This window comes from Ailuropoda melanoleuca, chromosome 3, assembly GCF_002007445.2.
Source record: "Ailuropoda melanoleuca isolate Jingjing chromosome 3, ASM200744v2, whole genome shotgun sequence".
Classification (NCBI taxonomy): domain Eukaryota; kingdom Metazoa; phylum Chordata; class Mammalia; order Carnivora; family Ursidae; genus Ailuropoda; species Ailuropoda melanoleuca.
In genome coordinates, this window is record NC_048220.1 from 22,035,754 (window position 1) to 22,179,932 (window position 144,179).

At 41.9% G+C, this 144,179-nt stretch overlaps 2 protein-coding genes, 2 long non-coding RNA genes and 1 pseudogene across 6 annotated transcripts; 3 read left to right on the top strand and 2 right to left on the bottom strand.

Annotated features, from left to right (window-relative positions):
• Positions 1-19,852: 19,852 nt before the first annotated feature.
• ZCCHC10 (zinc finger CCHC-type containing 10) lies at positions 19,853-41,650 on the bottom strand. Of its 2 annotated transcripts, none has more exons than XM_019799084.2 (4): positions 41,554-41,650; positions 25,227-25,391; positions 22,294-22,362; positions 19,853-21,646 (listed from the first exon to the last, which is right to left on the bottom strand). In XM_019799084.2, the coding sequence occupies exons 1-4, from the start codon at positions 41,592-41,594 to the stop codon at positions 21,379-21,381; spliced, it is 543 nt and encodes a 180-aa protein (XP_019654643.1). In that variant the 5' UTR covers positions 41,595-41,650; the 3' UTR covers positions 19,853-21,378. The 2 variants fall into 2 exon arrangements, with proteins under 2 accessions (XP_019654643.1, XP_002912953.1); XM_002912907.4 differs by having other exon boundaries at positions 22,294-22,335; positions 41,554-41,647.
• LOC109489540 lies at positions 41,302-58,456 on the top strand. Of its 2 annotated transcripts, none has more exons than XR_004624013.1 (4): positions 41,302-41,412; positions 42,824-42,919; positions 52,444-52,544; positions 56,715-58,456. It is a non-coding gene; the product is annotated as an uncharacterized LOC109489540 (long non-coding RNA). The 2 variants fall into 2 exon arrangements; XR_004624014.1 differs by lacking the exon at positions 41,302-41,412 and adding an exon at positions 41,647-41,725.
• A 4,636-nt stretch (positions 58,457-63,092) lies between these two features.
• HSPA4 (heat shock protein family A (Hsp70) member 4) lies at positions 63,093-109,687 on the top strand. The gene is made up of 19 exons (XM_002912908.4): positions 63,093-63,484; positions 76,228-76,285; positions 78,284-78,424; positions 80,193-80,315; positions 83,900-83,999; positions 84,655-84,788; positions 86,632-86,876; positions 93,868-93,944; positions 95,180-95,331; positions 95,851-95,957; positions 96,399-96,532; positions 97,535-97,716; positions 98,959-99,045; positions 101,627-101,779; positions 102,611-102,736; positions 103,751-103,858; positions 105,941-106,060; positions 107,090-107,251; positions 107,468-109,687. The coding sequence occupies exons 1-19, from the start codon at positions 63,378-63,380 to the stop codon at positions 107,669-107,671; spliced, it is 2,520 nt and encodes an 839-aa protein (XP_002912954.1). The 5' UTR covers positions 63,093-63,377; the 3' UTR covers positions 107,672-109,687.
• LOC109489546 lies at positions 71,940-72,659 on the bottom strand (annotated as a pseudogene).
• A 7,163-nt stretch (positions 109,688-116,850) lies between the features above and the next one.
• On the top strand, positions 116,851-120,439 carry LOC117801464. Its single transcript, XR_004624016.1, has 2 exons — positions 116,851-117,087; positions 120,273-120,439. It is a non-coding gene; the product is annotated as an uncharacterized LOC117801464 (long non-coding RNA).
• The last annotated feature ends 23,740 nt before the right edge of the window (positions 120,440-144,179 follow it).

Sequence of the window (144,179 nt, forward strand, 5' to 3'; positions counted from 1 at the left end):
TATCATTTTCAACACTTTCCTTCATCTCTTAACATCCTTCCAGTCAGGGCAAGCTATATTGAGAGTAAAATCATAGTTATAGACCAAACAGGATTTTTAAAGGGTCTCATAGAACCCAGTTTGGTAACTGTTCAAAGAAACTACCTCTGGCTCATCATTTGGAAAACACTTTATAATCTCCTGCCTCTTCCGTGTTTTCTTTCTGTGAAGAAGCCTCAGGAAGCTGTGCTGTCTTGTTTTTTTTTTTTTTTTACTTTCTAATATTTTTGAAAAAAAGCATTTTAAAGATTGCTCTTGATAAGGTTCAAGGTTTTTGAGGAGCTTTGTGATAAACTATTATCAGAAACGTGCGTATGAAAATGTTTTTATCGGCCCTAATAAATGGTAATTCACCATCATCAATAGAAGTATAATTTTTTCTTTTTAAAATTCTGAACTAACCACCTATTATTTTTTTAAGCTTCACTGTTTATATCTGTATAGATTTTATCTACATTCTGTAAAAGGAGGAAGTGTATTAATGCAAAATTCAAAAAGGACTATGATAAAATACAGTGAAAGATAATTCCTGCTCCCATCCCTGCCCTTCAACTACCATAGTCCTGGAGGCAATCATTCAGCATTTTCTAGTGTATCCTCCCAAGAGATGTTATAAATAAACATAAAAATACAGTTAAACTTCTTTTCACAAGAAAGATAATGTACTATATGTACTGTTAAGATCCATCCTTTTCTCACTTAAAATATCCTGGATTTCCTTCCATATTGATGTGGGGCCACAAACAAATGGTCAAGAAAGAATTCTTGAGACGTTTTCAGTGTAAAAAGGTGCTTATACCATAGCATGAGAACAGGCTGTGGGCAGAAGGAGCAGCACTTCTGGTGTATGAAGCCAGTGGTGATCTGCTTAGAGCTCACGGGGGAAGGGGATGTGCAGGGAGTATTAGATCATAAATGTCTTCCTCGAATTTCTACGGGCAAAATGAGTTTTGGAAGATTTCTCTGGTGGTTCTTGGTCAGCTCTATATTAACTATCAGTGAGATTTACAGGCAGTCATGAGACCCTTTAAGAATGTAGCAATCACCCCATGTTTGATCCTTATCGAAACTATGCAGGCTATAGGTCACCTCTCTGGGCTAAAGGTGAACATGTTTCTGCTTCTATACGCCATCACGTACCACTACATGAAGAGCTGCTTCATTCTTCCTAGTGGTAGTATAATTTTCCATTGTATGCAAATATCATATTTATTTAGTCAATCCCCTATGGGTGGATATTTAGATTGTTGTCAAGCCAATATTATCACAAACTAAGCAGCAACTGATCATTACACCGTACAAAGGGCAACTATACCAATAAATCCTTAGACTGGAATCCTTAGATTAAAGGCATTTTTAATTTTGATAGATATTGCCAAATTGTCCTCCATAGAAGTTGTGCCAATTTTATCTGCTTGCTTTCAAATTTTGCCTGGGAAGATTTACAAGGCTATATTGGGAGGGAATGGAGATGAAAAAGGGTAAAAGAAAGGTTATTTATCATTTTATACAATAATTAAAGAAGTATCAAGATGCAAATTGATGTTTAATAAACTTTACAAGAAGGTGCCTTTACTTATTTTGGAATAAATGTTATTTGGCTAACCAAATGATATTATGCTTTTTGTTCTGTAAAGGATCGTGATAAACTTTCAATATAAAGTGAGGACCTTACTTAAAAAACGAAAAAGGGGGATTGAGGGTAGAAAATGGAGACTTTTTGGCTCCTGGGTGGCTTAGTCAGTTAAGCGTCCACCTTTGGCATAGGTCATGATCCTGGGTTCCTGGCAGGGAGCCCCACATCTGGCTCCCTGCTCAGTGGGGAGTCTACTTCTCCCTCTGCCCCTCCTCTCACTCGCTCTCAATCTCTCTCTCTCAAATAAAATCTTTTTTAAAAAATGGAGACTTTTCTTTGGCATTATTCTGCAAATAAGAGTTTTCTTCCCTATCAGCAATGTGAGAAAAAATTCCTAGAGTTATTTCTCAATAAGTAACATTTTAAAACTCATCATTTTATTTAATCAGATGCATCCATTTTAACAGCGAATTTTTGGTCTCTATTTTTGTGCTCCAGAATGTAAGTCAACTGCACAGAATGGTGAAATAGTAGAAAATACCAACCATATAGCTGTAAGAGGGAAAAAAAACGACCTCAAATGTATGGTGGTTTTATTTACATAAAAAGTACTCAACATATATTGTTCAGTAGCAATTTTGAGTAGAGTTCTGGTTTTTAAGTTTTTTATTAATTTTTTAGAGGAGGGAGGGGCAGAGGGAGAGGAAAGGGGTAGGGTCAGAGAGAGAGCAAGAGAATCTTAATCAGGCTCCATGCTGGGCATGGAGCCCAACTTGGGGCTCCAACTCATGACCCTGAGATCACGACCTAAGCTAAAAGCAAGAGTCAGACACTTAACCAACTGAGTTGCCCAGGCACCCTGAGTTCTGGGTTTTTTTAAGTCATTTTTTGAGATATAATTGACATACAATAAAATGCGTCCTTCTTAATGAGTTCTGAGAAATGGGTACAGTTGTGTAACTACCACCATGATCAGGACATACAGCATTTCCATTACACCACAACATTCCCTCGTTCTCCTTTGTAGTGAACTCCTCACCTCAACCCCAGTTTCCTGACAGCCACTGATATGCTTTCTGTCCCTATATTTTTACCATTTCCCAACTACAACATAAATGGAACCATACAATTTGTACCTTTTGAATCTCATTTCACTTAGCATAATGCCATAATAACCCATGAGATCATGACTTGAGCTGAAACCAAGAGTCATTTGCTCAACTGACTGAGCCACCCAGGTACTCCAGTGCTAAATACTTTCGATGTGTTATTTAATCTTCCCGACCTTTTCCTCTCTGTCTTGTCCACTACCACCATGCCACTGAAACCACTCACCAAGAATGCCAACAATGACCACACTGCCAAGTTCAAAAGTTGAATCTTTGTCATTACCTTATTGGCATTTAATACAGCTGACCATTCCCTCTGATTTGAAACACTTCCACTATTTTTTAGAGATGCCTCACTCTCAAGTTTTTCTCTTAGCCTCCTGGCTGCTACTTTTCAAGCTCATTTGCAGGAGATCCTTTACCTTTTCCTGACTTCTGAATACAAGTGTCCTAAGACGTCGTCTTGAGCTCTTTCAATTTCTCTCCAAAGTTGGCAAACCTTTTCTATAAAGGCAAGATAGTAAATAGTTTAGGCTTTGCAGGCCAAGTGGCAAAATCAAGGATTTTATGTAGGTATATATCAACAGATTTAACTTTTTTCCATTTTTTTGGATGAAATTCAAAATATAGTAATTGAGTAAGCTTTGTAATTAAGTCTACTAATGAGGATAATAATTTTTCTTTTTTGGCAGGGAGTGAAGATAACGTTTCACATGATTGGGATTCAAAGTTAGTGTTTCTGATCACTAAAGTGCATTCAGGGGTGCCTTTCTGGCTCAGGTGGTAGAGCATGTGAATCTTGATCTTAGGGTCTTGAGTTCAAGCCTCATGTTGGGTGTGTAGAGCTTACATTTTTTTTTTTTTAAAGTGCTTTCTGGGACGCCTGAGTGGCTCAGTTGGTTAAACATCTGCCTTTGTCTCAGGTCATGATCCCTGGGTCCTGGGATTAAGTCCCACTGTTGGGCTCCTTGCTCAGTGGGGAGCCTGCTTCTCCCTCTGCCTGATGCTCCCCCTGCTTGTGCTCTCTCTCTCTCTCTGACAAATTTAAAAAAAATTTTTTTAAGTGCTTTCAAATACTCATCTGTTAATGCTGATCTGCAATGAAATTCTACTTCACTTTTGAAAACATCTTTTCACACAGATAGGTACTGCCAAATACTGATATCGATTGTTGGCATGTGATCTTAATTAAGAATATTCATGTCTTGGGGTGCCTGGGTGGCTCAGTCTGTTAAGCATCTGCCTTCGGCTCAGGTCCTGATTCCAGAGTGCACACTTACTCTCTCTTTCTAATAAAATCTTTAAAAAAAAAAAAAAAAGAATGTTCATTTCTTGGAAAAAAATGTATAGAATTTCACTAAATTCTTCTGTTGATATATGCCTTAGAACAAATCATTACCTAGAAGGGCAATCACCTCTAATTGAAGATTGAATGGGAGATCCTCAATGGTACAGGTAAGTGGATTTTGAAATATGAAAATTTCCTTAACATCTGAAGTCCAGAAAACGCAGTAGGCACTGTAGTCTGAACTCAGAAAAGATATATGAAGCAAATATGGGTGGTAATGCATATTTTACTTCTCATTGTAACTTTTTTTTTTAAAGATTTTATTTATTTATTTGACAGAGAGACAACAAAAGAGGGAACACAAGGAGGGGGAGTGGGAGAGGGAGAAGCAGGCTTCCAGCCGAGCAGGGAGCCCAATGTGGGGCTCAATGTGGTGCTCGATCCCACAACCCTGGGATCATGACCTGAGCCGAAGGCAGACCCTTAACAACTGAGCCACCCAGGTGCCCCTTGTTGTAACTTTTGACAGCACAGGAAGTGTGTGAAGCAATTTGACATCACTTACCTTCAAAAAAAAGTTATTGTTGGGGCGCCTGGGTGGCAGAGCGGTTAGGCGTCTGCCTTCGGCTCAGGGCGTGATCCCGGCGTTGTGGGATCGAGCCCCACATCAGGCTCTTCTGCTGTGAGCCTGCTTCTTCCTCTCCCACTCCCCCCTGCTTGTGTTCCCTCTCTCGCTGGCTGTCTCTATCTCTGTCGAATAAATAAATAAAATCTTAAAAAAAAAATTTTAAAAAAAAGTTATTGTTGCTGAAATAATTTTACTGCGGTAAAAGTTTCCACGTATATACAGCTTGCTTTGTAATTCTAGGTTGAACTCATTAAGCAGTGTTATTGAGTCTTCAGTAAAAGCTGATTTCCAAACTATTTTGTGTTCAACAGTGGATGAGGGAAGTTCTCATTCATAAAAACTTCCATCTCACGTTGTTTGCAATTTCCAAAAGGCAGAAGTAACCTAAGTGTCTATCAATGAATGGATAAGCAAAACGTGGTATATTCATACAAGAGGTTACTATTCAACCTTAAAAGGAAGAAAACTCTGACACGTGCTGGAACATGGATGAAACTTGAGGACGTTATGCTAAGTGAAATAAGCCAGTCACAGAACAAACAAATACTGTAATGTTCCACTTCTGTGAGTACCAAGACTAGTCAAATTCATAAAGACAGAAAGTAGAATGGTGGCTGCCAGGGGCTCGGGGAAGGGGAGGATGCGGACTTTTTGTTTAATGGGTATAGAGTTTCAGTTTCGCAAGATGAGATGAGTTTTGCAGATGGATACTGACGACGGTGGTGATGGTTGCACAACAGTGTGCGGGTACTTAACACCACGGTTAGGATGTTAAATTTTATGTTTTGTTATTTTACCATCATTTAAAAAAAATTCCATCCATGTCCTGAGCTCCAACAATCACAACAATACTTTAACTACAACTAAGCCATGAAACTACTGTGTGGCAGAGTGAGTCAGGATATCCAGGTTTATTTCTGGAAGAAATTCCTGGAACTCATGATCGTTAAATCCAGAGGAGCAAATGAAGTTCATCGTTGACACCATTGGTTCAATAACACATAATAAATTCAAATATTTGCCACAAGGCTTTAGACACCTTACATCTTCAAGGACGTTGTAAGTCTGTTCAACTGAGCTTTTTCTGCTCCTTACATATTAGCGCCATCGATTGTAGCACATCCTGTCCCACTCAACTTCAGGTTATACTGAATTAGTGTTTTCTCAACTTCTTTGAAAATATTCTCACATGTAGAAAATATTCTCACAGACTATTAGAGGCTAATTCTTAGGTCACTTCAAACTCAACACTGATTCCTTGAATAAACAACTGACAGTACAGTGTAACATCCCTGGGCTTATCAAGAGTCAAAGACAACATGGATTAATAGAATTGAGAAACTATAAATAATTCCTAATATTTACTTTCAGTTGATTTTCAGCAAGGGTTCCAAGGTAATTCAATAGGCAAGTGATAGTCTTTTCAACAAAGAGTGCTGGGACAACTGCATATTCAAATACAAAAGAATGAATTTGGACCCTACTCCATACCATACACAAAAATGAGCTCAAAGTTGTCAAAGATCTAATTGTAAGAGCTAAAACTATAAAACTCTTAAAAGAAAACATGGGTATAAGTTTTTGAGACTTGTATTAAGCAATGGTTTATTAGATAGTTGTGATATTGTGATTTATAATTTAAATTTATATGTGAATGGCCAAATGTATTTCTTATATATTTGGTGCTTGTGCCAGTTTCTGGCTCACAGCTTCCAAAACCTTTGGGATTCCCTAAGTGTTAGAGTGATAAGGTGTCTTTCGTTTATTAATGAGGTGACTTTTGGGATTCACCTAAGGATGGAGGCCGATTACCAGGAGGACCAACTATGTGCTTGGAAGGTTGAAACTGTCAGCCCCACCCGCAACCCCTCACTCCCCAATCTCCCAGAAGGGGAAAGGTTGAATCGACCAATGGCCAATGACTTGATCAATCGTGACTTTGCAATGAAGCCTCCATAAAAACCTCAAAGCATTGGTTCTGAGAGCTTCTGGGTTGGATATGGGGGAGAATGGCATACCTGGAAAGGGCGTGGAAGCTCTGTGCACTTTCCCCATAACTCGCCCTGTGTATCTCTTCAACTGCATGTTGATTCATATCCTTTATCATATCCTTTAGTAAACTGGTAAACATAACTATTTCCCTGAGTTCCATGAACTGCTCTAACATATTAAAAGAACCTAAGGAGGAGGTTATTTAGAACCCCCACAATCTGTAGCTCGTAGGTCAAAAGCACAAGTAACAGCCTGGGGCTTGTGTCTGGCATCTGAAGTGGGTGATAGAAGGCGTCTTGTAGGACTGAGCCCTTAACGTGTGGAATCTGATGCTATCTCTGGGTAGATAGTGTTGGAGTTGAGCTGAATTCTTGGACATCCACCAGGTGTACAAGAATTGCTTGGTCTTGGGTCGGGGGAGCCCCTCCCATGTCGGAACTGGGTCTAGGAAACTTAAAAGAATACACCAAAAAGACAAGCAATGAAAGAAAAAAGATAAACTAGACTTCATCAAATTAAAGACTTGTGCATCAAGCAACAGCATCAAGAAAGCGAGAAGACAAGACAAATATCCAGTTTTTCAAAAGTAGGCAGTATGTTTCTTTAAAGAAGATATGCAATTGGTCAATAAGCACATGAGACAGTGCTCAACATCATCAGCCAATAGGGAATGCAAATCAAGACCACAATGTGACTAAATTGAATTTAAATAACATTTTAAAAATAATAAAACAAATAACATTTAAAAATTTAAAAAACCCCACAATGTGATACTGCTTCATACTCATGAGGATGGCTATAATCAAAATGACAGATAATTACAAGTATTGGTAAAATGTGGAGAAATTGGAACACTCACAGATTGCTGTTGGGATTGTAAAATGCTGCAGCTGCTTTGAAAAACTATCACTTCCTCAAAAGGTTAAACTTAAAGTGACCATATGCCCCAGAAATTCCATTCCTTGGTATATACACAAAAGAATTCAAAACATATGTCCACACAAAAACTTGTACACGATGTTTATAACAACATTGTTCAGAATAGCCAAAAGATGGGGAGGGGGTGGGGGAAGGGGATAGCCTGGTGATGGGTAGTAGGGAGGGCACGTATTGCATGGCACTGGGTGTTATACGCAACTAATGAAGCATCAAACTTTACATCGGAATCTGGGGATGTACTGTATGGTGATTAACACAATATAATAAAATAAAATTAAAAAAAAAAAAAAAAAAAAGAATAGCCAAAAGATGGAAAACAACCCAAATGTCCAAGTGGATGAATGGATAAACAATGTGGTATGTCTATACAATAGAGTATGTATCATTTGGCAATAAAAAATGAAATACTGATGCATGCTACTCTATAGATGAGCTTTGAAAATATTATGCTAAGTGAACGAAGTTAGCCACAAAGGACAATATATCATTCCATTTATATGAAATGTCCACAGCAGGCAAATCTAAAGACAGAAAGAGACTGGTGGTTACCAACGTCTGCGTGGTTGGGAGGGAAATGAGTAAACACTGCTAATAGGTACAGGGTTTCTTTTTGGAGTGATAAAAATATTCTAAAATTTATTCTGGTGATGGTTGCACAACTCCGAATTACACTTTAAATGGGTAAATTGTGTGGTATGATGATTACATCTCAAGAACTATTATTAAAAAAAAAGAGTTCAGGAAAACCAACTGACATCACTTACCTTGTTTTTTAATTGACTATTGATGTTGGTCTCAGTACCTTCCACTCTGAGCAACTGTTCTAATGAAAAGGCTAATGATCTTAAATAAGTTTATTTTCTCTGGATATATTTCTTTGCTGCAATCAAATCTGATTTAATGAGCCTACCATCAGTAAATGGCTTTCCTTACTTGAATGGCAAATGACTCACTTAGGAACTTACTTTAGTTATAGCCTCCTTTTCTTTTTTTCTTTTTGTGAAGAAATTCAGCTGTCATGACATAGCCCATTTAAAATTTTCAGTATCTTTTATGATCTAGCCTCGGAAGTCACATCAATGGCTGTGGTATCCTACTGGTTACATAAGTCAGCGCTATTCAATCTGGGAAGGGATGTACAAGGATGTAATACCAAAAGTCAGGAGTCATTAGAGGCCATTTGAGAGGCTGCCTATTGCAATACCTTTTTAAGTGAATCAACAAAAACCAGAGGTGTAAATATGATTTTTCATTTCATAAAACATGTTTTGTTGTAATGATTCTAATGCAAATAGTAAGTAGTTAACACAAATTTGCTCATGGCTCATAATCTCTCTATGCCCATCACGCCCACCCCACCCCAGAAATGAAGTCCAAGTAAACAATTAAGGCAAATGAGAATATTAATGACCTAATTTATCATTTATTTATTCATCCTCTTAACAGTTATCTGTTGAGTGCCTATCATATACCAGATAGAGTTATAAGCATTCTAGACCATAGAGATTGTAGTGAACAAAACAGTTCCTGCCCTCATGGGGCTTCTATTTTAGTGAAGACACAGACACACAAATACACACATATATATAATCAACTTGCAGGTATAAATACAAAGAGGAAAAAGGAAAAAGGGATAGAATGAATGCAGGTACTCTTTTAGCTAGGTGGGCCAGGAAAAACCTCTCAAAGGAGATGAACATTTAGCCAAAACATAAACGTGGTCCTTGAATAAATGTTTACTTTAAATCGTATGAGCATTAGGGTTTTTAAATTATTATTATTGCATAACAAATGGCTCAAAACTTAGTGGCTTAAAACAACAGTAACCATTTATTATCTCTCACAATTTCTGTGGGTCCGGAATGCAGGTGTGGCTTTGGTAGACAGCTCTGGCTTAGGGGGTCCATGAAGAGGTAGTAGTCAGTGGAAGACTTAACTGAGGACGGAGCATCAGGAGTGACTGGTAGGTTGCTGCTGGTGGCCGTTTAGAAGACCCTGTTCCTCTCCCCTGGGGTCTCCCTGCAAGGCTGCTTGAGTATCCTCATGCCAAGGAGTGAGTGTTTCAACAGACAAGAGACAGGGCAGAAGCTGTAATGCCTTTTATGACCTAGCTTCTGAAGTCACACAAGGTCACTTCTGTATTATCCCACTGGTCACTTAGATTAGCCCTGATTCACTGTGGGGAGGGACTATACAGGGCCTAAATAACAGGAAATGTGGATTGTCGGGAACTATCTTAGAGGCTGGTTATACCAATCCAAACCATAATTTTCTCTCATATGTTTGTAATGATTTTAAGCAATTTGCACTGGGGAAACCCATTAATGAACACCAAAATCTAATTTTTTTATATTGGTTCAATTTCATTTTCAGTCTTTATTCACATGCATTACCTGTGCAAATTCACATTTATAGAATACTCCACCCAATAACGGTGGAATATACATTCTTTTCAAAGTGCACTACAAAGGTGTATTTACCAAGGTAGTCTATACTCCAGATCATAAAACAAGTCTCAGTAAGTGTAAAATAATTCAAGCCAGGGGTGCCTGGGTGTTTGAGTCGGTTCAGCATCTGACTCACGATCTCAGGGTTGTGGGATCGAGACCTGCGTTAGGTTCCACACTCAGCCCAGAGTCTGCTTGAGTTTCTTTCCCCTTCTCCCCCTCATTCCCCCTCTGCTCCTCCCCCCGCACACACACCCTCTCTCTCTCTCTCTCTCTCTGTAGAATGAATAAATCTTAGGGGGCACCTGGGTGGCGCAGTTGTTACGCGTCTGCCTTCGGCTCAGGGCGTGATCCTGGAGTTCTGGAATCGAGGCCCACATCAGGCTCTTACGCTGGGAGCCTGCTTCCTCCTCTCCCACTCCCCCTGCTTGTGTTCCCTCTCTCTCTATTTCTCTCTCTGTCAAATAAATAAATAAAATCTAAAAAAATAAAAAAGTAAATAAAATGAATAAATCTTTTTTTTTTTAAAGATTTTATTTATTTATTTGACAGAGACAGCCAGAGAGGGAACACAAGCAGGGGGAGTGGGAGAGGAGGAAGCAGGCTCCCAGCGTAAGAGCCTGATGTGGGCCTCGATTCCAGAACTCCAGGATCACGCCCTGAGCCGAAGGCAGACGCGTAACAACTGCGCCACCCAGGCGCCCCAAAATGAATAAATATTTTTTTAAAAGTTCAAAAACACTTTAAGAATGGAGTTTTATTTTGTGGGAAAATTCAATTTCTTTATAAATATATGAGTAGTCAAGTCATCTGTTTATTCTTGGGTGAAACTTATAAACTTGGCTTTCAAGTATTTTTGTTTCAACTAATTCATTAAATAAATAAAGTTATACTATCCCCTTATCATCTTTTTAATATCTGTGGAATCCATAGTGGTATCATCTCTCTCATTCCTGATACTGGTAATTTGTACCTTCTTTCTTTTAATCCTGAACAGTCTGGCTAGAGGTTTATCAATTTGACTCATTTTGTAGAGCTGTCTTTTGGATTCATTGCCTTTCTCTATTGTTCGTCCATTTTCTATTTCATGGATATCTTCTGTGACCTTCATTATTTCCTTTCTCCTGCTTATTTTAACTTTTTTTTTCCTTTTTCTAGTTTTTTACGGTGCAAGCCAAAGTCATGGATTCGAGAACTTTCCTTTTTTTCCTAATATTTAGTGCTATAAATTTGCTCTAAGTACTGCTTTAGAGTACTTAGAGCACTCTCAAATTGCATCTCACAAATTGTGGTAGGTTTTGCTTTCATCTTTGGTTAGTTAAAAATATTTTCTAAATTTCCTTCTGAGTTTTTTGATCCATGGGTTGCATATAAGTGTATTATTCAGGGGTGCTTGGGTGGCTCCATTGGTTAAGCTTCTGATCTTGGGCTTAGGTTATAATCTCAGAGTCCTGGGATAGAGTCCTAAATTGGGGTCCCTGCTGGGTGGGGGTCTGCTTCTCCCACACCCTCTGCTCCTTCCCCTTGCTTATTCTCTCTCTCTCATAAATAAATAAAATCTTAAAAAAAAAAGAAGTGTATTATTCAGTTTCCATACACTGGGAGATTTTCTAAAGATGCTTCTGTTACTGATATCTATTTTAATTCTGCTATGGTCAGATATGCCTTGTATATATATACCTTGCATGACTTAAATTCTCTTCTATTTATTAGGAATTGATTTATGATCAGGAATATAGGCTACCTTGGTAAACATATCTTAGTAAATGTTCTGGGTGCACTTTGAAAAGACTGTGCATTCTTCTATTGTTGGGTGGAGTGTTCTATACATATTAATTACATCAAATTTGGTGGTTGTGTTGTTTGTTTTCTTTATCCTTTCTTATTTTATGTCTACTTGTTTTATCAGTTATTGGGTATGGATGTTGAAATCCCTATACTATGGACTTGCTTATTTCTCATTTTATTTCTATCAGTTTTACTTCATATAGTTTTAAGACCTAGTATAGGGTGCACAAATATTTAGGATGATTATGTCCTCTTGATGAATTGACCACATTATCATACAAAATGGTCTTCTTTAGCCCTGGTGATATTTTCGTCTGATATATACTTTGTTATATAGCATATGCTCTCTAGTTTTCTGTTTGTTAGTGTTGGCGTATCTATTTGCGCATTTCTGGTTGGCAGCATATTTTGCGCTTTTATCCAATCTGATAATCCCTACCTTTTAATTGGAATGTTCAGACCACTCATATTTAAAGAGAGTATTAATATGATTAGGTTTAAATCTATCATCTTATTTTCTGTCTAATTATTCCATTTGATTTTTGTTGTCTTTTTTCTCTTTTACTTCCTTTTTTTTGGATTCCATGTGTCTCCTTTGTTTGATTATTAGCTATAGCTCTCTGTCATTTTGTTGTTGTTGTTGCTTTAGGGTTCATAATATATTTAATCATCCCCCCAGGACTTTTCCCAGGAGAAATGAAAACATATATTCATGCAAAGACCTGTACGCGAATGTTCACAACACCTTTACTTGTAATAGCCTCCATATGGAAATGGTCTAAATGTCTAAATGTCCTTTAATATATGAATAGATCAACAAATTTCATATATCCATGCAATGGAATACTATTCACTACTAAAAAGGAAACAATTGTTGATAGATGTAAGAATGGCTCTCAAAATAATTATGCTGAAAGAAAATGATAAAAAACATACTACATTATTCTATTTATATAAAATACAAAAAATTCAAGCTATGCTATAGTTTTTTTTTAAGATTTTATTTATTCATTTGAGATAGAGAGCGAGAGTGAGAGCACCAATGGGGAGGATGGAGGGGCAGAGGCAGAGGCAGAGGGAGAAGCAGACTCCCTGCTGAGTGGGGAGCCTAACATGGGGCTGAATCCCAGGACCTGGGATCATGCATGACCTGAGCCAAAGGCAGACGCTTAACCATCTGAGCCACCCACGCACCCCGCAAGTTATGCTACAGTTAAAGAAACAATATCTGTGATTGTCTGGGGATTTTTGAGGGGGAAGGAGTCAGTAAACTGGGAGGAATGGGTGGGAAGGATTACAAAGGGACACAAGGGAGCTTTGGGGATGAGGAGTAATTATGTTTCTTGTGGAGTTGATTTCATGAGTGTGAACATTTAAGATTATACATCTTATTTTCTTTTAAGATTTTATTTATTTATTTGACAGAGAGAGACAGCAAGAGAGGGAACATAAGCAGGGGATGTGTGAGAGGGAAGAGCAGACTCCCCGCTGAGCAGGGAGCCCAAAACGGGGCTCCATCTCAGGACCCTGGGATCATGACCTGAGTCCAAGGCAGACACTTAATGACTGAGTCACCCAGGTGCCCCAGGATTATACTTTAAATATCTGCAGATTATTCTGTCAACTGTACCTCAATAAAGTTTATTTATAAGTTTTTTATTATGATCGCCAGTGCTCAACACAACAAGAGAGCTTCTTAATCCCCATCACCTATTTCACCCATCCTGCCACTCGCCTCCCTTCTGGTAGCCATGGGTTTGTTCTGTATAGTTAAGAGCCTTTTTTCTTGGTTTGTCTCTCTTTTCCCTCTTTGCTCATTTGTTTTGCTTCTTAAATTCCACATATGAGTGAAGTCATTGTATTTGTCTTTCTCTGACTGGCTTGTTTCACTTAGCAGAATACTCACTAGCTCCATCCTGTCACAGTTTTAAAGAGAAATTGGGAAGGAAAGAAAAAGTGTCATCTATAAGCTTACCACCCAAATATGAAAGCTGCTAGCAATTTAGTCACTATGAAACTCTATAGACAACATTTTCAGATACCCAAAGGTATCTGAAATTTTTCAAAAACTGTAGTATTCCATTATGTTAACAAAAACAGTCTGATCTTTCTCCCATTGCTAGGGTCAGTTTATATTTGTCAAGGTTGTAGTTGCTATTATTGTTATAATTGTACTAGAATGGATATTTTTGTTTCAAATTTATTCAAACGACAGATCGGGCTGGAAAATTTCCCAGGTACACCTTTCCACTGTAATCAACTGATCACTAAATACTTTTTTTTTAAAAGATTTTATTTATTTATTCAACAGAGATAGAGACAGCCAGTGAGAGAGGGAACACAATCAGGGGGAGTGGGAGAGGAAGAAGCAGGCTCATAGCGGAGGAGCCTGATGTGGGGCTCGATCCCACAACGCCAGGATCATGCCCTGAGCCGAAGGCAGATGCCCAACCGTTGTGCCACCCAGGCGCCCCCCAGTCTTGACATTCTTAAAGAGATTTTAACCATTTTTTGAATGTGAGGCTCTCCTATCATCTCCCAGATAAAATATAAATTCCTTACCCTGGTAGATAACAGCCTTGGGAATATAGCCATCCCTTTCCACCCTTTGCAGCCTTAACCGCTGCCAGTGTCCCACACAAACAGGCTTCCAGCCATGTCCACCAATTCTTTCTCAAATACACTTCCTGTGAAAGGCTTACTATCCAAACTCTTCCCAGCAATTGTTTCAGATTCTAAGCTCTCCAGCAACTTCTTTTTATCACTTAGGCAATATCTGTTTATTAATAGCCTGTGAATTGTTTATTAATAGCCTGTGAATTCTTGAAGAACAGAGCCTTAGTAATAGCTTAGCAATAGCTGTTAAATTTTTCATGAGTGAACGTTTTCTCCTTTGTCCACATACTCATGATTCCCTTCAAGACAGCTAACTAGTTAGGGATTGCGCAAATATCTAATGGCATTGGCTTACGTATTTTGTGATCCTAGATTTTATTATGGATTTGCCTAGTACAGAAACCTTACCTTTTTATTTATTATTTATTTTAAAGATATGATTTATTTATGTGAGAGAGATAGAGAACATGAGCAGGGAGGAAGGGTAAATGGAGAGGGAGAAGCAGGCTCCCCACTGAGCACAGAGCCCAAAGTGGGACTTCATTCCAAGACCCTGAGATCATGACCTGAGCTGAAGGCAGACGCTTAACTGACTGAGCCACCCAAGTGTCCCCACAGAGGCGCAGATTCTTACATAAACTTTCCACCAGTCTTCTTGTCTTCAAGCCTTCCCTGAACCTTGGCAGACAGGTGTATGCTGCCAAGTTCAGAGTCTTCCCAGAGTTCTGTGGCACGAATCAGCTCCTTCCTATTGCTTTCCCCTCACTGCTAGCGTGTGCTTTAGCCTTGCTTGGTTTGCATTGACATCCGTTGTTCCATCAACTTCAGAGCGTCTAAAATAGCTGTCATTACTCGTGTTTCATCTCCTGTCCTTTTCTCTTTGTCTTATGGGTTTATGTTCATTTTTTTCTGCCACTTTAGTTGGATTTCAGGAGGAATGGTAATAAACACAGGGGTTCAATGTGCCACATTTAACTGAAAGTCCTCTTCATTGTTCATGTTTCTGTGTGCGTCCGGTCTCTCCAACTAGATTGTGAGTTCCAAGGAAACCACTGTTGAAGTGTTGTTTGTCCATTGTTGTGCAGTACCTTCCAAACAGGTGTTCTACTCATGTCTATGGTTGGTGTTACAGATAACCTTGAAGAGCAAGCACAAGTACCCTTGAAGGCACATGGAAGACTTTTTTATGAACATTGGCACTTTCTAGGTCTTTAACTTCCACCTGTACCCCCTCCTAAAATTCATCTAAGAACGTCTGCGGCCTAGGTTATCATATTGGCTTAGCTTTCTCTTTTCCTCTTAGATGATGCATTTCTCCCTCTTTATTACACACATGTGCACCGCATCTAAATATTTTGTGGCACAAGTTGCCCAGGGCGTAAAAACCTGCAGGGCAGCATACAAAAATACAAATGGAAATAGCGTTTTGAGTCAACTTCTTTCAGTTAAGGCACCATAATCTGAGTTAGGGCAGTATGGTCATATGTATATATGACATTTTTCTCTCTGTCACCAACTCAGTCTGGTGTCAGAAAATGTCTATTTGGCCCATTCTGAATTTAGATATTTTGTAGTGGAGGAAATGAGGCTATAATAACAATTTTTTAAAAAGATCTTATTTATTGGGGTGCCTGGGGAGCTCAGTCAGTTAAGCAGCCAACTCTTGATTTTGGCTCAGGTTGTGATCTCAGTGTCTTAAGACCAAGCCCTGTGTTGGGCTCTGCGCTCAGCAGGGAGTCTGCTTGAGATTCTCTCTCTTCCTCTCCCTCTGCACCCCCCGCCCTTGCTTGTGTGCTCTCTCTCAAATTAAAAAAAAATTATATATATATATATATATATAGTTTAGAGCATGAGTGTGGGGGAAAGAGAGAGGGAGAGAGATCTCAGGCACACTCCATGCTAAGCGTGGAGCCTGACTTGGGGCTCATTCCCATGACCCTAAGATCACAACCTGAGCTGAAATCAAGAGTAGTCCACTCAACCAGCTGAGCCACCCGGGTGCCCCAATGACAATTTTTAATTAAAGACTTTGCTTCATCCATCTGTTGTCACAGAAAGCATTGCTTCTGAGGAAGTCCTGTAAAAGTTAAGGTAGTTGAGAAAGGATGAAGGTGACAACACCTTCTTTATTCTAGCTAATGGCAAGGCCCCATGCTTTGTCTAACTACATTAGGACACTGTTACTCAAAATGCATAAAACATAGTAAGACAACACCCAAATCTTGGATTCTAAACACCATTCTTCAGTTAAAAAAACAGGACATGCCCCTTGGGGATATGGTTGGTTCCAAAGATGGGTCAGGGAGAATTGAACCCGTATCTTGTGGTTCCAGAAACGAAGGAAATACTAAAAAGAAACAAACAAACTGGTGAGGATTTGCTTAAAGAATAAAGGAGCCATCCTGAAGGAGCTCTCCTTATAGCCAAAGGTGGAACAATTTGAGAAACGAAGGAAACAGTGGTGGGGTGCCTGGGTGGCTCAGTTGGTTAGGTGTCTTCAGCTGACGTCATGATCGTGGGGTCCTGGGATCGAGCCCCACATTGGGCTCCCAGCTCAGTGGGGAGTCTGCTTCTCCTCTCCCCTGCTAGTGCTAATAAATAAATGAAATCTTAAAAAAAAAATGGGACACCTGGGTGGCTCAGTCGTTAAGTGTCTGCCTTCAGCTCAGGTCATGATCCCAGTGTTCTGGGATCCAGCCCCGCACTGGGCTCCCTGCTGAGCGGAAAGCCTGCTTCTCCCTCTCCCACTCCCCTTGCTTGTGTTCCCTCTCTTGCTGTGTCTCTCTCTGTCCAATAAATAAATAAAATCTTTAAAAAGAAAAGAAGAAACATTGGTAGTACTGGACTTTAACTCACAGGACAAAATATACATCTGAATCCATATAAATAATCAAATAAATAGGGGAGGAGCATCTCTCTACTTGCTAGATGGGATGCTAACTAATTCAGGAATCGCTTAATAAAGCCAGCTGCAGGGGTGTGTGGGTGGCTCAGTCAGTTAAGTGCCAACTCTTTTTTTTTTTTAAGATTTTATTTATTTATGAGATAGAGAGAGAGAGAGAGAGAGAGAGTGAACTCACGCACAAGCAGGGGAGCAGCAGGCAGAGGGAGAAACAGGTTCCCCACCAAGCAAGGAGCCAGATGTGGGACTAGATCCCAGGACGCGGGGATCACCAACTGAGCCAAAGGCAGATGCTCGACTAAGTGAGCCACCCAGGCATCACTAAGCACCAACCCTTGATTTCAGCTCAGGTCATAATCACAGGGTCATGGGACCAAGCCCCTCATTGGGCTCTGTGCTCAGCCCCTAGAGTCAGCGGGAGATTCTCTCTCTTCCTCTCCATCTGCCCCTCCCCTCCCCTCCTTAAGTAATCTTAAATAAGTAAATCTTAAAAAAAAAAAAAAAAAAAAATAAAGCCAATTGTATCTTCAAAAAGTTAAGATTAAAAAGTGGGGGAGAAGAGGGGCGCCTGGGTGGCTCAGTGGGTTAAGTGTCTGCCTTCAGCTCAGGTCATGATCTCAGGGTCCTGGGATGGAGCCCCGCATCGGGCTCCCTGCTCAGTGGGGAATCTGCTTTTCCCTCTCCCTCTGCCCCTGCCTGCCCCCCCCATGCTGTCTCTTGCTCAAATAAATAAAATCTTCAAAAAATAAAATAAAAATAAATAAAAAGTTTTAAAAACGGGGGGAGAAGACACAGCTCTACTTTATAGGACTCCAATTATTGTAGAAGGAGAGAGGAAAATAGAAAATCACCACTTGCAAAACATCACAGTAATAATTATAGATGAGACCCACTGAAACTAGTGGGTGAGTACACAGCAACAATTTGCATAGTCTCAGAGCATCTCCCCCAAAGTGTCTATTAAGTAAAAAGTGGACTTTAAAATAGAGAAATATGACAGAAACCACCTTAAGTAATCAAGGTCAACATAACCAATAATATATAAGATATATTGACACTAGGAATCCTGTGATGGGGTGGTTGGAGGACACGGCTGCATTGCTGTCATAATCTTCCAGAAAGTATGACCTCAGTTGAATCACAAAAAAACACCAAATAAACCCAAATTGAAGGACATCAGACAAAACAACTGATTAACACGCTTTCAAAGTGATATGGGTATAAAAACAAGGAAAGACTAAGGAACTGTTATTGACAGTAGCAGACTTACAAGTAACTGTATTTTCTGGGTAATATTCTGGAACAGGAAAAGGACATTAATGGGAAAGCTGGTGAGCTTTGGTCATGGAATATGCTAACTATGGGGAAGCTGGTTGAGGTATATATGGAAACGAACATTTTTGCACTTTTTCTGCAAACCTACAATCAGTTCAAAATAAAAAGTTAAAAGAATAAATAAAACTATGAAGAATACCTTCTTTGTACTTTTTGTCCATTACCAGGGCTAACGTGTGGCCTCTAACCGTATTCTAATTCCAGGATAAAGTACTAAGGAAATGTTTTGGAATGAAAACCTATGATCTTTTTTTTTTTTTTTTAAAGATTTTATTTATTTATTTGACAGAGATAGAGACAGCCAGCGAGAGAGGGAACACAAGCAGGGGGAGTGGGAGAGGAAGAAGCAGGCCCATAGCAGAGGAGCCTGATGTGGGGCTCGATCCCATAACGCCGGGATCACGCCCTGAGCTGAAGGCAGACGCCCAACCGCTATGCCACCCAGGCGCCCCTGAAAACCTATGATCTAATGACTTTTCTTGATATGGTTGTGGTTGAGAAATAAGACATTTGCCGGGGACTCAACTTCCACACTTTTGCTTTTTGGCAGGATAGGGAAAAACTCTGTGGAAGTCAGACTCTACTTTGCCACTGATACTGTTATGACTGAACTGTGTGACTAGAAAAGAATAGATCCTACCTCTTGCACTTCTCCAGGGACACCTTGTAAGAAAATAGTAAAAATAATTAGAATTTGCTTAAATGTCCTTACCCTCAAAAGGAATGAGACCTCATATTAAAACAGCAAAGGGAGGGGCACCTGGGTGGCACAGCGGTTAAGCGTCTGCCTTCAGCTCAGGGCGTGATCCTGGCGTTATGGGATCGAGCCCCACATCAGGCTCCTCTGCTATGAGCCTGCTTCTTCCTCTCCCACTCCCCCTGCTTGTGTTCCCTCTCTCGCTGGCTGTCTCTATCTCTGTCAAATAAATAAATAAATAAAATCTTAAAAAAAAAAACAAAAAACAAAACAAAACAAAACAAAAAACAGCAAAGGGATAATAGATGCTTAAGCTTGTGAGCACAAATGATGAGTTTTATTTAATTGCAAGTGTTGCAACCTATGTACACGTTTCTCTTCCAGGTTTTTTAATTGCTAAAAATACCCTTATGGAGATGACCAACATTGTAAAATGTGTCTGAATATTTATTAAATCTACCTGTCAATTGATATGTTCTGTATGGAGTCTTTGAAATGATGTTTTGAGAGTTTATTTACAATCATTGAAAGCAGATGGTTCTATAAAATGTACAAGGAATTACAGGCTCCTTCAACTTACAATATTTGTTACATATATTTCAACATTTAAATAGAAGCCCATTTTTTCAAAAGCAATGTTCTACAACCTTCTCATAAAAATATAAAAAAAGACAACATTCATAGTTTTAAAAACCCATATTTAGCCCAAATCAAGATTTTTCTACAAATGATACCTCTTTCCAGAAAGCTTAAAAGACATCATAGAATGATGTCATGCGAAACTAAAGAATTTCACCACAGCAAAGTAGTTTACTTTGAGGAAACATTGTGCAGTATTTCTCTTTAATCTCTCATGCTACATTTCAATGGTGTACATGCTATGTAAACACACCAGATTGATCCAAGCCATCCATATTTACGCAGTAGAGTGTCATATATGACCAGCTGCCATATAAACCATCCTACCACAATTGCAAAAATGTTAAAAGGCAACCTTTATGAAAGCTTAGAAAAGCTTAATAGAAGGCAACCAACATCGCCCTAATTTTCTGTTAAAATTATCTCTCTTCCTTTCTTTTCCTCTCCCACCTTTTATAGCATAATAACACGCAAAGATATTTATACCACTTTTACCTTAAGTTAGGCTTTTAAATGACTCTTTTCTGATACACAGCATTTATCAAAAGGCACCAAGATTAGACTCCTAAGTAGTTTCAGAATTTTGGCTCCTCTTCGGGTTCCTCTAGATTGATTTTCCTCAGAGAAGAGTAGCTTTACAGGACACCTGGGTGCCTTACTCAGTTAAGCGTCCGACTCTTGATCTCAACTCAGGTCTTGATCTCAGGCTTGTGAATTCAAGCCCCTCACTGGGCTCCACACCAAAAAAGGAAGTGTAACTCTAAGAACCAGAAGAAAATGAATGATATAACACAATAACTTGACATTTGTACCATCCAAAAGGTATAAATATATTAACAGGTTCCTTGAGCTTTTCATTTAGGACAAGAAGTCAGAATAACTTTCTGAACATAAACATAAAAATAGGGCACAGTTATTAAGAGGAACACTCCTAATTTTATAGTATCAGTGTATTAAATCTTATATAATAACACACAGCCAAAAGCATTAGAAATTCACTGCCACATATTCTGATGCATTATCCTGAAAACATGTCTGATACATGGCACTAACATATAACAAAGTATGGCATTTATTTCATAGGGAGAAAAGATACGTTTCATCCCAAAAACAGATTTACTGGATTCACCTATGATTAAGTTTTAGAGATATATATTAAAGATAAAAAAGAAAAACAAGATTTACCCTTAAAATAAAAAAGTCTTACATATATAATCCATTATTAATACCCTTTATGCTCGCATGATGTAAAACACTTAGAAACTTCTGAACACCAGAAATTTTGAGTGGTCTCAATCTATTTGGCCTTAACACATTCTAAATTCCCTTTCGAGAACCACATTAATGTTTGCAGTCCAGCAGTCCAAGAGCGACGGAGCAATTCTATTTCTTTTTCTTCTTCTTCGGTGGCTCGTCCTCAGAGCTGCTGTCTGTGCTGGTGCTGCTGCTACTGGAAGAGCTGGAATCTGAGTCTGAATCAGAGGACGAGGAAGAGCTTGTGGAGGAGGATGAAGATGATGAACTGGAGGAGCTTTCGTCGCTGTCACTGTCCTCTGAGGAGGATGAGGTAGACGTTTCTTCACTCTCGGATGAAGAATCACTGGCGGAACTGTCACTGCTGTTGCTGCTGGAACTGGTGACACTCTTAGACCTGTGAGACAACGCGTAGTTATTACATGCACGGGAGGCTGACGCTGAACAGAAGGGTCAGAAGCAACTGCATGGGAAACTGCACGCACACACTGAAGCCCTGCGTGCCCGGGATCGCTGGAGCTCAGCACTGGGGACTGCAGGACTGGAGGAGCCCCGCCGCAACCACGTCTTTTACTTTGGCAATTTAACTCTCTTGGACGGAGTTCAAGATGTGCTCCTACTCTATTTTGCTCCAGAATGAATAATGCTAGAATAAGGTTGCAGTGTAACAACTGGGTTTGCTTAAACCTCAGGGAGCCTGGCAAATGTTTCATAATCTTTACTTTGAACCAGATAAAGCTGGTCAACAATTTTTTTTTTACCAGTCTAATAATATTTCCTATTCTAATATAATAAGAGAGATTTTTAAGAGAAATTATTTTCAGGTATAAAGCCTCTGGAAAGTTGGAGAAAAAGGAGAAATGAAGGCAGTATGTTCCAGTCAGGTAAAGAGAGGAACATATCAGGAAATAAGGATGATACTTAATCATGAATTACAAACAAGAGACTTCAGATCCAAGCTTTATCACTATTATTTTTAAATTACTCTTCCCATCCCTCCCACTAGTATTATTACCCATATAAAACTCCTAAAGCCACACATACCTTTTTTTCTTGGTCTTCCTTTCTACATTAGTTTCTCCAATGCTGATAAACATGAGGGGGGAAAAGCTCCTGTTAATAGAGTGATTATACACAGCTCAGACAAACCCTTCAGCTAGCCCCCAAAGTGTCTTACATTGGAGAAACACTCTGTCTTTCGTGACACGTACAGAGCCCAGTATTTCTTGTTATAACCTGCCCCTCCCACTCCCCAACTCCCTCTCTAAAAAAAAAACTTCTGAATTGAGTTACCATTACCAATATTACTATACAATTGATTAAAACAATATAGAGGGACGCCTGGGTGGCTCAGTTGGTTAAGTGTCTGCCTTTGGCTCAGGTCATGATCCCAAGGTCCTGGGATCGAGTCTCACATCGGGCTCCCTGCTCAGTGGGGAGCCTGCTTCTCCCTTTGCCTGCCACTAACCCTGCTTGGGTGCTCTTGCCCTCCCCCGACCCTCTCTGACAAATAAATAGATAAAATCTTTAAAATAAAATAAAACAATAGAGAAATACAGTACAAGTTTTAATAATTATTACACATCCAAGTAATTTTTTGGAAATGCATCTCTTAATGCCATCGATTGTTTTTCTAGTTTATGTATCCGTGGATCTTACTGGCTGTGACCAGGTTCAGCATTAATTCAATTCCTATATTTAATTTTTCTAGATTTAACCTAAGAAAGCTTCTTAACCTAACTAGGTAGATCGGAATAGAGTTTTGTTGTAGCAATATCACTATTTGAATACCTCCAATGATGTGGTCCACAAGTCAAAGATGAATCATTAAAAAATACTTTTATTTATTTTTATTTTTAATTATTATTATTATTTTGAGGGACGGGGGGGGAACAGGGGTAAAGGGAGAGGGAGAGAGAGAATCTTAAGCAGACTCTACACCCAATATGGAGCCCAATGCAGGGCTTGATCTCATGACCCTGAGATCATGACCTGAGCTGAAATCAAGAGCCGGATATTTAGCTGACTGAGCCACCCAGTCGCCCCTAAAAAAGACTTTTAAATTGGTAGCCCAATTAGGCCCTTCTTCAATTTTGCTAGGAAAAAAATTACAAAAGAATTTGCTCCCAGGATGCCTGGGTGGCTCAGTCCAGTAAGTGTCTGCCTTTGGCTCAGGTCATGGTCCCAGGGTCCTGGGATCGAGTCCTGCATTGGGCTCCTTGCTCAGCGGGAGGCCTGCTTCTCCCTCTGCCTGCCGTTCCCCCTGCTTGTGCTCTCTCTCTGACAAATAAATAAATAAAATCTTAAAAAAAAAAAGAATTTGCTCCAAATAATTAGAGCTATCCACTTTCTAAGTACAAACACCAGTAATTTGAAAAATGTCTAGGTTTCTACACATGAGGAAAGGGGAAGCAGAAAAGGAGAATGAGCAGGCAAGTTCACATACAAATTTATTTTTGGAAAAATTATATATGAATGTTGATGACTTATAAATTGATTATCTATCTATTCCTGCATAACCTGTGAAGAGCTGTCATATCCACTAATTGGGAGACCACTGCCTTGCAAGTTCCTGTGGTTCAGACACTATTACACAGCTAACGTCTCTATGAAGACGCTGCTTCTGATCTGTAGCACTGAGTACACCTGGCACCTTCCTAGTTCAGTTTCTCAACCATGTTTATTTACTTAATTCATAGCAATTTTAAAAGCTTTATTCAAAAGACGCCTGGGTGGCTCAGTCACTTGAGCATCTGCCTTCAGCTCAGGTCATGATCCCAGGGTCCTGGGATTGAGTCCCACACTGGGCTCCTTGCTCAGTAGCAAGGCTGCTTCTCCCTCTCCCTGCTTGTGTGTGCTCGCTCTTTCTCTCGGACAAATAAATAAAATCTTAAAAAAAAAAAAGAGCTTTATTCAAAGGACACAAAAGAGTAAGTAACAAATTTTCAGCTACTCTCTTACCCAGTTCTCCTACAAAGGAGCCACTCTTATGGATCATTTCTGTTTCCAAAAAAATTCCATTATTCCTTTTCTTCTTCTTTAACATAAATGATAACATATTATATATACTGTTCTCTACCTTGTTTATAGTCTTAGTTTAAGTATCTTGAGTACTTATCTTGGATATCTGTCCATACCAGCTCTGAGAAAATAAAGGGAACTGCATCTGAAATGGACTTGGGAAACCCTGAAGGGGGAACTCGCACGCACAACCACTTATCATCAATTGCAGACCCCCACACAGAGACCAGGACTTTGTCCCTCAATAGGAAGGAACCTACTTTACTAGCCCAGCAGGAGGAAGGAAAATTTTCTTCTTGCCCCGCAACAGCAACAGCCCATGAGAAACTGCCCCAGTCATCCAATGAGAAGCTTGAACCCTCACTCTCCTCTGGGGACTTTTGTTTCAAACAGCCCTTCCCAATTTCCCCTTTTCCTCAATAAAAGCAAGCCCTTGTCCTTTGTTCTTTGGACTTGCCTATGGTTTGCCATAGTTTGCTTGTCCTGGATTGCAATTCCTCTGCTCGTCCCCGATCAACTCATGTTGCCGGTAAAATAACTGGCCATTTTATCTTTATGGTTGACAGCTCATATCATCTACCTCGTCATATTCTGCTGCCATTTCACTGCCAGCTGAGTCAACAAAGCAGTGATTAATAGCATGGACTGGCTGGTTCAACACTTAATCTTTCTACTTACTGGCTGTGTGACACTGACAAGTAACTCAACTTCTCCAAGCCCCAGTTTCTTCACATGTAAAATGTGGAGAATAGTACCTACCTTAACGGTACAGAGGTGATGCTTAAATAAGCTAATACTTGTAAAGAGCTTAATACAGTGCCTGGCACATGGGAAGCACTCACTAAACATTAGCTAATATTATAAATGAAATCCGGATAACCACCATGATACTTTCAGTCGCTTAATAAATTCTATCAATAAAAAAATACTCCTTTGGATATCACAGGTCAACATACCTTTGTTGCAATAATAATAATCTGTTTTCTTTTTCTTTTAAAGCTTTCTTTAGTTCTGCTGTTCTTGAAGGCCTATGTAGGTATTTTCTTTTTCCTGTGCATTCGTAAGTCCAATGTCCAAATTCCAAGCATTTCTGACATCTTACATGTTGTTTATTTGCTTCACTACAGAGCAAAAAAGAAAAAAAAAAGAATACAGGCCATAAAATTTTCACTTGATATTTTCTACCCTGAAAAGCATAAACAATATGAACATTTTTAGGTCAAAAATAAACATATTTAACACTTTAAACTGTTTACTATGTTAGATTTAGTCAAAAGGCAATATAGTAAGGAGTCAAGAGCATGGACCTTGGAAGTTAGACTGCACTGAGCTCAAATCTTCATTCCTTAATTCCATTTCAGTAACGGCAGACTAGGTAACTAAGACCAACTCCTCAGCTCAGAAATAGAAAAAATGGTCGAAACATTTTTAACAATCTGCTTGAGGCATCAAAGAACTAACAACGGGGTGAAGAACAACAAAGCCAAGATATGTCAGAAACTGGAAGTCCAGAGTAGTCAGCTCTGTGTTTAAATAGAGAGTCAATTCTTGCACTGGGAGTGTTTGCCCAGCTCAAGAGGGTAAACCTCACTTACAACAAGTTAGGGAGACAAACTATGTATCCAGAGTTTGGTCTCTGAAGAGTTATACCCTAAGAATAAACCAGGTGTATATAGAATACAGCCCAGCTTTTAGACATCTAGGAGACTAAGAAAAATCTCAATCCCTCAATCCCCGAAATTGGATTCAGATGCAGCAAGTAAAGACAGATGAAAGAACTGGAAAGGAAAAAACAAAATGGTCATTCCTCACTGATGACTTATTATGTACCTGGCAAATCCAAAATAATCTACAGACAAAAATATTTTGAAATAATTAGAATTTTTAAGTTCAGCAAGATTTTAGACTGGGGTGGGCAAAGTTTTTAAAGAATCCAATAGTAAAAGTTTCAGGCTTTGCTGATCACGAGGCAAAACTGAGGATATTATGTAGGTATTTACACAAGACAGAAAACGCAACTCCACAAATATTTTATTAATAAAAATATTTCACATAAGAGATTTAAAGGATGAAATTCTTTTGTAGAATATAACATTCCACTCATTTGAGATTGAAAGTTCATGTTTCCTATCATCAAATTGATCATATATATATACACGTAATTAACATCCTTAATTGGCAAGCCCACAAAAACGAGCAGCAAGTAGGATTCAGTAGACAACTGTTTGCTGAGCTCTGTGTTAGATATAAGGTAAACGCATAAAAATCAATAGAACTTCTATATAATGGAAACATTTAAAAGGAAATTTTAATTTAAAAGGTGATATTTATAATTTCCTGAAAAATATCAAATACCTAGAAGTACATCAAAGGAAATATGTACAAGACTTGTATGCACAATATAAACATTACTAAGAGAAATTAAACATCTAAATATGTAGCCACATAGAAAAATATACCATGTTCATAGACTGGAAAATTCAATAATGTAAAAATGTCCACTCTCCACAAACTGATCTATAGATTCAAAGCAATGCCAATCAAAATCCAAACAAGTTTTTGTTTGTTTGTTAACAAAATGTTATAAATGTATATATGGAAATTCAAAAAGGCCAAGAATAAAATACTCTTGTAAAGGAACAAGTGCGGAAGCCTTGGATTAAAAGACACTGACCTGTCATAAAGCTGTAACAATTAAGAATGTGAAATTGGAGCAAAGATACACAAACCAATGAATAGAACGGAATGTCCAGAAATAGACTAATGTATATATGAACACTTGATTTATGACAACTACGGGACCAGCAAAGGAAAGGACATATTATTAAATGGTGCAGGGACAACTGATTATGCATATGGAAAAAAATGAGACTTAAACTCTACTCTTGGGGCACCTGGGTGGCTTGGCTGAGTGTCCGGCTCCTGGGTTTCTGGTCAGGTCATGATCTTGGGGTCCTTCAATTGAAGGCTGCATTGGGCTCTGCACTCAATGGAGAGTCAGCTTGAGGATTCTCTCTCTCCCTCTGCACCCCCTCTGTATTGTCTATCTCTCAAGTAAATAAATAAATCTTTATTAAAAAAAGAAAACCTCCTGGGACACCTGGGTGGTTCAGCCGGTTGAGCGTCTGCCTTCGGCTCAGGTCATGATCCCAGGATCCTGGGATCGAGTCCTGCATTGGGCTCCTTGCTCAGTGGGAGGTCTGCTTCTCCCTCTGCCTGCTGCTCCCCTGCTTGTGCTCGCTCTCTCTTTCTGACAAATAAATAAATAAAATCCTAAAAAAAAAAATGAAAAGAAAAAGAAAACCCCTACTCTCCACCATACTGCAAACATTGATTACAGACTGCTCAAGTAATAAATGTTTTAGAAGGTGGTATAAAAAAAAATGAGATGGGGCGGTGCCTGGCTGACTCAGCCGGAAGAGCATGATTTTGAGGTTATGAGTTTCAGCCCCATGTTGCATGTAGACATCACTTAAAAATAAATTTAAAAAAAGTGACAGGAGCCCCTGGCTGGTTCAGTCAGTGGAGCATGTGACTCTTGATCTCAGAGTCGTGGGTTTGAGTCCGACACTGGGTATATATATTGCTTAAAAATAAAATCTTTTTTAAAAAAAAGTGACATATTTGACTTAAGATTTTTTAAAAACAAAACCAAAATACTAATAATCATAAAGAAAAAGACTAATAAGTTAGACTATGCTAAAATTAAGAATTTCTTTTCATGGAGGCACCTGGGTAGTTCAGTTGGTTACATATCTGGTTCTTGATTTCAGCTCAGGTTATGATCTCAGGGTTTTGAGAACAAGCCCCGTGTCAGGCCCTGCACTTGGCGTGGAGCCTGCTTAGGATTCTCTCTTCCTCCCTCTTTTTTTTTTTTTTTTAAATTTTTTTTTATTATATTATGTTAATCACCATACAGTACATCCCCAGATTCCGATGTAAAGTTTGATGCTTCATTAGTTGCGTATAACACCCAGTGCACCATGCAATACGTGCCCTCCTTACTACCCATCACCAGTCTATCCCATTCCCCCACCCCCTCCCCTCTGAAGTCTTCAGTTTGTTTCTCATAGTCCATAGTCTCTCATGTTTCATTCCCCCTTCTGATTACCCCCCTTTTCTTTATCCCTTTCTTCCCCTACCGATCATCCTAGTTCTTATGTTCCATAGATGAGAGAAATCATATGATAATTGTCTTTCTCTGCTTGACTTATTTCACTTAGCATTATCTCCTCCAGTGCCGTCCATGTTGCAGCAAATGTTGAGAATTCGTTCTTTCTGATAGCTGAGTAATATTCCATTGTATATATGGACCACAGCTTCTTAATCCAGTCATCTGTTGAAGGGCATCTCGGCTCCTTCCATGATTTGGCTATTGTGGACAATGCAGCTATGAACATTGGGGTGCATATGGCCCTTCTCTTTACTACGTCTGTATCTTTTCTTCCTCCCTCTCTTAGAAAGAAAGAATTTCTGTTCATCAAAATAAACTACAAAGAGAGTATGAAGGGAAGCCAAGAGGTTGGAGAAGGTATTACAAATCAATAAGAAAATGACAGATCATACAAAAATGAAACGGAAAATGGAAAGACTGGACAAAAATGGGCCTGGGAAATACAAATTAACACAAACATATAAAAAGTTGTTCTTTACTAATCAAAGAAAAGCATATTAAAACTCTTGAAGAGGGGCATCTGGGTGGCTCAAAGTCAGCTAAGCATCCAACTCTTGGTTTTGGCTCAGATTGTGATCTCAGAGTCGTGAGATCGAGCTCCAAGTCAGTCTCTGAGCTCATTGTAGAGTTTGCTTGAGAATCTCTCTCCCTCTCCCTCTGCCCCTCCCACTCTTGCATGCCGGCTCTTTCTCTAAAATAAATAAATCAATCTTCAAAAAACTAAACAAAACAAAACAAAAACCCTGGAAGATACTACCTATCACATACCAGAAAGACTGAAATTAAAAACTGGCAATAGAAAATGTTAGCAAGAATACATAGCAAGAGGAACACGCATCCATTGTGGGGATGAACGCAAACTGGTACAACTATTTTGAAAAAAAATTTACTATAGTTGAAGAGATGCACACTCTATGATTCAGCAATCCCACTTGTAGGTATTTATACAATAGAAATCAATGTAGTGCAGCCTGGGTGGCTTAGTTGGTTAAGTGTTTGACTCTTTTTTTTTTTTTAAGATTTTATTTATTTATTCGACAGAGATAGAGACAGCCAGCGAGAGAGGGAACACACGCAGGGGGAGTGGGAGAGGAAGAAGCAGGCTCATAGCAGAGGAGCCTGATGTGGGGCTCGATCCCACAACGCTGGGATCACGCCCTGAGCCGAAGGCAGATGCTTAACCGCTGTGCCACCCAGGCGCCCTAAGTGTTTGACTCTTGATTTCAGCTCAGGTCATGATCTCGGGGGTGTGAGATGGAGCCTACGGTAAGCTCCACGCCCAGCGTGGAGCCTGCTTAAGAATCACTCTCTTCCTCTACCTCTGCCCTTCCCCAACCACCCCCCCAACATGTGTGCGTTCTCAAAAAAAAAATAAAAAAATAAAAAAACAGAACCAGTGCACAGCTATACCAGATAACATGTGTAAGAATATTGCTCTCCTTATGCAGCTCTTAAAATTTTTGAAATAATTGTAACCTTATAGGAAATTTCTAAGTACAGCTCAAAGAACTACTTTTCTTGAACCATTTGTAAGTTGCCAACCTGATGACTCATCAATTCACAATATTTTGTTGCATATTTTCTATAAACTAGGATATCTTTCTACATAACAATGTAACCATCGAAATCAAGAAATTAATATAGATATATTCCTACTATTTAATCTTCAGACCCCATTTATTTCATCAAATGTCCCAATACTGTTCTTTATAGCAAAATCCAGTTCAGCATTCTGTTGCATTTGTCATGTTCCTTTAGTTTTCTTCTGTCTAATGAGTTCTTTAGTCGTGTCTTGTTTTTTTTTCACCTCGGCATTTTTTTAAGGTTACAGGCCAGCTATTTTGTAGAACGTGCTTCAATTTGAGTTGCTTCAAGCTCACTCAGGGGGTCTCAGTAGGAAGTTTCAGTTCCCTTCCTCTTGACCTCTCCATAGGGCTGCTCACAACATGGGTTTCCCCAGAGGGAGTGACCAAGACAACTTAAGAAAGAAATCAGTCTTTTACAACCTAATCTTGGAAATGACATATCATCACTTTTGCTGTATTCTATTGGTCACACACACCAACCCTAGTATATAATGTGGGAGGAGACTACACAAGAGTGAATACCAGGAGGCAAGGATAATTGGGGGTCATCTTGGAGGTCAACTACCACCTCTGTTATCTCTCTACATGATTAGCTTCAGGCCACGCATCTTTGGCAGGAATGTAATAGAAACGTGCAGTCCTTCTCACTGTATTCCTACCAGGCGAATAAGACCGCAATTCGTCAGTCTTATTACTGCTAATGTGCACTCTGATCCCTTGATTAAGGAGGGTCTACCAGAGTTTGCGTTGTAAAGCTACTTTTTGTCCTTTTGTAATTGTGTTCACATTAACTCTTTAATACTCTTCACTTCAAGAGGTGGAGCCCTAATTCCTTTCACCTTGAATGTGGCTTAGACTTAGTGTCTTGCTTCTAACAGATAAAAGCAGAGTGACAGAGTGTGACTTTGAAGATTAAGTCATGGAGCCGCCATGCCATGGAGACACTTAAGCAGCCTCTAGGGAGGCCCATGTGAGAAACTGAGGCCTCCTGCCAATAGTCCTGTGAATGAGCCATCCTGGAGAAAGATCTTCCAGTTCTGGTGGAGCCTTCAGATGACTGCAGCCCCTGGCAACATCCTGACCAGGACAACAAGGGGGAACATGAGTTAGAACCCTCAGCTAAGTCACTCCTGAATTCCTGACCCACAGAAACTGAGATAATGTTGATTGGTTAGAAGCCACTAAGTTCTGGGGTGATTTGTCAAACAACTCTAAGTGAAAACTGATGTAACAATTAATAACTACTTTGTGGGCTGGTATTTGACATTATATAAATATCATTTATTCATCTATCAGTATGAACTCATATTTTTTTATTTTATTCAGTGAATTTTATTCAATGAGTTATAATCCATTACCACAATTTATTTTGATACTCAATTGTCCTAGATGTGATCAGTGGAAAGGAATCGTCTTAAGCTGGATTCTGTGTTCTTTTGATATGCCTCCATTTTGGGGGCACTTCCTTGCTTTTTGGTACAACAAAACATTTCAGGTTCATCTACTTTCCCTGTCCCAGGCTGAAATGAGACTGATAGAGCTCTGATATTTAGAGTCACGTTTCTCTTTCCACTTAAGCTCTGACATTTCATATCAAATTATACATCGCCTCCCCTCTGTAGATGTTCTCTCCATCAGGGTGACAACTTATGCTAAATTGCTCCTGTGTGGACACCTTCCTCACCTTGCTTGGGATCTCATCACCCTACACTAGACCTTCCCCTCAGTGGATGCCTCCCACAGCCTGCTGTCACTGTAGATCACTTCTTACCCCACTTCAGCCCCAATACTCCAAAGCCAAGTCAACCCTCTGCTTGAAAGCCTATGCTGCTCTACACTACTTAATGGCTTTTAGGCATGACTTGCTCAAGAAGGGAAGAGGAAGAACTATAAGAATATTTGTAACAGCACGATCTGTAATATCCTCAAAACCGGAAATAACATTGAGGTAGAATGGATAATTTGTGGTACAGAATACAGTGAAATATTTCATAGTATTAAAAGTGAACAAACTTTTACAGTTTAACTTACATGGATCTTACATCTAAGAAGTCAGTTTATTTAAAAGAATCCAAATTGTCTGATTCCGTATAAAGTTCAAAGACAGGCAAAATTAAACTCCAGTGCATAGTAAGACTGGTAAAAGCACAAAGAGAAGCAAGGGAACAATGAGCATGAATGTTGGGTCACTGGTTACCTGAAGAAGGAGATCGTGATTGGGAAGGGCCTAAAGGGCTTCTGGCATATTAGCCATTTTATTACTTGACCTGGGTGGAAGTCACATGGAATGTTCCCTTTATAATAATTTGTAAGTAGCATAGTTATGTTGTTTGAACTTTTTTGTACATGTGTTATATTTCACAATAAAGGTTTTAAAAAATCTCTTCTTTCACTACATAGCTATAGGCTCTTTGGCAAACTGATTTTGGAATATTAGTTTCTCTTCTAAAAGATGTGGTAAATTCCTAATTTACTAGGTTATTGTGAGAATCAGATGAGACCATAACCACGCCTTATACTTATTGTGTGCCAGGAATTTAGGTAAGTATTAGTTATGCATAATCACATCCAATCTCCGTAACAACCCAGTGAGTTTGAAAGCACTATCCCCATTCTACAGACTTGGATGTGTAAATATTACTGTCAACGTACATATTAGGCTAATCAATTGTCTGGAGTAATGATACATGGCACTTTAAATTTTCTCATAACATGGTTGCATGATGAGATGCTGGGTTCTTAATTCTGACCTAAAGCAGTCACCTTTTTTATCCCTGGTGAACACATAATTGGTATTCACTAAATGTCTGTAAAATGCATGACTGCTGAAATAGGCAAGTGTTTAAGATAACACATATTGCTTATAGTGGGATTTTCATTAGTTTAATTCCTGCATTGTGGGACAGGTTCCGTAATCTTGACAGTAACTGAATTTTAGCATCTATCCAAAATCTAAACTAATCCTAATCTGAAGAATGAATGTTACAGGTAAAGAACTAAGACTACATCGGTAAATATGGTATTAAAAGATAATAAAGAAGACTCAGGTTTTTGTTTAGTAATAGTTCTTAAATTTCAGCAAGCAACTGCCAGAGCCATGATTATATTTGCAGACCTTATCTGAATATGTAAGGTCACAGTAAATTTTTAAGGGCATCAATAATAAAATGCTCTATGGCCTTAATATTAGCTTTTGAGGCAAAAAGAACCACTAACACCTTTAACATATACACAATTGTAAAATGCACCCCAGAAATAATAAATTCAGAAACATTAAAAAAAAACTTGTAAAAGCGTAAAATCATGACTCTCATACAAATACATATAAAACAAACACATTTCAAAGGTGTTAACTAATCATTAATCAATTCAGGGACCAGTAAGATAACGCATCAGGTTCGAAAGAGAATTCAAAGAACACACATATATATGCAATCAGGAATGTGGAAATGAATTTATAGATAGTTAAAAACTAGTTAATAGCCACATTGCAATAATCCACTGTACTGCGTTTTTATGGCTAAGTATCTTTTCTACAAGTTTCCTATACCTTACAGAGTTACAAAATAGCTCAAAGACAATGATGCATCGGCTCATAAAGTCACATACCCAGGAAGAGTGGATTAGACAAGATACCTAGTAATCTTTGTTTTGAAATCCATTTCAAAGCCTTTCACAATATTTCCTAACAACGAAACTATGACTGGTAGTGTGGGGAAGCCTCTCAGAATCAAGGAAATAAAGTCTTCTCCAACTCATAGATTGTTTTCCAAATATTAAGAAACTTATTTTTTTAAATCAATTTCATTTTTTAAAAAGATTTATTTATTTTAGAGAGAGAGGGAGAGCATGAGAGCAAGTGGGGAGCAGAGGGAGAAAATCTTCAAGCAGACTCCCCACTGAGCATGGAGCCCAATGCAGAGCCTGATCTCACAGCCCCGTGAGATCATGACTTGAGCTGAAAGCAAGCGTCGGAGGCTCAACCAGCTGAGCCACCCAGGCGCCCCAATATTAAGAAACTTACAACGTAAGTTCCCACTTATTAAAAATATTATCCACCAGCACTGTGGAGTGTTCTGTTGCCAAAAATAGAATATTCATAAATATTTAAAGCCCATCTATGATTGACATGTTCTAACTATTAATTAATCACCCCTAAGAATAGTGATCTTCCACAAAGAGTGCTGAATGAGGCAGACTTGTAATTTCAAAATAAACAAGATTAGCATTTCTTTCTAACCATGTGGATACCCTATTCACAATATTCCATTTCTATATCCTAAGCTAAGGCCTAAAGAAGTGTTCTAATGATATAGGCTTGTTATGTGAAATGACCTTTAATACCTAAAATAGTAGGACATGCCTGCTATACTGATGACCTATTGTTGGCGGAGGTAAAGAATGGGGACTTTGCATATGTTCTGATGCAAAGTAAGAATATTGCTGGTAAGAATACAAGTTGCACTTTCTGAAGGGCCATTTGGTAACTACAAGAAAAATTTTAAAAATGTACACACCAAAAAAACAAACAAGACGGTATAAATGATGATTATCTACGTGGAAAACCCCTAGGAATCTAAAACAGATCTACTAGAACTAATAAATGAGTTTAGCAAAGGCATAGGATACAAGGTCAATATACAAAAGTCAATTGTATTTCTATATAGTAGCAACAAACAATTGAAATAAAATAACCAAAATAAAAAAAAATACCACTACAATACTTAGATATAAATCTGATGGAAGTTGTTCAACACCTCTGCAATGAATTATAAAATATTGGCGAGGTAAGTTAAAAACCTTAAAAAAATGAATAAATTTTTACACAACCATTCATGGGTCAGAAAACTTAAAACTGTTGTATCGATTCTTCAAAAGCTGATCTACAGATTCAATGCAATCCCAACTGAAATCTCAGCAGTTTCTTTTGTGGAAATCGATAACCTGATTCTAAAATGCATACAAAAAATACGAATACTCTACAATAGTTGCAACAACTACGAAAAAGAACAAAATTAGAGGCCTAACACTACCTGATTTCAAGACTTACTATAAAGCTACAGTTAGCATGACAGTATGGTGTTTACATAAACAAACAGATCAATGAAACAGAACAGAATCCACACACATAACATGGGCAGGTATTTTGTGACAAAGGTGCAAAAGAAATTCAGTAGGGAAAAATGTCTTTTCAACTGTTGGTACTGGAACAATTGGACTGCGATGTGCAAAAAGACAAACTTTGATAAAGTTTGCCAGTTTCCAGTAAGATTTCTGAAAAAAATTACTGTATGGTCAAGCAATCCACTCTTAGGTTATTTACCTAAGAAAAAGGAAAATTCAGGGCGCCTAAGTGGCTCAGTCGGTTAAGGGTCTGCCTTCAGCTCAGGTCATGATCCCAGCATCCTGGGATAGAGTCCCGCATTGGGCTCCCTGCTCGGTGGGGAGGCTGCTTCTCCCTCTCCCTCTGCCCCTTCCCCCTGCTTGTGCCTCTTGCTCTTTCTCTCTGGCAAAAACAAACTAACTTAGAGGAAAAGGAAAACTTAAGTTTTACACAAAAGACTATACAGGGCCCTTGGGTGGCTCAGTGCAGTTAAGTGCCTGACTCTTGATTTTGGCTCAGCTCATGATCTCAGGGTTGTGAGACTGAGCTCACATAGGGTTCGAGGTGGGTGTGGAGTCTGCTTAAGATTCTCTGTCCCCCTCACTCTGCCCTCCCCACCACGCTCTGCCAGGAGCTCTCTCTCAAAAACAAACAAACAAACAAACCAAAAAAACTCCCCAAACTATACATGAACGTTTATAGCACTTTTACTAAAAATAACCCCAAACTGGAAACAATCAAAATGTCCTTCAAATGGCAAATGGATAAACAAACTGGTACATCCATTTGATGGGATACTATCAGCAATAATTTAAAAAAGAAGAATGCACCGTTAATACATGCAAGAACTTCAGTAGATCTCAAAGGAATTAATCAAGTGAAAGCTGCTGGACTCAAAAGGTTACACATTGATTCTATTCTCACAACACGCTGGAAAAGGTAAAATTACAGGGACAAAAAAAAAATTAGTGGTTTTCAGAGCGTGGGGTCCAGGGTTTACTTACAAAGGCTTGTGAAGAAATTTTCCCCCATATCTTGATTTTGGTGGTGGTTACATGACTATAGGTATCTGTCAGAATTAATAGAACTGTACACTAAAAAGAATAAATTTTGGGGTCCTTGGTTGGCTCAGTTGGTAGAGTATGCAACTCTTGATCTTGGGATTGTAAATTCAAGCCCCATGTTGGGTGGAGAGATTACTTAAAAATAAAAAAAAAATCTTAAAGAAAATAAAAAGAGGGTGGCTCAGTTGCTTAAGCGTCCAATTCTTGATTTAGCTCAGGCCATGAACTCATGGTCATGAGACAGACCCCGCATCAGGCTCTGCGACGGGCATGGAGCCTGCTTAAGATTCTCTCCCCCAGGGGCGCCTGGGTGGCTCAATTGGTTGAGCGTCTGCCTTCAGCTCAAATCATGATCTCCAGGTCCTGGGATTGAGCCCCACACTGGGCTCCCTGCTGAGCGGGGAGTCTGCTTCTTCCTCTCTCTCTCTCTCTCTCACAGAAAAATAACTAAAATCTTAAAAAAAAAAAAAAAGGGATTCTCTCTCCCTCTGCACCACCCCTGCCCCTGCTCGGGCACACATGATCTCTCGCTCTCAAAAATAAATACGTACAATGAATTTTGCTAAGTGTAAATTAAACATGAGTAAACCTGATTTAAAAACCTGATTAAAAAAATCCCTGATTTTAAAAAACCTGTATATTTATTATAGGAAGTACAATATGGTTTACAAGAGTAAACCTGATGGAAGCTACACTTGCAGTGAGCAGGGCATAATGTATAAACTTGTGGCATCACTATGTTGTACAACTGAAACTAATGTAACATTGTGTATCTACTAAAAAAAAAAGAAAAGAAAAAAAAGGTAAACCTAACCATCCAACAGCAAAGGAAATGTTATTTCCACTAACATTATTTTCCAACAACAAAAGGTTATTGTTATTGTTTATCCCTAAATAACACTATGAGGCCATTTAAAATATTAAAAATGGCCTGAAAGGTTATACATTAAAATGTAAAAATGATTATCTTTGGGATAGGATTATATTTTTTCATTATCTGTATTCTCCAACTTCCCTACAATGAACATGGACCACATGTGAAATCATAAAACAAATTGTAAAATATATTTTTCAAAGGAACATAAAACTAAGGAATATAGGAGAGTACTAAAAGGCCTGTAAGAGAAATATCTAAACCTAATATAAATACCCTACCAAAATAAGCTGAGGCTTGTGAAAGAAAGTATCAAGCACAACAAAAATTGTTTTGTGTTTGTTACATTTAAAGCACAAAGAACCAAAAAAGGGATAGGCTTATTATTTGGGATGCTCAGCAAATACATCACCAATGTTAAGTTATAGGCTGAGAGTACAAGCAGGATTATTTTTCTTTTGCTTCAGTCTTCCCTCAAACACAATGATATTCAGAATGGGAAGAGTAGAACTGAACACCAAGATAGTGAGGCGTGCATAACAGAGTGCTTTTATCCACTCTGAATGTGTTTAAGTCACATTGGCCCAATGTGACTGCTCCCCAACATACCAGAGATTTTTCAGGTGAGTTGACTGTACTGCTGCTGGTAATGAGAGACCCTGGCAAAAAGGAGTGGTGCTGAAAGACTAGAAGTAGGCAAAGGCAGTTTTGATTTTCAAAGTGGGGAGAAAGGTAGATTCCACAAACTAGACCAGTGAACTTGACATTCATTCTAGGCAAAATTCTGTCTGGAATTATTAAATCCATTCAGAAAGAAAAGCCCTGATCACTAAGTATCAAATCATTACAGACTAACACCCTTATTGGCTTTTGGGTAATGGTATTTTAATAAGGCATCTTGGAAAGTCTCTTACAACATCCTTGTGAACAAAACAGAACAATGAGGTAGATCAGTTGAACATCCTGGACAAAAGACTACTGTTTTGTTTTGTTTTGAAGATTTCATTTATTTATTTGACACAGAGAGAGAGCACAAGCAGGGGGAACTGCAGGCAGAGGGAGAGGGAGAGGGAGAACCAGGATCCCTGCAGAGCAGGGAGCCTAACTAGGGGGTTGATCTCAGGACCCTGGGACCATGACCTGAGCCTAAAGCAGTTGCTTAACCAACTGATCCACCCACCCGCCCCACAAAAGACTACTGTTTAATGGGTTGAAGTAAATGTATAGAGAGGTACCCAGTGATGGCCTGAGGGCTTGGTCCTCAGTTTGGACTTGTTCAACATTTTATAAATGACTTAGAGCTGCAGCTGACCAAAGCTAAGAGGGAGGGCTAAAACAAAGGATGACCAAATCAGGTTCCAAAAAGGTCTTGACAGGCTAGAACTCAGTGTCAAATCTAACAAGATGAAATTAAACAAGGGTAAAAGTAAGTCGACTCTTAAGTCCAGAAAATCAATACAAGTACCAAGATAGAGGAAGCTTGACTTGATGGTAATTCAGTAACACCTAGGGTTTTTAACTGACTGAAATCACGGTTTAGGTCCAAAGTTAGGAAGTTAGAAGGGAGCAGGGTTAGCTTCATAAGTATTTTTTTTTCAGTTCAACATAAATATTATTTTCATTTCAGTTCAACATAAACTTTTGACAGATTTGAAAAATCGAACAGGCTACTTCAGGAGGTAAGTATGTCCTTCCTGGAGGTCCTCAAGTCAAAGTTAGATAATTCTCCTGGATGGTGGAGACACAGTCCTGGAATCCAGTGGAAGGTTTAGCAGAAGAAATGACCCCACACAGTGCCAAGATTCTACAATCTACTTACATATAAATAGATGTAATTACAACTAACAAACGGAAAATAAGTTCATTTCAATTGATTTAAAGTTAACTCCCTGAAAGATCAACTGAAAGGAAGTTCAAATTTAGGCTCTCTTTTTTTCTCTTTTATTTCCTCCCTTTCCTCTATTAGTCCAAAGACTCTTAAAAAGAATGACAACGGTACTTTCACACTTCTCATAACAAACTTAAAAACAGTTTAAAACTTATTACAGAAATAATATACGCTTTTAATAAATAAAAAACTTTGTGATGAACATAAAGTGAAAAGTAATGGCTCTTCTTCTGTTCCCCCCGCCCAAATATTCCCCAAACTCTATCAGACTACCCTAACCTCTAAAAGTCTCCTTCTCTAACTCCCTGAGGACTTACTCTGTATACTATGACCACTGTTATCATAACACCATTTGTTTTCTTGCCAACAAGACCAGAAGCTTCTAAAGGCAAGATTTCTTTTACATCTGTGTAGCTCTTGTACCAAATACAGGAATTCCATAGAAAAACATTTGTTGAACTTTCTGATACTTCTGAAATGAGAAATAGCAATATTCTTTAGATGCTAAAAGTCTTTCACTTCATATTTAAGTGGACACTGCTTGGTTTTGCCATCCTAGCATTTACTATCTAACCTACCTATCTAGCTCATCATTGGTTTATAGAGATCCATCCAGTTGTGCTGGTAAAAGAACGAGATTTGCCAATCAGAGCATTAGAATCCCACAGACATGATTCAATCTACACAAATGAGATGCCATCAAATTGAAGGTGAGAAGATATAAAGGACCAAAAATCAGTGCTGCCATCTTGGGACCAACGGAATGAACCTAACCTATCTAAGTGTGGAACTAACACCCAAAAGAGCAAACCTGAGAGTTACAGACCCTGATGACATAATTTAGCACACCTATTATGTATTATATTCACTCCATTCTTGACTTCAGAATTTTCTAACTTTGAAGCCTTCTCCTCCATCAGGCATACTACCCTGACTTCCTAGGTCTTTATCCTGACGCTCAAGGAACTCTTTTCATCAGGTGTGAGAGGCAGAATCTGATGGAGAAGAGAAGGAAAGACAACCAAAAAGACTGAAGAACAGAATTGTAAAAAGAAACATACACATATATAGGCAAACAGACTATGAGTGATATATTATGGACTTGCAACTAGTAACAGCATGAAACGCTAAGAGAATGAAAAAATGGCAGGTTGTTCGGGTGTGCAGGTTGGTAGAAGAAAAAAGGCTTTACAGGAAAGGGGCATGTGGGACGATATCTGCATTAGGTGTCAATGGCAAATCTCTTGCGTCACTCTCTCTTGGTCACTAGCCACAATGGCCAGCTTTCAATTCTTAAAAACAAAAGTTCTTGGGGAGCCTAGGTGGCTCAGTCAGTTGTGCAGAGGGCTCTTGATCTCAGCTCTACGTCACGCTATCAGGGTCAGGGAAGCCCCATGCTGGGCTCCAAACTGGGTGTGTGGCCTAAGATTCTCTCCTGTCCCCCTCCCTCTCTTAAAAAACCCCCCCAAAACTAAAGTTCATTCCTGTCTGAAAGCAATCATGCCATTGTCTGATGCTCTTTCCCCAAATCCTCTCATGACTGGCTTTTCTGTCACACTTTCAATCTCTGTTCAAATGCCACCACTTCAGAGATGGCTTTCCAGTCCAACCAACCTAACCTGGGCCTTCCTTTCTATCATGTCTTATTTCCTTCAAAGCTCTTTTTTTTTTTTAATATTTTATTTATTTATTTGACAGAGAAAGAGACAGCCAGCGAGAGAGGGAACACAAGCAGGGGGAGTGGGAGAGGAAGAAGCAGGCTCCTAGTAGAGGAGCCTGATGTGGGGCTCGATTCTGAAACGGTGGGATCACGCCCTGAGCCGAAAGCAGACGCTTAATGACTGAGCCACCCAGGAGCCCCTCCTTCAAAGCTCTTAACACCAGCTGTATTTACTTAAAATGTTTAGTTTATCGACCGTTTACCAATGGAATGTAAGTTTCCTGAAAGCAGGGATTCCTGTCTTGAACATCTCTTTTTCTTTATACCCAAATTCTGGCAGAGAGCGACAGATAATGAAAAAATTTTACTTATTGAAAGAATGAATGGCAGAAAGTGAGAAAATAACTTGGGAGGAAAACCGGCGTTGTAGTCAGGCTGTTCCTAAGGAAGGCGATGGGAAGGGGGCAGAAAAAGCCAGCTGGGTTGGAGACTGCATAGGGAACTGAAGGTTTACGTCGGTGAGAGTGGAAGGCGTCAGATCAGGGCTTCAGGCTTCCCCTGGCCACCCGTAGGGTGAGCGGATGGGTGAGCAAAGGGGCATACGCCACTTAATGCCCAACTCCTGGGCGTCCCCTGTGCGGAAAACAAACGCTAGGCTCTCTTCAGACCTCCCCCCCAACCCCGCAACCGAGGTCCCGCCCCGTGGACCTTACGCAGTCGTCTCCCACGCAATCACTAGCCCATGGATACCAAACTTATCACCCCGGCCGAGCCCCTGTGGAGCAGCAACAAGTAAGAAAAACGACCACCCTCTGCCCGTCCCTACTGATGATCCGATGCCTGCCCCGCGTCCCGGCTCCTGCTCACCCGCCGGCTGACGCGATTCTCCCCGCCCCCAGCCCGCCCCGCGGCCCTACTCAGGCCCTCACTTACGCTTGTCTCCGAGCTATGAGCCGATGCATGGGAGTCGCCATCTTAGCGCGGCTGAAGACTGCCGCGCTGGGTTTTGGGAAACTCCTCGGAAGGGGCGGGGACTTTGAACCTCGCGTCCGCCTGCGTGGGCGGAGCCACTCTGGCTTGGAGGGCTTCTGGGGCAACTTTTGGGGTAAGCAGTGGGTGGGTAGATGGTAGGTCTTGTTTCCTGTGTGGGTCTAAGAAAGGAATGAGGCCGGTTGTCTCACATGAACAGGCTTTTGAAGGATGAGTACAGGTATACTGCGTGTAGAGGCAGGTAGAAACATTCTCAAACGAGGGACATATATATACATATATACATAACGATGAATAAAACTGCAGTGTTCAGGAAGTAGTCTGGAAAGCAAAATAAAAAGGAATGAATTGAGCAAGATTGGGACCATAAATTGAAAGACTGACTTTAGTAAACCATATAGTGCAAATATATGCTAATTATTTCAATATTTATGTATTTCAAAGGGATGGTATAAGGACCGAAAGAGACTAACTAAAGCTGCTTTGTCTACTGGAAAAAGATTATACAAATACTAATTATTTTAGGATATTTTAGCATTTAGTGGCAGATCATGGAAATTTTATTCCCTTAAATCCACATTCTTTGAACCATATATAACTTTTTTGAAATATATATGTATGTATGTTTCTGGGCTTCCACTCATTTTTCTCAGGTATTATTTATGGAGTGCCTAAAATGTTTTAAAAAGTGAGGATAGAGCATTGAACAAATAAAATCCTTGCACACACGGAGCTTTCTACAAACAATAAACAAAGGAGATGTCCAATGAGCATAAATACTCTAAAGAAAAAAAAAATTCAGGGTAAGGGGATAAAAAGTGGTTTCACACTGAGAATTAGAGAAGGTGATATCCTTGCCCCTTGATCACATCTTGTTCTTAAGAAAATGAAATCTTACTATCTGTTCTATTCTTCAGCTTGCTTCCTTCATTTCTCAATGTACTTATGGACATCTTTTCCCATGTGAGCACATACAGATTTGATTCATTCTTTTTCTACGTTAAGTTATATGGATTACATGGATATGCCACAATTTATTCAACCAGTACCCAATTTTGAACAATTAGATCATTTACCCACAAAGATGGGATGAATAGATTTTTAAGCACTCATCTGTGTTTCTATAATATGACTTTCTGGAAGTAAAATCGCTGGGTCAAAGGGTATGTGCACTTTTAATTTTGATTGGTATTATCTTTTGTCCTTTAAATAGGTCTTACCCAAATGTGTTTCCTCACCAGAACTGTGAATGGTCAAACTTTTAAACTCTTTCCTATCTAATAAGCCGACTGATATGTTATTGATGAGGGTAAGTACTTTTCGATGATCATTGGAGACTATTTTTTTCATGAATTGTCTGTCAAATTCTTTGCTCATTTTTCTATTGGATTTTTATCTTTTTAATAATGAATTGTAGAAACTTCATATGTTACACAAAGACACTTTGTTTTATATTTTACAAATATTTTTCCTTTCAACTGTGTGATCATTTACCCTGTACAGAGACATTAAATTATTAAATAGGCATTTTTTCCCAACTTTTTTTTTTTTTTTGAAGTAGACTCCACACTGGTCATGAACTCCTGACCCCAAGATGGAGACCTGAGCTGAGGTCAAGAGTTGGACGCTTAACCAACTGAGCCACCCAGGTGTCCCCTAAATAGACATTTTTTTAAATTTAAAGATTTATTTATCTTAGGAAGAGAGTGTGCATGTGCACTCAGTGGGAGGTGCAGAGGGAGAGAGAGAGAGAATCTCAAGCAGACTCCCCACTGAGTGCGGAGCCGGACATGGGCTCGATCCCATGACCTGAGCTGAAATCAAAAGTCGGACACTTAACCAACTGAGCCACCCAGGTGCCCCCCCCCAAATAGGCATTTTTAATGGTCTTTTTCTTTATGGGTTCCTGGATTTAATGCATGCTTAGAATGGCCTTTTATGTCCCCAAATTATTGAGATGTGTTTTGAGCAGCACTCGGATGGCTCAGTCAGTAGAGCATGTGAGTCTTGATGTCGGGATTGGGAGTTCGAGCCCCATGTTGGGTGTAGAGAATACTTAAAAAAATAATAATAAAAAATAAAATATTTTCTTGTAATTCTTTAGTTACAATTATGGTTATATTCTTAATCCTCATTTTTAGTTTTTGAAATACCATTTACTAAATAATCTATCACTTCTTTATTGATTTGAAATGCTACTTTCTCATATACTAAATATGTACAAATTTAGTTTGAACATTCTGTTTTCTTCTGAAGATCTATTTTTGTCAGGATGTGTCATTTTTTTGATTTCCATGGTTCAGTAGGACATTTTGATATCTGGCATGGTAATGCCTCCTAATTAATCCTTCTTTTTCCTCAATTTTCTTCATTGCTCCTAGGTATTTATTTCCTTAGATAAGCCGTATTCTCAAATTTTCAAGTTTCCCACAAAACAAGATTCACCTGTCAGCTAATTTTAAAAGAAACTGCATTATAGCAAATATGAAAAGATGAGACAGAATGAGCTATAACAAAGCAAATGGCATTATTTGTGATGATTTGGTTGCATACCTGGAGAGCCTATAAGAATTAATTAAAAGTCTATAAAGAGTTCAACATCAGGGTCAGATATATACACACAAAAGCCAATAATAACTCACTTTTTCAGGGGCAACAGCAAGCCGATGTAGCTGTTTCCCTTTGAGACCCAGGGACCCTCAGCTTTGTTCAGAGAATTTAGGCCAAAATTCAGATGCTGAGTTTTGTAAACCTTAATGGGTTGTAGCTGAAGGAATTAAAAACTCTTGTGAAAGCTGCAAGTAATTGCTATCTGACAAGAATGAACATTTTACTAGTCTTTAAGCAGACTGTTTCTTTACTCTTGGAAAACCTAAGTGTCTTCCAGTTACACAAGATGTCTCAAAGAACTGGGGGAAGGATGGATGTAAAAGACATGTGTTGGAGACAAAGTTGCATCTCTCTGGCCTGGGATGCTTTGGGGCAAGCAAGATGATTGTTCCCTGCTCTGACCCTGGCCCGTTAGTGAGCACCTGTGATTGGAGAGCAACAGTGGAGCACAGAGCAGGGCCTGCTTCAGGGGCAAACTATGTACAGTTCAGAGCCCTGTGCTTAGAAAATTCCACATTTGGTTTAATGTTCTGCTACTGCCATTTTAAAAATTCATAATAACTTTTGAACAGGGAGCCCTGCGTTTTAGTTTTGCACTACACCCTATACATCATGTAAATGGTCTACACCAGAAGTTGGTCAAAGTGTTTTCACAAGACACTGTGAGATGAGTGAAATGCAAACTAGATCCACCAGGATCAGAAGAGGGAAGAGACCTGATCCTCCCACCTTTCCTGGAATTCAGAATCAGTCTTCTCCCTGAAGATTGGTGGCTATTGTTAAAAAAAAAAAAAAGTTTTTTACCCTTTCATTATGTTTTACAACTAGTTATTGTAACTATTGGAGAAACCTCAGTGTTGTAAAATTAGAACCTGGGGCAAAAGCAAATGTGGGTTCTTGCCTCATATGCCTTTGAATACAAAGAAAGGAGACATTTCCTTTACAGTAGGATAAGAGAATTTGACTGATTTTGTTAATAAGAGAGTCAGAGCAGGGAGACTATATGTTTTGTAAAGAGGAGTAGCCATGCAAAGGGACTGGCAGAAGGGCTTTTGGGCCTGTGGGTATGAGGCTCTGGTTCCCCGAATGGAGAAAGGATGGCTTTCCCATCCACCTCTGGGCACGGAGGTGAGAACAGTGCCTGAAGCTCCTTGTAAGTGGGGAAGAGCTGCCTTCCCCAGTTGCTTCTACTTCCTGAGATGGCTTGACTGCTAATTACTTGAGAGTTGTGTCATGTTCTTTTATCTTCAGACAGAGCTGCTGGGACTCCTGTCTTTGGGCCTTGATAGAACACTCTACTCTGACATAGCTTCAGGGAGTGCTCCTAGGGCTGTGAGATTGTGAGTGCAGGATTTGCTGCTTCCCTCTCTTATAATTAAACGTGTCTGCAGTGCGAGCAAAGGAAGTTGAAAGGACCAAGGAAGTGCTGAAAGGACCAGAGATGAGAGACCAATAACTACCTAGACTTGATTGTTTTCTGTTTAGGTTGTCATGGCTTCTCTTTAGTAAATCCCTTTTGTGATGAAGATGGTGCAAATTAGGGGGCACCTGGCTGGCTCAGTCAGTAGAGTATGTGACTTTTGATCTCAGGGTTGTGAGTTCAAGCCCCACACTGGGTGTGGAGCCAACTTAAAAAAAAAAAAAAAGGGTTCAAGTCTGGTTTCCGTCTTGCTCCCAAAGAATCCTTGATTTTATCACCAGAGGTAGGGTTTATCCCCCTGAGAGACTCAGGCATCCGTGTTTCAATTCTCAAGGTAGGGTATTGGGAAAGGTTTTCAACTGGAAATGTGTCTCTGATAAACCTCATTGGCTACAATGCCGCCACCGTGCGAAGCTTCAGGTGTCTTGGTTAAGTGATTTATCCAAGGTACATAGCCCTGAGCTTTTTCCATTGTGTACCTCTCCCTCCCCTCCAGCCAGTTGGGTTTATTTTGAAATAATATAGAACCGCTTCCCTTATATCATTGAGGATTCAATTGCAAGAAGCAAAACTATGGCTAAATAAACAAGGTATTTATTGGTAGCGTATTAGCCAGATCATAATTTAGAAGGAGGAATTGCATACCCAGCCTTGAGAAATTCTTGAACCAGAAGAGTCCAGAGCTTACTAGTGGGGAATTTGTATGCTATTTCTTTCGACTCTTGCCAGCAGATGGTTGGGTCCAACCCCCTGCAGTACCTGTGTTGTGCATGTCAGATGTAAAGTTCCCTGTAAGAGTTTCCCTGGCTTCTTACTGAGTTGTGTCCATCTCTCTAGCCATGGATGGGATCCCACAATCAGCAGCCTCATCATTCTGATGAGGAAGAATAGAGGAACACCTTAAGGAATGAATGCTGAGCAGAAAAAACAAAAGATGTACATTATCTCCTGTAAAAGGACCTTTCTACAAGATCTTTCGTGTAAATTATTCACAGCTAGATGCAGGCAGGGGGAGAGGTCACAATGTTTTGCAAAGGCATATACAGTGACCAAGCATTTAGAGATGTCATATAGCAAACCCAAAGGAAAATAGCTCTCTCTATCCCTTTTCTGGTGAGGATGATAAACTTCTGTGCTCTAAATCCAGTCATTTTAATTGCCAAGTCGTGTGGTAAATGTTTTATTAAAGTTCATATGAAATTCAGAATGATGTTCTAATATTTCTTTTTTTTTTTTTAAGATTTTATTTATTTATCTGACAGACAGAGAGAGAGCATAAGCAGGGGGAGCAGCAGAGGGAGAGGGAGAAGCAGACTCTCAGCTGAGCAGGGAGCCTGATGCGGGGCTCAATCCCGAGACCCTGGGATCATGACTTGAGCCAAAGGTAGATGCTTAACAGACTGAGCCACCCAGGCACCCCATCTAATACTTCTTCTAGACATATCCCCATTCATTGAACTGCTCTGGCTTCCCACCCCCTCCACTGCACCTTCCCAGCAGTGTGGGTCCTAAGGCTAAAATGACTTCATTCCAGTCTTGAATAGTCTTGAAACCACGCCTCCTTTTTTAAAACACAAGTAATCCATTTGCATTATGGAAAAACTTAGAAATAGAGATTAAGAAAAAATAATGTATATTACCTTCCCCTACCTACAGAAAGAAATGTTCGAAGTTCTCTCTTGGGAAATGTAGATATTTCCTGTATCCATAACTCCCCTTAACTAATTACAACACATTTTGAAATATCACAGACAATGTCTGGGGAATTTTAAATTGTCCTGAGCAGCCTAAGTAGATCTTTCTTCTTGGTGATTTTTTTTTTTTCCAACAGCACTTATTGAGGGTCACATGCTGTGCTTTTAGGTAATATTTCTAAAAGTTGAGGTATAATTTACATAGAATAAAATGGACAAGATTTTGAACTGTATAGTTTTGACGAATTTTACCAAGTGCAAACACCCATGTAACCACAAAAGATGCAGCCACCACCTAAATCAAGATCTAGAACAGTCTCTCAGTGATTTTACAAATCGTAAAGCCACGTTGCATAGCAAGAGACATGAGGAGTAAGAGTTCTACCATCATGGTGGTCTATCTGGACTGGAATGAAGGTGTCCATTTTTCGCGTTTCACAGTGTCCACATTGCTCTCAGCCCTGTTTTTTGGCCATTAGGGGAAGGATGCTGTCCTATGTGTAGAACTCTGAGGGTTCCTTACAGCTATTGTTAGCATCTTTAAAAAGTGTCACTTTCCCTGAAGAATATTTTTTTAAAGATTTTATTTATTTGACAGAGAGAGAGAGAGAGACAGTGAGAGAGGGCGCACAAGCAGGGGGAGTGGGAGAGGGAGAAGCAGGCTACCCGCTGAGTAGGGAGCCCAATGCGGGGCTTGATCCCAGGACCCTGGGATCATGACCTGAGCTGAAGGCAAACGCTTAACCCACTGAGCCACCCAGGTGCCCCTAGACAAAATTATTTCTTAAGTGTTCTACTTTTAAAAAGTTTTACTTTTGGTGAATGCAAAAAAAAATAGGAAAACACACAATTTACCTATAGGTCCTTAGGTATATGGATTGAACATTTGTAAGTAATTTATTATAAATTGTAAAAATTTATTAATGTCTTTGAATGTATATCTTAAGTTTTAAAAAACATGAAGCAAGTAATATTTTATAATTAAATGCTTTTCTCTGTGATCAATAAAACTGAAAAAGGCTTTTTCAAGTTATCAGTGCTGCTAGTGAAAGAAACCAAACTTTCCAAAGTACTTTAAAAGAAATTCCTCTAATTCATTTTTCACTGGAGTGCTAATCAGAAAAATACCATATCAAGATTCAGTTTATGTGGTGTGTAAAGCAGAAATAAAATAGTAATTATACTTTGTTTTATGAATAAGAATGACATGATAGCCTTTCTCCACCACCACAACAACAACAAATACAGCCTAAGAGCCCTTCTTTCTTCTTTTTTTAAAAAGATTTCTTTATTTTAGAGAGAGAGAGAGAGGAAGAGAGAGCGGTGGGGAGGGGCAGGGGGACAGGGAGAGAGAGAATCTCAGGCAGACTCTGGGCTGAGCATGGAGCCCGTCACAGGGCTCAATCCCAGGACCCTGAGATGACCGCTTGAGCTGAAAGCAAGAGTTGGACACTTAACTAACTGTGCCACCCAGGCGCCCCTAAGAGCCCTTCTTTAATATTGAGAAGTTTGCCTTTTTGTGAGAAACATTTTGTATAGAGTCAGTTTAGGTCCAAGGTAGGCTGTGGAGTTGTCGAAGGATCCTTTTCTTGTACTTGCTATCAGTAAGTTTGCTATAAAGATTTCCTTTGTGCACCATCTAGTCTTTACCAGTCTTTTAAGAATTTGGTAAAATGTGAATTAACTTTGGAGATTGTTAGGATTTGCTTCAAATTTCCAAGTATTACTAGCATCTATAAATCTTGTCCATTTTAGGTAATATGGCTTTCCATTCATCACATGTTAGATGAGGATAATTTTTGTGACATTCATGCTCTCTCTCTGCATTTAAAAAATACTAACTATTCTGTTTCTTTTCCATTTCTTCGGTGAAGTTTCATGAAGCCATTTAAAAATGGATGTCATGGGGACGCCTGGGTGGCTCAGCCGTTAAGCGGCTGCCTTCAGCTCAGGTCATGATCCCAGGGTCTTGGGATCGAGCCCCGCATTGGGCTCCCTGCTTGGCGGGAAGCCTGCTTCTCCCTCTCTCAATCCCCTTGCTTGTGTTCCCTCTCTCGCTGTCTCTGTCTGTCAAATAAATAAATAAATCTTAAAAAAAAAGGGATGTCATGAAGGGCTCTTTAAAGTGAGGGAGTATAATTGAGTTATAACATTTCTTTCAGGTAGTCAACATAATGATTCCATATTTGTATGTACAGATGGTCTCCAACTTTACTATGATTTGATTTATAATTTTTCAATTTTATGATAGTGTGAAAGAGGTACGCATTCCATAGAAACTGTACTTCAGATTTTGAATTTTGACCTTTTCCCAAATGTGCAGTGTGATATTCTCTCTCGATGCTGGGCAATGGCAGTGAGCCGTAGCTCCTGGTCAGCCACATGATCATGAAGGTAACTGACAGACTTAGGGTTGTAAGTTCCTACCCATAGAGCCATTGTTTTGCACTTCGAGTGCGGTATTCAATAAATTATATGAGACATTCAATGCTTTATTATAAAAGAGGCTTTATGTTAGATGACTTTCCCAACTATTAGCTAATGTAAGTATTCTGAGCACATTTAAGGTCTGCTAGGCTAAGGTATGATGTTCCGTAGGTTAGGTGTATTAAATGCATTTTTGACGTATAATATTGTTTTTTTTTGTTTTTTGTTTTTTTAAAGATTTTATTTATTTATTCGATAGAGATAGAGACAGCCAGTGAGAGAGGGAACACAAGCAGGGGGAGTGGGAGAGGAAGAAGCAGGCTCATAGCAGAGGAGCCTGATGTGGGGCTCGATCCCAGAACGCCGGGATCACGCTCTGAGCGTGAAGGCAGACGCTTAACCGCTGTGCCACCCAGGCGCCCCTGACGTATAATATTGTTAACTTATAATGGATTTATTGGGATGTAACTTTATGGGACGCAACCCCATGATAAGTTGAGCAAGATATGTATTGCAAAAGAACACCACAATAGGTCTAGTTAACATTCATGTGAAGGGCTTTCTATCATTGATAAATCCTCAAAGTGAATTTTAATCCCCAGTATTTTTTAATCCCCAGTATTTTTATATGAATATACTTACTGCACTTGCAAGGTAAATTTTGAATATGGTGGATTTATTAGTCAGGGCTATTCAGGTTGCAGGTGACAGAAATCAGAATCAAAGTAACCATTGTGAAAAACGGGACTTAAGGGACGCCTGCGTGGCTCAGTTGGTTAAGGGTTTGCCTTCAGTCCAGGTCATGATCTCAGGGTCCTGGGGTCGAGGCCCAGTTGGGCTCCTTGCTCAGCGGGGAGCCTACTTCTCCATCTCCCTCTGTCTGCTGCTTCCCCTGCTTGTACGGTGTCCTTTCTCTCTCTAACAAATGAACAAAATCTTAAAAACAAAGAAAAAACAGGACTTAAGGGTTAGAAAGTAGTAGATGCCAAAGGAGGGCAGTTCTAGGCACCTAGGCCCAGAACCAGGGATAGGATGCCTTTTACGAGACCAGCTAGTCTCTATTTTCATCTCAGTAATAGCCTCATTCCCTCAGACCCCTCTCTGTGGCTGGGAATATGGCCACTAGAACCTTGGGAACCTATCTTTACAATTCCACAACCTGTCAAAGACAAAAAGCAAACAATAAGCAAACTGGTTTTATTTAGGGTATTACAATAGGGAGAGCATCCTGGATCTGAAGATTATTACCTTGGCAGGATAGTTTGGAGACTTTTCTAGGGAGGAGTGGATAATTTCCAGGTAGGGAGATTTTATAGTTGCAATTGTTTTTGTAATCAAGGGGTCTCAGTCAGTGAGCTGAACAGGAAATGTTTGTGTCTAACTACTTTCAGCGGGACAGACAATTCACAGAATCAGTTATGAGGCATTGTGAATGGGAATTCGGAGAGTTTTGGTCTGTCCTTATCATAGGTAAACAAGGGGGTCATCTGTGGGACTTATCTAAGTCACATGAGGAAGAGTGGTTTTTTGTAGTAAAGTTGGAACATGAAGAGGTCAGGGGTATATCTTAACCTTTTAAGTTTTCTAAGAAAACGGGGCTTAGGTAGAGTTCAACATTGTCACAAAGGAGAAGGGAGAAAGAAAGTTCCCCACCAGCTGCAAGAGACACATTTTTGAAACAGTGCCATGTGCTTGGTCCCATGTTTACCTGCCTATCTCTGGTTCAATCTTTGTGGCCCAGTGGGAGGAGGTTCGAGTGATTCAGCCTGGGTCAGAGTAGTGAAGATAAGGGGGAGTGGGGAGACAAAGAAAATGGTTCTACAGTGGGCAAATAGTCACAGTTTAATTCCCAGGGAGCTAAATGTGAGAATTTTTCCTTAAAGCCAAAGAAGACACAAACCTTTGTTCAAAATTAAATAGTGGTACTGTAGTAATAGTACTGGTAAATTACCATGAATCCCTTTTCTAGAACTTGAAACAGTCTGAGGAGTCTCACATGATGTGTCCATCCTCGGAAGAATTGCCCCTCCCTCTTTCCAACCAATGCTATAAAACGGAAACCACAAATATTAAGAGCCTTTAATAATATTTCAAGCTACTCATTCTGGTTTTACAATTTTTTTCAAGGTACTTGCCATTTTCCCATTCTACTTCAAGGCCAAATTGGGCTTACGGTGATTTGGAAATCACAGATATCCCTGCTTCCACCACCTAAGAGCTTTAAGGCCTCATGGTTTATGAATTAGTGTGAGGAGAAAACAGCACCCCTATAACAACGCCCCAGGGAAATTTGACTCCTTGGACCAGCTGGTGCCCAGAGAAACAAATATAGACTGGAAGTCCTAGAGTCTAAAGAACACTAAAGGGTTTTGAAATGCTTCACCTTTCCATTTCATCAGCCCAACTGCAGATAGGAAAACAGAGAAATTCCATCCTGTGAAGGATCAGGATTCCACTTTATAGTTAGTTGGACTTAATTTAGTCACAAGTGATTTAATCAAGCTGCTATTCGTGAAATCTTTGTGATTTCCTTTTCCTTTGTGGTTTCTGAGAGCTCTAGCGCCCTTAGAGAATTTAATAAACTTGGCTCCAATATTCAGGCTCTGGGGTAATTCATGGCTTACTCCCTATATTGGATGGTTTGATGCCTCTTCAGCTTCTGTGTCTCTGTTCCTTCCCCAGGTCATACCTGGATATATGAAGCTGCATCCCCCTTGCAGGTACCTGCCAGAAATTCCATCACGCCGAGCACCTCATGAAAGATTAATGGGCTTCAGTGAAAGGTAGTCACGTTGTAGATGAAGTGATCACTCCCTGTCTCTCTCTTTCTGGCAATTACTGACTTCCCTTACTTCATTTCAGATCAAGGCCCCTCTGTCCACAGTCCCTACACATCACCTTGTAAAACTCTCCAGAAAGTGAGGAATAGTAAATGTAAATAGTGAAGAGTAAATCCCCCAATATAATAGTAAATGCTCCCCTAATATAATATTTATTTCAAAGCCTACTCAAGCCTGTGTGGATTCTTCAGTTTTCTAGTATTCTGGGGCACAGTATTTTCTTTCACTACATCAACACGGTGAGACCTCTTTTGGGTGTCTTTCTAGCTCACGATGATAGTCCTCGGAGACTGGGCATCATTATTGATGACCCACTATTCCCAGTTATACTTGACTGAACTAGCTTGGCTGATCCAAGTTGCACCAATTAAGATCTTTTACCTGGGACTTTTATATTCAACTGAAGGTCTGTAGGGCACCTGGCTGGCTCAGTCAGTGGAGCATGTGACTCTTGGTTTTGGGGTTGTTTGAGTCCCACATTGGGTGTGGAGATTACTTAAAAATATAAAATCTTAAAAAAAGGAAAAGAACTAAATGTCTCAAGTATTCAGCTCTGTGTAGGGTTGGGCTTCAAGCACGTACATTCTAAATTGAGGGCAGCCAGTATATGCTCTGCAGAGAAAGAAGTATATTAAAAACTTTTAGCTGAAAGTCATAGAAATCTCAACTCAGAAGGTTTCCTACTTGCCCAAGTGTGTCTTTATTTTTTTTTTAAATTGTACTATTTTTTTTTTAAGATTTTATTTATTTATTTGACAGAGATAGAGACAGCCAGCGAGAGAGGGAACACAAGCAGGGGGAGTGAGAAAGGAAGAAGCAGGCTCACAGCAGAGGAGCCTGATGTAGGGCTCGATCCCATAACGCCGGGATCACGCCCTGAGCCGAAGGGGACGCTTAACCACTGTGCCACACAGGCGCCCCCCAAGTGTGTCTTTAATGTTCTCTTTGTTAGCTGTCCCTGCTTCTCCAGTCTAGGCTGATTAGCGTCTATGTTAATGCCCACTGGGTGGCAGGTGTCCAGTATAGGAGTCCTTGGAGGCATGTCCTACTCCACAGTTCCCTGATAAGGGAGATCTTAGCTCTGGCTTGACCATTTCTTCTCAACTGTTGCCTCTTGTTGCAAGGGTCCCCTCTTTGAGCCAGTGGTCTTCTTGGGTAGGGTCTGGTGAGACAGTCCAAGTTCAGCCACCTATTCCAATGTGCAGTGTATCCATGGGAAATATATATTCCCTTGTCACGACACACTACTGTCCTCTCCTTGTTCCTTCTGATAGCTAGCTCTTCGCAGTTTTCTTTTCTTTCTCTCTCTCTCTCTCTCTTTTTTTTTTTTTTTCCATATTTGTCCCTTCTTTGTTCAGAGAAGGAGATTGTTAGATGGCCAACTAGGGCATAGATGGGAGGTTTCCCTTCCTTGCATGTACCTCTCTCTAATCTTTATAAGAGCTTCCCTCTCACTTGTCTTTTCCTGGGAGACAGCACCTTCCACTCCCACCTTGAAGTAATTCTGTACTCTCCACAAAGCAAATTCCCCATCTCTCTTTCACTCCTCTCCACTTCTACAGATACTGGAGGGTTGCGGTGGTTGGAATGGAGAGGACGCTGAAATACCTAGGCTGTTTCTGCCTCTTCTCTTAGGGGAGTTGGCTGGTTCCAATTACTGGTAATTTTCTTAAGGGTGTGGATTAGTGAGCCCTGTTTTATTCTCATCTATGGGCCCTAATCACCAATTCTGGGACAACTGGGGAAAATCTCATGCAGTGTCCTGTTAGAGCAACAATAATAACAACCATCTCTAATTTTTCTCTTAAAAATTTTATCTTTAAGTAATCTCTACAGCCATCGTGGGGCTCAAACGTAAACTCTGAGATCAAGAGTCGCTGTACTCTTCCGACTGAGCCAGGCAGGCACCACTGTAACAATTCTTGGTAACTCACTATGTGTCAGACAGTGCACATTTTATATTAAGTGTCTTATTTAATCATCACATCAACCCTATGAGGTAGGTTCTCTTATTTCCTCCATTTTTCAGGTGAGGAAACTGAGGCTTAGAGACTATTAAGGCACTTGCCTAAAGGCACTCCAGTAATTTTGGTGTAACTGGTGCTCAAGCCCAGGTTGTAGGGCTACGGAATCTTAAACAGTCTACTATCCTCCCTCTCTTGTATACCCATGGGAGGCATGCTTGCCTATCATTTTTTAAATGTATATGTTTTGAAGTACAACTGTTGTCACAGAGTATACACACTTTCCAAAATGCTCTCTGGGAAGTCTGAACCAGAGCATAATTTCTCATATTTTGCCAGTACTTTCTAATATAATTTTTTTCCAATATGGTTTGGGAAAATGGGATTACATTATTGTTTTAATTAACTCTTTAAAAATCCCAAGTGAGGCTGAGTGTTATGTGTTTGTCATTTGTATTTATTATTTAGTGAATTTTGTCTTCTAATCTTTGGTCTATTTTTTTCTGATTGACATATGACAACTATGTATAGATCAAGAATATTGCCTCTTTGATGTTGTATATATTAAGAACATTTCTTTTCAAAAAAAAAAAAAGGATATTTCTTCCCAGAGTTGTCAAAGAATAAATTTTTTTACTGTGATAAAATATACATAACATAAAATTTACCATTTTAACCATTTTTAAGTGTACAATGGCATGGCATTAGGTGTATTCATAATGTGCAACTATCACCACTAATGATTTCCAGAGCTTACTCACCATCCCAAACAGAAACTCTGTACCCATTAAAGAGTAATTCTGGGTTTGTTCCTCCCCACAGCCCTTGGTTGTCTCTATTTTATGTTTTGTGAATTTGCTTATTTTATGTACCCCATATATGTGGAATCAGATAATATTTGTTCTTTTGTGTCTGGCTTATTTCACTTAGCATTTAATTTTCAAGGTTTCTTCATGTTGTAGCATGTATCAGCATTTTATTCCTGTTTTATGGCTGAATAATATTCCATTGTATGTGTATCCTATATTTTGTTTCTCCATTCACCTGTTGAAGGATACTTAGCTTGTTTCCACTTTTGGGCTTTTGGAATAATACTGCTATAAAGATTGCTGTGCAAGTATCTGTTTGACTTCTTGCTTTTAATTCCTTTATGTGTATAAATAGGAGTAGAATTGCTGGATCATATGGCAATTCTGTGGTTAACTTTCTGGACAAAGTATGGTTTTTCAAAATTTAAAAACACACACACGTGTCACTGATTTATGTGACTCATTAATGAGAGGACTTCTCATTAATGAGAACAGGATCTTAAAGCTGATTCATTGAAGAACTCAAGAGGCTGAAGTGAAGGAAAGAATGTTGAAGTCAGAGTGCTAAATTAAATACAAAACTTGTTATTATTGTACCAGGCAATAAAAGCACAGTCTTAGAAAATATCTTTTCCACCAGACAGAAATCATTTGCATCTCCCCCATACAAACACCATTTGTACTTTATCAATCTTCTGTAAAGTTAATGTCTAATTTTACAGTCTGGGCCGTAATCAACAGAAAATGGCAAGCCGAGCAAAGTTACATTCTTCCTAGAGAATCATAGTTCCCTTAGGTAGGCTCATTAAACAATGTTTTGATATGATATTGAAAGAGCAAGCAGTATTCTTTTTGCTTTTCTCTAAATTTTGGGTAACTTTCTCAATTTTGTATTTATTGCCCTTAATTTTGTTTGTGGTCTTTTTTGCATTCTGTTTTCTATCTCTTCTTTTACTGTTTTTGTCTTTTGGTGTTATGCTTATGAAAGTTCACTGTATGTCTGTGTTTGCATAGGTACATATGTATATGTGTATAATCACCTTTTTTTCTGGTAATAGTTTTATATTTGAAATTCAACTTACAAACCTTTAAATATTTGACTTACCAGGAATATGTTCTTGTATGTGGTTTGAGGTAGGGATCTAAAATTTTTTCCCAGACCGTTAGTTAATGTCTGCAAATCGCCTTCCCCATAACTCGTTTGAAATGCCATGTATCATATGCTAAATTCTCATACTTGGGTTTGTTTCTTGACTTTTATTTCTGTTTGTCTTTGTCTTTTCTGGTACGAGTATCACAGTTGTTATTACTGCTTCATTATGTTGTGTTCTCTCTTGCAGTTTTGACAGGATGGTTCTGCTACCAGCAACCACACCTTCAGTGACGAGAACTCCTCACAGAGGAGGGGCAAGTGGCTAGCCCTCCTTCACAAGTAGCAGCAACTCTCAAATATTCCCTAGAAAATTCTAGGGAAAGACACTAGGCAATCAAAGTAAATGCTGAATTGTGTGTGTGTGTGTCTGTGTGTGCGCGTGTGTGTGTGTACACGTGTGTACACAGGCGTGGATGGAAGTCCGTCTGCCAAGGTGGAAGGTGGAGGGTAGAGGAGCCATTCATGAACTTCCTCTCCATCACGTGGTTATACTTCCTGTTCATTTACATAGAGATGCTAGGTTGTCACTGGGCTCCCCAGACTTTGGAAGGGCATTTCACTTTTAGGGAAGAAGCCCTAAGCTACTGCTCTTTCTTCACAAGTCAACTCTTGCCTTTAGTGGAAATGTCACAAAATATATCCATATTTAATAGACTAAATAGTAGGGGCTGGTCATCCAGTTTTGAAGAATGACTTATTAACCACATTTCTGTTCTCTGCTGAGTACCTTATTCTTTCAAAGCTTTTCAAGAATACTCTAAGTTCTTAACATGCTTTTAGTTTCATACTATCTCCATTATGGAAGCTTCTTCTGGTCACCTTTCCCAGGCTTGTCTTTGTCTTCTCTGGAGAAGAAACTCTGATACTTCTAGTGAGCTCAGATCATCTCCACTCTTGTTTTAGCTTGTTGCTGCTGTTGCTGCTGCCTTTGACCATAGGATGGATTCCTGTGCCATTGCCAGGAAAACATGTTAGTCACTCTCCTCTGAGTTAGGGCTTACACTGCTGGCATTTAGTTGCAAACTGTAATCGTCTGTGATATATTTAGATTTTGAACTCACATTGCATTTGAACATTAACTACATGTCAACACGAAAATAAATGGTCCCCCTCTGGTTATGAAGCAATGTATGGGCAGGATGCCACATGAGCTTGTTCATAGTAACACTGTTCATAGTAACACTGATTCTTAATCAAATTACAAATATTCACACTCCAAGCTCCAGATTCCTCTTCAATCAGGAAACATGCAGAGTAAATTATTATCACAGGCCCAAGGCCTTTAAAAATCATTTTCTTTGAGTCTTAGAGCAAGAAGCCGCTGTTCCTATGGCACAATATCTCCCTGGGGGTCCCCTAATGCTCAGGAACAGGACCAACCCCAACAGAGTTGGACTGAGCAGGTCAGAGTCACGTTTGTGCTCTCAGCAGACCAATTTCACAGGTAGGACATTGGGGTGGAGCTGGAATGTCGTCGGCTACTAGAAGTGGGAGAAAACTGAGTTGAGTCTGTGGCTGGTTGAGGAGAGGCTTGAGCCAATGGGTAAGGAGGTTGTGAGTCAGGCCAGGAAAATGATTGTTGATTAAAGGATCTAGATAAAGGTGTTAAATTTCCATGATCATATCAGCTTGTGTGGCTTTGAGAAATCTGTGCAAAGTTCATCCAGCATTTTAAGATTATAAAGAGGGAAAGGACTGGGATTGATAATGGCACTGTAAGACATAAAATAACTGTAATCAAACCAAATAAGGGCAAAAAAGTGGGGATTTGGGGAAGGACTTCAGAATGAGATCATGGTGCTACTATGTAAGCAGTTTGATAGAGTGAGGAAGGACCCTAAAATTTCAGCCAATTTGGACTTACAAGTAAATTGTAATGATAGTTTTTATATCAAAAGAGTATTAGGATTAGAAAAATACTTGAGGAAAAAAAGGAGACTGAATTGTGCTCTCCTATTCCTTAAACAGTATTTCTTATGTTTATACTTTTTTTTTTTTAAAGATTTTATTTATTTATTCGACAGAGATAGAGACAGCCAGCGAGAGAGGGAACACAAGAAGGGGGAGTGGGAGAGGAAGAAGCAGGCTCATAGCGGAGGAGCCTGATGTGGGGCTCAATCCCATAACGCCGGGATCACGCCCTGAGCCGAAGGCAGACGCTTAACCGCTGTGCCACCCAGGCGCCCCATTATGTTTATACTTTTATGATTAAACAAAATTTCTATGGGACTTACCAGTGTCTATAAAATGGCAATATGAATCTATTATCTCATGGAACACTGTCCCATTGAACACAGTTTGGGAAAGGTTGACTTAACCTGATGTTAAAAAGGCATAACCCAGGGGCGCCTGGGTGGCACAGCGGGTTAAGCATCTGCCTTCGGCTCAGGGCGTGATCCCGGCGTTATGGGATCGAGCCCCACATCAGGCTCCTCCGCTATGAGCCTGCTTCTTCCTCTCCCACTCCCCCTGCTTGTGTTCCCTCTCTCTCTGGCTGTCTCTATCTCTGTCAAATAAATAAATAAAATCTTAAAAAAAAAAAAAGGCATAACCCAATTCAAAGATTGTATGTAACAGAACTAGTGAAAGGGAGAAATGTATTCCAAAATGTCAACAGTGAATGACTGGTTGAATTATTCCTCTTATTCTTTTTTTTTTTTTATTTAAATTCCTGTTACTCTTTTGTGTTTCCATATTCTTTTTAGTGACCCTTTACAAAGAACATGAACTTAAAGAAAAGAGTGGTATAGTTGTAGGAGACCAATGTCAAAGTCAGGAGTTTTAAAAGCTGTGTGACCTTGAACCAGTTCCTTAACCTCACCAGGTCTATTTTCTCATCTATAAAATTGGAAAATAATATCTACCTAATGGGTTTGTTATGAACATTAATTGAATTATGATATCCAAAGCACTCAGCACAATGTCTGGCACATGCTGTAGGATCTAGAGATGAGGTAGTTACCATTATTATTCAGTTACTAGAATTTTAGAGTTTAAGAAATGCTGGCAGGGTTAAGGGCACTTAGTTCACTCAATGTGATACCAGAGAGGCCCAAAAATACCGTTATCAGAGCTTGTACCTTCCCCCTGAAGCAAAGAATTGCAGAAGCTGCTCCAGAGTGTAGGACAGGATTCCACTGGGCACTTGGCAGGGAAGGTAATGAATTCCCAACCGAAAAACATTTGTTTCACGGTGGGCAGTCTGTTAACACTGTATATTAAAAACAAACATCTTCCTGATTGCTTAGAACTAAATTTAATCATTGTACCAGAGGAAGGCATGCAACAGCTTCCTCCTTCTAAAATTCTCAAGATGCTCTGCTGAATCAAAGGAAGTTGTGCTGTAACCACGATGCCTTCAACGTGAAATGTTCTGGCAACTTCAATGCTTTACAATTGTGATTCTTGGAAACTTATCACTTTAGATTCTTCAGAATTCTTAAATAACTTTTTCTGACTTCATTTACTTAAATATCCCAGAATAAGTTTGATGATCCAGGAAACTATTTATAGCAGGATGAGTACTCTCTGTGACTGATGCTATGTTTTATTTTGAGAAGGACAAATCATTAAAAAGATTGATAGGGCCAATGGTATTTTAAACTGAAAACAGAGCCAAGGCAAATAAGGTAGTTAAGTGAGGTATGATGGTGGAACACAAAAAGATATGGTTGTACTTTTTTCCAGTTCAGTTAAAGGCTGGGGAGGTCTCCCACATTCTAGAAGGAAGGCAGAGACAGAGTCCATAATCCAGACCAAGTGATATTTTATTTTTAAAGATTATTTATTTATCTATTTGAGCAAGAGAAAGAGAGAGCACAAGTGAGGGGAGTGGCAGAGGGAGAGGGAGAGAGACAGGCAGACTTGCTGCTGAGTGGGGAGCCCAACATGGGGTTCTATTCTACAACCCCTAGATCATGACCTGAGCCAAAGTCAGACTCTTAACCGACTGAGACACCCAGGGGCCCACAGACCTAGTGATAATTTAGGTAAAGTCACTTCAGCCTATGGCAGCCTGGCCTCTGTTTGCCCAGTGTTTATAATGCAGAGAAGACAAGACACAGGACTCTCTGTCATCACAAAGGCCAATACTGTTCTTGGTGTCATTGATATCCTCCTAGGTAGGAGACAAATATAAGACAGAAGAAGGTCAAGGTTAATCTTTTTTTTTTTTTACTTTTTCATTGTGGTAAAATACACATAACATAAAATTTATTATTTTAACCATCTTAAAGTATACAAATCAGTGGCATTAAATACATTTGTACTGTTGTGTGATCACCAGTATTACCCATCTCCAGAACTTTTTCATCATCCTAAACTGAAACTTGGTGCCCATTAAACAGTAACTCTTCATTCCCCTTATCTCAAGCCCTTGCTAACCACTACTAATTTGCCTATTCTGATTTCTGTGCCTCTTCCAATTGGATGGGGCCCACCAAATGTGGGGCAACCCTATCAGCTGGAGGCCGGTGGTGAAAGAATTCACCCAAGGCAGAACAAGGGAGATAGAAATTTATTGAAAACACCACAATGAAGTGGTAGGCAGGACAGCAAAACGGAGACTGTCTGCCCCAAGGCAGTGCTGGGGGGCTGTAGTTAAAGAGGCAAGGTGAGAGATTATGGAAACACACAGAATTTTCCTTTTTTGGTACCTGTGTCTGGTTGTAAGTAATTCATTGGTCAGCTAGGGCTTATGGCTATTTTGAGGTGGGTCACCTAATGGGCCTTTTTGTATCAGCCAGGGGGTTGGGGTCACTGCAGGCCCTTCTATCTTACTCAGGTTTCCACAGTTCAAGTTGGTTGCTAAGAGTGTCCTCTAAAGTTTCCTCACATAAATTAAAAATTTGTCATTTCCTGTCTGACTTCTTTCACTTGGCATATTTTTAAAGTTCATCCATGTTGTAACGTGTTAAGAGTTTTGTTCCTTTTTAAGGCTGAATAATACTGCATTACATGTATATACGATGTTAAAAATCCATTAATGCATCAGTGATTATTTGGGTTGTTTTCACCTTTTTGCTATTGTCAATAATGCTATGAACAGGGGCGTAGAGTATCTGTTCACCCCTGTTTTCTTTGTTAAAAGGCCTTTTCCTGCGGCCTCTACTCCTATTACCTCCCTCCCTCAATCTGCTACCCTAGGTAGCACTCAGTACTTGGTTTTGAAGATAAAGTAGGTTTGGTTTAGCCAAAATGTAAGATCTGTGTGATAATTTGCAAGTGTAAAGGCAAACAATCTGGCCTTTGGGCATTGCTCCAGGAGACTGAGGTGTATGTGTGTGGGGGGAAATGCAGATTTGAGAAAATGCACTTTCTTCTTGGCTCATTCATTTAACGATCCAATTGTTCCAGCCTTGAGATAGAGATCTTTAACTCAGTCTACATTCCAGCAATACAGAAATTCTTTTAGTTCTCAGCAACTCAGACTAGCTTTCTATTGTGTGTTTTTTTTTTTTTTTCCCCTCACAACCTGAAAGCAGACTTTTGCTTTTCTGGAAATTCTTTCTAGTCTTCCCCATTTCGTGCATAACACTTGCCACCTTGTACTGGGATTCCTTTAACTTTTTAAGCTATCCTCGCGACGGGGGGGGGGCGGAATTCAGGTTTTGGGGGGTTTGAGGCTTTTACACTTATACCCTTAAAACAAGCCACAAAATATGTAGGACAAAAAAAAAAAACCCACAACAAATTACTGGAGACTTGGGAGATCCAGATTCCCCCACTGAGACCTCTTCAATCAATTTATCAGAAATTCTTATTGTATAGAGTTGCTTTCCGATGACAAGCTGGCTTCCAGTTTGCTCCTGGAACACTCTGGACGTGAGGGGCCCTTAAGTTTAAGATTCATTAGCCTCGAGTAATCCTGTCACTTACTGGCCAGTTGCATTCAGCTCAGGACAGGTGCTTGGAACGTGTTGGGGATTTCAAGGTTTAAGTCATGTTGGCCCCTCCGTGGGCTCTAAGGACGCGTGCGGCTTAGAGAACGGTGAGGCAAGGCTGAGTGAAAAAAACCACGGCGGTGGGACTGAGAGGATTCCTGCCCTCCGCCCGAGAGGGCGCTGTCTTGGACTTCGTCAGAGCCCCTACCTGAGGCCCTCCTCAGGGCTACATTCCAAGGGCGGCCTTGTCCTCTACCGGCGGACCTACCCCGTAGGGACCAGAAGGGAGGGCTCTCTGGACTTTGAAGATTAGCTTGCACTTCCATTTTGGGAGCGCAACACAAAGCGGGGCGCAAGAGGTCCCATCACCGGAAGTTTCTTTGATAAAGAAAAACTGCGGAAGTAGGCTAACGGCGCCTTTTCGGTATTTTGCCTCAAGCCGGCCCTCCTACTTTCTTTTGGAAGGGGAGGCGCCTCACTGCTTTTTGCCCCCATGGGGAGTCGCTGCAGCGGGTTCTGTGCGCAGGCTCAGTTGACTTCCCAACCACCTCTCAGCCGCTGAGTTCCTCCCGAAGTTCTCTTGCCTGGACGTGACGTACGCTTGTCGTAATTGGGGGAGGAACCTCAGAAGGAGAAGCGTCCGAGCCGGGGTCTCGCGAGAACATTCCTTTCCTTCGCAGTTCTCGCGCTACTGCTTTACTCTCGTCGCGACGAGATCTTTCGAGATCTTCTCCGCCCCCGCTACCGGCGCCCCTTCTGCGGCCGCTGAGCCGGAGCCGGCCTGAGCAGCGCTCTCCGCTGCCGCTCCCTTCTCAGGGACTTAGGCGCCCGCGAGGACTCCTTCACGTCCCCCGCTAGCCCCGGCCCCCCGGCCCACGCGGCCCGCACTCCGCCCGCCAGCCCCACCGGGGTCCGTGTCCTGTTTCGCCGGCTGGACCTGGGCTCGAGCCCGAACTGTAGCCGGCGCCATGTCGGTGGTGGGCATAGACCTGGGCTTCCAGAGCTGCTACGTCGCTGTGGCCCGCGCCGGCGGCATCGAGACGATCGCTAATGAGTACAGCGACCGCTGCACGCCGTGAGTGTGGGCCAGTCCGGCCGCGTGCACAGGGGGTGGGGAGGTAGCGCTTACTCTGGTCTGCGACCCTCAAAGCTTGGGGAACGCGAGCCGGGGAGTCACCTTGGTTTCGAACCGAGGGCCCCGTGGGTAAGGACCCCCCTCTGGGTGTCAGGGTGCTTGTAGCCGCGACTCGTCGTAAGGGTCTGCGCCAGCGGCGAGGCCTTTTCCCGGGGGCCTGCCGGTTGAGTGAAGGCTCTGAGCTGCTACTCGTCCCAGCGGAGGTAATGGGTAGGAGCTGGAGGGAAGGCAGGCCTGGGATGTATAGTGGACCAGTTCTTTTGAAGGCAGAGTCCAGGCCCAGGGCGTACTGCCGTTTCTTCAGCCTACCACAGTGTTTAGAGCTTTACACACAGTAGGCGCCTAATAACAGTTGAATTAAACGGGTTCTGGCGTTTGCCGGCGGTGTGAAGATGGAGCGGCCAGAATCCCACGTGAGTGGGGGCGGGGCAGCACCCGGAAGAGAGGGAGCCGGAGCACGAGAAGCTCGGGCTCCTCATGGAAGGCACAGCTACCAGAAAAATACTTTATAAAGTCAATGTCTTCTTGATACCTTTGCGTTCACGTTGGTTTTTCACATCGTTTCAGTATGTCGAACTGTGTTGGGTCATTGTCTGCTTTCATTCTCTGCGCGTCCACACCTAACAGCGTTCCACTTTCACAGTTAATACATTCCAACCAGGGTGTTGGCCGCAATTGTTAATGAATGACTCAGGGGCTCACTTTGACTTCTAGAACCTATAGTAAGTGAAGGGACCAGTATAGACACGGCTCTAAAAAATCATGACTCACTCAGGTCTTTCCTTGGGTAGAGAGTCTGCTTTTTGACTATAGAGGTATTTTTCAATCCATTATCCTTTTTTGGGGCAAAATCTTTTAAGAAGCTTATTATTTTCTAGGTTCTCTTATTATGTGCTACGTGGCTCTATAAGGGCTTCTGTTCCAAGGCCCATTTCCCCCCCTAACTTTGGTTACCCTACCCGCACTTGGGTAGTCAAACTGGATTGCTCCCTCCAGTGATCTTTGCTGCCCAGAGACTCAAAACATTTCCCTTCCACTTGTAAAATTTCTGCGCCTTGTTTTAGACCTAGACCAAGCGCCTCCTTGAAAATCCATCTCTGATCATAAAACGTGGTTTGATGTCCCTTTCTCAATTAGGTTGTAATTTTATTGAGATTTAATTCACATAATGTACAGTTAACCCATTTAAAGGGTACAGTTGGATTGTTTTTAGTGTGGTACAGAACTGCAACTATGCCCCACAATCAATTTAAAAACATTTTTCTCAGTCCAAAAGAAATCCCATACTCATTAGCTGTCACACACCACTCCCCCCTATATTTATAGTTTTTAATAGTGGGTTTTATGTTCTAATTTGTAATTCCAGAGAAGGTAATGCATACTGAGTTGTTTTTTTTTTAAGCATTGACGTTTGTTTTTGAGTATTTAAGCATTAATTTTCCATATGATATTGTCCTTCTCTCAAGATCCAAGTTTTCTTCATTTGTAAAGGTAGTCTTCCCCAAGAAATCGAAAAGGATGGTGCACTGAGTCAGGCATTTAACTTTTTGGTCCTTTCCTGTCTAGATTTGAACATAATTTACATCCAAAGGGAAGAGGATTCCCAATATTGGAACTAACAGTATTCCTGTCTTTTCTTTCTGTTATGTTCCAGGTTTTGTTTTTTTTTTTTTTTTTGACAAACAGCAGCTACATCAGTTTTACCATGAATTCCATTAAAAAAAAAGTTTAATCTTTTCAAATTGGAATTAAGTTTGCCTCAGTGACTAGGTGGTGGGTGACCAGATATATGTACTTGTGATAAGACAGTAGTGTTTAAATACTTTAAGTGATTTTCTTTTTATGTTTTTCCCATATTTTATATTTTCCAGGAACTTCTAGGGATACCATACATCGAAGTAATTTTTGTTTGTTTTTTTTTTTTGTTTTGTTTTTTTAAAGATTTTTTATTTATTTATTTGACAGAGATAGAGACAGCGAGAGAGGGAACACAAGCAGGGGAGTGGGAAAGGAAGAAGCAGGCTCACAGCGGAGGAGCCTGATGTGGGGCTCCATCCCACAACGCCGGGATCACGCCCCGAGCCGAAGACAGGCTTAACCACTGTGCCACCCAGGCGCCCCGAAGTAATTTTTGAACTATGATTTTGATTAGCTTAAATTTCTTTCTTAGAGTCTCTAAGTAGGAGATGGGAATGGAAAGTTTGATTGTTATAGTAGTTACAGAATAGTGGATTTTTGTCTCTGGTATACAGAGATTGATGTGGGTTTGCTTTAGTGTCATAGTGGAAATGAGATTTAGTTTCTGGAGGGTTAGCTACTATGGAAGTACCTCATTTCAAATTGTGGCTGTAACGCTATTTGGATTCAGTTTTTGAGAATCTGGTTGACTCTTGTCCAGAAGACACCCTTACTTTTCACCAAATACAGGCTTTCTTTATTTTAGCTGCTACTGAGTGCCTCCAATATGCCAGCCATTGTGGTAAGCACTGGAGGTGTACTCTGAACAAATAAAAAAGATCCTGCCATTATGGACATGGGTAGTAGAAAAAAAGCCAGATGCTAAACAAACATGTTATTACTAACTGGTAAAGCCCAGATGGGAAAGTACAGAATACGATGACTGGGGACTAATTTAAATTAGATGTACCATGGAGATGAGAGGTGCTCTTAAAGAAGTACCATTTAAGTTCAGACCTGGAGGATGAGGAGAAATTTACATGGAGGGGCGCCTGGTGTCACAGCGGTTAAGCGTCTGCCTTCGGCTCAGGGCGTGATCCTGGCGTTAAGGGATCGAGCCCCACATCAGGCTCTTCCGCTATGAGCCTGCTTCTTCCTCTCCCACTCCCCCTGCTTGTGTTCCCTCTCTCGCTGGCTGTCTCTATCTCTGTCGAATAAATAAATAAAATCTTTTAAAAAAAAAAAAGAAATTTACATGGAGGTGGTGGTTGGGTCTAAGGAAGAGCTGATTAAGGCAGAAGGAACAGCAAGTGAGGAAAACCTGAGGCATTCAGAAGAGCTTGGCACACTTGGCTAACTGAGAAGATCATAACTACTCCTGAGCCACTTGCAAGAATGGTGTGAAATGGATTGGAGAGGAATTAGGCAGGACCTTGTAAATCATGTTAAGGATTTTTACTTAGGCGCTGTGGTAGTTGATCCAGTTTAAATTTTAAAAATATGATTGGCTTTTTTCATGGCGAATGGATTTATCTGAGAAGGGGAAGAGAAGAATCAGGGTGTTACTTAGGTTATGGCAGTATTTATATTTAGTCCATGTGGGAGTTGATGTTGTTCTCTACTAGTGTAGTAGCATGGGAGGGAAGTGTGGGCGGCTTTGAGATCAACTTTGGAGGTTTCAATTGGGAGCATCCATGTTGACGAATTTGATCATAGGCTTTGGAATAAGATGAGAAACCTATTTTTATATTTAGTGGGATTATTACAGTAGAAAGGGTACAACCTTAAAGCTTTGGACTGAAAATATTAATGGAGTGCCAAACATTACTGAAGAATTGGGCCATACTTTCCAAAAAGAATATAGGGTAGAAATGAATTACTTAGGAAATAATTTCTTTTTGTGAATTGTTTATATTACTATTTTCATGGACTTAGTTCCTAATAAAACAGTATATTAGGAATTTGAAGAGATGAAATTGTCTATTACTAGCTGCCTTTGAGAGAGAAAGCTGAAAGTACGTACTTTCTGGTTAACTGGAAGATATCTGATACCTAACTTGTGCTAGAAAAGTATTCCTATGAAGAAATGTTTTTGCATGTTGTAGAGCTAAGTACAGCAGTAGGAGCTTGAGTCTTTTGGATTCAAAGAAAAGTTGATTTGTTAACTAAAGTTCAAATTGCTTACACCATTTTCCTTCATATGTCTAATTGTAGAAGTTATGAAAGTAATCCCTTAGAATCATTTAGGAGCTAAAATACAATCTTCTACACAAAATTGGTAGACTAATCGACAGGAACTTTTTCATTAAGTTCTTAATTGGGTGTCCTAAATTAAAACATTTTTTTCTTGACTTAACAAGATATCTGTTTGTTGTAACAGTAAAAACTAAAGTGCTGAAGTTTCTTGTCCTCATTATTTGGTGTTTGCTGTGTATCCTTGTGTACCTTTTCCCCAGAGTTCTACAAATATACATGGTGGGGGGTAGGTATGTTTAAACAAATAGGATCATACTATATTTTATAAGTTTTCTTTCGCATATATTTTAGACTTATTTCAGAGTCAGTAAATATGAATCTACCTTCTTAAATGTAAAGTTCTTTATTATGGCTGTAACATTTTTTTTCACACAGGTTATTTCTAACTTTTGTAATTATAAATAATCGAACAGTAGTCTTTTATACTTGAGTTTACTTGTTAATATTTTTATTTCTGTTGGATAAAGTTCCAGTTGTGAATTTGCTAGGGCAAAGAACATACAGTTGACCCTGTATATCAATGTGGGGGTTAGGGGCGCTCACTTTTGTGCAGTTGAAAACCTGTGTATAAAAACCTTTGACTCCAAAAAACTGAACCACTAGTAGCCTGCTGTTGACCAGAAGCCTTACTGATAATGTAAGCGGTTGATTAACACATGTTGCATTCTATACTGTGTTTTAAAGTAAGCTAGAGAAAAAATGTTACTAAAATCATAAGAGGAAATACATTTATACTATATTGTATTGAAAAATCATAAGCATAAGTGGACTTACACATCTCAAACCTGTATTGTTCAAGGGTCAACTCTATGTGCTTCAAGTACTGTTGCCAGGATACTTTACACAGATTTAAGGGATTAATTTATAACAGGAAGATAAGTGATTCACAGGGCATTGTGAAGATTATAATGAGCTAAAACTATATAAAGTGTTTAGGATAAAGCTGGACACAGTAAATATTGCCCAATTATTTTCTAGTATTGCTGTTACTACCTTTTTGTATTTTTTTATTAATCCTCCTCATTAATGGACTATATGTTGGGATAATAAAATGAAAACTATTTTAGTTTGCCTGAGGGGTTCATAATTTATAGCTTTTAATATGTAAATCTTATTACTTGGAGAATTTGCTGTGCTTTAGGAACCATATCGTTAAGTGTGAGGTGTTTGGTCTGTTTGATGTCGGTTTTTGGGGTACTTTATAGTTCAGGGCTAAGGCAGTAAGCAGAGGATACTGATGTAATCTTTTCTATGCCAGTTTTGCTTAAATCTTTTATTTGACAGTCTCAGCGTTATTGTGGGTTCTCTGATAAACTCATTTTCTTATATCTGTTAAGAAAGAGAATTAGAGCAGCAGCTGTTCTAAATATCCCGAGGGCAGTTCTACACATTTCTATAAACATGAAACTGTGCCTTTTAAGGATCTGTGTTGATTGCAGCTGTGCATAACATCCCATTAGAATTTGCATAAATATTTGGTCAGTAGTATCTCTTACCCATGAAAGGGAGAGTAGTGTTACTCTCTGGCCTAAAAGGATGATTATTTCTAGGGCTTACCAATTAGAACAGGGAAGTCTTGAACTTAGTTTGAATTAACTTCCTGTAATACCAACCTGTATTTGGGAGTGGAGGAAAAGTAATGTCAAGTAGCAAGTGTCCGTTTTTAGCAGCATTGACTTGGAATTGTGTGGCATAGACAGGAAGTGTTAAGGTAAAGATTGCTGTTGGGGCGCCTGGGTGGCACAGCGGTTGAGCGTCTGCCTTCGGCTCAGGGCGTAATCCCGGCGTTATGGGATCGAGCCCCACATCAGGCTCCTCCGCTATGAGCCTGCTTCTTCCTCTCCCACTCCCCCTGCTTGTGTTCCCTCTCTTGCTGGCTGTCTCTATCTCTGTCAAATAAATAAATAAAATCTTTAAAAAAAAAAAAAAAGATTGCTGTTGTCTAGAGATGTAACCATTCTAGGTGGAACTATGAATGATAGAAAGCAGTGGTAAATAGAATAAGAACAGTCTTGGATGGGTTATTAAGTACAGACTTAAAGTGTCAGTGCAGAGGAGAGGTTATATCCCTGGGGGGTGGAGTGATGAGGAAAGGCAGGGGTGGTACTTGAGCACAGAGGATTAAAATATGTGGATGAAAAGTTTGGTATGGTCTAAGTGAAGGTATAGAAGTAGGAATAAATGTAATTGGTTTGCTAGGCAGTACAAAAATAGGTATATATGGGATCTGGAGTCTGGTAGCCCTGATTTTGAATCTTGGATGCTTATATTTACCAGTTATGTTTCTGGATGCATTAATTTGACTTGAATTAGATCTTCATTTATAAAATTGGACAATAATAGTTCTTTTCTCTGAGTATTTGGGAAAATCAAGTGTAGGTTGCTAAGCACACTGCCTGGCATATGAAAGGTGTGGGGAGCTTGACCTGCTTGGTTGAAAGAGAGGCTTCCTGCCATAGATAAAGATTGGATGCGGGCTATGTGTGAATTTTGGAAGTTGCTGGAGAGTGGGGAGTAGTAAAGTTTTTTTTTTAAATATTTGGTTCTGTCCTTGTTCCATGTAAAAATCCTAATGGAATAATTCAGCCACTAAAAATTTTTCAGATTGTATGTTGAGAGACAAACTAAATTGAGGGTATTTAGCTTACTATTATTTTTAAGGATTTATTATATTTATTAGGATTGCATAGGAGTATTTACTTAAATGCTGATGGTGGCCATCCATGGTGGGCGTGGTGGTTGTGGAATTACCGATAATGTTTTTTTTCTTTGTCGTACTTTTTGTTTTCTAATTTTCTGCGAAGAGCTTATACTAACTAGAAAGTACTGGACTCTAGGTGTCTAAAACAGGCTCTAATTTTTGACTTCATCTTTTGGCCTTTCTTCACATTTAAATATTAGGTTTCTTTGTGTAAGCTTTTATTTTTAAAAACCCTTCAATTTGTGCTGTTTGACTTATTGACCCTCATTCAGTTTTTCTTTGTGAATGGAAGTAGGAATTTTTATTCCTCATGGGTAGATGATTTTGAAGATGGCTGACTAGATTTTAATGGATAGTTTGAGAAGGTGAAGCAGAACTTTCATAGCAAACTAGTTGGTATACTTTTGTATGAAACTCAAACCAGGTCTTCAGTGGAGCAATAATAATGGCTAGTATTTTATTATTTATGATGTGCTAGTCTCTGATATAAACCCTTTAAAAGGGGATCAACACAGGGGCATCTGGGTGGCTCAGTCGGTTAAGTGTCCTACTCTTGATTTCACCTCAGGTCACGATCTTAGGGCTGTGAGCTATAATTTGCACTGAGACAAACTTTTATTTAGCTTTTCAAGATGTACAAAGTGATTATTACTGCACTGGGCTCTGTGTTGGGCGTGGAGCCTGCCTAAGATTCTCTCTCCCTCTTTCTCTGCTCCTACCCTGCTCTTAAAAAAAAAAAAAAAGTTGATCAACACCTTTAATTTTTATAACAGGCATATGAGGTAGGTGCTGTAATTTCCCCCATTTTATTTATTTTTATTTTTTCCCAGTCTGTGTTCAAATCCCCCATTTATTCAACACAGCCCTTTCAGTCTGCATAACAGAGTCTAAACACAGCAGTGCCTAAAATGCTAGAAGTTTATAAGACCCAAAACAAAAAAAATTATAGTACCGACTCTACAATAAAAGCCAAAAAAGCAGTGTTCATGTTTCCAAGGTAACCTGCAAGACCCCGTGAATAACAGCGGCAACAGAGGGGTCGGTGATGACCCTGCAAAGCTGGCTCTCAACTTGCTCACCAATTTCAGAGAGAAAGGGAGACCTGGGATGTGGGGGTGTGTGCATGAGTACATGTAAAAATAGAACCATTTTCAGTAACACGGCCTGTTTGATCCTAGAGGTTGGAAGAGGACGGGGGCAGAGGAGCCGGGCCAGGCTGTCAGGAACAGCAGCTGTATTTTCCTGAGACACTTTTTTCCTTTTCCTGAGACATTCTGCAGACCAACAAGCAAGGCCATGATCAGGCCACCAGACTAGCCCCTGGTCATTTGTGGAAATGAAAGTCCTACCCGCAGGCTGGGGCCACACTGCTACCCTGTTTGTCCCTGCTGGCTTTGCCACTAAATTTAACTCTCTCAGAAACGGAAAATGTGGGAGCTTTCTAGCCAGTAAACTGGAGAACATCTTTACAGGCGCAACCCCAAACCAGTAACATGCCTGCAGCTGGAACTTTGCTTTCAGAGAGTACGTCTCAGTTACTCTCTTCAGGGCCTTTCCTGAGTGAGGAATTTGTTTCTTACCAATCTTCCTTTGGCTGGAAAAGTGACCAAACTGAGGTGGAGGAGATAGAAGTTACTGGGGACAGAGCTTCCGTGGCTCTCTTTATTGGGAGGGATTGGAGCTGGAGTGGCTGCCGTGGCAGCAGCAGCCAGGGGAGCGACATTGCCTGGCGCACAGGGGACTGCCCCTCAGGGAACTCAATCATCTCATCTGCAGGGGTGACTAGTGCCACGTGGGGGGTGGTGGCAGCATTCTCCTGGGAGGGCTGAATTCCCATGGCGGGGGGGCAACGTAGGCCAGCACAGTGGTGGTAGTGATCTCCTGGCCATCGATTTGTCCTTCATCCATGTCCTTTACCACCTTCTTGGCTTCATCTGGGTATTCTGACTCCATGTATGCATAGCCTTTAGAAAGATGGGTGACAGCTTTTTACAAGCATGTCAATCTGTTAATTTTCTCAGAGGTGGAGAGTATCTCCGTGATGTGGTCCTTGCTCACATTCCTGGTGAGCCTCCTGGTGTACACTTTGGCCGGGGGAAGGACTCCAGTTTTTCCTTTCCTTTTCATCTCTTTTGGGTGGTTCGGGTTTGGAGCGGGAACGCTGCCTGTTGTCATGCCAACACCCAGAGGTACTGGTTGAGTTAGAGGAGCTGCTGGAATTGGAGCTGTAGGACATGCTGAACTTCCTCAGAAATTGGACACAGAAGAGGAGCTTGAGCCATTGCTCAAGCCTGTGCTGGTGCTGGAAGGAGAGTTGCACTGTGACCTGGTGCTGCTGCCACACTTGCAAGGACTGTACTTCTTCTGAGTTTTATCCCTGTCACCATCCTTGCTCCACTCCTTGGGGATCCCTTTCTCTTTAGCATGATCCTTGGACTTCTCATCAGGGTGATCTTTGCATTTGGTAGGAGAAGGAGCCATCTTCCCGCCACCATGGCCTTCTGCCACTCTCCTCAGCTGCTAAGGCCAGTGCCCTATTTTTCCCTATTTTAGAGTTGAGCAGATAGAATTTCAGAGAGATTAAGCAGCAGAGAATTCACACAGCTAGAAAGGCAGAGAAAGGATTTGGACAGACCCATACTGATTCTACAGTCTGAGCTCCTTTTACTGCACATGTATTCAAATCGGTAAAGTTGATGGCAAAGTGAAAAAACAATGGATTTCTTTCTTCAGTGTAATAGGCTTACTGTTACAGAATTTTTTTTAAAAGAATGTGAGCGTTGCTTTGTAGTGATGTTTTCTTATAATAGGTTAAGGAAAGTGTGGACCTTCCCCATACTTTGCAGGAGTTAGTCTTGTTTGAGCTGAGGCCTTGTTCGCCTGCGGTATCGTGTGGTGAAGATGGACACTCCAGTAGTGACACTTGATTATTTTGTAAGAAGTGGTAACTGTTTGTAGTGTGTGTGTATATGAGCCAAAAAAGGATGAATGCAGTTGACTCTTGAATAATTTGGGGGTTATGGGTGACAATCCCCTGTGTAGTCGAAAATCTGTGTGTAACTTGACTAACCAAAAGCTTAATAGCGTACTGTTGACTGGCAGCCTTACAGATAACAGAAACCGTTGGATAACACATTTTGTATGTTATACGTGTTATGTACTATATTCTTTTTTTTTTTTTTTTTTAAAGATTTTTATTTATTTATTTGACATAGATAGAGACAGCCAGCGAGAGAGGGAACACAAGCAGGGGGAGTGGGAGAGGAAGAAGCAGGCTCATAGCAGAAGAGCCTGATGTGGGGCTTGGGGCTCGATCCCACAACGCTGGGATCACGCCCTGAGCTGAAGGCAGATGCTCAACCACTATGCCACCCAGGCGCCCCTATGTACTATATTCTTATAATAAAGTAAGCTAGAGAAAAAATGCTATTAAAATAATAGAAAGTACATTTACAGTACCATATCATAAAAAATACATGTTATAAGTGGACCCCCACAGTTCAAATCAGTGTTGTTCAAGGGTCAGCTGTAATTTAAACTGAGACAACTTTTATTTAGCTTTTCAAGTTGTACAGAGCAATTCTTACTGTTAAGACAGATGCAGATTTTGAAAGTAACTAAAAGTAAGTAAAAATGTTACAGACTTCAAGGGAGAATACCTAGAGCCACTCTGTACAATAGAACATTCATTGAGATGGAGGTATTCTGTATCCAGTTCTAAAGTTTTAAGAGATAAAAATGATTTGAGTTTTACTTGAAGGCCATTGGGAAGGCCTCACAAAGTGGGTAATACTGTTGGAGAATGAGTGAGATATAGAAGGACCAGAGCGTTTCAGATGGCAAAAGTTGTCTGAGCAAAGCAGGAAGATGGGAAGACTAACGGGTTGGTTCGCTGTGCCTGACATGAAGGTGGAAAGTGTGGTTGGGGTTGGGATGGATGATATGAGGCCTTAAGTTCCACAGTAAGGCATCTGGGCTTTATTTGTCGGTTATTGGTTTTATTTGAAAGGTAATTACAAGTAAGACCGCTTCAGAGTTTCCAGGTAGAATAGAAAATTAACCTTCCAAAAGGATATATAATAAACTTGGGAACATTAGTGTTTTTTATTGTTAGAGCCAGCAGTTGTTTTGATGAGATGAAGGTTTGAAGAAGGGGCTGCAGGAAACAATGGAAGATAAATAACGTTGCCTTATAATTATGTTGGGATTGACATGTTGGTGGGATCTGGTGGCTTTTAGAAAAGATGTCAGTTTACCAATCATTACGCTTAGGCTGGAAGGCCTTTTTGGAGCGGAGAGGGTGAATGGAGTGGATGAGATTGTGTTTGGCAGTTTCTGAAATGGCAGTATGAGCTTTGATAGGAGGGACATTTATTTGGTACTGGGGATATTTAAAAAAAATTAGTAATTATGGGTGTATATATATGCAGAAAGGCTAATAAGCTTGACCACCTGTGTTTCTTGGAGGCTACCTCCAGCACATTCTGGGCCTGCAGAGTTTAGGGTTCAGAGCAAATCTAATGATATCCCAGGCTATGCCATATTTATACAGTGTAGAGCTACTTGGCAACTGCTTTGGGAGATTGGCTCACAGGAGTTCTTACCCTATTGGGTGGAAAGGGCCACTGAGGCACAGAGAGGCCCAGCATTCTGGCAGATTGCACAGGGCTAGTAAGTTTATTTAAATAAAATAATTCTCAGTAGATCATCTAATGTCAGATTTGGACCAAGGCATTATGGCTTCAGAATTTATTTACTCCAGATTGGAAGAATTAGGGGTCTAGGGCAGATAGAGAGAGCCAAAGCTAGAGTGTAAAGTGTGGAGAAATGGTCTAGAGTCCTGACTCCATTGCTTTCAGATTGTGAGATGCTGGATAAATTTACTTACTAAAATCTTTTTGGACTCAGTTTCTTTCCCTATAAAAGAGTGATAAGATGGGGGGTGCTTCTGAAGATTTAATGAGATAATACACATAGCGATTTGTGTAGTCATTGTTATGAAAGTAGGAAGAAGAGTAGGTTTTACTGGATTGAGGAGAAAATAATCTCTGTTTAGGATTTAGTTTTGTCTTTTAGGATTTTTTGGGTGCTTTGGGGTGAATTTGATCTTTAGCTTGAAAGAAAGCAGCCACTGGAAGGGGAGGTGACGAATAAGTGGGAGTAGAGGGAAAATGGGGCAGGGTTCCAGAGGGATTAATTAGAATGAAAAACCTATGGGGAAGCGTAGGGGCCATCTAGCAACAGTATCAGTTCCAATATAACTGACTTTTTAAGCTTAAACATGGTGTTTTAAAGTAGTTATACCTGTAAGCAGGTTTCAGTTTTGCTTTCTAAAATAAGCTGCAGATATATCAAACTACAAAATACAGCAGGCAGTATATGAATTGGTGATTTAGAAGAATGTGTTCATAAGTGGGAATGAAGGTCGTTGTCGGAAATTTTGAGTACTTTCGGTGCCTTGCTGGCTCAGTTGGAGGAGCATGTGGCTCTTCTTGATCTTGGGATTGTGAGTTTGAGCCCCAGGTTGGGTGTAGCGATTACTAAGAAAAATTAAAAAAAAGAAATTGTGAGTTCTTGGAAGCTGGTTCTGGAAAAATTTTTACTAATATATAGTAGGACAAGAGTTCTCATGGTTTATAGACTATTCTCTAGGTCAAGTTATAAGCTGTTTGAAAAAGCAAGAGCATTTAATTGAGGTATTAAGAGGGTACATTATTTTGTATTGGGATTTTGAGCACCAGACTTGTAGAATAAGAGAATAGCGGAGACTGGCTAGGTTGCCGCCCTGTAGTATTCTAGACAGATGGTTAACACATCAGACTTGTGCTTTAACATCTAAATGACAGGACTCCCATTATTCTAAGAGGCCAGTCATTTTCAAGGACAGTTTTACTCAGTGGAGAGTTCAAAATCACAGACTTCCTGTGTGCTTTTACAATATGTGGCTTTTTAGCTCAGAGTCAGAAAAGTTGCTTGCTATGGCGATGTAATCCTGTTGGATGTAATGTTTCAGTAAGGTTTGATGCTGAAATGTTTTTTTTTTTTCTAGGGCTTGCATTTCTTTTGGTCCTAAGAATCGTTCAATTGGAGCAGCAGCTAAAAGCCAGGTAGAGTTTTGTTTTTTTCCCCTAAAATAACTTATTTCTCTGCTTTGTCCATCCTTCTCTTCAGCAAATATTTCAGTGCCCATTATATGCCTAATACGGCAGTCCCTGGGTGAACAGCTGAGAAAGAGGCCTGATCACTAGTCTCATGTACTTGAGTGAGAAGCAAATAGCTTTTTAAAAAGCATGAACACGGGTTCCTGGGTGGCTTAGTTGGTTAAGCTTCTGACTCTTGATCTGGCTCAGGTCTTGATCTCAGAGTCTGAGTTCAAACCCCGCTTTGGGCTCCATGCTGGACGTGGACCCTACTTAAAAAAAAAAAAAAAGATAAAATACCATGAACAGTATAATTTATTTAGTGCAAACTCCTGAGATGTATTTTGTCCAGATCTTGTTTAAGCAAGGCTTGCTTATTCCTCTGTATTTTATATGTTCATTGAAGTCTGTCTCTTTGGGTTTTTATCTTAAGCATGCTTAGAGTCACTGTTGTTTGTAGATTTTATCTTGTTAATCAAGGTTCTCAAGGAAAGAAAGCATGCTTGTAGAAGCACACTTGACTTTTATGTGTTTATTTTGTAAAACAGGAACCTAACATTATTTGTTGGTTTCTAAGTAACCAGAGCAGCAGAACCCCAAGAGTTCTGTTGCTTTGAGTGTCTCAGGTTGCTGTAAAATTAAGGAGTTGCATATTTGACCTTCTTATGGTTCAGCCTGGAGCACCATGTAGAATGAATAAATGTTTTTTTTTTCCTGGACTGGACAGGGCCTACGATATAAAAGTCCAGGGGTGCCTGGCTGGCTCAGTTGGAAGAGCATGTGACTCTTATCTTGGGGTTATGAGTTTGAGCCCCATCTTGGGTGTAGAGATTACTGGGGGAGAAAAAAACAACAGCTTAAAAAGCCTAAGAAAACAGTGCTTAACCCGTTGATTTTTTAATTACATTAGGTGTTTTATAATCTTATTTTCAAAAAGTCAAAAGATTCGTTACGAAGCAGTAGATAGCAAGTACAGAGTTAGTTTGAAATGTCTTTCCTTCTAAAATTCCAGTGAATTCTTGTTTTTAAACTTGCTCTCATTATTGAGAACAGTTACTGAACTAAACCAGCTGCCTAGTTCTAGGATAACATAGTTATTGTGATACTGAGTTTCTGCTTGGCAGCCTACTGAAGAAGGGCCTGATTTTGGAGTTTTATAAAAGACTTCTGTGTGCCTTCTAACATAGCTGATGTAGAGGAGCTCTGCAGTTCTTATAAATACAAAAGTAAAAGAAATTTGGAAGTTACACGTGCTACCTTTATCCAAACATCACTGTTAGTATCTTAACGTATAACCTTTGTGCTCTTTCTACGAATTTAAATGCTTCCCCCACTCCAAAAGTGAGATCATACCATATAGATACTTGTCTTCCAACCTTCTGAAATAATGTTACCCACTGTATGGATATATCATTTGTTTACCTATTCTCCTGTTAATTGACCATCCAGGCTGTTTCCAGTCTTCTGCTTTTGTAAATATTTGGTCACTGTCTTTTTACAGTTATCATTATGTACTTACTGTCCTCTTTTTTTCCTGTAAAGTTTCTTTCATTAGAATTTCTGAATTGATATTGCCAAATTGACTCCTGGAAGGTTTGAATCACAAATTATGGTAAAAATTTAATTTTTAAAACTTAAAGCGCATTTTATGTAAATGTTAATTAGAAGTTTAAGAACAGAAGAATACCTCCGTACATGTACAGTGACCCATCTTCATAGAGAAGTAGGACAAGCTGGGCTGTAGTGCCATCCTTGCCACTTTGGTCTATCCGAGTCCGTTAGTCCTCACTTCTCATGCGATCAGGCATCATACAGAAAGGTGTAGTGCTGAAGAAAATGAAACCCAGAAGGAAACCTTGTGGAGTTAAAATGATGCTAGTTTAATCTGAGGCTGTTGAATTTTTTTTTTCCTAATTTAATTGCTCTTAGTCTTTTCACTCTGATTCTGATGTTCTTTGTCTTTAGGTAATTTCCAATGCAAAGAACGCAGTCCAAGGATTTAAAAGATTCCATGGCCGAGCATTCTCTGATCCATTTGTGGAAGCAGAAAAATGTAACCTTGCATATGATATTGTGCAACTGCCCACTGGATTAACAGGTATAAAGGTAAGGTCTCAAAGTGATGCCTCACGATTAAAATACAGTGTTTTATTATATCAGGTCAATTTATATCTGTACCATTCTGAGTTCAAGTTGTAGTGAAAATGTTTACACGTGTTTAGGAGAAGGTTTTGGTAGGAAAGACCATTTGGCCTTTTTTGAATGATCTGGATTTTGATTGGGAGCAATAGATAGCACTGTTAAAATGGGTTGGACAGGTGGGTAGTGGTGGTTTGAACTTAACATTGCCATTGTTGCTTATGTTGTTTACTGATGGAGCAGTCTTCCTGGTGTGATTTTAGTGAATGTCTTCTGGAATACCAGCCAAAGAACTTAACACTTTAAAGTCACTAGCCAGAGGTATGGTCATACTCTTGACGGTAGGACTTATATTGGAAAGAGGTGGTGTTCTTTTGGGGAAAAGGGAATTTAGTCTTTGGTATCTTGAGGACATCTAGGAGAGTTTGTGAAGCATGCAGTGAACTGATCCTACAAAAGAGGCAGCTGAGTTTAGCAAGGAGAGATTTGGTGTTTGAGAGAGCACAGTTGGAGAAGTCAGGATTGTGGGATCAGGCTCAAAACCCAAGAGATGATGGGAATTGTGAGAAAAAGATAATGAGTTGTGTTATGGAGAACTCAGCTGAATTCAGAAGTAAAGAATTCTGATAATGGAAGAATGATCACTGACTGGGTTTACTTAGGATATCTGTGGCAATAATCTCCGAACAGTTTGAATGGCTGGTAATGGATAAATCTGGAGTACAGGGGAGGCAAAAAGGGAAAAAAAGGAGGTGAGTAGATGGAGGATACTTATAGTCAGGAAAGAAGCAGGATTAGGTATTGGAAGATTCAGTCTAAAGCACTGCAAGAGCCAGAGGAGGAAGAGACTCAGGGAAGATCCCGGAAGCAGTGGATCCAAGTACAAGAGTGGAGGAATAGACTAAGAATTAAGCAGATAGCGGGGAAGAAGAGGCTCACAGGAGGGGTGCCTTCCCATCTTTGTCGTGCAGTAAAGTAAGGGACTACTAGATTGTGAACCAGAATAAATTAGGATTAGGCTGGGGAGTGAAGAGTTTAGGAGACGGTGGTGTTCAGGTTCACTTGGAGCAACAGCTGAAAGAAGACAGTTAAGTTTTCAGGTGTGGATTGTATTTGGGGACTGGGCATGTGGAATGGGGTTTGTCCTAGCCATTCTTTCAGCATTTCAAGTTTGTAGCCCTTATGCAAGTTGCCCACTTTTATGCAGCGTACGGTATCTTGAAGCTTTATTCATTTATCGTTTAATTCAAGTATTTATTGTGTCAGGTTTGTCCTAAGTCTTGGGCCTATAGCAGTAAACAAACTAACAAAAACTATGACCTCAGGCTAGATTGGATCCTGATTTCGGGAATGATCATAAGTCAACACACTAAACAAAGTAAAACGCACATAGTATTCCAGGTCGCAGAGTGTCCACCACCAGACCACTTCACGGAGGTACAGTGTGGGCCCTGGTGAGCTCTGCCAGTTTGCTTCTGCACAGGCGATCTCAGCTTTTGTTGGTGGTCACAGTATACTGTTTACATAATGGTCCTTATCTTCAGGTATTCATGTTTGATAAACATGTTAAAAAGCTAAAAGTGACCTTCAAGTTGTTTTTGCTTCCCAGACTAGTGTTCTTCAGTTCCTTTTTGAGATAAAGTTCCATCGATGATGTGTTAGACGTTGCTCATTTTAGGCTTTTAGGTCATGAAAAACTGGAATAAGTCTAGATCCTTTTGTTATTTTATTGCAGGTGAAATATATGGAGGAAGAGCGAAATTTTACTATGGAGCAAGTGACTGCCATGCTTTTGTCCAAACTGAAGGAGACAGCAGAAAGTGTTCTTAAGAAGCCTGTTGTGGACTGTGTTGTTTCGGTGAGTTTGATCCCTGTGTTTTACTGGGGACTTAAGTGATGAAGCAGAGAAAAGAATGTTGTCAGTTAGAAATAAAATTGCTTTTTGCCTTCAGTTATAGAGATTATTTTAAGAATTTATCAAACTTGTCTTCATTTTCTTGAGTATTCTTTTCTGCCCCCTAGTTTTTACTCAGCCTTTCTCTGTTTTTCCCATTTGAAGGTTTACCTCAAAGCCCACTTCCCCCTGGATTCCTTTTAGCACCTTACATAGTACCTGGCACGTGATAGCCACTTTTTTGTTGAATTAGTTGAATACTCGCAATTAGAAATGTTATTTTCTTCTTTTTGCTTTCCCTGTACTTAGAACTAAAGGCAGGGCAGCAGTGGACTAATCTTGTCTTTTCCATATCCCTGTTAAGATGGAAGCCTGGCTCTTTATAGCTTTATGCTTGTAGGACAATGGAATCCTTAGGAACTGTTGAAATTTGGGTGGTTGTATTGACTTTGCAGCTGAGTCTCCTCATTCTGCGGTTGTTATATTAATATTTTAGTTCTGTGTTCTCTTTTGTCTTCGTATTAGTGTATTCATCGGCAAAGCAAGGGCTGTTAGGTGACTGTTATCCTGCAGTCTGTTGTCTGATAGATTCCTTGGTTCTTGGCTATCTAGAAAAGTAGAACTGACATTGGTCAGGAAGAATTAGATTATGGTTGTATGCTATATTCTGGGGATTCAAAGAATAAAAGTGCTCCTTTTCTTAAGAGCTTGTATTCAGTGCAGGCACTGTTTCTTAGATGCATTTCTGTCATTCCCTAACTATTGTATTTTCAGATTGGTTCCCATTTCCCCCACCTAGTGCCCTAACTTTGATTCTCAGTTATGCTCAGTATAGAAGTGAAATTTATGTACAATGGCAGAATGCCTGAGTGGCTTTTCCAGCTTTTGAGATTAAGTTATGTGTTAGGGGTCCTCATGACTATACTGAATTTCAGTGACTTGCTAGGAGAATTGTAGAACTCACTGTATAGCCATACCTATGGCTAAGATTTCTTACAATGAAAGGATACAAAGCAGAGTCAACAAAGGGAAAGGTATAAGGGCAGTTTCTGGAGGAAACCAGGTACAAGCTTCCAAGAATCCCCTTCTAGGGGAGTCATACTGGATGCGCTTAATTCTTCTCGCAGCAAGTTGTGATAACACGCGACATACTGAATACCAGGCAAGTTCTGCCTGAGCCTAGGAGTCCAGGGTTTTTAATTGGAGGTCCGTCATATAGGCACCTTCTGCCTAACCCATACCAAATTCTAGACTTCCAGAAGGAAAGTAGCCATGTAGCATAAATTATGTTGTACAAACAGTTTAGACAAGAGCCACTTTTATCTTTTAGGGTAATTTTTCTTTCAATTTAGCGACCTGTTTATCATTTAAGTTTCCTCTATGCTGGGAAGGAGCTAACCTTTTCATCAGGCCTTTGTAAGGATAGCCGGCTCCAGCCCCTATGCCTGGGTATGTTTTGCTTTATTTATGAATTGGTTATTGTTAAAACATAAACTGTATTTTTTGGGAAAGGTAATAATAGCCCCCATGTTCAGAAATCAAATGTGTGTATGGGAAGCTTCAACACCCTCTGTTTACCTAGAAGGAAGTTTTTTCTTCCCAGATGTTAGGAGTTTTATTACTTGGTTACACATCTTTCCAGAGATTTTTGTATACCCAAGTACATATGTATATATATCCTTTTTTACTTTCATTTTTCTTTTGATAAATTTTAGACCTTTTATCTTCTATATCTTCCTTAGTGGTAAAGAAGGACTTTGTTCTTTTCAGCAGGTGCAGAGTATTCCAGTTTATCCATGTACTGAAATTTCTTTAACTAGTCTGTTTTTTTGGACTTGTGGTTGCTTCCTTTTTTAAAAATTTACATATGTATTTTATTTTTTTAAAGATTTGTTAAAATCGCTGCAGGCATGCGAGCAGGGGGAGGGGCTGAGGGAGAGGGGGAGAGAGAATCTCTGGTCGAATCCCTGCTGAGTACAGAGCCCAACATTGGGCTCCATCCGAGGACCCTGAGATCATGACCTGAGCCGAAGTCAAGAGTCAAGACACTTACTGCCTTCGGCTCAGGGTGTAATCCCAGGGTCCTTGGATCGAGCCCTGCATCGGGCTCCCTGCTCCGCTGGGAGCCTGCTTCTTCCTCTCCCACTCCCCCTGCTTGTGTTCCCTCTCTCGCTGGCTGTCTCTCTGTCAAATAAATAAATAAATAAAATCTTAAAAAAAAAAAAAAGTCAAGACGCTTAAACTGACTAAGCCACCCAGGTTGCTCCTCCAGTTTTTTTTTTTTAAATTGTAAAGAATTAAAAAAAATTTTGCTGTGAATAAACTTGAACAGATAAGATTTTGCTCTTATGTGATAAGTTTGTAGGATTTATAGGTTGAATTTCTAGAAGTACAATTGGTAGGACAAAAGATATGTGTATTTGAATTTTTTTTTTCAAAGATTTTATTTATTTGTCAGATTGAGAGAGAGCACAAACAGGGGGAGTGGCAGGCAGAGGGAGAAGCAGGCTCCCCACTGAGTAAGTAGCCCTATGCGGGACTCCATCCCAGGACCCTGGGATCATGACCTGACCTGAGCTGAAAGCAGACACTTAACCGACTGAGCCTCCCAGGCATCGCATGTATTTGTAATTTTAACCGCAGTTGTTTAATTGCCCTTTAAAGAATTCGCACTCACACTTCTACCTGCGGTGTATAAGAAGACTTGTTGGACAGCAGTCTCACCAGCACAGCTTATGGGGGTGTTAGCTGATCCTCTAATAGGTGAATAATGCTATCAAAGTGTTTGTGATTTTAATGTTTTATTCTTTAGGTGAAGTTGAGAACATTTTTAAATTTAAGAGCCCTTCTGTATTTCTTTTCTGTAAAACGTTCCTGTTCTTTTGAGTAGTTTGATTTTCTGGGTGTACATTTTGATTTGTAGTTCTTCATATATTTAGAGAGATTAGCGCTATCATGTTATGAGTCACAAATATTTTCCCCATTTGGTCATTAGAATTTTTATGAGTCAAATATATTAACCTTTCTAAAAATTGTTTTGTTTATAGTTGACATACAATGTTACATTAGTTTCAAGTGTACACCTGAGTGATTTGACAAGTTTATACATTATGCTATGTTCACAAGTGTAATTACCTTAATCTGTCCTGTTACATTGCTGTTCAGATATATTAATCTTTTCTCCCCCTTGTTTTCTTCTGTATTTTGTGTTGTATTGACAGAATGTCTTCCTACTCTGATGGTAAAGACCCCCTTTCCTTCTGGTACTCATCTTTTTTTTAACTGTTAAAGCTTTGATTCGAAGTATATTTTGGTATGAGGTGCACAGTAGGGATGGTACCTCATTTTTTTCTGTATGGTTATCCATTTGTTTCAACACTACTTAATGAATATTCTAACTTTTCCTTACTGGTTTGAAATACTTCCTTGATCATATACAGAATAAATTGCTCTAGGTATTTGAGGGCATTTCTAGATTTTACTGTGCTTTGGCAGGTATATTTTAAATAAGGACTCCCTAATATAGGAAACTGTCAAACTTTTTGTAGGTTCCTTGTTTTTATACTGATGCAGAAAGACGATCAGTGATGGATGCAACACAAATTGCTGGCCTCAATTGCCTGCGATTAATGAATGAAACAACTGCAGGTAACAGGAACTGTTAGCATCTGTGACTTGGTGAATCTTGAAGGTTTTGCCATTTTAAAACCCTGGGGTTTCTTGTTCTTTATTTTGGTTGCAACCCTTACAACTATATGCCATAGTGTTTTTGGATACTGTGTCACACATAAAGAATTCATCTGACAGTACTTTTTCTTTATCTACATACTTTGGTACGTAATCACATCCTCATTTGGAAAGTAACACAGTTACTGTGTGTTCACAGTGTGTTGGTTTAAAGATTGGCCTTTTCTCCAGCCCTTTAATGGGCTGTAAAGTGTAAGGCAACATCTCAGGGAGAGATATATGGGAATGGTGAGATGGCGCAAGTGTAGAAGAAAGGAATCCTGGAAAATATGTTTGGAAAAGGGGGGGAAGTGGTTGGGAAAAATTGTCAGTCATTGGAATTAGAAATAGGAAACGTTAAGGAGGTCTAAGTGAATGTCAGCATTTAATTCTTTGAAGTAACTGTTCCTCATGAATAAATTATGCAAAGCATATGAAGAATTTGATTCGTTGTAAAACATAGCATATGATGCAGTCCTATTCACTGTATAATTTTTTTTTTTTTACTTAAAGTGAATTTTAAATGTACTATTTTAATGATAATGTTACACTGACTTTAATTTTTTTTCTTATGTAGTTGCTCTTGCCTATGGAATCTATAAGCAAGATCTTCCTGCCCTAGAAGAGAAACCAAGAAACGTAGTTTTTATAGACATGGGGCATTCTTCTTATCAAGTTTCTGTATGTGCGTTTAATAGAGGAAAACTTAAAGTAAGTATATTACAAGTGTATGGTAATGAGGAATTTATGGGAGACAGTTGAAAAAAGAACTTAAAGAATTTTGTTTCATTAATGGAAACTTGGTATGAGCCATCTAAATTAGAACTAGGTATGTAGAAGGAGGGTAGAAGCTGTAATTTATTGAGAGTTGGCATGGTATGAAGCAAAGAGCATAGACCTTGAAGAAAAAGCTCTTAAGATTTCTTTTTTTTTTTTTTAAACTTTTTTTTTTTTAAAGATTTTATTTATTTATTTGACAGAGATAGAGACAGGCAGCGAGAGAGGGAACACAAGCAGGGGGAGTGGGAGAGGAAGAAGCAGGCTCATAGAGGAGGAGCCTGATGTGGGGGCTCGATCCCATAACGCCGGGATCACGCCCTGAGCCGAAGGCAGACCCTTAACCGCTGTGCCACCCAGGCGCCCCTTAAGATTTCTGATCCTTACTTTTCTAATCTAAATTTGCAGAAAATAATGGTTACCCTGCAGGCTTATTAGGATTCTTTAACATGTAGTCCTTTTGTGTATTTTTTTTTACACTGAGCAAGAGATGACAAAGATTGTGTTCTTTATCTTAAGGTTTTGTGTGATCTTTTTCTTTCTTTTTTTTAAAAATTATTTATTTGAGAGAGAGCGAGTGAGCAAGGGGGTTGGTGGAGAGAGAGAAGCAGGCTCCCAGCCCAGCAGGGACCCTGAAGCGGGGCTTGATCGCAGAACCCTGCGATGACCCGAGCCAAAGGCAGATGCCCAACCAACTGAGCCACTCAGGTGCCCTGGTTTTGAGCGTTCTGGGAAAATAGTGTGGGGACTAAAACTTGGATGGCCAAAAAGAAACCAGACTGAGTGATACGCTTAACTGACTGAGCCACCCAGGCACCTCTCACCTTTTTAAACAGAAGCTACTGGCCATATAATTCAGCTTTGGCTTTGGGTCAAAGTGATGTATATTTGTGATTACTTGACATTTTTCCCCCCACCAAAATTGTCCTTTATTATCTCTTGTTATCTATCGGTTTTGCAATTAAAATTTAATTCTAAAAATACTCATTATGAAAACACCCTCAAACTTGGAAGACCTTTATATGGACAGAAAAAGCATTCACAGTCTTACTACTATGAATAGGATGCTGTATTTCATTTTAGTCTTTTGAAGAAAACAGAATTAGACTGTAATCAGTTCTGTGTCCTTTTTTTTCTTTACTTAATATATTAAAATTTCCCCACGACATTTAATGTCTTTGAAAAGATTCTTATTGATTTTATTTTTTCATAAAAATGTAATTAGCCTACCTCTGTTACTGAATTAGATTAGATCGCGTTTGCTTCTAATCTGCTTAAGATTTGGGTAATGGATAATCAAAGCTAATGAGACTTCTACAAGTTGCTGTGAATTAAGCTTTTAGCATCTTTTCCTGGTAGTAAACTGCATCGAGGTAGGGCTTTGCTATTATTCATAGTTTTGTGACAGTGATAAGACCAGAACTCTGTAATGACGTGTTACTGCATTTGGCCTTGGATATATAATTTTAGTTTGCAGTCAGATGGATGTAGTAGAAAGGGCTTGGATTTTGGAATTGAGGGGATTGGGTTTTGAATTGTACTTCTGCCACTTCCTAGCTTTGTGACCTGCAGATTATCTGATCTGTCTATGCCTGTAGCATCGTCTGTAAATTGGGGATTATAGTGTCTCTTTTCACAGTGATAAAATGACAGGTGCAACATTGCCTTGTTTCAGCCTTAATGTGCCTACTTGTAATTTACCAGTTAAATATATATCATGATAAATTTTTAAATTGATTGGTACATTTTTGAATTAATTATCATCTTTTTTCCTAAGGTTCTGGCCACTGCATTTGACACAACATTGGGAGGCAGAAAATTTGATGAGGTGTTAGTAAATCACTTCTGTGAAGAATTTGGGAAGAAATATAAGCTAGACATAAAGTCCAAAATCCGTGCATTATTACGACTGTCTCAAGAATGTGAGAAACTCAAGAAATTGATGAGTGCAAATGCTTCAGACCTCCCTTTGAGCATCGAATGTTTTATGAATGATGTTGATGTATCTGGGACTATGAATAGGTAACCAGATCAGTATTTTGATGTTAAGCTGAACTGTTACTTTTCTCCACTTCTATTAGCATTTATTTATTTAAATGTTGATATTATCATGGTTGCTGTAAGATAACTTCTGTTGGTAAAAATTAGACAACATCCAGGATCCTGCCTTTTATGTCAAGTTTGGGTTTGATTATTCTGAGTGTTGACTAATCTTTTTGTTCTGATTAATCTAGTCAGTTGATAGGTGCATGCATTACATGTGAGTTAGTAGTTTAAATCAGGGCAAGGTGCTTTAATGCTGAAGAGTATTGAATTTGATTTAGTTGTTGATTCAGAATTAGTGTTCTTGGGTAGTTCAGGGTCACTTGTGGGCAACAGCTCTTTTTGTACAGTGCTGCAAGAATTCTGGGTAATTGACGTTTCATGGCTATCCTCAGAAACACCCAGAATGTTACTGTTGTCTCTTGGGTTGCTTGGATGATGAGAGTGATAAGTTCTTTAGGATGTGAACTCTACTGGTAGAAATTTAGGCACAATTGATGGCTTGCTTCGGGAAGTATGGCCTCAGTTACCCTCAGAAAATTGAGATGGAATTGGAATTATGTTAATGTGCCTAGAAACCACGTTTGTAGTCCCCTTTCCTTTCCACTTGAAAGTGAGGGTTTTCATTTTTATTAAGCAGCAGGTGTGTGTGTGTGTGTGTGTGTGTGTGTGTGTGTGTGTTAGGGAGATTGGGGGGTAGGGGAGTACCAGCGTGTCTCAGAAATTGTTAGTGGAACGTTTTGTGATAATCAGAGCCAAGTAGACATTTTTAAGTAGTTTATACTTTTTAAAAACTGGAAACAGTTAACCTGTATGCTGTTTTTTTTTTTTTTAAGACAGTTGTATTTTGTGTACATGAGTGCAAAGCTGTCATATTCTGTGCTCTGTAGTCTTCATAGTCTGTAATGCTCACCAGAAATCTTTTTTTTTTTAACTAATGAAACCGGATCACTTTTGACATTGTAGCCTTTTTTCTAATTAACTTTTTTTGAGGTAAAATTCACATACCATTTTATTTTATTTTTATGATTATTATTTTTAAAGATTTTATTATTAGAGCAGGAGAGAGCATGAGCAGGGGAGAGGGAGAAGCAGGCTCCCCGCTGAGCAGGGAGCCCCATGAGGGACTCGATTCCGGGACCCCAGGACCCCGGGACCCCTTCAGACCCAAGCTGAAGGCAGATACTGAACCGACTGAGCCACCCAGGAGCCCTCCCATTACCATTTTAAAGTGAAAAACTCTGGCATTTTTAGTACATTCACATTGTTGTGCAGTGACCAGCTCTATCTAGTGACAAAACGTTTTCATCACTCGCAAGATAAAACCTCATAACCATTAAGCAGTTCTCTTGCCTCTTGTACCTGGCAACCACTACTTTTTTTTTTATCTGTATGAATTTACCTCTTCTGGATGCTTCATATGAATGGTATTATTACTGTGTGTTTTGCTTCATTTGGGTCTGACTTCTTTCACTTTAACATAATGCTTTCTAGGTTCATTCACATTGTAGCATGTATTAGTACTTTTTTGCTTTTTAAGGCAAATAATAATCCCTTTGTATGGATAACATCACTTTTTTTTTTTTTAATCCTTTCATCAACCGATGGACCTCTGGGTTGTTTCTGCCTTTTAGTATCATGAATAGTGTTTCTATAACTATTCATGAAAAAGTATTTGACTATTTTGTTTTCAGTTCTTTTTGGAATAAATGTAGGAGTGGAATTACTGAGTTATATGCTAATTCTGTGTTTAGTGGTTTGAGGAATTGCCAATTTATTTCCTTCAGCATTTGGACCATTTTACATTCTGACCAGCAATGTATTAGGGTTTCAATTTCACCACATCCTTGCTGAGGCTTGTTATTTACTACTGCTTTATGGTAATGTGTTTTAATCATTTTGGTTGTTGGTAGGATATTCTAATAGATTTTTAAAAAAATGGCACATATGAACCGTGTAAACTTCCTGCATGTTGATGACGGTTTTCCACATTATACCTGGTTGGAGAGAACATAACCTTAGCTCATATCTTTCCTTGATTATCTTATTTGTTTATTTCTTTAAAGAGTTTATTTTTAAGTAATGTCTGTACCTAACATGGGGCTCAAACTTATAACCCAGAGATGGAGTCGCATAACTCATAACCCTGAGATCAAGAGTCACATGCTCCCCTGGCTAAGCCAGCCAGGTGCTCATTGCCTTGATTCTCTTAAATGGAGAAATAATGCTCTTTTGGCATATAGCATTGCTGTCTCATTGTGACAGTGTACTTTTCAGTTGTTATTTGTTCTTTTTGCTGGATAGCCCCCCCCCCTTTTTGGAAAGCCTAATTTACCAGAATAATTGGGTTTTGTTGCTGGTTGTTTTTGATAATTTTTTCCCAGGTACGCAGTGTGTGTTTTCAGTATGTAGTTTCACAGCTATTTAAAAACCAAGCAAGTTTTCTTGAATTACATTATTCAGTACTTGTTCTGTTCTAGTACTTTGATTTTATTCTTTCAAAACTCTTATGTAAGTATGTTGGATCTTTCTTGCCTATGATCTATATTTATCATTCTCTTTCCATTCATCCCTCTATGCCACTATTTGGGGTGTTTGTCCTTATGACATTTCTAGGTTATTTTTCATTTCTGACATTTGTTCCTTTATTTCTGACTCTTAGTTTTTCTAATTCTCTTTGTTGCTCTTTGATTTTCTGTATCATTTTTTATTGAGATACAATTCATATACCATAAAATATGTCACACTTTAAAGTGTACAATTCAGTGGTTTCAGTATATTCACAAGATTTTGCAATAAGGATCATGATCTAATTTTGGAATGTGTTCATCAGGCCAAAAAGAAACCTCGTATATCCATTAGCAGTTATCTCCATTCCTCCCATGCTAACCCTACACGATTACCAATCTACTTTCTGTCTTAGTGGATTTGCCTAGTCTCATTTTTTTTGTTTTGTATTTTATTTTATTTTATTTTATTTTATTTTATTTTATTTTATTTTATTATTTTATTTATTTTATTTTATTTTATTTTTATTTTATTTATTTATTTATTTATTTATTTATTTATTTATTTATTTATTTGAGAGGGAGAGAGGGAGGACAAGTGGGAGGAGGGGCAAAAGGAGAGGAGAAGCAGGCTCCCTGGGAGCCCAATGTGGGACTCCATCCCAAGACCCTAGGATCATGACTGGAGTCTGAAGGCAGCCACTTAATGGACTGAGCCACCAAGGAAGTGTGGGGTTCAACTTTATGACCTCAAGATCAAGAGTCACATGCTGTACTGACTGAGCCAGCTAGGTGTCCCTGTGTAGTTTCATTTTTATGTGAAATCTGTAATATTCCTAAACTTTTTAAAAAAAGACTTACTATGAGAGAGAGTGTGCCAGAGAGAGTGTTAGTGTGGAGATGCAGAGGGAGAAGGAGAGAATCTTCAAGCAGACTCCTTGCAGAGCTTGAAGCTGATGTGGGTCTCTATCTAATGGCCCTGAGATCATGACCTGAGCTAAAACCAAGAGTCAGACGGTCAACTGACTGAGCCACCTAGACACCTCCTTTTTTTTTTTCCCCCCAAGTATTCCCGAACTTTTAGACTGGAAGTGTGATTTAAGAGTTTTTCTGAATTCACTGCTCCATAGTGCCCTCTTTTGTTTTGTTTTGTTTTTTTAAAGATTTTATTTATTTATTTGACAGAGAGACAGCCAGCGAGAGAGGGAACACAAGCAGGGAGTGGGAGAGGAAGAAGCAGGCTCATAGCAGAGGAGCCTGATGTGGGGCTCGATCCCAGAATGCCGGGATCACGCCCTGAGCCGAAGGCAGATGCTTAACCGCTGTGCCACCCAGGCGCCCCCCTCTTTTGTTTTTATGAAATATTTTAAAAATGTGGCTTCTTAACTTTGTTTTTCTTTAATCTTCCTTTGTCTCCAGTGTTCTCTTTGGTTTGGATTTTATCAGCAGTTTTTCTTCATTGTGGCCTTTTTTTCTTGAAGGAAACTTTTTTTTTTTTAAGATTTTTATTTATTTATTTGGCAGAGAGACAGCCAGAGAGAGAGGGAACACAAGCAGGGGGAGTGGGAGAGGAAGAAGCAGACTCTTAGCAGAGGAGCCTGACGTGGGGCTTGATCCCAGAACGCTGGGATCACGCCCTGAGCCGAAGGCAGGCGCTTAACGACTGCGCCACCGAGGCGCCCCTTGAAGGAAACTTTTAACTTGGTTACTGTGGAGAGTTCGTTGGTTCCTATTTAGCATGGTTCTTAACGTACCGTATCGAGGACCTTTTTTATATTCTCTTGTTCTGGGGTGTGCCAACCCCTTCTGGCTTCACCTGCTGTTTTCAAATTGGCCTGCTGACTTTTGGTTTATATTTTCAGGTCCATTATATGTCCCGTTGTTTTCCTCTGCTTCCTTTTGCACAGATACTGATGCTTCGTAGGAATTGTATAATTATTGGTGGTTTTTCTTTACCCATTTGTATTTTGGGGTTTGTGGCGGATACTGTTATCTGTTTTTGTTGTGGGTGTTAATTGGGTTTTGGTTTTGCTATCCTAGTTGCTCTTTGTATTTATTTGACAGAATATGAAGAGATTAAAAAACTATACTGTTTGTATCCAGAATATATAGAGATGATTACAGATGAGTAATAAAATGACAGTCCAATTAAAAAATGGGCAAAGGATCTGAATAGATACTTCTCTAAAGTAGATAAAGAAATGGCTAGTTAGGGGTATGAGAAGATGTTCAACATCATAGCTGTTGGGGAAATGCAAATCAAAACCACAGTGAGACAACAGTTCACACTTACCAGGATTGCTCTTGTCAAAAGCCTTGAGGAGGATGTGGAGAAATACTTACACGCTACTGGTGGCAGTCTGAAATGGTGCAGCCATTTTGAAAACAGTTCAGCAGTCGCTTAAAATAGGTTAAACCTAGAGTTACCGTATGATTCAGCAATTCCATTCCTTGGTATACATTCAAGAGTAATAAAACATGTGCATACAAAAATTCGTGCATGAATGGTCATAGCAGCACTACTTCTAATAGCCAAAAAATGGAAACAACCCCAATGTCTATTAACTACTAAAATGGATAAACAAAATGTGGTATGTCCATACAATGGAATATTATTTGGCAATTTAAAAAATGTGGTACAGATACATGCTATAACATGGATGAACCTTGACAACTTTATGCCGGGTGAAAGAAGCCAGTTGCAAAGGAGTACATTTTGTATAATTATTTTTTTAAATATTTTATTTATTTATTTGATAGACAGCAAGAGAGGGAACATAAGCTAGGGGAATGTGAGAGGGAGAAGCAGGCTTCCTGCCAAGCCGGGAGCCCGATGTGGGGCTTGATCTGAGCCGAAGGCAGACACTTAACAGCTGAGCCACCCAGGTGTCCCCCATTTTGTCTAATTGTACTTATATGGAATGTCCAGCATGAGGGGTAGGTGAGGGGGTCAAAGGGAATATTGGTTAATAGTGACAGAAGTGTTTTAAAATTGATTGTGATGATAGTTTCACAGCTCTGAATATACTAAAAGCCATTTAATTGTATGTTTTAAATAGGTGAATTTTATAGTTGTGGGAATTAGTTTTTCCTTTTTTTTTTTTTTTTGCTAGTAGGGATAAAACTCATTTTATACTCTCACAAACTTGTAAGTTTAGTTTTACATCCTCACCAGTATTGGTATAGATGGTTTCAAATATTTGCCATTCGTGTGTGTTTATTTTGTACCTCAGAGATAGAATTCATAAAAATCACACTTCTAAAGCATCTGATCAGTGGTTTTTAGTATATTCATCCAAAGTGTCTGATCAGTGGTTTTCAGTATATTCACACAATTGGGCAACCATCCCCACAACCCAATTATAGAATATTTTTATCATCTCATTAAAAAACCCTGAATGAGTTATCAAGATATAAAAAAATTTTGGAGGAACCCTAAATGCATAATTGTAAGCAAAAGAAGCCAGTTCGAAAAGGTTACATACTGTTTGATTTCAGCTAGATGATATTCTGGAAAAGCAGAAGTATGGAGACCGTGGAAATATCAGTGGTTGGCAGGGGTTCAGGGGAAGTGAGGGATGAATAGGTGGAGCACAGGATTTTTAGGGCAGTGAAACTACTCTGTGTGATGCCATCAAGCTGGATACTTATCATTATACATTTGTCAAAACCTTTAGAGCCCTAATTTATATTGTCATCAGTATTGGTTCATTACTTGTTAGAAGTGTGATCACAGTCATGCAAGATGTTAAGAGGGGAACTGGGGGAGGGGGGCGCGTGAGGGGTATGTGGGAATTCTCTGTACTTTCTTTTTATTTCTCTGTAAACCTAAAACTGATATAAAAAATAAAGTGTATTAAAAAAAAAAGAAAAAAAGAAATTGTACCCATGAGCTCTCTTTTGTCATCTGTTCTTCCTACTCCAGTCCCTAGGGAGCCATTAATCTACTCTCTGTCTCTTGGGATTTACCTATTCTGAACATTTCATATAAATGGAGTCATATAATATGTGTTCTTTTTTGATTGGCATCTTTCACCTTGCATAATTTTTTGAAAGTTTATCCATGTTCTAACATTTGTCAGTCTCTTACTGTATTCATTCCTTTTTATTCCTGAATGTTACTCGATGGAAATTAGGTTTTTCCCCACCTTTTTGGCTGTTGTGACTAATGCTGCTGTGAAGAACATTTATGTGCAAGTTTTCGTGCGGACGTATGTTTTTAGTTCTTTGGGTTATATACGTAGAGTGGAATTGCTGGGTCATATGGTAACACTGTATTTAACATTTTGAAGAACCACCAAATTTTTTTCCAAAATGGCCACCCATTACCCGGAACTTATGAGGGATCCAGTTTCTCTCCATTCTTGACAATACTTGTTATTATCTGCCTTTTTGAATATAGCTGTTTATTACCCCACATAAAAGTGGAATGTGATTTAAACCTATTGCTGTTTTTTTCATAGGGGCAAATTTCTGGAGATGTGTGATGATCTCTTAGCTAGAGTGGAGCCACCCCTTCGTAGTGTTTTGGAACAAGCCAGTAAGTATTACTGTGACTGAATTATTTGTATAATCATGGCTCTTTGGAAAATGTTGTTTATGACTGTACTTCATTGCTGTATTAAGCTGCTTTTTGTGTCTTATCTTTCCTCTGGAGCACCTCCCCCCTTCCTGGCCCTACCTCTTATGATAATGGTGTCCAGAGACATCTGATAGTTTTCTCAGGAAAGCTAATTCAGACTCAGATGGATATAAACATCCCATGTATTTCATAGTGGTAAAAATTGTCTTTTGCATTGCTGCTTGTAGTAGTTGTGCAGGCTTTTCTGTCTGAACCTTTTGCTGACTGAGAAATACAGCCAAGGGAGGATGTGATAACCACATAGTTATTTTAACAGGATGCTTTAATTTTATCTCTAGTTAAAAGTAGATGTTTGATTCAGTAATGTATCACTGATTTCCTACAACCTTCAGCATGCTTTTACTTGGAGTCCACTGTTGTGTTGGTTGCTAAGTATTTCAGAGTGTTGAGATGTACTGTCATCTTGACAAAGGTCAGCTCTTAAATCAGTGTGATTATGGCAAACTGGCATGTTCTTTCCATAGGGGGATAGCCCATTTCTTTAAATAGCCCTTCTCAACATATCGTCAGTATTTGTTGCATAGAATGTGACCAGGAAACCAGGTGGTGTGACGAGTATTTTATGGGTGACAGAAGAGCTTTGGTATGCACCTTCTTTACTTCTGTTAGGAAGAGGCTGTACTTGTGTTAATAATCTGTACTATGTTTGTGTTCTGGATGGAGTGCTGATGTGGCTAGGTGGGCTTCGAATACCTTTTTCTTTCATGCTCTGTCAAGGGTAACTCAGATTTCAAGGCCCTCTTATTTCCCCTGTGGCTCGCTGAACTACTGATGTTTTAACAGTTTTTTATGTGGGACTGTTTCAGAGATTATGGGGTCTCTACTGTGTAGGGCGTTCAGTACTCATGGCCCGGTTGTCTTAAGTCCCAATGTCGTGCCACTCTGGCCCTGTCTCTTGGTGCATCAGAACACACCTACCTGTTTTCAGATGCTGCAGCTGTGTGTGTGTGTGTGTGTGTGTGTGTGTGTGTGTGGTGGTGATGGTGTGAGGGGGTGAGTAAGTGGTGGGGTTTTGCTGCGAATCTAAGTTATTTTATTGTGTTAAGATGTTACATTGCTCTTTTATTTAATTGTAAAGTACTAATTTAAAGGTTATTTGCATCTCAGTGTCTCTTCTAATCATTTTAAAATAGAGTTAAAGAAAGAAGATATTTACGCGGTGGAGATAGTTGGTGGCGCAACACGAATCCCTGCGGTGAAAGAGAAGATCAGCAGATTTTTTGGTAAAGAACTTAGTACCACACTGAATGCTGATGAAGCTGTCACTCGAGGCTGTGCTTTGCAGGTGAGCTTTCTCTCACAGGTAGCTGTCTGTTTTATAGGTCATTGTGCCAAAGACGGCATTGCTTTTCTGTATCCAGCAAGTAAGCTGAGGTTAGCTTTGCACGATCTTTAGGTGTAAGATTCTGAAAGTTTAGTTTTGCAATGGATAGCATAGGTGGTGTTGATAAATGCAATTGTACTCTATAATATGCAATAAGCTGAATTAATTTACTAGAAACATCCGTAAGCCTGAAATATTACTAGAATTTGGTGCATTATCTATTGTCTATGTATGAAGTAGCCTCGTACATCAATTAACTAAAGGTTTGGGTTAATGGAAAATGATAAGTCATGGCTAGAGAATAGTTAATTTGACCAATGATAGAAGTTTTTAAAACCACTTACTAATAAATCATTAAATTATTAATGTGTAAACACTTAAAAAACGTTGATGGTTTTTTGAAGTCATTATTTATAGGTCTCATAACAGTTCATAATGTCTGTACTTGTCATATGGAATTTTTAAAAATTATTATTCTAGTGTGCAATCTTATCGCCTGCTTTCAAAGTCAGAGAGTTTTCTATAACTGATGTAGTACCATATCCAATATCTCTGAGATGGAATTCTCCAGCTGAAGAAGGGTTAAGGTAATATTTATTAATTATTTTTATACTTACAGTTAACTTAGTGTTAAGTCTGAGTGAAAAACTGCCCTCCATTTCAACTTCTGTAGATCTGTAACATTTCATTACAGTGCATGAAGTGAAGTGATGCCTTACTTTATTTAGTCTCGAGAATAAATTTGTGTCCCTACTTAGTAGTTTACTATAATTGATTCTGCTGAAGTAATTGGTGCCTTTTACGTACTTAAGTATATTTATATTCCTTTTCTTAAAACTGATTTCACATGTATCTATAGATATATATGTAAGTTTTTTTCCCCTTGGAACCTTTTATATCCTGGAAATGATGCCAGATGAGAGAGCATGAGAAGAGTAACTACAGTAATTACAGATGTAGAGTAAATTGGTCCAAGTGTTCAGGAATGTCTTAAATTTGTGTGTTTTTTGTCTTTTTCGTCCATCTAGTGACTGTGAAGTCTTTACAAAAAATCATTCTGCTCCTTTCTCTAAAGTACTCACATTTTATAGAAAGGAACCTTTCACTCTTGAGGCCTATTATAGTTCCCCACAGGATTTGCCCTACCCAGATCCTGCTATAGGTAAGTAGAATTGGGAACTTAAAAAAAAGAAAAGTTATGTACTTGGGAGAACTAGGAGAGAGCAAGTATAGTATTCTGAAATTTGATATTGTAAATCCCACACAAAAAACCTCTTTCAGGTTTGTGACCAGTCACTACTCGCAGGATGGTTACAATTCAATTGGATCTCCAATTGTGTGGGCAGTATTTCTTGGTTAATGCACATAGTGGGTATACCTTGTGCATAATGTGATAATACTTAGATACTGAAAAGGAGTTGAGCTCAGTTTTGACCCTAACACAGAATTATAAGATGTACACAGAAAATCATGAGAAAATTGTTAATGTTGGAATCCTAGGTAATGGAGCTATGTTGGCTAGCATCTTCAGAGACCCTTAGAAACTCTTATAATCTGGAAATTACACTAGGTGAGGAGAGAAACTACAGTTACATGATCATTACAGACTGAGGATACACGAGTAAAGTATTAGGAATATCCTGAATGGCATTTAGAAGCTGTGGGAAAGTTAACCTACTCTGTTTTCCTCATTTGTAAAACAGGAATAAGAATGAGAATTCATGTTTCGTGAGTTGAAAAACATAAGTAAAACTCTGGTGTAGTAACTGACTCTCAGTGTATGGCAATTTCTTGATAAATGACAGAAGCAGTGTGGAATCAGTAGGGTTTTTTTCAGTAGAGAAGTGACGTCGGTTTAGAAACTTCCCTGGCAGTGGCATATAAAGATGAGTTGGAATAAGGGACCAGAGGTAAGAAAATGTTTGGACGGTTAGGAGATGTGTGAGTCCTTAATTGAGATAAGGTACTAAGAGTTTGGCTATGAGAGAAGAAGGAGAAATCTAACGATTTAGTAAGATTGTAAGAGTACCTGCTTGGTTTATTGAAGTGTCACGTTACCGACCTGTCACTGAGAAATGGGCATAACCTGGCCGCATGGGCATATATTCATGTTTGAATTCGTCCTCTCAGGTTATGTGTTCTCTTTTGTTTCATATGTCCCTAGCTCAGTTTTTAGTTCAGAAAGTCACTCCTCAGTCTGATGGCTCCAGTTCAAAAGTGAAAGTCAAGGTTCGAGTAAATGTCCATGGCATCTTCAGTGTGTCCAGTGCATCTCTAGTGGAAGTGCTCAAGTTTGAGGAGAATGAGGAACCGATGGAAACAGATCAGAATGCAAAGGAGGAAGAGGTAATCTGGACATTTTATACCATTTTAGTCCCTTTAAGATGGTGTAGAGGTGACTTGTCTAGAAATTCTAACAAATTGGGTGGCAAGGGAGGACCTTGTGACAGAGCTGCTGAGAGTGGGTTTGCATTGTGTCCCCTTATCCCAGCCACGGGTGAACTAGCAGAAGGTCTTTATGCAGTTGTTCTAATGGAAATGGAATATAGTTTGGCTTCCCTCTTCAGACTTCTCGAGTTGTTCTTGATTCTTACTATTGAAGAATGCTCTGAGTCTTGGTTGATTATTTTCATAAGTTGATTTTACAGTCATTTATTGGAATCATGCCCTGGGTCTCATCCTTACTGTGCGTCAAAATCAAGCTTTATGAAACTACAAATGTTCGAGTCTCCAGAGGTCTTAGTGAGTTGGTCTGGTTTAAGGCCCAGGTATCACTTTTAGAAGCCTCTGAGGTCATTCTTATTATGAGCTGCAGACATTGATAGTTAGTGATCCAGGTCTCCACAAACTTTTCCCTTCTTTGTCTTATTGTCAGGCTTTGTTCTTTTTTTATTTTATTTTTTTTTATTTATGTAAGGGAAAGTGCACACATATGCACGTGAGTTGGGGGAAGAGCAGAAAGAGAGAATCTTCGAGTGTGGGGAGCGACGTGGGTGGGGGTGGGGGGCTCAATCCCACAACTGATGAGACAACCTGAGTTTGAAACCAAGAGTTGGAAGCTCAATTGACTGAGCCACCCAGACGCCCCCAGGCTTTGTTCTCTTAACAGAATTCTCAAGGTGTTCACCTCCCCTAATGTGCACAATGGTTGTACTTGTGAGGATGAAAAGACTAATTTAAAAACTGCTTGAAAATGTTGGGACGTTTGAGAGAAATTTACTCATGAGGAAGCGTGGGAGAAACTCCTGCTCTCTTCAGAGACATTGTGTTAAATATTGCCCCACTCCTTTAGGATGAGTACTGGGCTGGTTTACAAAGCATTTCCACAGCCACCCTTGTTTACGTACAGGTAGGGCAGGGCGAGTGTTGACTCCATTGTACAGATTTACTAACGGAGATCTGGAGAGGAAAACTTCCCTGTTAATAGGTAACATATGCGTCAGGTCTGGAATTTGAGTCTAGGCATTTTGATGGCTGGTAATGGATCAGAAATTCCATACCCTGGGATTTTGCCCCTGTGTCACGAAGGTTGCTTCGTCTTCCGTTAGTGTTTCCTAGTTTGAGGACTCGCTGTGACCTGTTTTTCAGAAGATGCAAGTGGACCAGGAGGAACCGCATGCTGAGCAGCAGCAGCAGACGCCAGCGGAGAATAAGGCAGAGTCTGAAGAAATGGAGGTAGAAGTTGTGTTCTAGAACAGGACTTGTTCTCTCTCCACACACATGAGATACTGTGTCTTAGAAGGTAGTTGCGCAGTTGACCCGTGAACAGTGTGCAGGTTAGGGGTGCTGACCCTTATGCAGTAAAGAAATCTGCATATAAATTTTGACTCCCCCAAAACTTCACTAATGGCCCATTCTGTTGACCACAATAACATAAATAGTTGACGAACTCCTATTCTGTATGTTACCTGTATTAAATATTGTATTCTTACTGTAAGGTAAGCTAGAGAAAAGAATATGTCACTAAGAAAATCATAAAGCAGAGAAAATACATTAACACAACTGTACTGTTATTTATCAAAACTCTGTATATACGTGGACCTCTGCAGTTCAAACCTGTTTTAATTAAGGGTCAGCTGTATTAGGAGTTCTTTATATGTCTGAAGTTTTTAAGCAAGATTTTGTAGTGGGTTTGGAAAGTATGTTTGGCAAGAACTTTGAACTCTAGTCCCTTTGGTATGTGGGAAGAATGCGCTCCGAAACCGTGATTTACTAGGCTGGTGATTGGTTCATGTTGGTTTCTGAATGGCTGTTACTGTAATTTATCCTACCCATAATTTATTCTTTACAAATAAATGAGAGGTAATTTTTTCAGATTTTGTTATCTCTCTGACACTTGTCTTTTGTTTAAAAGTAGTGTTTTATTTTCATTTATTTAAAAAAATATTTCATCTGTTTTTTATTTGAGAGAGAGCGCCTGAGCGGTAGAAGGGCAGAGGGAGAGGCAGACTCTGCTGCTGGGCATGGAGCCCAACGTAGGGCCTGATCCCAGGCTCTGGGATCACGAATTGAGCCAAAGGCTGGCACTTAATGTGCTAATCCACCCAGGCGCCCCAAAGATAGTGTGTTAAATAATAACGTATTTACATGTATTTTGTAAATAGTGTAAATAGTATATTTATCCCAGGTATTTATTTAAAAGAATACGTAACATTTTTGAATCCTTTACAATCCTGTTTTTTATTTCTAACTTCCAAATATTCATGTCTAAGTTGGGTGTCAGTATTGAAAGCATGTTTCCTTTCAAGTTATGACATTGCAGAGTCTCACTTTGTGAGTTATTTCTGATTGTGGCATTTAAAAAAATTCTGCAGAGCCTGTAGATGGCTTCAGTCTGTTACTCATTTTCACATCAGTTAATAAAGTTTACTTCCATTTGGCTATGCAAATGGAATGCAAATTTCTTTTTCTCATAAAAAAGAAAACATAATGGGAGGAAAAGGAATGGCCTTTTCCAGGGTGGATAGTTCTTCATATTCTTGGGGGCAGCAGGGTGAGAGAGAAGTACTTATTTGAGGTGTACATGGGGAGCTGGTGAGAAGAGAGAGCTGCTTTCCCCCATCACATGCTGCGGCGTTGTGGAAGATTTCAGGGGGGTTTTGTTGCTTAGGCTTCTTCATTGAGGTGGCTTGAGAACTCGTGCCTTTCCTAGGATGAAATGAAATAAAAATGCTAAATAAACTTTATTTTTTTTCCCAATGTTAAATACATTTAGAAACTGACTTAACTTGGGTAGGAGGTGGGGAAACAACTTTGAAATTGTGCCTCATGTCAGTGAGCAGCACGTTGATCAGATGAATTTGAAAGTTAAATAAACAAACAACTAGAATGAGTGTCTTTCCAGTCTGGGGATCATGCAGGGCTTTGAGAGCGTGAAAGCAGTGAAGGTTATCACAAAGGAGAAGATGGACACGTTCAACAGTAAAAACTCATACAGATGTATTAAAGAAATTATAAGAAAAGTCCATCAGTTGAGGGGAAAAAAAGAATCACTAAAATCTTAAGAGAGTTTGGTTGAAATATGATGAGGCAATGTGAAGAAATAAGTGTGGTTTATAAGTGTGTGAGAAAAGGTTATTGACCCAGAGAAAACAATAGACAATGGCAAACAGATACTGTCTGTGGCTGGGGCACTGTGGACGGTCTCCCTCACTCCTTGTGATGATGTCAGTTGGTACAGACAGTTTGGAAATCCTACTGGTAATGTGTTTCTGAACCATAAAAATTTCATACCCTTTCCCTCCTAATTTCTTATGCACGTCTGTATGTTTAGAGGAGAGTGGAAGAAAATTGGAGAAGATTTAATAGTGATAATGTACTGATTGTGGGATTATGGGACGTACGTGTGTGTGTGTGTGTGTGTGTGTGTACACAGTGCAGTAGTAGTAAGTGTATTCCACGTTGTGGTGCAGTAGTAGTAAGTGTATTCCACGTTGTGGTGCAGCCAGTCTTCTGAACTTTTTCATCTTGCCAAATGGATACTCTCTGTCCAATAAACAGCAACTCCCCGTTCCCTCACTTTTCCTTCCCCCAGCACCTGGCACCCACTGTTACTTTCTGTCTCTTTGGATTTGACTACTCATATAATATTTATGTTTTTAACTTTCTAGATATTATAAGTAGTCATCCCAGGTTATTTATATCATTAGAGAGCAAACTAATAAAAAACCAAAAAGAGCTCTTGAAACCTGACCCATTGGGAAGTTTAAGATAGTCTGTATATGTGTTTGTTAATAATGATTTCTTGTTATTTTAGACCTCTCAAGCTGGATCAAAAGACAAAAAGATGGACCAACCACCTCAAGCCAAGAAGGCCAAAGTGAAGACCAGTACCGTGGACCTGCCAATTGAAAACCAGCTCTTGTGGCAGATAGACAGAGAGATGCTCAACTTGTACATTGAAAATGAGGTGGTTATTTCAGGTCTTTTAGAACAAGAAGCTAACAGATTAATGTGGCCATAGTGTTCAGACTCTTCGGTGACCTTTTATGCATTTTTAGTTGTTCGGTGTTCAAGGCAGTAATTTTAGAATTTTGAGTTCTTCAAGGGCAAATCCCATGTGATACCTGAATTCTTTTATGGTTTTATGTGTCCATAGCTAGAAGCTCTGTTAAGAGATCTTTGACATTATGTCTTCGGTTTAGAGGTGGTAACATTCATTTGTGTGTGTGTCCCCTTGGGAGCTTGGGATGTTTGAGGTGGTGGGTCATGGATGTTGATCAGTAAGAGAAATCAGAGCATTAGCGGTAGTGCTCTTTTGTGTATTAGTTCCTTCCCCTATTGCTAGTCAGTGTTGAACTCTTGTTACTGTGAGTGATGAAAGGTTTGGTACCCTGGTACACAAATTATTGAATTATTATCTCTGAAGTTGTTTTTTTTAAAACTATACTATGAATCATTTGATTTTCTTGGTATTGTATAGTAATCCTACAGCAGAGTATACCACCTTGTGACATGGAGCTAATAAGTGTCTTAAATTCTCTTAAGTTCTTTTCCTTATTTTTGCTTTTGAGTTTCTAAATCTTGGTATTTGTATTACTGTTTTTTTCTGAGCACACTCAAAGAACTCATGTCTTCATAATTTACTGGGGACTAATACTTCCACTTCTCCTTTCTTGGATGGTTTGCAGAACTAAGAGGATTTGGGGAAGAAGGATTCTCCACTCTTATAATTACAGTACTTAATATTTAAGAGGATATTGTCTCAGTTGTCTGAAGATCTAATTTATACTGTTCTCAGGGTAAGATGATCATGCAGGATAAACTGGAGAAGGAGAGGAATGATGCCAAGAACGCAGTGGAAGAATATGTGTACGAAATGAGAGACAAGCTTAGTGGGGAATATGAGAAGTTTGTGAGTGAAGATGTAAGTACGTGCCTCCCTGCTAGGTGTCTTCTGGGAGCAGCCTTAAATGTGGTAGGCACATTGGCTGGCATCCATAGGTACATAGTCAAATGATTAAAAATGGGCTGTTCTGGGGAAAAGTTTTGTATTTCTTTTAGTGCAGTGTTTCCCAAAGTCTTGTCATCATGCATCATTTTTTTCCTTTTTTTTTTTTTAATGCATCACTTTTTGATACATTTGCATGCTATTATTTACCTGGTATTTTTCTTTAAGTCAGCCCACCCTTCTCTCATGTTTCTGTATTTTCATTCACTTTTTTAAAACATTAAGGTACAATTGACAACATTAGTTTCAGGAGTACAGCATGATGGTATTTGTGTACATTATGAAATGATCACATAAATCTTGTTAAACATCTGTCACTATACACAGTTACAAAAGTTCTTTTTTCTTATGAGGAGAACTTTTAAGACCTGCTTATTATTAGCAGCTTTCAAATAGGCAATACAGTATTTTAGTTACATAGCTTACATTTCTTTCAAGATTTTATTTTTTTATAGCTTACATTATTTTATTTTTAAAAATTTATTTATTTGAGAGAGTGAGCAAGAGGGAGCATGAGCATGAGCGGCGGACAGAGGAGAGGGAGAAGCAGGCTCCCCACTGAGCAGGGAGCCCGATGGGCTCAGTCCCAGCACCTTGGGGTTGTGATCTGAGCTGAAGGCACATGCTTATCCGGCTGAGCCACCCCGGCTCTCCTGGCTTACATAATTTTAAATGCAGTTTTTATTTCTGAAATTTTCAAATAACCAAATTATCCAGAATTTTAAACCTATTCCCTGCAGCAGAGAGAATAATAAAACTAACTGTAGATACCAAGCAAAACGACATTGCCATTCTTGTCTGTGTCCTCTGTCTGTCCCATCCCCCCTGTATTTTAAAGCCAATTGAGATACTGCAGACTTTGCCTATGACTTCACTGGTCAATCAGCTGATTTTTGACTGATGTAATCATAATATTTTCTTCATATTTAGGATCGTAACAGTTTTACCTTGAAACTAGAAGATACTGAAAATTGGTTATATGAGGATGGAGAAGACCAGCCAAAGCAAGTTTATGTTGATAAATTGGCGGAATTAAAAGTAAGTGATTGTTGGGGTTGCCTGGCTGACTCGGTTGGAGCATGTGACTCTTGATGTTACATTTGTGAGTTCAAGCTTGATGATGGGCCTAGAGCTTACTTAAAATAAATAAAGCTGGAGGATGGAGAGCATTTCCTTCTGACTGTAAAACAAAAACAAAAACAATGGTTCTTGAAAGCATAAGTGTTCTGAAACCTGAACCCACACTGTAATTTCCAAGGACTTATCTCAAAATTGGGAGGAATTCTCATATCAAGTAATGAAGACAGGCTGAAAGTGATTGAAGAAATATACCCTTTATCACTTACGGTCATTTTCTTATTTTTAGAACCTTATAGTAACAAAATTATTTTTCTGAAAATTCAGTTTGGACTTAAAATGGTTTCCTGAAGGAGATTGCATTCTTGGTGTGGTGATTCAAAGTCTAGAAAGATGGGTCCTGTCCTAAAGGTTCTGATAGTGCAGTTGAGGCAAGGTTGCTTATATAGGTTTGATTTTCGGTAAAGCAAAGTATCTTGTTTTATATTTAAAGAATTTTGATCATTAAACCTTCTGGTTAAAACTACAAAAAAATGAGCATGCCGAAATAGCTCAGTTGGGAGAGTGTTAGGCTGAAGAACTAAAGGTCCCTCGTTTGTTCCTGGTATACTGAGTGTTTTAGTGCATGTCCAGTGTCATGCCTTTCCTCTGAGTTAAGGACTGTAAATGAATGAAGTGATTGTGTTCGAATAAAACTTTATTAAAAAAATACAAAAAATGATCTAAGGTTGAGGCCTTTGTTTGCAAAAGGATGCAAACACATGGGAAGAACTTTCCACGTTTCTGTGGATTGATAATTCAATACAATCAAACTGGGCCATTGTGATTAACCTCTGAAATGGAATTGCTCAAGGACAGTACCTGCAGTTTTCCTGTCATTATGGAAGGATAACAAGAGCTTCCAGTGAGATCTCTCTCCAGTGAGATCTCTCCAATGGAGTCTTTTGCTTACTTTTCATTATTGGAGATGTCAGACACATTCAAGTACAGCAATAGCTTTAACGCTTGTCCAGTTGTCTGCTTATGGCCAGCTTTGTTTGGTTTCTGTTCCCTCCCACTCCCATTTATTTGAAGAAAGTCCCTCATGTTATATTTAATCTGAAAATATTTCATAAAAGAAATGTAACCTTAAGTTATACTATTATCACATTTTAAAAAATTCCTTAGTATCACTTTTAATGTCACCATATGTTCAGTTTTCAAGTTCCAGTTGTTTTATAAATTAGTTTTTATTTATTTATTTATTTAATTTTTTTGTTTTTTTTAAAAAGATTTTATTTATTTATTCGACAGAGATAGAGACAGCCAGCGAGAGAGGGAACACAAGCAGGGGGAGTGGGAGAGGAAGAAGCAGGCTCATAGAGGAGGAGCCTGATGTGGGGCTCGATCCCATAACTCCGGGATCATGCCCTGAGCCGAAGGCAGATGCTTAACCACTGTGCCACCCAGGCGCCCCTATAAATTAGTTTTTAGTTTGTTTGACTCAGAATTCCCCATAAGGACTGTACATTTTATGCTTTTGTCTCTTAACTCTGTGTAGTTCTTCCATCATTTCTGCCCCCTTATTCATTTATTTTAAAAAAGTGGATCAGATGTCCTAGGTCAGATTTTCACCCAGTCTGGATCTTGCTGATTTTCAGTTCTGTGCTATTTATTATCTTTAATTCACTTCTATGGTATTTATCACCACTGGATAAATTGATGGTTAGATCTAGAGGCTTCATCAGATTTCGTTTTCAAAAAGTTTTTTGGCAGGTATGCTTATTAAGGATTGCGTATCACTATCAGGAGGCACCTTCTTTTGCGTTGTCTCCCTGCAGTGTTTTGAGAATTAGGACTCCAGTGACAAGTTGAAGTGGCCTTACGTGGAATAGTATAGAGGTATATTCTCATATCTAGCCTAAGGATAGATTTCAGTGGCATGGGGATTGATACTGAGCTTTTCACATCAAGCACATGGAAATGTACTTTAATTCACGGTAGATCTCAGTAATTATAGAAACAGTACTATCCTGATAGTTAAGCATTCTTTCTTATGTTAAGAATCTAGGTCATCCTATTAAGATGCGATTCCAGGAATCTGAAGAAAGACCAAAATTATTTGAAGAACTAGGGAAACAAATCCAACAGTATATGAAAGTAATCAGCTCTTTCAAAAACAAGGTATCTTTTTTTTTCTTTTCCTACTGTTATTTTGGTAAAGTTTTGAGGCATTTACGTAGCAATTTTTTGCTGTTTTTACAATGTTTAATAATACTTTGTTGGGGATGTTAGTGTAATGTGTATAACATTTTATAGAGTCTTATTAAGAACTACTCTTCTTTAATAGGTAGGATTTGGAAGTGAGCAATATTGTTCGATTTCCTTTTCTTGCTGTGAAATGCTTCATCAGTAACTTAACCTGCTCTGTCCTGGTCTTCTGAAAACCATTAGGCCTGTGGTTGGTTGGTTACGCAGATGCAGGACTATCTGAATAGTAAACTGCTTAACAATTCTTTTGAGTGCTTGTGATATACATTCCATAAATACATTATTTCATTAAATCCTCAGAATACCCTAATGAGGTAGGCGGTCATGTCAGTAATAGTTAACAGGTAACTTCTAACTGCTTTAAGCCTCACTGTCCTTAAGTAACACCCAAGGTTACTATTGAGAGGGGTGTTTGGCCTGAGGATTGACTTCACAAATTTTGGGTTCCTAACTACTCCACTCTACTCCAGGTTCTTGATGGACAGTCATTGTAAGAAACTTTTGAGTGATAAATTGGGCTTATTTTTAAAAAAAATTTGTTGCTAAAGGCTCTCCCTTAGAAATTGTATTTGTTATTGTTTTGGTTCCTGACTAGCATGCCTAAACCTCTGCTCTCACGTCTTGTGACCTGTAATGTTATCTTTGTGAAATTACCTTCATAAGATTGTGTGTCAAGCATGTGCTTTTCATACCATTGAAGTCTTTTAATTGCTACCCTTCAGAGTGTTTTTGGCCCTTAAGTCTATATCCTGAGTGTTTTAAAAACTGGGGTTATTTTTTCTTAATTATTTTAAGGAATCGAATGTCCATTTGGATGGTGAGGCTGAATGTGCCTCATTTTTGGAAAGACTGTACCTTTTTGAAAGATGGCAAACAACTAGGTACTATTTGGGTGGGGAGAATATCGTCCTGTGACACTTGCCTGGTGGTCTGTGGTTGCAGGAGGACCAGTATGACCATTTGGACGCTGCAGACATGCTGAAGGTGGAGAAGAGCACGAATGAGGCCATGGAGTGGATGAATAACAGACTGAACCTGCAGAGCAAGCAGAGTCTGACCGCGGATCCAGTTGTCAAGGCAAAAGAGATCGAAGCGAAAATGAAGGTCTTTCATGGCTCTGAGTATCTCATAGTCTTCTCTTGTCAGCCTTGTTATTTATTGTTAAGGGTCCTTAAAGTGACACTGAAGAGGGAACTTCATTAGTGCATCTCAGCTTCTGGCTTCTGGTTGGGAGGGGGTGGACTTAGGTTTAAGTTGAGAATGTCTTGTAAAATTGGTGATCTTTAAGAACCCACGGTTTTCTTTCCTCTGCCATTGTAGGAGCTGATGAGTATCTGTAGCCCTATAATTTCCAAGCCCAAACCCAAAGTGGAACCTCCAAAAGAGGAGCAAAAAAATGCAGAGCAGAATGGACCAGTGGATGGACAAGGAGACAGCCCAGGCCCTCAGGCTGCCGAGCAGGGTGCAGACGCAGCTGTGCCTTCGGAGTCAGACAAGAAGCTTCCTGAAATGGACATTGATTGATTCCAACAATTGTTTATATTAAAACAGACTATTATAAAGCTTTAAGTTGTCAACTTTGTTCTAAATATCAACTAGAGCAATCAAATACTGGAGATTTCTTAGTCAGTTTTTAGGGGATTTCGTGGGAGGGGATATAGGTAATGTATGGAGCATTTTGACTTCTAAATAGTTAGATACCGAAATTAAGTGCATTGTATCTTTTTCATGATGGTACTATTTAGAAGCCCAGTTAGTCTTACTTACCGAGCTTCTGCTTCACATCTTTTATGTTTAATCATGCTTACACAAGGATAAGTTTGTTTTGGAAAGCTGAGCTATAAGCAGAGGTTCTAACTAGCTGTCAAGCAGACTTTTCATTGTGGCCTATGTGGCAGGAACTCTTGAAATTGTGCTTCAAAAATCTGTTGTGGAGATTGCCACGAAGCCTCCCTGCCTGGTGTGGGAATGGGGCTGGGGTCCCCTCTTTCTGAGGGCTAGAGCATGGCATGGCCTGGATTAACATAGCAGAACATGAGGGGCGTGCGCTGAGCTCCTTCACACTGCACTTCGCTCCACTTCGACTCCCACCCCTACCTCCCCCTGCCCCCAGTGAGGGAGCTCCTCTTACAAATGCCATGTGCTGCTCTTGGGAAAATAGACCCCTTCACCAGCAGCAAGTTGATAACTGAGGGTTTTGGACCTGGAAGCTCTTCCTGAGAAAGTATGTTCCTGAAAGTGTGTTCACAAATACCCCTAACATCAAGTCTAAATAATTTTCTCTCTGGAAAGTTAGAATTGGATAGATGTATTGTTGGATACAGGCATGGTAAATTGAGCTGAGGAACTGATTCTTGTTAATTACGGTGTAAAGATTTGTATCCTGGCCTGCTCATTCAGGTGAGAGATGTTCTGTGTAAATTTGAGGTATAGCTTGAAGTCCTAGGGCAGGAGTTAAACGTTCTCTTAGCTCATTCACAATCACTTGTATGTTAAGTGTTAATACCTGCCACGAACCTGCCAATTTATGTGTTAAACAGCTGACAGATTAAAAAAAAAAACAAAAAACCAAAACCCAAACCCTAAGATACACTGGACTGTACTGGATGAGTCTGAAATTAGTGTTAAAGAAGCATGGTGTCTGACGTGAGCCACACCGCATTCTTACTGCGTGGCCAGTGTCAGGTGCACCAGAGCATTCCCTGTGACTGCCCTTTGTGGCCATGTTGATAGGAGGGCAGCATTTGGGAAACTCCAAGGGAAGCCTATATTAGAGGCCATAGCTGGTCCCTGCCTTAGAAACTGTTATAAGCTTTGTTGGTTACATTTTGGATCTTTGTAATAATTGTTATCTGTGTAACAGAGTACCTCTCTGTTAATTTTGGCCTATGTTAGAAATAATATGATCTTTGCCTATTTAGAATAAGTTTCTGTCCATCTCTGCACTAAACAATTTTAGAGTGTTACCAGGTTCTGAAGTGCTATAGAGAAACACCGCTTAGAGGTGGAAGGTGGAAGTGTATTTACTTCGGTGCGTAAGCTCGCACGGAAGCCTCGTAGCACCAGGTCTTGGCCCTGTCCTTAGAGTCTATCCATTCTGTACCTGTCATGCTTTGAGTTCCAGCTGGCCTGCAGTGAGGCCAGTAGCTCCTCTGGCGTGCTGGCTGCAGGATTAAGCCAATTCTTATGCAACTGACTCAGTCTGCAATGGCCATTTCTTCTAAGAAAACTTTTTGTGTGGGGGAGGATGTGGGTGTTGGGATGGGGATGAAATTGAAGTTTAAAGTTTAAACTAGAAATAAGATGTGGTCTGCTTGCTCTCTGTTTAGACAGGCTTTAAGACCAATTGGTTTTACTTGGAGGCCAGGACAGAGAGTGTGTGTGATAATTGATGACTTGTTTGCAGGCAAGCATTTATCCAGGTTGCATTATCCAAATTGGTTTGTTAAAGCTCCAGGTCACGTTCTTACACTAAGAGAAACATTAAATGAACAGACAAGTTTAGGAAAAATTAATAAAAGAAACCTGTCTTACACTCAGGAATGGTTTCCTTAATTTTCTAATGAAGGGGTTGTGTGTGTGTGTGTGTGCGCGTGTGTGCACATGGGCACGACGAAAACTCCAGAGGTAGGAGTCCTCCTAACTAGATTGCACTTGTTAACAGGTGGCAAGAAGTTACTCCTTTTCTGTACTCAAAGTTCTCCCATGTTGAGTGTTGGTGCAGTTCTCTGGTACGCAGGAATCCATCTCTTGTGTTGTCCGTACTTCTGAGGGTTTTGACAACAGCAGAAGGTGGGTTATGACCCCATTGAGGACCAGTGCCAGGACTGATCCCTGCCCCTTTGAAGAACTCCATGGCCTGGAGTATGCTAGTAACACTTGCCACCATTGGATGTGTAGTGTGTGTGTGTGCGCGCGCGTGCACGCATTGGTGCGAATGTGGGATAGTAATGAGTGTTGAAAGGGGATGAAGCCGTCAGGAGAGACCTAACTACAAGGCTTGGGGCCTACATGGGGCAGGGTGTGGGGCCTTACTCCCTGGGGTCCTGCCACTTAACAGTCCTGTGCTTTGTTAGGAGGAACTGACCTGCCAGGGCCTACCAGTAGGGCCTGTGCCAGCCACTTTCAACAAATGTGTCTGCAGCAGGCTTGGCTTTCTCTTGGGTTTCTGACCTTGGGAAAGGAGTGGGCATGTGGTAAATTAAGTGGGAAGCCTGGGACCAGCAAGCGGTATCCAGAGCAACAGAGGTGTTGGGATCATGTGGAAAGAGAGTAACCATCCCCTTTACTGAGGAGAGGAGCCAGTGCCCTGCGTGTCATTGAGGAAGAAGGTGTTGGAGGTGAAACCCGGGCTGGTGTGAAGGTTTTGCAATGTGGCAGCTTGAGCTTGACGTGAAGAGCATCAGAGCTCAGTGGGGTTCGTGAGGATTCACGGGGAGGCATACACCAGTGGCCTTTGAGATTTTTTCCCCCTCAAGCATCTGAAGTGTTTTTTATAGAGTTGTTGAAAGTGGAGGGGCTGAGACATTGGGGTTCTGGTGTGGAACACTGGGGGCTACAGATCTTTTTAGCCTGAGAGGATGGTGTTTTAGGGATACCCATGTGATGTATGTAGCATGGGTTGGATCTGGGAAAAGTTGGAGGTAGTAGGACATAAAAATAATCCATGTTTGAGGGAATGAGCCAAACGAAGGGGGAAATGGTAGGTGCTGGTACTGAAGGAACAGAAAGATTTGAAATAACTCTGCCGGGCGTCTCGGTGGCTCAGTCGGTTAAGGTTAAGTGTCTGCTGCTCAGGTCATGATCCCAGGGTCCTGGGATGGAGCCCCATGGGGGGTCTGCTCAGTGGGGAGCCTGCTTCTGCCTGCCACTTTGCCTGCTTGCTTGTGCTGTCAAATCTTAACAAAACAAAACAACTCTGCTCCTCGAAGCTGGGAATGTAGTTAAGTTCTGTGGCATAATGACACGGTCATGCAATGCAGGCTTCCGGGCCTCGAGGTTTTGTTGGTCTGGCTCTTGATACGCTTCTGCGCACTTGACGTATTTCAATCATTTTTTTAAAGTGGCTTTAATAGAATATTGTATTTTTACGTGAGAAATGTAGGTTAAGGAAAATATGCACACAGCTTCCCATGTTTGGAAGGAACATGAACTCTGCATAAAAACCGAAACCAGATGGATGTTTCAGAGTGAAATGGTTTCCTTCCAAGGTGGAATTGTGGGTGACTGCTGTTTGTCCATGTTTGCTTGTTGATATTTTCTCAGATTTCTGTAATAAGCATTTTGGAATTTTATAATGACAAAATGTTTTAAAAGAGTGGTTCCCAGCTTTTGAACCTGGAGCAGCAGACATGAGAGAGAAGTAGAATTTCAAGTGTGTAGAGTCCGTGAATAAGCTGGTGTGAGGCTGGTGTGAGTCTGGTGAGGGAAGGACTAGAAAGTCCTTCCTGGTTTAGGGACTGAAGGCTTGAGCTGGGATGTGTCAGGAAGAGCAACTGGAAGTTTTGGAGGAAATGAGCTGCCAGAGAGGAGCGATCATGCATGAGGCAGGTTTAGGGAACAGGGGAGTTTGAGAAGGGACAGGTGGCAATGGCTGTGGGGGCGCTGAGTGTGGGAGCCGGGCCTCGGGCTTGTGGTGAAGCTGCAGGTGGAGAGTACTCGGTCAAGAAGTGTGGCCTTAGATGACATGATACTCTATATGGAAAACCCAAAGGAATCCACTCCCAAACTATTAGAAGTTATAGAACAATTCAGTAAGGTGGCAGGATACAAAATCAATGCCCAGAAATCAGTTGCATTTCTATACACGAATAACGAGACTGAAGAAAGAGAAATTAGGGAATCCATCCCATTTACAATAACACCAAAAACCATGCGTTACCTTGGAATTAACTTAACCAGAGACGTAAAGGACCTATATGCTAGAAACTATAGATCACTTTTGAAAGATATTGAGGAAGACATAAAAAGATGGAAAAATATTCCATGCTCATGGATTGGAAGAATTAACATAGTTAAAATGTCCATACTACCCAGAGCAATCTACACTTTCAATGCTATCCCGATCAAAATACCGAGGACATTTTTCAAAGAACTGGAACAAATAGTCCTTAAATTTGTATGGAACCAGAAAAGGCCCCGAATCTCCAAGGAACTGTTGAAAAGGAAAAACAAAGCTGGGGGCATCACAATGCCGGATTTCGAGCTGTACTACAAAGCTGTGATCACAAAGACAGCATGGTACTGGCACAAAAACAGACACATCGACCAATGGAACAGAATAGAGAACCCAGAAATGGACCCTCGGCTCTTTGGGCAACTAATCTTTGATAAAGCAGGAAAAAACATCCGGTGGAAAAAAGACAGTCTCTTCAATAAATGGTGCTGGGAAAATTGGACAGCTACATGCAAAAGAATGAAACTTGACCACTCTCTCACACCATACACAAAAATAAACTCCAAATGGATGAAAGACCTCAATGTGAGACAGGAATCCATCAAAATTCTAGAGGAGAACATAGGCAACAACTTCTATGACATCGGCCAGAGCAACCTTTTTCACGACACATCTCCAAAGGCAAGAGAAATAAAAGATAAAATGAACTTATGGGACTTTATCAGGATAAAGAGCTTCTGCACAGCCAAGGAAACAGTCAAAAAAACTAAGAGACAGCCCACGGAATGGGAGAATATATTTGCAAAGGACACCACAGATAAAGGACTGGTATCCAAGATCTACAAAGAACTTCTCAAACTCAATACACGAGAAACAAATAAACAAATCATAAAATGGGCAGAAGATATGAACAGACACTTTTCCAATGAAGACATACAAATGGCTAACAGACACATGAAAAAATGTTCAAAATCATTAGCCATCAGGGAAATTCAAATCAAAACCACACTGAGATACCACCTTACGCCAGTTAGAATGGCAAAGATAGACAAGGCAAGAAACAACAATTGTTGGAGAGGATGTGGAGAAAGGGGATCCCTCCTACATTGTTGGTGGGAATGCAAGTTGGTACAGCCACTCTGGAAAACAGTGTGGAGGTCCCTTAAAAAGTTAAAAATTGAACTACCCTATGACCCAGCCATTGCACTACTGGGTGTTTACCCCAAAGATACAGACGTAGTAAAGAGAAGGGCCATATGCACCCCAATGTTCATAGCTGCATTGTCCACAATAGCCAAATCATGGAAGGAGCCGAGATGCCCTTCAACAGATGACTGGATTAAGAAGCTGTGGTCCATATATACAATGGAATATTACTCAGCTATCAGAAAGAACGAATTCTCAACATTTGCTGCAACATGGACGGCACTGGAGGAGATAATGCTAAGTGAAATAAGTCAAGCAGAGAAAGACAATTATCATATGATTTCTCTCATCTATGGAACATAAGAACTAGGATGATCGGTAGGGGAAGAAAGGGATAAAGAAAAGGGGGGTAATCAGAAGGGGGAATGAAACATGAGAGACTATGGACTATGAGAAGCAAACTGAAGACTTCAGAGGGGAGGGGGTGGGGGAATGGGATAGACTGGTGATGGGTAGTAAGGAGGGCACGTATTGCATGGTGCACTGGGTGTTATACGCAACTAATGAAGCATCAAACTTTACATCGGAATCTGGGGATGTACTGTATGGTGATTAACATAATATAATTAAAATAAAAAAAAAAGTGTGGCCTTGTTGGAATGACAGATCAGCTTGGGGAGAAGGGAGATTGGGCAGCATCCTGGGTCCATGGTCCTGTGTGCAAATGGGGCTTCTTCCCACCACTTACCTGCGGACCGTGGCTGTCTTGGAGTCAACAGTGCATTCCTTCCCTCTGGGTGCTTCTCCCTTGCTTCTGGCTGGAGCAGCCTGGGATAGGAGCCTCAGTGCCCTTGTTCTCTGAGCTGGATACTGCTATTGGGAGTAGCCATCCTAGGTGGAGAAATGAACGAGGTGACTTTTCAGACTAGGAGGCAAAATGGAAACATGGCCATGCTCTGGTAGGAGCAACACTTTAGGAGACGATAGAGTAAATTTCTGAGGGATCAGGGCAGGGAAGCCCCTCAGAGGAGTCGGCAAGGCGCAGACTGCTTTCCAGATTTGTCCAATAGCCATGGGCAAGTGCCAAGCTATCTCTGACCCTATCACTCCACTTTTGGCAACTGCCCTCAGGACAGAGGGAGAATGTGGGGATATATACTTCTCTGCAATTTCCCAGAATCAAGCACAACAAGCAGAAAAAAAAATACAAATAATGTTGGGGCCTTTTCACTGGTTGTGTCTGGATGTATTTCCTTCGAAGGCCAGGTGCACTGTTTGATTTGGAGTCTTGGATCCATGGAGGGAGAGAGAACACTTCAAATAACTTTTCTTACCACAAGTTAGCAGGCCCCTCCCCACCACATTGTTCTTTTCTACTTGCACTTAAAACTTTTAAATATACTATTCAGTTAACACTTGGCTAATGCTTGGGGAAGAGAAAACTGGAAACACTTGGAAAACCATCTCAGTGGCTGAGTTTGCAAGATGTAAATCCCAGCAAAGCATTTCCGAGGACGAATGGGGAGACTATTAGGACTCAGGGGAGATTGCCGTGAGGGCCAGGAGAGCTGTGTGGGATCGGATGCAGAAATTGGAGAGGCCCTCGCAGTAAGCGCAGCCCCAGGCCGGGCGGGGGGGCCATTCCTCTGACTCGTCCTGTCCTTGTCTCTTCTACCTCCTACAACTGAAGTGTGGGCTCTGCCTAGCTCGAAACGACCCCCCAGCCAGCATGAAGCACGGAATGCAGAAGGCGTTCAAGGAATGCCTGCATACACCAGGGCGTTATTTTCAATGAATAACAACCCCAAAGCATTAGAACTCTACTTCACATCGGATCCCAAGCCCAAGCCTGCCCTTTGTGGATGACGAAGGGTGACCCAAGCAGGTGAAGCGCTCAGAGCAGGTGGATGGCAGAGCTAGAATCCCCACTCCAGCTGTCTGACGAACATTAATGTTCCAGAACGTTGTTTGGCTATAATATGGGGCTTCTGCCCTCCAGAAGTGAATCGTTAAGAATATAGCCTCGTTTGCACGGCCCTGGCTGGGTGAGAATCAGCCCTCCCGCCCCTGGCTGTGCTGTGGCCTCGGATGAGCTGCAGCACGGAGGCTGCCACAAGAGGGCAGCATCGCTCTGCCTTTGCCTGGGGTCGCCATGCTTCGAGCCTTCCGCCCGAAGTAGTCCCGGAGTTCAGAGAATGCAGTCGGCCATCTCCCCTCCTGCAGGATCGCCAAACGGAGAAGAGGTGTGGTTTCACGGAGGTCCCCCGCTGGAGAACAGGGGGTCTTTTATAGGCTTTTGCTAGTAACCCCCTCGGTTCTTACCTCTCCACGTGTGGCATCACTAGTTCCAGAAGAGCCCGGCGCTTCGTACACTGAGCCGGGCTCTTGCTCGGGCAGGATCTGATTCAGAAGGCTGCAGTGGGTTCCAAGAAGCTCCCAGGTGTTGCCCATCATGCCCCGCATTCTCACTGTGAAAGACTTCAACTCGAGGAGCTCAGTTTCTTCATCTGTATAATTGGGATCAACACCAGCCCCCTCCATCACAGAAATGATGGATGCGGACGGAAGGCAGTCAAGCGGGATGAAAGTATTGTGAACACTGGGCATGTGTTCTGCCTTCTGAAGCCTCACTGGCTGTGCAAAGAATAAGCAGTCCCAGGGAACCTTCTTTCCTGTCCTTGCTCACCTGCCAGGAACCCAGGCTCCTGAGGAACAATGCTGAAGGGAGGCCAGAGGGGAGAGAGGCACTGACGTCCACCTGGGGCCGTGGCCTCCAGCCCCTGGCTGGGGGAGCCAGTGTTGCTCCCAGTCCCTACAGTAACACATGAATCCTTCCCACCTAGAGCCAGAGGTCCCCCCATCCTTTTTGCCTCGAGTCACTCCTCCTGACTGTGTGATCCCATCGGTAGCCCCAGAATGGGGTGACGCGGACCTCTGTGGAGGGCAGGGGGTCTCCAGCTGTGGGCAGATTGCCAGGAAGCAGCCGCAGGACTATCTGAATCCTGGGCGTCTGCAGCAGAGGGCGAACAGCAGCCTCAGAGCGACCGGACTGACGGTGAGCCCCGGGACACCAATGCAGTCTCCTCTCCTTGCCTCATGGTAGAGATCCCACTCCTGAACGGTGGGAAAGATACGAGCGTCCCCAGGCGTTCTCCTCCACCTCCACCCCCACCCCCTGCCAGAGGATGGTCTCCTGTCCTTGCCTGGCCTCTAGGAGTTCTAGTCTTGGCCACCTTGTTTTCCAGGTTTCTCTAATGCCTCATCAGGAGAGTGGGTACAAGAGAATGAAATGAAGTGGCAAGGCAGAGAGGGGTAGCGAGGAGCCTTGCTGTGGATCAGATGCTGGGCTCCCCTTTAAGGTATAGCTGTGGCTCTGAAGTGTCTCTGAATCTGCTGGGCAGCTTGTGACATACGGGTCATTGGGCCCCATCTCAGGGTTTCTGATTCAGCAGATCTGTCCCGGGTCCGCGCATTTGCATTTCTAACAGTTCCCAGGTGGTGCAGATGCTTTGTTCTGAGGAAGGGAAACCTGGGTGATGTGTAAGGGGGAAATAAAGGAAGTTGATTGACGAAATAAACAGTCAGGGGTGAAGGCTGTGTGGGCAGGAGGGGGAAAGGGAGAGATTCCGGTACAGTTGTGGGGAGGAGTGAGAGAGGAAAATGCAAAGCGTTCCTTAAGAAATGCCAAGTCAGAGTTGAAATGTCTTTGCAACGACTTCTAACGGCTGGACTTTTTGTCTTTTTGAATGTTACACCCGCTTTACTCTGACCCTGGTGGAGATTTGGGCTAAATGGTTTGTCCTGACTTGCGATCCCTCCTGTGGGACGCCTCCTTCTCTGGGGACTGGTCTTTGGCTCATCTCCTTGGTGCTTCCCACTGGCTTGGCTCATGGAGCAGGTAAGTCTGTGATTTCTTCTTTGCATGTGTCTTTGTCCTGGCCAGGCCGCGAGCTTCTCCAGGGTGGAGAAGCATTTGCTGAATTGAGTTCCTTCTCTAATTGGGCCCTCAGTCTCCGAAGCCCAGCTCCACATAGGCACACCCCTGTCCACCCCCTCTTCACACTGGAGGGGAGCTCTGTGACTGGAAGAGGGCCTCACAGTGAGTGGGAAAGGCTTTGGTGTATGGCTGTTCCCAGGTGAGACATAGTGTCATGCAATTTCCATTGTATCAGACTCAGCTCTTTAGCCCGCTCTGCACAGCTTTTAAGGACATTTAAAAATAAGCCCTGAATTGGAATGAACTCATCAAGCAGCACTATCTGGTAATGAAATTGCTTCCTGTTAATTTGAGTTTACAAAATAAATGGCCCCTGACAGTCTGGCGTCGCCGTGATGGTGCCTACTGCTCGGGAATGGCTGGTAGTGGTACCTGGGAGGCATGGCCACCATCGGAGGGGCTTGGTGCTCGCAGGACCTCACTGGGGAGTCAGAACTTCCCCCTTCTTTCCCCCTTCACATTCTCCAAGCAGCCACGGAACTCTGCCTTGGCCTGGGGATGCAAACCGCAGCAGGGCCCACAGCTATCTTTATGCAGCTCTTAGTCTCCTGCAGCCTACAGAGCAGATAATTCACCACCACGTGGGGTCGGACGGAGCTATGGAGCGGACTGGGGGGGGGGGGGGGGGGGGGGGGGTGGGCCCAGAGCTGAGAAGCAAAGGACGAGTGGGGGGTGGTTGCATAAGCGGTAGAGAGAGGGGTCAGCTTGACCAAGGGTGAGCAGGGATTGAGAAACAGCTCAGGATGGAAAGCTCAGGGTAGAGAATTCCCAGAGGTAAGGGCTAAGAGCCAGTGGGTAGAGTCGCATAAAATGCTCCCCCCACCTTTGCAGCCTTCATTTTATTTTATTTTTTTGGGAGAGAGAGAGAGAGAGAGAATTTTAAGCAGGCTCCACACCCAGGGCAGAGCCTGATGGAAGACTCGATCTCACAACCCTGAGCTGAAATCAGGAGTTGCACGCTTAACCACCTGAGCCAGACAGGTGCCCCTATTTTATTTTATTTCTTTAAGTAGGCTCCCTGCCCCGCGTGAACGCAGGACGCTGCGATCAGGCCTGAGCTGAGCTCAAGAGTCAGACCCTTCACTGAGCCTCCAGGTACCCTGTGTGCCCTTTATTTTATAGAGGGGCTTGGGGCCATTTGAAATTGAAGATGATAAACACCATCAGAGTTGGGGGCGTGGTGAGCAAGGTCACATTATAGGAAAGGCTGCGGGGACCCCTGGGAGAATTTATCAACCATGCTGGACTCCAGGTTGGTGAGACAGGAGGATGGAGGGAGGCCTCCTCACCTCGCCCCCTGCACCTGGGTGTGTGGGAATGGCTGGCTCCCAGATCTGCAGTGCCTTGGCCCTGGGGACGTTTGCTGGGCCTGGCTGCTGCCTGAGTGTGGCATGCTTGAACAGGCACAACAAAGGGACACATAGTGCAGTAGGGGTCTCACATCTGTGGGGGCCGCCTGTGCTCAGGACCTGTACTGATGGCTGGCACCGCCTGCAGGACGCAGCAGGTAGGTCGCCCATGCTAGCGGCGGGAGGTTCTAGCCCAGAGCATTACTGGGATTTGGAACCCTTGTTGCTTTCATAAGAAAGGGCTCTGGCTTTTCTCCCAAGGATGTTGATAAACCCTGGTAAAATTTTAAGCAGGGACATGGCTGGGTCTGATTTTCATTGTAGAGAGAGCCTGCTGTTTGTGTGGAGGGAAGGGAGGGCAGGCTGGCAGCAGAGAGGCTGGTGTGAAGCTGTGGCCATCTGTGGGCCCGGAGTAGGGGCCTGCCGCCCTGGGAGATGGGGGTCCTGGGCTAGGTCGTGGGCTGTGAAGGAAGGTGGTCAGAGATTATGCCCAGGTTTCTGTGGTTAAGTGGGGGATCACATGTGTTCTGAGTAGAATCAGAGGGAATCTGCTTTTAGGAAAAACAGTTTCATGTGTTAAGAAAAGCGTGGCAGTGCACCTGGCTGGCTCAGTCTACGTAGGGCGTGAGACTCTTGGTCTCGGGGTTGTGAGTTCGAGTCCCATGTTCTATGTAGAGATTACTTTAAAAAAGTATAATCTTTTTTTTTTATTTTAAAGATTTTATTTATTTGACAGAGATAGAGACAGCCAGCGAGAGAGGGACCACAAGCAGGGGGAGTGGGAGAGGAAGAAGCAGGCTCCCAGCAGAGGAGCCTGACGTGGGGCTCGATCCCAGAATGCTGGGATCACGCCCTGGGCCAAAGGCAGACGCTTAACGACTGAGCCACCCAGACGTCCCTAAAAAAGTAAAATCTTAAGAAAAAAAGATTGGCACACATTCAGAGTGGGAATCCTGTGAGCCGAAGCAGAGTAATCTGGGGAGTGTCTTTTCTCTACAGCCCCACATCCTGTAACTCCTGGTCCTTAGAACAGGGGGAGTTGAGGGTGATGGGGCTAAGGATAGGGTTGCAGGCTGGTTTGCAGGAGGGACTTTGGTGAGGAGGCTGGTGACTTGGTGCGACCGTGGAGCCAGGTGGGGCTCCAGCCCCTGTGGTCTCTGGGAACACTTGCTTGGAGATACGTTGGCCATTTTTTGTCCTTGTTCAACCAGGCTCCCTCATTCCTAACATCCAGCTGTAAAATGGGTTTGGCTGAGGGATGTTTGGAAATGCCGGCCCCACGCCTAGTTGCAGTGACCAAGCTCATTGCCTGGCTCCCTGACAAACGAGTGACCTCATCTTTTTCTCTCAAGCTAGTGGGCAAGAGGAACATACCTGTGCTGGCTTGCCAGGAAAGCAGTCAGGAGTGGTGGCGTCAGAGCACAGGGCTGCCGTTCCTAGTTCCAGGACACACGGACAGCCTTCTTCAGCCACGCGTCTGTGTCTCTCCTCCTTGGCCCTCTCTGTCTTTGTTCCTTTGTGGGCCTGTGTTTGCTGTTGGTGGCAGTTCTGTCCTGGTGAAAATGTAAATGGACGTCCGTCCTTACGTTTCACATTGGGCTCTTGGGGAACAGGGAGGCAGGGTAGTAAGGGTCTTCTGTGGAGGCTCTGGTGATGCTCCCTTTGTGCTGTTTTGGGGCTTTTCCTTCTTAATTCATAGGCCAATTGGGTGGTGATTAAATGTTCTTTTCTTTTAAGCCCTATTTGTGGGAAAGTAGCCCAGTTCCCAGCTTCACCAAACACCGGGACTACATGAACGCCAGTCGGTGCCCTTCCTGCAGCCCGGAGGCCGCTTACGTTAGGGATGCCTGCCTCCACCCTGGACGTCTGACGGGCCAAGGGCGAAGCTGTGCCCCCTAAACAAGGTGAGTGGCCCGTCTGGCTGTCTTCCTGTCCAGCACCGTGTCCCAGGGACGGGGGGTGTATCCGCTTTTCTGGGGCTGTAACAGGGCACCGCATGGCCGGGGACTTAAACCATGGAGCTGATCACCCGTCAGCTCAGGAGGCCTGCAGTCTGAAGTCCAGGCGTTCTCATGGTTGGTTCCCCCGAGGGCTGTGAGGGAGAGGGGCCCTCTCCTGGCTTCTGCGAGCCACAGCTGTTCCTTACCTTCCGGATGGGATTCTCCGTGTCTTCACATCACCTTCCCTTCGTGTATGTCTGTCTCTGTGTCTGAATGTCCCTTTTTATAAGGACACCAGTTATACTGGATTGGGGCCCATCCTAATGACTTCATTTTACCTTGAGAAAACAGACCCTTTTGGCCACTAAGGTCTCCTTCTGAGGTGTTGGGGGTTAGGACTTCAACATACATTTTTTTTTTCCCCGTTAAAGACTTACTTATATATTTTAGAGAGCACGAGTGGGAGGGGCAGAGAGACTCTCAAGCCGACTCCATGCTGAGTGCAGAGCCCTATGCAGGGCTCGACCTCACAACCCTGAGATCATGACCTGAGCCGAAACCAAGAGTCGGACTCTGAACCACCTGAAACCCCTCCCCTCACCCCGCGCCGCCCCTACACATACTGCTTTTGATGGGGTCACAACTCAACCCATAAGAGGCCCCTTTTGTCCGGGGCACACCTGCTCAGAGATGGGGTGGAAGGTTTCTGGGATTGTCATTGCGAGCAGGCCCAGGGGATGGTCTGTTGGAAATGGCTTCTGGGCTTAAGCAAAGAGAGCAAGAAACTTTGTTGAGAATTCTGGGTATGCAGGTTCCACCTTCCCAGACTTACTTTTCTGTATCTGTCCTGCCTTCACGCTGCCCACTTACTGTATGGGCAGCTGAGTGAGGAGGCACAGAAGCAGAGCTGATGGCATGGCTGGTTTCCTGGTGTCGCTGCTGTGGGTGGCCCAGGGAGATTCCAGAGAACCAGGTAGAACCATGTATGCAAATCCCACCCAAATGTGCAAGAGTTAGGCTGATTGGGGTTCTGGAAGGATGGGAGGGGCCTCATCTGCTACTCTAGGTTTGAGTCAACCGAAGTATAAACTTCAGAGGTCAGGGGCTGGTGATGCCGTTTGACCTGTGCTCCAGAACCACGGTGGCCAACCATGAGCCCTGGGTGGCATGTCCTCTGCTCCTCTTTGCGCCAGTTTTTCTGCATGTTTTTCTTGGAGCCACAGAGTTAGGACCAGGACACCAACTCCAAATGTAGCCTTGGCTTCACATGTGTGGGACAAAATGGCAATAACTGAATTTGCAGTGTAGATCTCGCCGCATCTAACATTTATGAGTGGCAGTAAAAGGGAAGTTTGGAAATGTATCTGATTCCCAACCACCAGCAATCATTTTACACGTGCAAACATCTGTTGAAAGATCTTAGCAGAGAGTAGGGTAATTGGCTCCCTTTGTCCTCAGACCCATCAGTTAGGCCCTATCAACTTTATCGTAAATTCTCAGGGATTTATTAGTAAACAACATTTGGGGAGCCCGATGCAGCCATGCTGCAGCCGGGGAGCCTGAAGCGTCAGAGCTCGGGCCTGGCGGTGCGCCTGGGGCAGCCACAGGCTTGACAGTCTCCGGCCACTGTGTGAGGAGGCCCCGAGCAGGAGGGAGGGGAGAGCAGCTGGAAGGTGCAGCTCCCTGGGAAGGAGGCAGTGAGGGCTTCTTACTGCTTGATGGGCCCTGGGCTCTGGTGCTCCGGAGAGGGGTGCAGAGATGTTTGGTGCACCCCAGAGGCTGAGGAAAGAGGTGGAAGGATTTGGACCTGGACAGGCCTGGCCCAGTCCCGGCTGTTCCACCCATAAGCTGGGTGACTGTGGGCCCGGCCCTGAGGTTTTCTGTGCCTCTGTTTGTTCCTCTGTTCCGTGGAGATGATAATAACTAATCCTCTATGCTGGGGGGAGTATGAGGATTAACCAGAACTCGTGTGAGGGCCCAGCACCGTTCTGGCACCCAGAGAGGCCCCACGAGTCGTCCGTTCCTACCAGGGATGGGAAGGGAGAGAGCAGAAGTCAACCACGGGGAGCAGGTGGCTGCCCACCAGCCCTCCAGGCTCGGGGCAGAAAGAGCTGCTTCAGCCGTGCTTCCCTTGGGCTTCCTTCCTTATGGCAGGTGTGGCCTGCACAGGAGAGGGCAAGTTGCTGATGACGTGCTGCCCTCGGGGCTGGGAGAGAGTGCGGTGTCCCTCGATGGCATGGCTCCTCTCAGGGCTGTCATGGACCCCCGGCCCCTGGGCCATCCCCTTCATCCACCTCTGGGTCCACATGCTCAAGTGCTGGCGGGCCAGAGATGCTAAGCAAGACCAGTGTGGCTGTGCTCGGGTGAAGAGGCCCCATCACGGGATGGTCTTCGATGCCCTTTGCTCATAGGTGAGGTTTTTCTGGCGGAGCTTCCTCTGTTCATGTGCTGGGGCACGTGCAGGACCCAGAGATATTGGGGATCCGGCTGGTGTGCAGCCTGCGCTCCAGGGTTCAACCTGGTCTGGGGGAGAGGGCCTCCCTGGCGTGGGGCCTCTCCTTTGCGTCCATTGGCCTTGGCACAGCTCCTCTGGCTGACCCGTCTCGAAGAGCGGAAAGTGGAGCAATTCCTTTGGGGAGCGCATATCCCAAGCCAGCTGTTTTCGGTCTGGTCCAGAGACAGGCTCGGCTTTCCTCCTCTTCCCTGGAAGTTCCCATCTGGTCTCCCTGGGGAGGTTGATGAGGCATCCCTGACTCCAGTCTACCCCAGAGCACCCCTAGGTAATGGGCTTCTGGCAACAAATGCATGACTGGTTGTGGAGCTCAGACAGCCTTGAGCCCAAGGGCCCGTTCCTCCGTGACCCAGCCCTGGAGCCCCTAATTAGCTTCTCTGAACTCTGCTTCCTGATTTGTGAAATCGGGGTAACTGTAGAATCTGCCTTTGAAGAGGAAACAGGGTGGTGTGTGTGGAGGGCTTAGCCCTGCACCTGGCACCTAGCAAGCCCTCGGTAAATGTTAACTCTTCTGATCCGTCGGGTGAAATGAGCCCTATTGGCATTTCAGCGTGAGATAAACCCATCCCGGCTCTGTGCTGTAAGAAGATAATTTTGGTGAGGCATGAGTAATACCGTGCCATTAGACGGGGACTGGCACCTGCCTCTAGCACCTGTGTGACCTTGGGCGTGTTCCTTACCCTCTCTGGGGCTCCTCTCTTGCCCACAGAATGGGCATAAGAAGTTGCCTCCCTGCTAGGATCATCGTGCAGATTGAATATAAATGTCTGGCTTAGTGAACGGAAGTTTTATGGTTATTAATAGGATTATTCACACTCCAGGGAACACATTTTTTCTGAGCCTTGCTCTTCCACCTTACACCCTCAGGGCCCGGTGCCTGAGGCAGGGCGAGTGAGGAGAAAATTCCTGCCTGTGTGGGGACGAGCTGAGGCCAAAAATTTGCCACTCATTGCCTGGAGATGAGCATATCTCCGTATTTCTCATCCTACCACTAAACTTGGCTCTCAGGGAACAGAACTGTGGCAGGTCTGGAAGGGAAAAGACACTTTTTTTCTTTTTTTTTTTGCCAGAAGTGGGAAATGGGTGGCTGGTGAGGCTAGCCTGGGACCTTGGGCCAAATTGCCCCTTGGATTCCTCGGTGCCCTCCCTGGCAGCTGGGTCTCTTACCTCACCATGCCCCACCCTGCTTGTGACCCTCTCGATGCATGGCACACTCTGGGGAGGGCATGAGAACTTTGTTCTCCATGAGCAAGAAGGCTTATGGGATCTTCCCAAAGGCCCTGCTTCACTGTCCCAGGTCCTGGCCCTGCCCCCCTCCCACCAGAATCACTCTGAGCCTCTCCTTGCTTTGGGTCAGACCGTCTTCAGGGTTTTTTGTGTACTTTGAATCAAACACTCCCTCCTTTTTTTTTTTTTTTTCCCTTAATTCCAGTGTAGTTACTATACAGTATTGCATTAGTTACATGTGTGCAATATAGCGGTTCAACGGTTGGGTGTATTATGCAGGGCTCGTCAAGGTAAGCAAACACTCCCTTTTTGCCGGGGAGATCTGGGTCTGGCCTCCTCTCCAGCCTCCTCCCCTCTCACTTCCTCCCTCCTGCCCGGGACTCCAGCCTCACCAGCTCTCCTTGCATTTCTGGATGCCAGTCTCGCTTGGTTTTGCATCTGGGGCTTTGCATTGGAGTTTCTGCTGCCTGGAACGCTGCTTCTCGGGGGCTCCCATGGCTTCATGGCTCCCTTGCTCACTCCCTTCTGGTCTCTGTCCCTCCTGAGAAAAGCTGCCCTTGGTTTCCCTATGGAAAAAAGTCTTCTGCCAATGGCTCTTCCCCATCGCCCTGTTTTCGTTTCCTTCATAGATCTTATCACAAGAGGTGCAGAGTGAGGGGGTTGAGAGAGAGGGCTTAGAACCAGACACAGCTGTGCTGTTGTTCTTGATCCCCCATTTACTAGCGGGGTGACCTTGGAAGAGTTGGTTAACCCCCTGTGCGTCCTTTGTAAAATGGAGGTAATAATAGAACTTTCCTCATAGGATTAGATGACTTAATCAGTTTAAAATACAGAGAACAGTGCCGGCCATAGATGATTATTATTTTTTAAAATTTTTATTTGTCAGAGAGACAGGGTGCAAGCAGGCAGAGCAGCAGGCAGAGGGAGAAGCAGGCTCCCCATGGAGCAAAGAGCCCGATGCAGGACTCAATCCCAGGGCCCTGGGATCAGGACATGAACAGGTGCTTAACTGTCTGAACCACCCCGGCATCTCGCCATAGACGATTATTATCATAGTCTGTCCCTACCTTGTTTGTTGGGGTCGTAAGGCCCTAGACTATAAACTCCAGGAGGGCAGGAACCATGTGTCACCCCATCATGACTGCACACCAGTGCCTGTGACACGCCCAGGGTGTCAGGGGTGGTCAGGAAGTGCATGTTAAATAAACCAGCGGTACCCCAGCCATCGCAGTGGATGGCAGAGCTGGGCCCTCAGGTGAGAGAGAGCCATTCCAGGGCCTCACCTTTGTTCTCGCCACATGGACATTCCTAGGTAAAAATTATTCAAGTTTTTAAAAAAATTAAAGAAAAATTTTATTTAAAAAAAAAAAAAAAAAAANTTTTTTTAAAAAAAAAAAAAAAAAAAAAGGAAGTGCACCTGGGTGGCTCAGTCAGTTAAGCATTTTGCCTTTGGCTCAGGTCATGATTCCAGGGTCCTGGGATTGAGTCCCGTATCTGACTCCCTGCTTTTAGGAGCCTACTTTCTCTTTCCTCCCTGCTTGTGCTCTCTCTCGCTTGCTGTGCCTGTCTCTGTCTCTGCCTGTCTGTCTGTCTGTCTCTCTCTCTCTCTCCCCCTCCCTCTCCCTCCCTCTCCCCCCCTTAATCTCTCTCTCTCAAATAAATAAAATCTTTAAAAGAAAGAGAATAAAATATAAAAATATAAAAAAGAATAAAAAATAAAAAGGATACAGGCTTGTCCTTCCCTTCCCTGTGGTCATTACAGAGGTTATCTTTCACGACAAGACGCCCGCAGTGGTGCTGGGACGGAGAGCATGGGCAGTCACTGGCCCCTCTGCCTTACTCTTGCCTCTTTGGTGCTCGGGTCCTGCAAGGTGACTGGGGAGGGGGTGCATGGTCAAAGAGGGAGGGGATGCTGGGGAGTGGTCCCATGTGCAGTTTGCCTCTGTGACATGTCCCCAGAGCGTGTGCACTCCATGTGGGGGGAACACTGGCAGAAGTGGACACCTGCTCCCTGAGCAGAAGGTGGGACGGTGGCTGGGCCTATGCGGCTGCCTCATCTTGGATAGTTCACAAACCCTCTGAGAGCCTTCGTCTCGTGTGTAAAATGGACACAGGGATTCTGTTGTCTTTCGCTCTCCCCCAACTGCACTGCTGGGCCTGTGGTGGCACTGGGTCTTGTGGTACCACAGTTCGGGAACAGTCTCGGGGGGCGGTGAGCTGGAATCTCCCTCCTAGAGACCCCTCCATCCCGCATCAGGGGCACCCCCAAAGCTCCCACACAGGTTTGGAAGCAGAGCACACTCTCCCCTCCTCATCTGGGAGGGTACCCCTTTCTAAGGATTCCCTCTTTGTAACGTCGCTGGCCTCCCCTCTCTGGGCAGGAGGGGTGTCAGGACACACAGGTGAAAGGCCTGCTTGGCCACGTCCCAGGAAGTGGGCAGAGCTGTTCTGCTCGGGGTCAGCCCAGACTCCCCAACAGGCAAGTTCCATCTCCCAGCATGTACTCCACCTCCCAGGAGATGGGGCTGCTCTTCCGGGGGCTTGAGCTGCCCTGGCCCTGCCGGGGTGCCTTTGACAGAGTACAAAGAGTAGGAGCCTCTCTCAGACCCCGCAGCGTTTACACAGCACTGGCCTTCAACTGGGCTGTGCTCCTGCCTTCCTGAGCTGGAAGCCTGGTGGCGGCGTGTTGGAGCTGGCTCTGGGGGGGTTGAGTGGAGTGAAGCTCAGCCTTTTACCCTTGCCCATCCCCCACTTACTCGGAACCAAGTGTCCACGAGACTCTGATGCTGCTAGCCCATCTCTGAGTCTCCCCGTTACTAATGGGGCTGCGGCCTCATTTGTCTGATTTATGTCCAATATTCTCCTGGTTTATACCTTTTCTCAGCAGTTTAATAGTGATCTATAAACCCGTCTCCCAGGACTTAGATTTGGAAGGTCTGCGTCTCTGGGGACTGTTTTGATTTTACAAATTCTGTACACTTAAGGGGGGGGGTTGTTGAACTCTGCTCTGGGTGGCTCATAGTCACACTCGTTCCCTTGACTCTCCACTCATTAGGAGCCAGTCCCCAGCATGGTTTCCCCAAATACTTTGTGACTGCCCCGCATGTCTGTGAGCAGGTCGAGTCAGGGACCATGGTGGTATCTGGGTCCTGTTCTTTCCTTTTGTTTAAGGCCCATCTTTGGGGCCCTGGTGGGGCCTTAGACCCAGTTGACTCTGGCCAGGCCCTCCTGGTCCTGAAGGCACTCTCCTCTCTCTGAAGCCACTTTTCTGAGTACCTGTGGTTTGCGTGTGTGGCCTTGAGCTTGTCCAGAGGTGAAGAGAAGGCACCGGTTCCTTTTCCATGTTTCTTCCGCTGTGGGCAGTGCAGCCCAACTGCTGATGGCCCCCCGCCCTGTGGAACTGTGGGAGAGGGGCCTTCAGCTTTGATTCATCGCCCTCTTCGCCCTTGCACTCAGTTTAAATGCTTGGGGACGGAGCGGGTCACATCACCAGGCCTCTTCTCTGGGTCAAGCTGTTGAGCTTGCGGTCCCAAGCCCCACCAGGCTGAGCCTGACACTTCTCCCCATGCATATAGCTTCCCTTGGGGAGCGTTCTGGGTGGTAGTTTTCTCCCAGGGGTGTTGAGGGTCTTGCACGATGGGAGCTGTGTGTGGGGTCGGGGCAGACAGGGGCATGTGGAACTGCACACGGGTAAGAAGGCGGTTCCAGTTGTGGTGACCCCACATCTCGGAGACAGGAGCCTGTTGCTTCTTGTCCTGTGGTGTTGCTGACGTTCCGCAGAAGGGCCTTGAGGGTGTGCCTGGGGTCACGCTGCGGTGTCTCTCTCCTAGTATAGAGACAAGCGGCCCTGAGCCATCCATATTTTCTCACTCAAGGGAGCAATAAATGAAGGGGTGGTGTTCAGGGTCCGTTTGCGGTGGGGGGTCCAGGATCAGTTTGTGGCCACAGGGGGCTGACATTTGGGCTGTCCTGTGGAGACGATATACTTCCTTTGAGAAAAGATGCTGGGCCCGTGGCAGTGGAACCCTGATCTTGTCCTTACTCATGACTCATTTATACAATAATGACTCACTGGAGGTGTGGTGACACGCAAAATAAACTCTGTGGTCCCTGCCCCCATGGAGCTTAGATTCCACTGGGGCCAGACATTCCATAAGCACATGTGTGAGGGCGTTCTCCCAAACTGTGATGAGTGCTGTGAGGAAAATGTGCGTGGAAGGGAAGATGTCCTCCCGTGGGGATGCGTGGACACCTGAAGGAAACCATCCAGACAGGTGCGGTGGGCACGGAGAGTACAGGCCCTGCGATGGGAGGCATCTAGGAGGGTTCAAGGGACTGAATGAAGGCTGGTGGCTGGAGCGCACAGAGCAGGGGCCATGGTGGGAGGTGGGGCGGGGAGCAGGCTGCAGCCAGACCACGCAGAGCCTTCACGGGAGAGGAAATGTGGCCTTCATCGTAGGAGCAAAGGGTATGTATGTATGTATGTATGTATGTATGTATGTATGTATGTATTTAGGGGAGAGCGTGTGCATGAGTGCATCACACTGGGGGAGGGGCAGAGGGAAAGAATCTCAAGCAGACTCCCTGCTGAGCACAGAGCCAGATGCGGGGCTCCATCCCATGACCTATGAGATCAGGACCTGAGCCGAATCCAAGAGTTGGACGCTTAGCCGACTGAGCCAGCCAGGTGCCCAGTGTTAAAGGTTTTAAGCAGAGTGACGTACCTGTTACCTGGCTCCTGATGGAGAATGGAGTGCCCAGGAGCCAGAATGGAAGGAAGCAAAGCAGCTGGGAGGTGACTGCAGGTGTCCAGGTTGGAGAATGGTGGCGTGGGCCACCGTGGTGGAGGTGGGTGTGCAGAGACGTGCACTTAATTGAGAGGCATTTACGAAGTAGGACCGCCTGGACTCGGTGAGGGGGTGGGCATGTGCTACTGGGAAAGGGGAGGTGTGACCCCCAGGGTTCTGGCTTGCTCAGTGGGATGGGACAGCTGGATGGATATAGGTGCCACTCCTTTATGTAAAGAACATTGGGTTTCCTGGAGAAAATCAGCCCAGATTTGGATGGTTGAGTTTTAAATGTCTATGACTTTGCACTGTTGAAATGTCTGAGTGGAATTGTCAAGGTGGAGGTTGGCTATTTTAGTCTGGCTCTTGGAGTAGAGAGCTGGCTGGACACAGAAACTTGGGAGTCATGTGGTCATAGAATCTACAAGGAGGTGGCCTAAGGGGAGTGTCTAAGTGAGGAGGGATCCACCAGCTAAGTGGGGTGCCTAGTGTCCTCCTTCCTTCCTGTCTGTCCATCCCAGGCTGTGCAGGGTTGCTCACCTTGGGGTTCTGGAATCTATACCTGTAGATACTGAGCTCTAGACATGTAGGGGTTTTCCGGGCATCAGGAGATAGTTGTCTCAATGTGGGGGCTGTGGCTGAAGGCGGCCAGTGGTCTTACCTCCCTCCCTCAGCCACTGTGGCCAGCTTGATAACTAGACATACATGGCTCGTTAACTAGACATTCTCAGAGCCCATCTCACGTTGGAGCTGGCTCTCTGCCCCTTCCAGGAGCCTTTTAGCATAAACACCCCTGGACTGTGAAGGTCAGAGATGACGACCGACAGAGTGTGGGGTTCTCTGGCAGTTGGGCTGTTCCAGTGCGGGCCATCCAAGCCTTACCGTGAGCAGGTAACTTGATGGCTTTCTCTGGGGAGGAGGGAGGACGAAGCAGTTTGCTCATGCAGTGTGACGGTGGTAACTCCCACTCATCATTTTAGGTGGGCTGTGGAAATGATGGGCATCTGGAAATGATGCCCAGTGTTTCTGCCTATGGGGAAAATCGTTAGTGTTTAGAAGAATAAATTTCTTGGCTGGGCAAAACATATCCTTTCTCCTTTTCTTTATTCATTGTTATGAATTGCAATCAAAGACAGTTTAATGGTGAAATTGCTATAAAATGGTGGAGAAAACATTTCTTTGGGTATTAGTTTTGTTTTAGGAAATTACAAAGTAGTGATTTAACTCACTACCTTCAAGATTATTTCTGCCTCTCAGTGGGGTCATATAATCAGCAAGATCTACTACTGCCTTCATTTTCTAGAGAACACAGATAAATAACCCCCCATTATGCTCTTGAGCAAACTAAATCACCTGGGATTTTGATACCTCCCATCCAGAGTCAAGGCGATGTCACTTGGAGTGCATGGGTGGGGAGGGGATGATGGTACATCAGTAGCGTTGTAGCAAAGGGCACGGAGAGTTACAGACGGAAGCTGGGACCCCCCCGGAGAATCACTCCAGGAGGGGCTTCACCTGTTCACATGTGTGCGGAGGTTTCCTAGTGGCTCTGGGGGGTTCCACAGAAGCAGGAGGAGGCTGAGACTAAGTGGGGGACTGCCAGCACACTGGTGGCACAGGCTCTCAGCTCACAGTAAGCTTCCCATCTGCTTCTTTAATAAACATTTTTCTGAGTCCCTACTATGTGCTGGCCAACTTGCTTCTCGGGCAGTGTTGTGGTGACAGGTTCCATATGCCCTTCAGGGAGCCCAGAGCATGGAGGGGCACTGGAACCACGAGTACCAATGGGAGGATTGTTCACAGGATGAAATGCACGTGGAGAGATCATTCTGCCTGAGGCTGTCAGAGAAGGTTTCCTTGAGCTGAGGTCTGGCCGAGCCTTGAAGGCTGTAAGTACTCTTCCCAGCAGAGAAGGGAAGAGGAGGAAGAATAGAGCAAGCAGAAGGGGCAGCAGAGACAGAGGCCAGTGGGGTGAAGTCCTGTGTTGAACGTAGTTTACAGGCTGGGCTTTACAGGGCTCCTCTTTCTGGGAGACAGGGATGGGAGGAAGGTGGGGCCAGACAGTGAGGGCTGTCTCTCATGGGCCTGCCTTGGGGGTGGAATGGCTCCGGGATCTTAAAGGTGACCTTTTGAGACCCCTCTCCTTAGCCTCATCTCCATGTCTAGAGGGGCTGCCTATGAGTAAGGGTGAGGGGGAAGGGGGCAGCAGAGTGGGCAGTGGGCACTCGGGGATCCAGTCTGCTGCTCACTTTTACTGATACCCTCTGTAACTTTGGATAAGTCACTCAGCCCCTTCAAACCTGTTTCTTTAGGTCTAGAATGAGACCGTCCTCCCTCCCCATAGGTTGCTGCGCTGTTTCTATAAAGTCAAGAGAGCCCAAGTCTGCAAGGACTGGGAAGTCTGTGTCCTGTGGATCAGCATCTCTGTATTTTCCCAGCCTTATCTGCTGGGCCTGGGGAAGAAGGACGATTCAGTCTGTGCTGTGATGAAGCTGGTAAATAGGGGGGCTGGCTGTACAGCATCCTGAAGCCCCATCTCTGAGAAGAGCTTACATAGCCCTGAACTCGCAAGAAGATGGAGAAAACTCCATGTCACAGTAGCCCTTCCTGCATGTAGTTGGGAGGAATTACCTTGAGGGGCTTTTCAGAAGTGGGGACAGCCTTCCAAGGGGCCCCGTTAAGTCACCACCCAGGGTGGCTAGCCTTTTTTGGGAGGAGGCCAGTCTGGCGGCGGCAGGTCCTGGGTTTGGCTGAGGAGGTGCTGGTTTGGAGCTGGACCTCGCTTGTTTGGGCAGTGCATGGGGTGTGAGTATCGTGCAGGGCTCTTTGTTTCCCTGTCCTTCCTGTCCCAGTGCTCAGTGGACTGCTTAGTACACACTTAGCAAATAAATATCCATTGATATTCGGGTGGCCTCATGTTTTAGTCTGGCCTAGAATGGTGGTCGTCGGGTCTAGAACCAGACTGTTCAGTAAGGTAGGTGCTTGCCATCTGTGGCTGTTGAGCATTTGAAAAGGCTAGTCTGAATCGAGATGTCCCGTAAATATAAAATACATACTGGATTTTGAAGACTTTATACAAGAAGTATAAACTATTTTATTAATAATTTTTATTCTGAGTACATGGTGAAATGATAGTATTTTAGATATATATTGGGTTAAATAAAATATATTAAAATTTCACCTTTTTTGTTTTTTGTTTTTTGAAAGACTTTTATTTATTTGAGAGAGAGCACTGGTGGGGTGGGGGATGGGAAGAGGGAGAAGCAGACTCTCTGCTAAGCAGGGAGCCGAACGTGGACCTCGATCCCAGGACCCTGGGATCATGACCTGAGCCAAAGGCAGACACTTTACTGACTGAGCCACCCAGGCACCCCAATTTTACCTTTTTAAAAAAGATTGTATTTATTTTCAAGAATCTCTCCACTCAACATGGGGCTCGAACTTAAAACCCCGAGATCAAGAGTTGCACTTTCCACTGACTAAGCCAGCCAGGTGCCCCTAGTTTCACCTTAAAAAATTTTTTTTTAAAAGATTTTATTTATTTATTCGACAGAGATAGAGACAGCCAGCGAGAGAGGGAACACAAGCAGGGGGAGTGGGAGAGGAAGAAGCAGGCTCCTAGTGGAGGAGCCTGATGTGGGGCTCGATCCCATAACGCCGGGATCACGCCCTGAGCCGAAGGCAGACGCCCAACCGCTGTGCCACTCAGACGCCCCCACCTTAAAAAAATTTTTAATGTGGCCACTAGAAAATTATAAGTAATGACTTGCTCTGTATTTCTATTGGACAGTGCTGGTGTAGAGGCAGAAGGAAGGAAGCTGTGTAGATGAGGGGCCCTTTGCAACTTTGAAGAGTCCTCCCTCCCGCCTGGTCTGGGCACTTGAGAGGCACCGCTCTGGGAAGTGGACACTCATGTCTTGGCAGCTCTGCATGGGATGTTGCTCCCCTAGACCTGCTGGGAAACTGGTCCTGGGCCGGGTTGTGATGGGACCGGCCAGGTGGTGCTGCCTGAGGATCCCAGACAGAGCACACATTCCTAGGCCCCCCTCTTCATTGGATCCCAGTGGACCAAGAGATCTTTATGGGTGGGGAGTAGCTCACACTCATATCTGTAGCCACAGGACCTGGCCTTAGATCCTGCATACGGTAGGCTGGTTGGATGGATAGACAGATGGGTGAATAGATACATGGCAGGATGGCTTCTTGAGGACACAATTGAACCAAGAGATTGAAAACATGGGTACTGGAGGAATGGATGGTTCGATGGAGCTCAGAGATGGGTAGACGAATATTTGGGTGGAAAAAATGGGTGAGTGAAGGGATGGATGAATACGCAGGAAGCTGCCTGGATGGTTGGGTGATTACATGAATAACGGAGTGCGTAAAAAAGTGATGAGGTGGAGGGAAAATTAGATGGTGGGTGGATGGAGGGTCAAGAAAGGATGAACGAAGGGACTCATCCCAACACAAGCACTGGCCAAGGCCTGTTGAGGACATCACCTCTGAGGGTCAGCGTGCAGTGTGTTTCTCTTCCCTTTGTCCTTGTGCTTTGCCCAGACATGTCTGAGATTCTCCGGACTTTCATTGCCTTCTCCCGAGAGTTGTCATTGCTTTGGCTATGCTAATCAAGTCTCTCCCTCATTAGAACTGTCAGCTCCCTGGTGGGCCACCTCGGTCATTTTTTGGGGGGCAGGCTGGGACATGCATATGGGGGGTGCAGATGGTGTATTTGTTACAGTGCATGTGGGGAATTTGTTAGGACAAGTCAATCATCTTTCTATACAGACCTCGTAGGACTTGGCTAATAGTTGAGGAACCAAGAGCGTGACAGAATGAGGGAAGAGAAAGTGTCTTAAAGAGATCTGAATCCATGGGAGAGGGGAGACAGGATAGAAAGAGATTTCTTCTTAGGACACGATTCCTGACCCAGGTGGGAGTGTGATAACTGCCCTCATACCTGCAGACGTGGACCTGCCAGGAGGTGCTTCCTTTGGGGAAGATGAATCTCAGAAGAAAATTTGACATTGTATCTTTAGATGTGAATCTTCTCTCAGAAGGTGGCAGGAGTGGGTCCGGGGTGGGAAGCTCTTTGTCTCTCTAATGACAGGGATCCAGAGGGGGTGGAGGGGAGAATGGACTCCTCCATCCTGGTCCTGCTGCCTCACTGCCCAGGGCAGTCAGGCTGGGAGAAACCTGGCAGGTCTGACCATTTCGAGGTTCTGGATTTTCTGCATCAGTAAAGGCCTTAATCATGGTGATCAGCAGTCACCTCTTACTATTAATTCAGTTACATGTCAAGCCGGTTTCCTGGAGAGGTTCCATTGCAAATGGTACAGAAGGATGACAGCCTTTCTGCTCCCTGCGGCCCGGGCAGCTGTCCGAAGTGCAGTGAGCAGCAGCACTTTCCTTAGCCAATGCACAAACCTTTCTTCTGATTTTCAGGATGCCAACCACCATATCCAATCCTCCAAACTCTGAATAGTGCATGGGTTTTTTTTTATTTCCTCCCTGTCTTTTCAGAAAAAAAACTGGACCTTCTTTCATGATGGCAACCTCTGTACAATGAAACATCTAAAGGAAATGCATGAGGCTCCAAAAGCCTTGATGAGGGTAATGAACAACTTTGCTGAAGGTCGTCTTACTAGGACCACAACCAGGAGTTACACAGCAAAAGTCTTCAGTGTTCTCTTGAGCTCATTGCTGTCCTTGTGGGTTCCATGTTTTAGCCACTGCTCAAATCAGCTTTCTCTTCAAAATGCCCAATCTTGGGACCAGTTTGCTTCTCCCACTTCTCCTTCTGGCTCTGGCCAAGACCTTTAAAACAACTCCCGGCTCCAAAATTTCTATTTTTCTTCCAGTAAGGACAAGTCCATTCTTAAGAAATGGTATGTATTTTCTTGTTCCTTCTCCTCCTCCTCTGGTCCCCCACCCAGATCAGTCCAATGAGGGGAGCTAGAACTTGGTGCCTCCAGGTTTCTTTGGCCAGGCTTGCTTGGGGGGACTTCAGCTGGGCTGTGCAGGCTGAGTGCCAGGGGCAGTCTTTGGAAAGGTGAAGGTGGGTAGAAAAGACCTCAGGGATGCTAAGGGTGGTATGTCCTCAGATGACCCATGCTATCCTGAGCTTTCTTCCTTTTCCTTTCCTTTTCAAAGGTTTTATTTATTTATGTGACACACAGAGAGAGAGAGAGAGAGAGAGAGAGAGAGAGAGAGAGAGATCACAAGCGGCAGGGAGAGGGAGAAGCAGGTTCCCCGCAGAGCAGAGAGCTGGACTGGGACTCAATCACAGGACTCTGGGATCATGACCTGAGCTGAAGGCATAATGCTTAACTGACTGAGCCACCCAGGCACCCCATCCTGAGGTTTCATCTTGAGAAATGTGCTGGTAAAATCATCCTTGGTTCTGAGTATCAGAAACCCTCTCAAACTAGTTATTGGCAGTAAATTATTATAAGGGCATTGAAGTTTCTTTTGGAATCCAAGGATAGGAAGGAAGCTGGGACTTAGGAAGAGCCTGAGAGTAGAACGTAGAAACTTGTTTGCTCCCCCACCAACCCTCCCCAATCTCCTCCTGTCTCTTTTTCTTTCTCCCCATCTCTCCCCATCTTCTTTCTCCCTATCTCTCCCTGTCTCTCCCTTTTACTCCTATCTCCTCCTTTTGTCACCCTCCCCCATTGGCCCTCTCCTTTTTTTTTTCTCCCCTGATTCTCTCCCCACCCCCACTTCCCCTTTCCTCTCCCCACTTCTTGTGCAGGCCAGTGTTTCCCATGTCTCTCGACATAAGAAGACGGCCATCCTGACCACTTGAGTTCTTACTTGGCACTCACTCCCGTCACACGAGGGAATGAGCATTCTGAGTCCCATACCTGCGGAAATTCTCACTGACCCAGCTTGGGTCAGGTAGTCTCCCAAGGTCCAGTCAACTGTGCTCAGGGAGGGAGCGCGGGCACGAGGCACAAGGATGGCTGCCAGGATCCACAGTTGAGCTGTGGGAAGACTAATTTTCAGGGAAAATGGGATGACTCTCGGGCCCCCGAGGTGTTTGCCATGGGATGTGCTTGTTGGGCAAATAGAAAGGACCCTTTACCCAAGTAGGGGAATGATGATGGCACTCGTATTGTTGTTCATATGGCTCTGATCAGCTATGTATGATTCTGTACTATTGCATTATTGTCTTGTTTTCCACGTTATTACTAACATTTTATGGACTTCAAAGGGTTTCATTACAGTTACTTAATAATTTTCTCATTGTGAGACATTGAACTTGTTTAAAAATTTTTTTTCAACATTACAAATAATGCAGCAATAGTCATCTTTATGTACAAGGCTCTTTCTGGGTTTTGGATTTTTTCTTTTTGGACTAGATTGCTAGAGGTGGAATTATAGGTTCAGGTTTTTGCTTGCAAATGAGAGAATATGGTGTTGATAGTTAAGCAGAAAGGAATCTTTACACAAGGTATTAAATATCTCTGGGGGTTGGAGTGGTGATGCAGAGAGCTAGGCTTGGATATGACAGCCAGGAACAATGCAGCCAGGATCCGTGCGCCATCCTTTTGTGAAACTTTCTAGTGAAACATTCCTGCCACCTCCTGATGCTTTGTTCTAATGTCTCCAATTTCTGAACTGCAGAAGCTCTCCCACAGATTGTGAAGGACGAACTGCCATCAACAACACACTACTGGGCAACTGAGCTCCTTGCACATGGCCATCCATTTTACCTCTCTCTCCTGAATCCAAGTTCCAATGACTGGGTCACATTAGTAGAACCTGGGACCCATATCCTCAGTCTAGTGATAAGTCTGATAAGTGGATTTTTGGGTTCCTGGTATAGGTAGGTAAGATTGATTTGAAATGACCAAAATATCATGTGATTATTAAAAAGATGTCAAACAGCTGTGAATGATGGATGCCCACTGTGTATTCAGATGCACATGGAGAGAAAAGACGATACAGGCAGTAGCAATAGTTTGGTGATACTATCAAGAGCCCAGTGGTTTTCTCTTTTAGTCACAGTGTCTCCCCTCATGGCTCAAAATAGCTGCCACATCTCCAAGCATCACATCATTGTTTGATGGAATCCCAAAGAGGAAGGAAAAGAGTAGGAGCAAAAGGGATGTCTCCTTAAGACCTCTCTCTTTCCAAGGATTGAAGTCTCTGGCACTTGCTTTTACATGGTCTACATCAAATGCTTAGTCCTAGATCAATTAGTGGTAGAAGGTGACAGGAGTACCATGGTTGCCTTAAACCTGGGCTGAGGACATAGTTCCCCAAAGTTGAAGTTCTGTTAGTAGGAAAGAAGCACGAATAGCTTTTCAGAAAGCAGTAGAATCTGCCATAGGAGGTCTTAACTTATGTTTGTTTTTCTATGAATCTTTTAAGATTTCTGGTATGGATTGCCAAATTGTTTTCAAAAGAGTTTTACGAACTTAAATTCTTACGAACAGCATAGCCGTATGTTTGCTTCACCACATCTTGCCATCTCGTGAGTTTTTGCGTATTTACTAATAACCATGATCTGGAACTTTCTTCTTACTAGTTCCGATAGGTTTTTGATTAAACTGTCTTGACTTGTTGGAATGCAACCTTATCATGAAAGATTGAATGAAAATGACAGTATAGTCTCATTTTTAATAGCTATATTTTTAAATGCTGTTTCTTACTGTATTGATTGGACCCTTCTGAATAGTCTTAGATTTCAGTGGTGATAATGAACATCCCTGTCTTATTTCTGATTTTAATGTCAAAACTCAAGTGTCACGCTGTTGATGTGAGTTGTTCATTTGAGATTTATCTTTTTTTTTTTTTTTAAAGATTTTATTTATTTGACAGAGAGACAGCCAGCGAGAGAGGGAACACAAGCAGGGGGAGTGGGAGAGGAAGAAGCAGGCTCATAGCGGAGGAGCCTGATGTGGGGGCTCGATCCCACAACGCCGGGATCACGCCCTGAGCCGAAGGCAGACGCTTAACCGCTGTGCCACCCAGGCGCCCCCATTTGAGATTTATCTTATTTCCTCAAATTAAAATACTGGTTCTAAGCTGCACCAACTTAATGATAGCTTGGTGGGAAAGAGAGTGGAGGAACTATTTAATCATAACTTTGTGCATTGATTGAAAGACATTATTTCACAGTGTGAAAGAAACATATCTCATAATAACCAAGGAGCGTATATATATGTTTTCTTCTCATTGATAGTGTCACATAATGAGATAATCATTTGATAGAACCAGTGTCCTCACAGAAGAGAAGTTCTTTATACAGTATATACTTTATTATGTTCAGCAAGTATCATTCTATTCCCAAGTTTTAGGATTTTCAAGAGAAGAAAAGTTTGAATTTAACAAGAGTCCAAGCATAAGGCTACCACTAAAAAACTGATGCCTTGATCCAAGAGGTTATATGATTAATTTGCTAACTTGAAATCATTTTTGCAATTCTGGGGTAGACAGTACTTTATTGTTATATATTATCCTTTTAATATTCTGTTGAATTCTCTTGCCTGGCATTTTATTTAGGGTTATTATAACTTTTCATGAGTGAGGATGATCCATAATTTTGTTGTTGTCTATTTACTATTTCTGTCAGATTTTAGTGTTAGAATTATGATAGTTTTTTTTTTAAGATTTTATTTGAGAGAGAGCAAAAGCGAGAGAGATGACAGAGAGAGGGAGAAGCAGACTTGCTGCTGAGTGGAGAGCAGATGTGGGGCTCGATCCCAAGACCCTGGGATCATGACCTGAGCTGAAGGCAGCTGCTTAACCGACTGAGCCACCCAGGTGCCCTGAATTGTGATAGTCTCTTAAATTACATTGCTGTTCAACTTGGTTTCATGTTGCTGAATGGTTCACATGAGAGTTAACAGTGTCTTGAAAGTTAAATTCAACATGTGGACCCAGAGCCTTTTGTGGAAGTAAAGATTTGGTAAACTTTTCCTTGATTATTGGTCTTAAAAAATTCTTACAGGGTTCATTTTGATAATTTATATATTCCCTAGAAAATCTTCCATGTCACTGAGATCTTCGAATTCATTAGCAAAAAATATTAGCTAACAGAAATTTATAATTCTTCCCTGTATTTGCTTTATCATTTAAAATTCTAACTTTTTGGTTCTTTGCCAGAAATTTGACTATTTGAATCTAATTTTCCCCAAAGAACAACCTTCATCATATTTATTAATGTTCTTGTTGTGCCATGTTTGGATTATTTTGGTTCCTCTCTGTTTTTCTTGAAACAGTCTAATGTTTTCAGTCCAAGGCCATGTTAACTATTTTTAACACAGGTGGTGCAAGTTTGGGTTCCATTTTGACTTGTGACTGTTTTGCTCCTGAAATTTGGAGTTTTGGGATTGCTCCATGAGTAAATGATGCAAGGCAGGGATCTCTGTTCCTTTTCTTTCTGATGTATCCCAAGCATCTAGAGCATTTCCTGAAATGAACTAGGGGTGTAATACATACATGTCGGCCAAATGAAATAATGAGTCTGGGGAGCTGGAGAGAAGCTGCTGGAAGCTTCCTCTCCTGGGGAGACCTTACGGGGCATGGGGAGCAAGAGAGGGCAGGTCATAAGCCTCACTGCAGCTGTAAGATTTTTCTCCTGCTTCTCCCCCACCCACAATCAGCTTCCCACACAGTATGAAGGAAGTTCTTTCTTGGAATGCAGGACAGCCAGTGTTAAGGGCCATCACCTCTTGAGCTCTGTCCATTTTGCCCTTGACTGTGAGGTCTCTTGTGGTCACAGCTAGAGATGCTGGCAGGAGCGTGAAGCTTGGGAGAGAAGCCTGTCTCCTGGAAAGTGAGGAAGGTGAATACTAGGCAGGAGACGAGTCACCTGGACAGAGGAGTGGGGGCTGAGGCAGTATGACATGGTTATTCTGATGAAACAGACCTGCAGTAAGGTTTCCTTTCTGGCCCTGCAGAGCTCTAAGCTTGAGTCCAGAACACCTGACCTGTGGCTGCTGAGAAGAGGGATGGCTGTGCTGGCCTGTGCCTTAGGAATTACGGAGAACCCCTGGGGTGGTTGGGCAGGTGCCCTGTAGGAGGACACCTACCTCCATCCCTATCTTGAGTTGCCAGATCAAGTGAAGGATGCCCTTTAAATTAGGATTTCAGGTAAGTGATGAATACTATTTTTAGTCTAAGTTGGTTCCGTGCATTGGGGACCTCTTGATTTACCCAGATCTGCGGCAGGCAGTGCCTTAGAACCTGGGAGGGACAACTCATTGAGTAAGCTCTAAGGCTCACCCCCCCCCTTGATCTCAAACAGACCCTAAGATAGTCCCAGCAAAAAGTAAAGTCTTTAGACATGAAAAAGCAAGGCCCCTCACTTCCCACCTGGTCTTGCTGCATAAATGCAGCTCTCTGACCTTCCTCCACTTGGTAGTGGTCTTTTGGACAAGGCAAATTCAGTCTCACAGGCTCTGCTGAACACAGGGGTGAGTGAGGTGAGCTCTTGCGTTCTAGCAAGTCCCAGTCAGTCAGTCAGGAAGTGGGGCAAGGGCCCAGGAAATAGGAGTTTGGTCAGACTGGTGGCTTAAACTCAGTGTTAAGGCCTCAGTCAGGAGGATGGACTGGGGGGCAAAGGGGCATCCAGGAGATCACAGAGGCCGAGGCTGAGCAGCCAATGGCCAGAGAGGGGGAGATGTGAAGCCAGCAAGATCAGGAAGACCCTCCCTCCCAGGCACTTCCTCAGTGCCATTTGCTTCCAGAGGCTCCCAGAAAGCTCAAGGAAGAGTCCCAAGTGTAGGAACTACAAAATAAGCTTTGGGCAGGAAGTGTTGCAGGTAAGATAACCTCTAGGTATTGTCACGAAGTTTGTGTTACCCTTAGACTAGCCTCATTTATTTCTGGCAGAAGGTTAAAAACTATACAAATAATTTTAATGGACATAATTATGTTCTCATCACAAAATAATGTGGCACAGTTCCATAATTACGCAAAAGTGATCGTTGTGTGAACAGCTATTAATTAGTGAATGGCTTTGGAAAAAAAATTTCAGTAGATTTGGGAAGCATTGTTAATAACCCATTATGATATGTCTGGGGGTCAAATCACCATGTAATGTCAAAGCATAGATTCATGGCTCCATTTTTAATCATTTCAGAATAATTAAGAATGTGCTGTGCATCTGACTGGGCAGATTTAAGGCACGAAAACCATATATCTGTATTAGAAGGGAACGGGTCATTTCCAGCCAAAATGGGGATCAAAGCTCTTTTGACATCCATTTGGCAAGAGCATGCACATTTTAGAGCTTCTCAGAAATTATTAGTGATTTTAGATAAATAGCATTCTGCTTTTCTTTCCCTTCCCCCATGGCCTTCTCTCAAGCAAGAGAGGAAAATCACAATTTGTCAGGAACTTCTGACCTTGACTTGCACTTCCGGGGAGTCCAGCCATACACTGTTGTTAGAACAGGGGTATTTTTACAGTACTCTTTGTCCTTCTCAAGAGTGGGTCTGAGTGAAGCAGCTCTGCCCTTAGCTTTGAGGGAGACCCTCTCCTTTTTTGGGGGGGTGTGGTGCTGGAACCCCATTTTGAGCCCTGGAATCCTTGTTGGGGAGGGGGAGGAAGTTGGTGCTTACTGACTGCCTGTGTGTCCCAGGTGCTTTGCCCACCACTTGCATACAGTATGTCAGCCTTCCACTGGAGCATGTGTTGTCACCCCGGTCTTAACAGTGAGGAAACGGAAGCTCAAAGAGGAGAGAGAGAGGTGACCCTGCGAGATGGTTTCTCTTGAGAAGGAAGCCAAAGGCTGGCGAGAATTTTTAGGTCCAATATGTTGTTGGATGTTTGGCTTTGTTTGGGGATTTACCTCTAAAGAGGTCCTTTGGCTCAGGGTTCACTTTGTCGTGTGGAGGGGTGCTCACCACCACATGACCTGTCCTGTTCCACGTGAGTAATGAGTATACATGCTCATTGTTGAAACCAAAAATGCATAGAAAAGATGATCACTCCCCGCGTCCCTTCTCATCCTATTTACCAGAAGAAATCACTCTTAGTTAGCAGCTGAGTGTGTATCATTCCAAATACCTTCCTGTGATGTACAAATACATAATTTTTAGTGTAAGTAGGATCATATATACTGCTCTGTGATCTGCTTCTTACTCAATAGTAAACTGTGGGTGTGCTTTCACATATGTCCCCGTTTTATCCTGTTGACATTTCACCAATCAGCTCTTCAGCTATCACTTATCTGTTACTTATTTTTATTTATCTGTCTAGTCATTTCTATCTTCAAAATAGATCTGACCACTTCTTTTTTTTGAGGGGGGGTAAGAATCTCAAGCAGGCTCCACACCCAGTGTAGAGTGGGATGTGGGGCTTAATCCCAGGACCCTGAGATCATGACCTGAGCCAAAATCAAGGGTTGGACACTTAACCGACTGAACCACCCAGGTCCCCTGATCTGACCACTTTTGACCACTTCTGCCTCCCTGTCCATCTCTTACTTGGGTTACTGTCATAGCCTCCTACGTGGAATCCCTACATTCACCTTTGGCCGGCCCTATAGTCTATTCTTAATCCAGCAGCCAGAGTGTTCAAGTTAAGTCATATCACTTCTCCACTGAAAACCCTCCCATGGGAGTAAAAGCCACAACCCTCACATGGCCTTGGGAGCACTCTGTGGTCCTCCTCCTCCTGCCAGCCTGCTCCGTTTGTTTGACTTGGTCTCTTACCCCCTCACCCTTGTTTGCTCTGCTCCTCTGTTGGCCTTCTTACACTTGCTCGGACTCACCAACATGGTACTGCCTCAGGGACTTTGAATTTAGTGTTTGTACTGCTCAGAATGTACTTCCATGTGGCTCCCTCTTTTCCTTCCTTTCAGATTTATTCCTCAATATAGCCAAGGCCTTCCCTGACCACCCCTTGACAGATTGGCATAACTTTTTAAGGTGATTTTTAAAAACCATGTACCCATATGCCCCAAGCAGCATTACACTAACCAATGAAATAATAGAAGCATTCGAATTTCGATGAAGAAAAAGACCAATCTGTTGATTCATCTCTTCAGTTGGTCTCTCTGTGAGCTTCATTGCACTGATGGATTGGGGAAGAAAGAGAAGGGACGAAGGAATGGAGGTCCTGGAAAGGTCAAAGAATGTTGAGAGGCAGCAGTCTAACAAGAAAGCTGGAAAGAGGAGGGTGCGGTTGGAGGGTGATGTTGGAATTAATGATGTTGAGAGGGGAGTGCTATAGGTAGACGACGAGGTTCTGGGTGTGACTATGGGTTGCCGAGAAGGGTTGGAGAGAGAAGCGTACTGGAATGAGATGGTCTAGGATGTGGAGGTCAGCATGCAGGATAGGCCTTCCATATGGACACTGGTCTCCTAGGAGCTGAGAAAGAGTGAGGGTGGAGAGGAAGATGGGTGTCATGAGCCTAAGTCTTAGGTGAATGAGTTGCTCATCACTGGGGAAGTTCTGATGTGACAGCAGAGAGGAAGGGAGCTCTACCTCCCATCCCCGAGGGCAAGAGGAGGTGGCATCTCCACGAAAAACTAGGTTTCAGAGAAGGTAGGGAGGTTTTTGAGTAGAGGCTGATGATCCCAGAGAATTTTAGATTATGGAGCTATAGTTCTAGAAGGCCCAGTGGAAGGTTGGGATGTGAGGGGAGCTCCATTTTAGAGAACTACAGTATTAACATTCCTAATCGAAGATTTCAGATATCCCTAATATAGTATATTTCTAACATTTTATACCCATTTCCCTTCGCAGTTCACCAATTTAGGTATAATTAGCATCTGACAGAAGGCCAAAGAAATGGCTGCGTTCTCTCTATGTACTTGATGATGGCATCATTGTGTCAGTTGGTACGTAACCTCCCAACTCTGAATGAAAAACACCTTTGGCTCTGCTGGCATCTGCTCTTTCCCCAAGTTCAGACTCAAGTCCATGAGCCCAGCTGGATAGTTTGCAGCTGCATTCCCCCTGAATTCCATCCTCCGAACCACAGAGCCTTGGCACCGGCATCAGGACACAGGCAGCAAAGGCGGGGTCGGGGGCCACCTTCTGTGGTGTCTTGGCTGTGGACATCAGCGAGACTCCGAGACAGGGCTGTCTGAGCTCTGAGGTTGCCCAGAGAGGCCATTTTTACTCCTAGTTCTGGGGACACACCCCTTACTCTATGACTACATGAGAGACAGAGCCTATAAAAATGTCCAGCTGGTTCCTGGCACACAGTAGGTGG

Bases quoted from the DNA above. Each gene is read 5' to 3' on its own strand.
- ZCCHC10 (XM_019799084.2), bottom strand. From the start codon at position 41,594: ATGGCGACTCCCATGCATCGGCTCATAGCTCGGAGACAAGC. The intron at 25,392-41,553 runs GTAAGTGAGGGC...TTTGCTCTGTAG, and splicing joins CTCATAGCTCGGAGACAAGC to TGAAGCAAATAAACAACATG. The intron at 22,363-25,226 runs GTATGTTGACCT...CTCTATTAACAG, and splicing joins TTATTATTATTGCAACAAAG to GAGCTTTTCCCCCCTCATGT.
- HSPA4 (XM_002912908.4), top strand. From the start codon at position 63,378: ATGTCGGTGGTGGGCATAGACCTGGGCTTCCAGAGCTGCTACGTCGCT. The intron at 96,533-97,534 runs GTAAGTAGAATT...ATATGTCCCTAG, and splicing joins CTACCCAGATCCTGCTATAG to CTCAGTTTTTAGTTCAGAAA. The intron at 106,061-107,089 runs GTATCTTTTTTT...CTGTGGTTGCAG, and splicing joins TCAGCTCTTTCAAAAACAAG to GAGGACCAGTATGACCATTT.